Source organism: Martes martes, assembly GCF_963455335.1.
Source record: "Martes martes genome assembly, chromosome: 4".
NCBI lineage: Eukaryota > Metazoa > Chordata > Mammalia > Carnivora > Mustelidae > Martes > Martes martes.
In genome coordinates, this window is record NC_137891.1 from 160790507 (window position 1) to 160934685 (window position 144179).

At 39.2% G+C, this 144179-nt stretch overlaps 2 protein-coding genes across 2 annotated transcripts; both read right to left on the minus strand.

The window, feature by feature from the left end:
* Positions 1 to 5300: 5300 nt before the first annotated feature.
* TMCO2 (transmembrane and coiled-coil domains 2) lies at positions 5301 to 7924 on the minus strand (the record flags this gene model as incomplete). The annotated part of the gene is made up of 2 exons (XM_080802462.1): positions 5301 to 5612; positions 7679 to 7924. 2 exons carry the CDS (start codon positions 7922 to 7924, stop codon positions 5301 to 5303), a joined length of 558 nt encoding a protein of 185 aa, XP_080658588.1.
* A 6397-nt stretch (positions 7925 to 14321) lies between these two features.
* RLF (RLF zinc finger) lies at positions 14322 to 107454 on the minus strand. Its single transcript, XM_080803175.1, has 8 exons — positions 107210 to 107454; positions 75599 to 75753; positions 74435 to 74516; positions 70973 to 71105; positions 57077 to 57279; positions 36675 to 36811; positions 24477 to 24618; positions 14322 to 19441 (listed from the first exon to the last, which is right to left on the minus strand). The coding sequence occupies exons 1-8, from the start codon at positions 107444 to 107446 to the stop codon at positions 14795 to 14797; spliced, it is 5736 nt and encodes a 1911-aa protein (XP_080659301.1). The 5' UTR covers positions 107447 to 107454; the 3' UTR covers positions 14322 to 14794.
* Positions 107455 to 144179: the final 36725 nt, after the last annotated feature.

Below are 144179 nucleotides of genomic sequence, written 5' to 3' on the forward strand. Positions count from 1 at the left end.
CTCTCTGCCTACTTGTGATCTCTGTCTGTCAAATAAGTAAATAAAATCTTTTTTAAAAAAATAAATAAATAAAATAAATTTACGATGAAAACATTTTTAAAAAAATTTTTAGAGAGGGAAAGAGTGCACACACATGTGCGAGTGTGCATGAGTGGGAATGCCAGGGTTGGGGAAAAGAGGAAGAGAGAGAATCCCAAGCAGGCTCCGTGCCCAGCGGGGCTCCATGCTCACAACCCTGAGGTCATGACCTGAGCTGAAAGCAAGAGTTGGAGGCTTAACCCACTGAGCCACCCAGCTGCCCCTATGATCAAAATTTTTAAATATCAACATAAAAATATGAGGGGATAAACATTTTTTCAAAATTCTCTCTCCCTAGTGTGTCATTGCCATGCCCTCTCTGGTCTTCTTGTTTTCATCCGTCTGGGTTCCTCCAGCTCCATCCTGCTGCAGTTTGCCCAAAAGCCTCAGAGAAACCCCTGCCAACCAAACTGTGGCTAAGAGCACAGATTTAGAATCAGGCTGGTTGAGTGCCAGTCACAGTTGCACCAAGTATCAGCAAGCTACTTATCCTCTCTGTGCATCAGTTTCTCATCAGTAAAATGAGAATAATAGTACTTACCACCAGGGCACCTGGGGCTCAGAGGGTTAAGCCTCTGCCTCTGCCTCAAGTCATGATCTCATGGTCCTGGGATCGAGCCCCACATTGGGCTCCCTGCTCAGCGGGGAGCCTGCTTCCCCCTCTCTCTCTGCCTGCCTCTCTGCCTACTTATGATCTCTCTCTCTGTGTCAAATAAATAAAATCTTTAAAAAAAATAGTACTTACCACCTCCTATTGTGAGGAAAAAATGAGAAAAATCGTATAAAGCTTTTGTCAATGTGTCTGGCTCTATAAAGACTAGCTACTAGCTCCCCGTAATGGGAGAAACGCATCACAGTGTTATCTGTCACCATGTGTCTGAAGAGAGAAGGGAACAGGGAACTGGTAAGAGGTTTCTAAAAGTGAAGACTGGAATTCTCTCATTCACTCAGTGAATAATGAATATCTGCTAAGTACCAGACATTGTTCTGGGTTCCTGGGATATAGCAGTGAACTAGACAGTGAACTTTGTCTCCTGAAGTTTACATTCTTAGTGGGCTGGGGTAGATGGAGGGGAAGATGGATAATATGCAAATACGTAAGAGTAAAAGTGGAGGAGGTGATAGGTGCTGGGCAGAAAAGGCAGGGAAAGGGGAATACAGCATGTTGGCATGAGGGGCACCTTCTTTATATAAAATAGTCAAGGAAGGGGTGCCTGAGTGGCGCAGTCCGTTGGCCATCCAACTCTTGATTTCAGCTCGGGGTGGCGGTATCAAGTCCCGTGTTGGGCTCCAGGCTCAGTGAGGAGTCAGCTTGCTATTCTCTCTTTCCCTCTGGCCCTCCCCCTGCTCTCGCTCTCTTGCTCAAATAAATAAATAAATAAATAAAATCTTTTTTTAAAGAGAGTTTAAAATAGTCAAGGAAGGGTGCCTGGGTGGCTCAGTGGGTTAAAGCCCCTGCCTTCTGCTCAGGTCATGATCCCAGGGTACTGGGATCGAGCCCCACATCAGGGTCTCTGCTCAGCGGGGAGCCTGCTTCCTCCTCTCTCTCTCTCTCTCTCTCTCTGCCTGCCTCTCTGCCTGCTTGTGATCTCTGTCAAATAAATAAATAAAATATTTTAAAAAATAGTCAAGGAAGACCTCTCAGATTGACATTGGAGCATAAACCCAAAGAAAGAGAAGAAGCCACATGGGTGTATGGGCAAAGTGTGCCACGGAGAATAGCAAATACAAAGGCCCTAAGGCCAGACAAGGTTAGCATATTTGAGGAATAAGAGGGTGTGGAAAGAGGAGAGTAAGAAGGAGAGGGAGGGCTGATCACGTCCACATGCACAATCCTTCAGTTAAGAGCTTGACTTTTACTCAGAGGGAAATAAGAAGCCATTGGAAGGTTTTGAGCAGAGAAGTAACATCTCTTTGCCCACTGGGTGTAGAATAAATTGAATGGGGACAGAGATGGAAGCAGGGAGTCCAATTAAGGGGCGATTTTGAGAATCCGGTTGAGAAATGAGGGGGGCTTAGCCTAAGGTAGTATCAATGGAAGGAGAAGTAAAGTAGGGAAAGTGATCATTTGTTCTCCTGTGCAGAAAAATAGTGTTTGGGGCGCCTGGGTGGCTCAGTGGGTTAAAGCCTCTGCCTTCAGCTCAGGTCATGATTCCAGGATCCTGGGATCAAGCCTCACATCGGGCTCTCTGCTCAGCAGGGAGCCTGCTTCCCCCTCTGTCTGGCTGCCTCTCTGCGTACTTGTGATCTCTGTCAAATAAATAAAATCTTTATAATTAAAAAAAAAAGATAGTGTTTGTAAATAGAGGGGCTGGTGTGTGTGAAGATCGAAATGGGAGCCTCAAAACAGGTTATTGGCAGGGCTTTGCCAAAGGAGACAGACTGAATTTGGAGGATAAGGATTCTCCTCTCTAGAGTGGTGGAAGCTGGTGTAGGAAAGTTCATCTACCCTATCTAACCTGAAGGATAAAGTAGCTCTCAAGCCCTTTCTCCATTTTGCCTTAATTCTCTGCTTACCACGCATCTGAGTTTCCTTAACTGATGCCCTGTACCTAAGTGCTTTGGTCTTAAGAATGACCCACTCCCCACGCTGGGAATGAATACTGCGTGTCAATCTCTTGTGATTGTGGTGTGAATCACACACCCTTTCTGGGGAGCTGAGAACCAGAAACAAGGTGGCTCCCGCAGTTTCTACCACACAGTGCCTCCTCAGAGAAACAGCCAGCCTGTTCTATCTTCTACATCTAGCTCATTCTGTTCTATCTCCCACACAGAATACCGTATCACAGAATACCGTGTCTAAAAACCTACAGTGATCCATTTCCAACAATATGGTATGACCTTTAAGTGCCTTCATTATCTGACATCAGTCTATTGTCTAGGCCCTTCTTCTGACACTTCCCTTTGAAATACCCCAGAGACGTAACTAAGACAAGATGACTGGAACTATAAGGGAAGACACCAAAATGTAGACAGTGCAAAAAGTGAGACATTGACTTCGACTTGTCCAAATTTCTTTTAATTTTTTTCAAAGTAATCTCTACACCCAACGTGGGGCTCAAACTCATGACCCCAAGATCAAGAATCACATGTGCCACCGACTGAGCCAGCCAGGCGCCCTGAGAAACTGACTTTAAAAGATTGTGTGGCACTCCTTCAGTGGCAGAGTTCACAAACTTCTCACCTACACTCCAGATAACGCACATTGTTGGTAACTTCCATCTGTTCTGTTCACCACATCATGAATTAGAGCTGATCAGAGGATAAGATCAGTGTCTTACCCTGAAGCCAAAATTCTTCGTTGTAGTTTAGGAAATAGCCAGGGCTTCAGCCACCCTGAAATTCTCCTGTTCTCCAGCCAAGCCACCCTCTTTTTAAAAAGATTTATTTATTTGATAGATCACAAGTAGGCAGAGAGACAGGCAGAGAGAGAAGGGGGGGAAGCAGGCTCCCTGCTGAGCAAAGAGACAATGCGGGGCTCAATCCCAGGACCCTGGGATCATGACCCGAGCTGAAGGCAGAGGCTTAACCCACTGAGCCACCCAGGCGCCCCACCACCCTCTTTTTTATACGGCTCCAAGGTAATTCCTGAAGCACGAATGCCTTCCATTTCATTGTTTGCCCATATAATCCTTTACGGACTACTTTGTGTCACTTCCTGGGCAAAGCCTTTCCTGGCCCTGCCCTGTATTCACTGACCTTTGTTTACACTGAGTACGCTATAGTACACAGAGGTTGCATTTTGATACCAGTACACTGGACAAAAATTATGATCAAAATTACCCTCATAATCCCTTAGGAAGATGCCACCAGGGAGATTGTTACATTGTCTCCTGTTGGATTGCATAGTCACTTGTTCTTCAGCATGGCAATAAATCACTGCTTTCTTTGCACAAATGAAATATTTCATTTGGCTGTCAGATAGTTACAAAGTATTTCAATGACTGTATAATCACATTTACTGTGGCAAAAATGCACACAGCATAAGGCTTGTGGACTCTGAGACGCACCCACTGAGGGGATGGTCTATGGCCATCCTCCCCGCCCCCTGCCCCGCCCCATCAGAGTACACACTCATCAAATGAAATGACAGGTAGGTACCTCCCTGCCTCCCCAAGCTGGGATTCACAAAGGAGAATTCAGCTAAGTTCAAGATGATGTGATCCCACGGTATTATATATAACTCCTTGTTCTGAAAATACCTGCCCAACCAGCCAAACTGGGTGTTCCTGAAGCACAAAGGCCAGATTCCCAAGGACCATCATAATGCTTAGCCCAGAGTAAGTATCAATAAAAGTTGGATAAAAGTAAAGTGGCCCTTACGTCCACCCCATCCTTGTCTATCTCTGGATAATTAATGCAGACAGACTCATAGGCCACATATTTCCCCTTAGGCTGAAGGCCAGCACAAAACTGGCCTACCTCTACAGGACAGTACACAGCATTGCCCTTCAACAGCACTATTTTGCTGTTTTTATTATATCTAATCCAACCTCTTCAGCATGGAGCTCAAGGCCATATTCTCCACCCACTTTCCCTTTTTTTCCCATGGATTCCAGTTTGGCTCTCCTTTTCCATGGCTGTTTATGGCCTCCAGCCTACTGAGTGGCATCATTATCTCTGAGACTTTTTTTTTTTTTTTAAGATTTTATTTGACAGACAGAGATCACAAGCAGGCAGAGAGGCAGGCAGAGAAAGAGGGGGAAGCAGGCTCCCTGATGAGCAGAGAGCCCGATGTGGGACTCAATCCTAGGACCCTGAGATCATGACCCAAGCTGAAGACAGAAGGTTAACCCAATGAGCCACCCAGGCACCACTCTCTGAGACATTTTTAAGATTGTATTTATTTATTTGAGAGAGAGAGTGAGCGAGAGCGAGAGCGAAAGAGGAGAGAGAGAGAACACAAGATGGAGGAGGGCCAGAGGGAGAAGCAGACTCCCCGCTGAGCAGGGAACCGGATGTGGGACTCGATCCCCGGACCCTGGGATCATGATCTGAGCCCAAGGGAGAAGTTTAACCAATTGAGCCACCCAGGCATCCTTCTCTGAGACATTTTTGACAAGTAGTACACCCTACATTACCCCACCACACACATAAGTAGAAGCTGAACCCTACCGAAGAGAGAGCCAGTCCTTGCAGGGTAATTTCAATATAGTTCTCTATCTTTATTGATATACCACCACACACGAGGGAAAAACAGTGCTTTTCTGGGAAAGAGTCCATCACATTTCAGATGTAGAAGTAAACCCCGATGTGGGCAAGGGGCTCTGGCAGTCAGAGCAGCTGCAGTAAGGCTCCGAGGAGCAATCCCTCTTCATGGCAGGTTTGTGGGAAATGATCATTCCCTCCAGGTCCTTCACTTTGTTTTCTACTGCCTGAAGTTTTTTCAAAATTCTCTCTTGAAGGCCCAAGGACAGGAAGAGATTATTGTCTTGAACTGGAAGATTCCCTTCTGGGCTGACCAGCAAAGTCTGAAAAAAATCTGAGCCCTTCTTGTAAAGTTTGTAGAGGGTGATTACAAACAACAGTATTTTCTAAAACAAAACAACAGAAGTTGAGCATTACTTGTTTATTCATAGGAATGCCTCAGATTCAAAACAAAACAAAAAGCTAATAGTAACAATAATCCCTCTTTCCTATGCCAAGCCTCTGTTTCATAAACATCTTCACATCTATTTTGTCTTTTGATCTTTCTCACAAAACAGAGTGATAGGCAGGTCAAGGATTGTTATTTGCATTTAATTATAAAGATGATAATAATAGATACCGTTTGCTAAAAATTTGCCACATGCAGGGCTCTGTGCTAGGAGGTTGTTTTGCCTACGAGTGACCTATTTATGTAGAAACAGCCCAGAACTGGGTAGCCATTTAAATATCTTCCAGTTTGGACCCTGACACTATCCAAGGTCATATCCTTGGAATGACAGAGCCAGGACTGAAATCCAGGAATTCTGACTTCCATGTTAATTTCCCTCAGGACACAGTGGTCAGAAAAACTAGATTTGCTGGTCGTGGGGAAAAACTTTTTTTTTTTTTTTTAAATGATCTAGGACAGATTCCTGTCAGGAGACAAATTAAAAACCAATCATCTTTTTTCCTTATTATGGTAACTGGCACTGTTTATTGAGTATTCATCATATGCTGAGCTTCTATTCACACAGTATCTCCTTTAACCCTCATGACCACCCTAAGGGAGGCACTATTGACAATCCCATCTTACAGAGGAGGAAAGTGGGGTTTTTGGAGGCTGGTTGCTCTCAGTACACACAGTAAGTAATAGGACCAAGGTTTGAGACCCAGCAGTCCAACTCCAGAGCTCGTGCTATTAACCACTTATTATACTACCTCTCTCTTGGCTGAGGTGTCTGGAGGGCTGCAAATTCATCTAATTGAATTGAACATTAACCAAACAAGAGCAGAACCCAGAATTATAGATAATAGTGTGGGTTTTTTATTTATTTTTTACCTTATAGTCTTCTATTAGCTAATTGAAATGTGTATATACCCACATATCCTTGCTGGGTATTTAGGTTAGTTGGGTTATAGTAAATAAGATTTTGGAGAAGATTTGAATTTGGAATCCTAAAAATTAGGTTCAAATCTCAGATTTGCCAGTTTTTATCATCTGTCAACTTGGTTCAGTGATAACTAAGTTCCCTCGCCCACAAGACAGACATGATACTCCCTACCTTGCCTACCATGCAGGTTTTGAAAGGTTAAGAGAATGCATGTGACCATGATTCCTCGACAGTAGTGATATATGAAAAAAGTGAATGCTACAAAATGATCCAGTAATAACTTCTCTCATCATTTACTAAATAAACCTTAAGAAAGTCCTTTTAAAATCCTACCCCCTTAAGATTTCCACTGAACCTCAATGGACCTCAGTTTACTTGTTTATCATATGAAAATAACCTCTATCCATCTCACAGAATTGTTGGGATTCTAAAAGCATTTTGACTATATTGTAAATATAACTATTTTGCTGGTGATTAAACTATTAAGTTATTATTATTGGTGATTAGAAGTATGTAAAATCCTAAATGTTTCTTACAATCCCAGCCAATTATACTTCCAGTCCCCAAAAGAACTCCAGTATATATATTGAGCCTCTTATTGTTAAAACAAGGAAATAATGAAAATATTGTGATGCCTAAATGAATATATATGCCTTGGCATCAGTTACAGAACAATGTCACAGTAAGAACAGAAAGACCAAACCTAAGATCCCAATTATATTTGCAATGCCTATTCTTTTAAAAGGTACCCTTCATGGTCTCCAGCACATAGTAGGAAATCAAAGATGAATATGTGATCAAATAAATTTGGGGTTAGGCTGCCTTCTCAGTTTGTGAATTTTTTTGATCTATTTTATTCTAAAACAAGCCAAAGACCACTGTGAGAAAGAGCATTTTATGCTCAAAACCTAATTGGCAAAAGTTTTTAAGGTTAACCTGGTTTCAACATATTTCAGAGACTAGGGTTCACCTTTGCTCATCTGCATGGTCTTAAAATTGGGTAGCAGCAATATAGACAGGAGAGAGCTAACCAAATTTCAATTTAGAACTATTTAAATTCCTTTGTAACAAAAGAGTATGACCTGAATTGACTGAATACTTCGTTTCCATAAGGCATATACTCCTATTGCCAACAAAAGCAAAAAGAAAATCCCCAGGATAACTTGCACAGTTGGAGCAAGATTATCTAGTAGACCCAAATTTGTTTGCTGAGGTGTACTAGTGTCTCCCAGAAGACTTGCTTGCAGCCAATTCCATATCGAGCTCAAAGAAAGATAATCTACGATGTTGTTCCAGACAGGTGAAGATGAAGGAGAAGATGTCGACATTTTAATAAGAGAGCAGCTCCAGGAACTACATGTGCAGAGGCTTCAGGAACCTAGATATGAGTTAGTGAGAGCAACCTGGGAGCCCAGGTGTTCTAGAGCCATTGTGAACTGTGCATTATGATGTCACTGTTCTAAAGGTCAGCTTGCTTCCCACTCACCCAGTGAACTTTCTCACTCAAAACCAACCAGACACTGGCTTGGATTTTCAGTTCTGTCATATTGCTTTCCTTGATTTTTGACAAGTTCTAGCTATAGCACAGCACTGTCCAATAGAACTTTCTGCAATGATGGAAATATTCTGTATCTGCTCTGTCCAGTATGGTAGCCAATAGTAACATGGAATGTAAATAGTGTGGCCGAGGAATTGAATTTTACATTTTATTGAATTTTAATTACATTTAAGTAGCCAATGTGGCTAGTGGTTACCTTCTTGAAGAGTGTAGTTATAGAACATTTCTGATGATGCATGGAAGGGACAGCAGTTATTTTCACATGGCAAATGAGAAAACAGGTTAAGTGGAGATTTGAGGAGAGAGCTTAAACAAAGCTTTCCTAAAGAGTCAATAGTTTACTCAGTAAATATGGAGGGAGATTATTACTGGATTATTTCGCACATTCCCTTTTTTCACATGTCACTATCGCTTAGAAATTGTGATCTTTGGGGAGACTATTTAAATATATTTGAGCCTCATTTTGCTTATCTGTTTACAGATGGGGATTCCTTATCCTTTGCAAAGCTTTTATTAGAAACAGATGGTATAATTTTCTAAACACTTTGTAAACTATAGTGTGCTATACAATAACTTATATGGCATGTTATCAAATCAATTATTTACTGACTAGTACCTATCTACATTCAGCAAGGAGGTATAAAAACATAGTATGTATGGTCTGCACCCAAAACACTTATGAGAAAAGAGTTCATACACATTTATACTCTAAATTGAGATCAATTGTGAAGACAGCAAGAATCCAAATGAGGATTTGCACCAATAGGAGGGGGAGAGGCAAAAAGGAAGAGGAGAAAGGGTCAGTTATGACAATTTTTAGAAAAATACTGTCTGATGCTATTCCAATTTGTTCATTCTGGTCGAAATAACAGTAATGGGGGCCTTAGTTAGGAGGAATAGTTGTTCTGTTCTTTGCAGGAAGGGTGGTATGGCAAGTTGCTTGGGGTGTTAGAGATACATCCAGAAAACAGAGTCTAGTGGGCTGTTGGAAATGTAGTACTTATGTCGGCATGAAATAACGTACTGATTTACAAGTGACTGCTACTGATTTTGAACCCGTAGACTGCTAGTGAATAACAAGTCAGAATCCTCTCTAGGAAGGCATAACAGTGACTCAGATAAGACTTTGGATTTGGCTATTACAGGTTAAACATAGGTCAGGAACCATTAAAGAATGATAACCAGAAACTTTGGAGAAAGATAGGGCTGTGACAACTAAATCATTACTTGAGACTCTCAATACTAGAGAAGAGCTCCCTATTACATGGCACCTCGCACTTCACTTTTAAAGCACTTAACACAATTATAGTTATTTGTGAAATTTTTGGCTTAACATCTGTCTTCCCTGACTGTTGTAAACCTAAGGAACACAGGGACCATGTCCCTTTTACTGACTACTGTAACTCTATGGCTTGGCACAGAGCGGACATTAAATATTTGGTGACTACAAAGTCCCCTGGAAGAATTCTAAATATCGCTATGGCCTAATCTGTTCATTCATCAAGTGCCTATTACTGTATTTGTATACTTGTTCAGACAGAATCTTTATCAAGTAGCTGTTAAGAGGATAGGCCTTTGGGAGTGCAATGGCTCTGGGTTAAAATTTTTGGCTCTCCTATTCACTAACCTTGTTACTTTAAGCAAATTATACTTAACCTGAGTCCTAATATCTTCACTTGTGAATTGGGAGTAATTCCTACCTTGTAGGCCTGTAATGAGAATTTAGTAATTTGTATAAAAGAACAAGCTACCCATACAGGTAAGTTGCAACTATTATCTGTAGTGACATCCATGACCAAATACAAGGTTATTATCAATCTCAGTAGTGTAAAGTGCTTTAAAAGAAGCTAGTCTGAAAAGCCCATTTATAGTTTGACTGTCTTCTTATATACCTGAAAACCTCCAGTGAAGAATTACCACTATGCAAGGCATCTCAGCCCACCTTTAGTCAGAGCCACCCATCCATCTATCCAGCCATCCAGCCATCAGTCACTTACTTCCACCCAATAGTCTTCCACATCAGACTGTCTCAGGACTTGTTGGCATACACTGCAGCTTAATGACTCGTGCAATGCCTACTTTCGTATCTTCAGAAGGTTCTTCATGGCCCTTCAAACAGAATCCAAAATTTAGAAGCTGGTTACATGACACTAAACTACCTGGTTCCTGTTGACCTACCCAGCCTCCTCTCCTTTCTCTTTCCCATCTTTACTCTCAACACTAGCTATAGCAGACTTTTCAGTGTCATGAAAACACCACAAAGCATAAGCGCACAATAGGATTACCTTGGTGGCTAATTCCTACTGGTTCTTCAGGTTTCAGTTCAAACATCACTTCCTCAAGGAAGTTTTTCCTGGCCTTTTTTGAGGTCCCATCGCAGCCACAGCACTTTTGATTGTCTATCTTCTTTAGATAAAAGAAGACTGTCTGTCTTCTTTAAGAGACTCTAACCTCCACAATGCAGGAAACCTAGTGTGTCAATGTTCAACACCCAGGAGCTAGCAGATGTCAGGGGCTTAAGTGAATATTTGGATAGATCTTTGCTGCACTTCCAGTCTTCTCTATTTTCCAGGCTAAACCTGTCAAATACAGGTTGACAGGTTTTTAAATCTCCTATCCTGGTTACCTTTCTCAAAGTGGTTCAGACCTCCAAATGCAGCCTGTCACAGAATCTATTCCTGCAGGTGTAGACCAAGCAGGTCAGATTACAGTGGGGCACTCTTTCCAGACTCACCTCTGCCTAACAGAAGGTTTTGCCCCTCAGTCAGCAGGATAAAGCCATGAGGAACCATAGTCTGTTGTAGGGGTGGGAGGTGGGGAGAAGGGACTGAGCAACTTTTCTGACTTTTACAGGTTTCTCTCAGAAATGAAACAGTTTCCCTCTTTCCTCAAATGAGGAAATGTCAATAACAGATGTGTGATTGGAACTGGAGTTGCATGACCTGGTTTTTAATTACACTTCAAACTTTATCTTCCATTATTCACTTCCATAAACAATATGCTCAGTTTAATTATAGAACTGTGGTTTTTTTGTACTTTAAATGCCACTTGCAAATTTCCAATGTTCTTCCTTCACATGAAGTTCCCCAGATATCCTTCCAGTCGTAAGAACTGGGAGACAAGTCTCCACCTATACCCAGCTTTTATCAGCTAGACAAAACACTTCACCCTTAAGTTTTTATCTGTCAAATGAGGGTAAAAGTACCAATACAGAAGTTATGAAAATTCAGTAAGAAGATCTATGGCTCAGTCAGTTAGGCATCTGCCTTCAGCTCAGGTCATGATCCCGGGGTCCTGGGATTGAGTCCTACATCAGGCTCCCTGTTGAGCTGGACTCTGCTTCTCCCTCTCTCTCTGCCCCCCCCACCCCCATTTGTGCTTTCTCACTCTTACAAAAAAAAAAAAAGTGTAATTATAATTACCCTTATTATCCTGAATTCTCACAGTACTTTCCACTTTGTTCTAGTCATTGCTTCACAAATTTTTCCATGCCTATGAATCACCTATAGAGATTTTACTAAAATCCAGATTTGGGGCCAGAAGGTCTGGAAGTGGGGTCTGGCCTGACAGTCAACTTTTTAACAAGCTCCAAGGTGATGCCCATGCTGCTGGTCCACTATCACACCTGGATTAACAATGTTTAAACTACCCCAGCCCTCACATGAAAGCTTCACACTGGGAGATGCTTTGACAAATTTACTTTGGTATTTTTATCACCCAAAGCATCTGAAACAGTCTCTAAATATGGGTGCACTTAAATATTTGGTTAATGACTAATTCCATCCCCCAGTGTTGGCAATGGAGGTCAGAAGTAGGCAACCTGGGACAAAGAAGAGAGGATAGATTTGGGATGGAACCTCTAGAATACTAATCAAAAACTTTCTTCTCCATCATTCTCCACCCTCTCTTTCACACGTATTCATGAACATGGGGAAACACTGAAACAGGGAATTCTGGGTAAAAGGATAGAATAAAAGTGTTGGGCACTCCCAACGTATACCCATCATTTAAGGGGCATTCTTGAATTTTTAAAATTCAAGCCTTTTTAAGGCTCTGAGGGGCACTTGGGTGACTCAGTCAATTAAGCCTCCAACTCTTGATTTCAGATCAGGTCGTGATCTCAGGGTCACCAGCCCTACATGGGCTCTGGGCTCAGTGTGGAGTTTGGTTTTTCTGTTCCCTCTGTTCCTCCCCCATTCTCTAATAAATAAATTAAAATCTATAAATAAAAAAGGCTTTAAAAACGAAGCCAATGCTTCCAGATTTGTACCAGCATGGGGACAAATCCCAAAGACGCATCAAGTAAAAATGAGTACTAAAAGCTACAAGAATTAACTCTCTGACTTTCTGTATTATCACAGAACTGCACATGCTACATTTGACATAAAAGTTTTTTTGTTGTTGTTGTTTTTTAAATATTTTATTTATTTATTCGACAGTGAGAGATGGAACACAAGTAGGGGGAGTGGGAGAGGGAGAAGCAGGCTTCCCGCCGAGCAGGGAGCCCGACGGGGGGCCCAACCCCAGGACCCTGGGACCATGGCCTGAGCTGAAGACAGACACTTAACGACTGAGCCACCCAGGCGCCCCTAAAACACTGTTTTTAATAAAAATCAAATAAAGCAAGATGCTCCAGCTGAACAGAAAGTAATCTTATGATGAACCACTTTGACTTGCACTTGAAGCAAACTTTCAAAAGCGTTCTGAAAAACAGGGTTTGGTTCCACCACAAACAGACTTACTTGGTCCTTTCAGGGGATAGAAATTAGGGGTAGCTGAGTGGATGTAGTTCAGTCTTAAGCAAATTAGCAACTTTCTCTTGTTCTGGGCTAAAAATCTCTAGTATAAGGAATTTTAAGAATGAAGCCACCAGATTTTTCTCATACTCAGATCACAGAGTGACCTTTTCAAGAGGCTATCCTGTATCTCCTCACAGATGAGGAAACTGAAGCCAACAGAAATTAGCTAAAGGTCCCAAGGAGTCAGTAGTAGCCTTAGCTTCTAAGATGTTCCACGGTTTCTGCCACTTTTCCTTTCAAAAGATTCTTACTTGAGAGCCTTCTGTTACCTACTGGGATCTGAACCAAGAAACTACAGGGCAGGGGTGTGCTTTAGACTTAGAGTAAGAGGTGGCAGAATTAAATTCCTTAAGAGACGACAAAACGAACAAGGTTGAAGAGTCAGAGAAAAGATCTTAAAATCCTAACCATGGACATGGAAAGGGATGTTAGGAGTGTCTGAGTCACTTCACTGCTAGCTAATGAGTGACTGAGAATCTCACAAGGAACAGAGAATAAAGCTGCTGTTATTTGTAAGAACACACTGCTTTCTTTGTCATCAGACATACATGGCTCACAATCCACTGAGGCTCAACACATCCAAAGACCAAGCTTATCTTGGCTTTCCATCCTCTTCCCCAAATTCATTCCCACCTTCTGAATTTCCTCCTCAATTGGATGCATCACTACCGAATCGTTCAGTTTTCCTCAAAATATTTTTTTCACCCTCCAAGGCCTAGCAACCCTCTCTTTAAATTTCTCAATTTCATCTCCTCTTTCTTGTTCTGCAGCTGTCAGTATAAAGCCTCATCACATTTGCCTCTCATACTTCAACATTCCTAGTATCGGTTTCCATTCCCAGCCCCTCAAATCATACTTGTGATCTACAAATTATTAATTTAACATTATTAAAGTTAGTATTATGTTATTTTGTTTAAGTCCTTCAAAGGCTCTCAACTGCCTGTTGACTCAAGTCCAAACTCCTTAGCATTCATGGTGGGCTAGCTCTATAATAATCTCATCACCTCAGTGCTCCCCTTTCACTGCAGCCTACCAAATTCTTTGTAGTTCCCTGGAAACATGATTGCATCCATCTATGCCCATCATGTTATGCTTTCTACCCAGACAACTTTTCTTCTACCTGAACAACTCCTGGACATCCTCCTTTGGGAGTTACCTTGACTCTCAGAGCTAATTCCTCAATTTCAGAATTTTCTTTGCACAAAAAATTTTAAGACAATAGTCATTCAGAAAGAAGCCTGATCCAAGTGGTTTGGTTAATAAAAACAAAAAACTAGTGGGGCAAAATACTAGTGCACATTCCAGAAAATACAAGTGCAGTTTATGTATGGCATGAAAACTCATTATGAGTAAACAAGAAATGGGTGAAAAATTGTAATTTATTGAAACTCAACTCAAAAAATATAAGATGCTGTAGTGTACAATATATTACACAAAGCACCCTCAGGTGCACATTCAAGTCAAGTAAGAACTCCATATCCCTTTCCCTAGCCCTCCCACCCTGGGATCTTAGTATTTGTTCCATATACAATCATGCACACTTAATTTGAAAAAGGAAGCCCCAATATATTTTGATGTATTAATTAGCACCAAACAAGAGTACAGTTCCATTTTTTTTAATAAACAAACAAACAAACAAACAAAAACCCCAATCAATAAACCAACTGGAGAGCTAATGGACTCAGCCAATACTGCTGACATAGATATTATACATTCATGTAAATACACAGCCTATTCTACCCTAAACAACGGTGTGGCTGGTTCTCAGCCTTTGTTCAAGTTGGCAATTGTCCCCATGTTGCAGTGTTGGAGCCAGTCTGTTTCTAAAACAAAATTGCTATTTAGGAACTTCCTACACAAAGCTCATCTGTCTTTTTTGTTGGAAACAAGTCTAAAATTGGTGTGGAAAACTTAGATCTTTCAAGGACAACCACTGGCCGAAGATAATGAAGCTGTTTTAAGGCAAGCTCTCCACAGTCTGTTAATGCTTTGTCCAATACAACTCTCAGGTTTTCCAAGGAAGGAACTGCTGCCGTCTCAGCTACTATCAAAGGTGGGATTGCAGTCAGGTTCTCATGAATTGCAGAGTCACTGGAAGAATGAGGTATGTCAACTTCAGGGTCATTGTCATTCACCATATTATTTGCCATAACACTCCCTGTTAAGTCATTACTGGGTTGTGAAGAATTACTTAATGTTAAGTGCTCTGAAGGCTCCCAATCATCAAAATCATCTTCCTTCTCTTCACTTTCCTGAATAAATTTCAGAAATGAAGATTCAAATCCCATAGGTTTGTAAGTCTTCAAATCAAATGACCTGGGCTGTGGATGCTTCCTAAAATTCTCTTTTGGGACATGGGTTGAATTTTTTACAGTGTTTTCTTGCCCTGAACTTTGCTGCCCAGTTTCAGAGTCTTTGATCCTTGGTAAAGGCAGCTGGAAACTTGTGAAATAAGTCCCACTTTCAGTCCCACTAGGATTAGGTATGGAATTTTCTATTTTACAAGGAGGAGGCTGAACTATATTACATTGTTCCAAAGAAGTGGTTTCTGAACTATGGTTACATTTCAAAGTTCCTCTGTAGAGCAGATTATCTGCATCAAACACTGGTTTGCTTTCTGTACATCCTTTCTGACCTCCTTCCCTTTCTCCTGGATGAAGGGAATCCGTGTTCTGGGCAGGCATGCTACTGTCACCTGGGGAATGGCTGTGCTTTGTGTGCTCTGATTCACAGCTATTTTCTTCTTTCTTTATATAGGGCTCTGCTTCAGAAGGGGGCTCCTCCTTAATTTTGGTACCATACTTAACACAGACGACAAGATTTTCCATCTGTTGCTCTAAATAGGCACTACTCATCTGATGGGTACGTTTATAATGCCTCACTATGCTGCTCTCCAGCTTCACCACAGATAAGCATCCTTGAACCATGCAGGGATACTGCGTGTGCTCAGACTGCTCCACACACATATGAAGGGCTTCAGCTCTTGTTTTAAAACTAATTGGTGCCTTCTTTTCTTTGATTAAACTACATTTTTTAGCCTTAGCATTAAATGATCTCCTGGTAGTCTGATGTCCATGCCCTTGAGCGAGCGCTGTCGGACACACCTTTTCACTCCTTAGTAGCCTTTCATTTGCCACTTTCTGGCTTCTAAACAGATCATCGTAATAGTCCTTATGTCGGTAATATACATGTTGAGAGTAATTACTCCGATGGGTGAAAATCTGACCACAGCCATTAAGATCACAATGAATTTCATAATCTGAATGTATTTCTCCTTCAATATTATGCTGTTCCATCAAGTGGTGCTTCAACTTGCTGAACGTATAAAAAACAGCAGGGCACTGAGGCTGGTTACAGGAAAACCTTGCTGCAGATTCAGCTTCGGAAAGCACTTTAGGCTCTTCGATATGGTCTAGGTTATGAGAGTCACTACAGTGCTTAGCAAGAGCTTTGGAACATAGAAAGCGTTTGTTACATTCCTTGTATTTGCAAGCAAATATCTTTTTACATTTGACAAGTTCCCTTTTGGTTCTTGCTTTGTCTTTCTCTAAACATAATTGTTCTTTGTTGTACTGATGTACAGTTCTGTAATGACGAATCAAGCCTTTTAGATTGGTGAATGAGGAATTGCAAGTTTTATGGATACAATGGAATGGTTTGTGGTATTTATTCAAAATATAGCAGAGATTTCCTTTAGCAACAGTTCTCCTGCTACCTCGTCCCTCTCGTCCTTCTCGTTCTTCTCTATGGCCACCTATTGGTGATGAAATATCAGAGGTCTTACTTTCTGTTTCTTCACAGGATGACTCCAAATCTGTTTCTGAACTGCATTCATCCTTTTTAGAGTGACAGTGTGGCTTCTCAGAGTTATTGCTGGGATCACCGCCAAGTTCTGTGGAGCAATCACCTTTCAATCTATCTACTGAGCATGGGCCTTCATGATCACATTTTTCATTATCTAATAGTTTGTGAGTTACTCTGTCACTGCCAATTTGATGTTTATTTTTATAATGAATCCTAAGGTGTGTTTTTCTTGTAAATGACCTTTGGCAAATATGACACTGGAATGGGGAATACCGATGTTGAAACATGGTTAACTGAAGGACTTTTTCTTTTGAATAATTGTGTTTTTTAAGATAATGCATTAACAAAGCCTCTCTGGTCACAAATTCGTATTTGCATCCTTGAAGCTCACAGAAAAAAGGCTTAGCTGCCAACTGTGCAAGGTACTGACTTGGCATATTCTCATCTTGATTCTGAAAGTTAAGGTCTGAGATAGTAGGTGAAACTGATTGAAGAGACTTAGCACCACTGGATGGGTACCCCTGCAATGACCCTGAGAAAGATCCATGTGTTATTGAGTTTTTCAAGCTTAAATGTTTCAAGCGTAACAAGAGTTCCAACATGGTATCCTCTGTACACGGCCTTTTAGAAGCACAAATGGAAGCTTCTGAGGAATAACCTTGATATTCTCGTTTGCATTTAGTATGGATATTATGATCAAGACCTTCATCTGGAGAGTCACTATTTGTATCTGAGCTGGGCTTAGGTTCTGCATCAAACTTGTCAGTTGTTTGATTATGTTCATTACCCAAACAGGGAAAGAGATCTTTTGTCTTTATCTTTTTGGGTTTGAAATGGTATGGATGAACCTTCCGTAGATGCTTCTGCATCCCTCTTGCATTTTTGTACGTGGACCCACAGCCATCAAAACCACAGGTAAACTTAGTCCCATCAAAACAAACTGCCACACTGGAACATTTTTCTTTTAAACTGGAGGGCATGAAGACTTTCTCATGAGATAATAATATATCCTGCATGGTTTCAGAGTGATCAAGTGTATCAATTAACTCTTCATTCATGGAAGCTGAAGAGCTATGACTTAACTGATCACTAGAATTACTGTCACTGTTTTCTTTCAGATTTTCTGTAGTTTCTATTTGAGAACTAGCTGATCCTGCACAGAAAAGATCCTCCGATAAATGCGATTTATCAGTTTGGTCAAGTATATGGGGCTGATCAATACAATCTTGCTTTTCACCTGGTGCAGCCTCCTCAAGTTTCACCGATTTCTTCACATCTCCATTTGAACTTTCAACATTATGCATTGAGAGGTGATCCTGGTATTCAATTTTGGAATAATAGAACTTTTTACAGCCAACAAAGTTGCATGTGTAAGACGCATCCCGAAAGTGTTGTGCTTCATGGTGGTAAAGCTGTCCCAAGTCACTGAAAACAATATTACAGCCATTTAATTCACATTTATAACGCAGATCATCATGTTTTTGTTTATGGTTAAGTAGTTCATTCACTGATCCAAACCTTGCATAGCAATCTATAGATACACACATATAAGGTTGAGGACCACAATGCACTTGTTCATGCTCCCGCAGGTGAAAAGCAGACATGAAATGTCGTCGACAGTAAGTACACTTCTCTCTTCTGTTTTTCATATCCAAGTAGTGCTTGGCATTTTCATCATTATTTTGGTGTTCAGCTTTAAGATGCACACTTAAGTATTTAAACTGCTTAAATACACGGGAACAGTCTGTGCCAGGACATGGGTACAAATCTCTGTCTTGCAGGTGGCAATCTTCTAATTTGCTGAATGTGACATATTCATGAGACTCTCCTTTGGCTTGTTCATCTAACGACTGGTTTTGCTCCAGGGTTGCAGAGGGGCTCTTGGGACAAATTCCTTTTTGAGAGCTTTTCAACAGTAATTTCTTTCTAGAGCGGTCCCTTCTGCTTGGTGGCATTTTAACATGTTCCATCACATGAGGAACAAATATTTCTTTTCTCTTGAATTTTTTAATACAAACTGGACAGGTATAAATTCCATCTTCCATATGCATCTTAGAATGATGAAGAATCCTGGCCTCTATACATTCCCGCTTACATAACAAACAAAAAAATTTATACTGAAGCCACCTCTGGTATCTTTCAGAAGAACCAATGGGTTTTTTATCTCTTTTCTCCTTATGCTGATCTGTCAAATCTCTTCTTCTATACTGTTTGTCTTCTTTACCTTCCTCATAGTCACTGAGAAATGACTCTAAAACATCTGTGTCATTAATTGATATTTCATAGCCACTTAGATCATCATCAGAATCGGAAGCTTCTTGTCCTAGCAGTTGGTGGCAGTGTCGTTTTAAAGTTTTCCAGTCCCAAAATTCAGGATCAAAAGGCCAATGGGCCTTTAAAGCTAGTAAGAGCTCACATCGGAGAGAATTTGGAACTGGTGCATTTTCTTCATCAAATTTTTGATCTGGCTGCAAATACAGTTCTTCCAACATATTGAATCCATCCAAACTGGGTTCAATTAAGAATTCTGTAAGCTGACAGGCTCGTCTGACTTCTAAATCTTCTGGTAAAAGACAAGCAATTGTTTTACAAACTGATGCCTTCATTTCTTCATCCTCACTTGATCTGAGTTGAAGAGCTCTGACACATAGTAAAATTGACACCCCAAGACCAGCATCTTGTGCCTATAAGAAAAACGGGGGGAAGAGAGAGGGGAGTTATTATTCTTTTTCATTATGGAAATATTGCATAACTTTCACTGGTAAGACATATACATCTCAAAACTTTTAGAATTCTTAAATTTATCTTTAATCTTTCTTCCTGCAAGTTACATTTAGATCCTTCCTTGTCTCAACATGCAAAGGATGGGATTAAATGTTACAACCATAAACAGTTACAATGTACATTTATAGAATGTCCAACTTTATAAGACTCTGCATACCAAAGCAATCTCTAACCCTTAAGAAATATATGTCAAATGTATAAACAATAAAGTACACGAACTCAAAGGAATTCAGGATAAATAAAGTCACTGAAGGATTCAAAAAAGAACTGTCTTAAGCTGGTTAGGAAGGACAGGGCTTAAATCAATGGGTATAAGAGGAAATACCTGTATAAAAGTGAGTTTAGGAATCAATTCAATTGAAGAAACACATGTGTCATGAACAGCTGGGTATTTTCAAAATCTTAAGGCTAAAATAAATGATTCTCCCCATTTCCTCCCCCACCTTTTTTTTTTTTAAAGAGAGGGTGAAGGGGCACAGCGAGGGAGAGAATCTTAAGCAGGTTCCATGCCCAGCATCCAGTCCAACATGGGGCTGGGTCTCACAAACCCTGAGATCATAACCTGAGCTGAAATCAAGAGCCCAATGTTTGACGGAGCCACCCAAGGGCTCCTCTGCATTTTCTCCTAAAGGAATTAGTACTTTAGTACTAATTAGCTACAGGTGTAATGTATTTCAGCTTCCCATGGGAAAAACAACAGAAATTTTAAAATCTCTCTATAGCAACAGGTTCTCAGAACCAATCAAAAATCAGGAAAAAGATCTGGTCGTGTGATAAAACGCTAGTGCATACTAATGACTTATGTGAGAGGCTGAAATGGAATGTGAAAATATTATAAACAAAGACAAGTGGAATTATATGGCTGAGTGGCTTAAAATACGGTACTTCGGAGCATAAAAAAGTTTTTAAAAAAGTAACCTCAAACAAACAAACAAATAAAAAAGGAATCTCTATGCCCAAAGTGGCGGTCAAATTCACAACCCTGAGATCAAGATTCGCATGCTCTACCAACTGAGCCAGCCAGGTGCCCCAAGAGCATATAATTTTCAGTCAGACTTTGAAGGCCTTTAAACCCCAGCTTCACTACAGTGACGAGTTCTTAACTCCCAAGCTGTTGCTGCCTCATCTATAAAATGCTAACTGATAATATCAGATTTTCCTCCTAACATTATTCTAAAAATGAAGATAATATAATTACCACATTGTTAGCACATCTTAAGTATTCATCAAAATACCATGTAAAATAACTGAGGCTAAGTTCTATTGTTCAAATTGGTCATCAATTTGCTAAGCAATTATTCTGTGTTGGGCACCATTCCAAATTCTAGGAACACAAAGAAACAACTATCATCAATTTACAGAACCCTTACTACATTCTAGGTACTATTCCAAATACTTTTTTTCATATATTATCCCCATTTTATAGATGAAGAAACCATGGCTCATCATGTTAACTGCCCCCAATCACCAAGTAGTGAGCAGCAGAAAAAGGATTTAAACTTAAAGCAATCTTTGTGCATGACCTCAGTTCTTAACCACTTTATAGCCAGTAAGAATTCCAAAGGTTATCTAACATGGCTATAATCTATGTGCTCTGGATATAATATGCCATACCACTCTTTTTCAGCTACCTGGTTTAAAATCAATTTAGTCATGTCCATCAATGCCTTCAAAATTCAGCTCCACATTCCATATCCTAATTCTAATTTATTCACCACTCTTGTAACAATTAACTTCTTGTTATAGCTATTCAGAATGTATAACAGTGTTTTTAAACTGTTTTTTGAAAATTGCTTAGTGATTTCATAGATTTTACCATTTCAAACAAATTTGGCTATTTAAGAAAAAATGGGCATTCTTTGCTGTTTATCTACATCTTCCAAAAAGGAGTTAAATAATAACAATTTGTTGAGAACCTATGAGTTATTTTAAAACTTAACAGACCCTCCAAGTCCCCTGTGCTCCGATTTAGAAGTGATAATCTTCTATCACATTATGCAATTTGTCAAAAGACCTATGGCTAGTCTTTACTATGCTACAAACTAGGTTTATGATCCTTGCAAGTCACACACCTCCAATTTTCAACCTCTTCATTACTAAAGAGAAGGAATTAAACTAGACAAAGTCTTGTTTTGCGAACAGTAAGCAGTGCATGTTCCACCAAAAAGAGCCATATGGCCAAATAAACTGGATTCAAGATGATCCCTCTTCTTGTTACTTTCATTTCAAAATATAACCTCATCTACATCCATTCTCTCATACTATTTTTAAAGTCTAACAACTCCAAGCACCTTTTGTTTTGTTTTTAAAGTAGGCTCCATGCCTAGTGTGGAGCCCAACTTGGGGCCTGAACTCTTGACTTTGAGATTAAGACTTAAGCTGAGATCAAGAGTCGGATGCTTAACCAACTGAGCCACCCAGGTGCCCCAACTCTAAGCACCTTTATGTGATGATCTGGTATAAGCTATTTATAGAAAATGGAAGCCCAGAAAATAAAGAGGCACTATTATAAAGCTCTCACCATTATACACTCACAGTTGCCTCCTCCAAGAGGCCTAAACTCCACACAACCTTTTTAGCATCATTAACCTATTCCATTCCAAGGGCTATGTCACTGGTTACTAGTTGTCTCCCAATATCCTCTCCCTCCTTTTACTACAAAAACAGAATGCTGATTTCTATCTAGTTACAAAATAACCTGAAATAATGAACATATCTCCTCTCCCTTGCAGCTACATATGGCCATGTGTGTGTGTATTGGAGGGAGTGAGGAAAAGATGTATCATAGTGTGGTTTGTGTGGTTTGCCCCTCTCTCCTAATCCCCTGCCACATTGCTATCTAGAATGGAGACATGATACCTAGGATTAGAATATATAGGTCTTAGAATGAGATGGAAACTGTGTTGATGGCAGACAGACCAAAAAAACCCTGGCTTTCCAGTATGTGGAGCCATTAAAAGCAACCTTGGCCTGTCTGCCTGGATTATCTACCTATATGGTAGATGGAAGGTAGAAACTTCCATCTTCTTTAGACCACTACTATTGTGGGATATCTACCATTCATCGCAGAACTAGATCCTAATTGCAATAGGTTAGATCATTTCTACAAACCTAGAGGCGAGTCTCTCAATTTGAAAGTACTTCTACACTCACTCCCCTTCACCTACCAGTCCACATCTTTTCTACTATTCAGGCTAGTTACCATGAATGATTATAGTGGAAAGTACCCTAAGACTAAGATTAAAGAGAAATGGGTTCTGGTTATGCAAGTAGATAGCAAGTTCCTTAGCCTGTATCAGAAACCCATTTTCCCTAGTACTCAAGTTGCTTTCCCATTCTCTGTGGTTCCTCATGGTAAGCAGAATTCTAAGATGACCCCAAGTAACCCTCACCTTTGAATGATCTCAAGTTTAAGTGGATCCTGTAAATATGATACCCATTCCTATGATTATGTCATATGGCAAAAAGGACTATGCAGGTGTAATTAAGGTGCCAAGTGAGTTGATCTTTAAAACAGGTGCATTACTTAGGGGGGCCTGACCTAATCATTTAAGCTCTTTAAATCTAGGCCTGGAAGTCAGATTTAGAGAAGGTCAGATTCGAATTAGGAGAATTCCTTATACCTCTGCTGGCTTAAAATGCAGGGAGGCTTCTAGTAGCTGAAAACAATGAGGCTGACAGCCAGCAAAAAATGAGGACCTTAGTCCTACAATCAAAAGGAACTGAATTCTGTCAGCAGTAAGAATGAAGTTAGAAGCAGATTTTCCACAAAGCTTCTAGGTAAGAACACAATCTGGCCAACACCCTGATTTCACCTTTGTGATACTCTGAGCAGCAAACCTTGCCACACCGTGCTACACTGCATCATACAAAACTGCGGCTAACAACTGTGTGTTGTCTTAAGTATTAAGTTTGTGGTAATTTCTTATGCAGCAATAAAAAAACTAATACTTTCCTTAAAAATTACAAAACTTTTTAAACACCAGTTCTAAAACTAATTTTTAAAATATAATTACTTGTACATGTTGTTTCTGTGATAGGAGATACAACTGCATTCACAGTGATTAGAACTAACTGCCACCTAACTTATCTGACCACGAATTTGTTTTAATAAAATGTTTTAACTTTTCCTGTCTTCACTGGAGAAAACCAGAACAACATATTTCAAATAAAGTATAGGATATAGATGTTTACAACATTAAAGGAGACAGGATGTATCAAAGTATAACTGTGCCTTGACTTTAGTATAAATAATCCTTGGATGTTGTCAAAGAAGTAATCCATAAAACATATCCATTAACCATTATAGATATGGGTATACTGAGAGCTCAGTCATGAGAAGATACTAAAAACAACATAAAAATAGAGCACAGGATAAGACTCATCCTGAATCTCCAGGCTGGTAGTCTTAATACAATACATATATAGGGCTGACCTCAAAACACAAGGCTTTAAATATGGCACTTTATTTCTCTTCAGGAAATAAGTATTTGCTTTTGATTTAAACCGAAGTTTATAATTTGTACAAAATTAATTCTGGAACTGTTCTATTATTTTAAAAGTTAGAAAATGCATCCCTCCATTCTTAAGGAAAATATTAAAAATCTGATTATATTTTCATTTATAAAAAATTATTTTAATAGCAAACATGCCTGCATAAAAAAGATAAAACTGTTCTAGTAAAAGTAAATATAGGATAGTTGAGGTGACAGCCCCAAAACATAACCTTCCTTTCCTACAATGGTCTGTCACTTCAAATCACTATTTTCCATTAAGAACAGCTGTGGATTCCAGAAGATCAATCTGCAGAAATGGCAAATCTTATTAAAGCCCATTATTTCTCATTTTCCCTCATCTAAGAGGAGTTGCCTGAGAAGTTATCTCCCCACTCATTTCTTCATTTCAGGACAATCATAAAAAAGCAAAATTACTCACTTCAGTTTGTATAACTCTAATCAGGCAAAATAAATGCTGCTGTGTTTTAGCTATGACACCAAACTGACGACAGCGCTCCAAAAAAGTGTCTAAAGAAGGGTCAATTCTTCTTTGCAGTTTACTCCAAAACAGAGTCAATTCCCTATAAAAAGAAAGATTAAGGTAAAACATTTAAAGTAACTGGTATTTGCTGTCCACCTCCCCACCCCATTTTGGTGTTTTGTTTATTTGTAAAAATAAGTTAATAGCAATCAAAAACTAAGGGGGGGGGGGAGGAAGCTATCTATATTCCCTATTGCGTCCTCTCAAACTGGTAAAATTGCTGAGAATCCTCCCTGAAAATTCCACCACTTCTTTCTTCTTTGTGGTAGGAAAAAGTAAAAACAACAAAGACTACTCCTTTTATGTTGACATTTTTTTTTTTTTTAAAGTGGGCTCCACACTAGGCTAGGCGTGGAGCCCAACAAGGGGCCCAAACTTACAATCCCGAGGTCAAGACCTGAGCTGAGACCAAGAGTCAGATACTCAACCAACTGAGCCACCCAAGCGCCCCTTTACGTTGACATTTTAAAACACGCAGATCCCACTGTGTTCCAAAAGATTTTACCCCTTACATTGGTAATTATATTGACTGAATTAAACCTTATCCTAATGGGCAGGGATCATCAAATATCCCTACACTGCTAACAAAATATACACAACTAATAAATATCCTAACAGTATACTTCTTCACACTAATCTCCTGCCCCTTTCCAGCTCTAAAATGTTATGATGCTACTTAGGCATGTACTTGGGGATGTTTAAATATTACTAATACAATTAGTAAAACTGCATTCTTGGAATTGGCTAAAATACAAGAATCCTACAAATATTCATTATGGAAACAAAAGGTTGGAAAGATTAAGTTAATTAAAAGCACTGAATGGGTTAAGAGAATACTCTTAAGGAAAAGCATCAGAAACTCAAAAATGCCTGTGATAAAAATGCTAATATGAGGGGCACCTGGGTGGCTCAGTGGGTTGAGCCTCTGCCTTCGGCTCGGGTCATGGTCCCAGGGTCCTGGGATCGAGCCCCACATCGGGCTCTCGGCTCAGCGGGGAGCCTGCTTCTCCCTTCCTATCTGCCTGCCTCTCTGCCTACTTGTGATTTCTCTCTCTGTCAAATAAAAAAATAAATAATCTTTAAAAAAATGCTAATATGAATATGAAATATGAATGCAAGGTAAGTTACTTAGTAAAACCAAAGAAAGAATGTTATCACGTTAAAAAAAGGGACTTTTTTGGTGTACACTCTAATATCTACTGGGTAACATTTGTTAAATAATTTTCATTTAAAAAGTATTATTTTCACAAGCCAGTTTTAGAACACTAATATCTTACTGCTGTTAAAACACTATTCTAGGAAGCTGGGCACAAATACAAAGCTTAACAAATGAACATAACTCTTTTTATAACAGAAAATAAACATATTTAACAGAACTTATAAAGAGGTAACTTGGATTCTCATATGATGAAATTCTCACAAACATATAAAACTTGCCTCAAAGACTGAAATGGATATACACCTTAAAAGATGCATGATGAAAGCTTTTAATATTTCATAGTGACAAATTTGAGTTGAAATAAATAAAATTAACTTGAAATGCCTTTAAATATTTGTCTTTGGTGACTACTGTTGCTTTCCTAACCAGGAAAGTAAAAAGTGAGACAGGTCTCCTTTGAAAATAGCTACTGGCCAGGCAAGTAATTGGGATGACTGTTCACTTTTAAACTCACAAGATTGCTTCTTTTAGATATTAAGTACCTGAGTAATAAAAAGTTTTGAGAATAGTGCAAAATTCAGAACAACAAAGGAAACACCGAATTATACATGCTCAGGGATAAAAAGGAGTTCAATCAAAATATATGTATAAAATAAATCCTATCTGAGAAGAACAAAATTACCAAAATAGTAAAACCTAATTATGAAGAGAAAAAAATAAGGAATACCTAGGATCTAAAATTCATCAACCAGCTACAAGTTTAAAGTTAGGCAAACCTGATAAACTGGTAAGTAAAGCTGAGAATTAAAGTCTCTCAAATAATTTTTCTTTTCTTTTTTTTAAAAGATTTTATTTATTTATTTGACAGAGATCACAAGCAGGCAGAGAGGCAGGCAGAGAGAGAAAGGAAGCAGGCCCGATGCGGGGCTCGATCCCAGGACTCTGGGATCATGACCTGAGCCAAAGGCAGAGGCTTTAACCCACTGAGCCACCCAGGCACCCTTCAAATAATTTTTCTTAAGATTTATTTATTTTAGGGGGGAGAAGCAGAGGAAGAGGGAGAGAAAGAATCTCAAGTAGACTCCCTGCTGAGCAAAGAGCCCACCATGGGGCTTGATCCCATGACCAAAAATGACTTGTGAGCCAAAATCAAAAGTTGGATGCTTAACCAACTGAGCCACTCAAGTGTCTGCCTTCAGCTCAGGTCACGATCTCAAGGTCCTGGGACTGAACCCAGCATCAGGCTCCCTGCTCAGCAGGGGCCTTCTCTCTCTGCATCCCACCCCAGCCCCACTTGTGTGTGCTCTTTCTCCAACTCCAATAAATAAAAAGTAAATATATTTTTTAATAAAATAAATCAGAATGTCTAGGGCTTGATTTATTCCAAATTAAATATTTTTAAAAATTATTTTTATTAACATATAATGTATTATTTGCCCCAGGGGTACAGGTCTGTGAATTATCAGGCTTAAACATTTCACAGCACTCACAATAGCACATACCCTCCCCAATGTTCATAACCCAACCACCTCCCTCCCACCCCCAGCAACCCTCAGTTTTTTTTGAGATTGAGTCTCTTACAGTTTGTCTCTCCCAATCCCATCTTGTTTCATTTTTTCCTTCCCTACCCCCACAACCCCCTGCCCTGCCTTTCAAATTCTTATCAGAGAGATCATATGATAATTGTCTTTCTCTGACTGACTTATTTCACTTAGCATAATAACCTCTAGTTCCATCCACATCATTGCAAATACAACCACTTCTTTATCCATTCTTTCATTGATGGACATCTAGGCTCTTTCCATAGTTTGGCTATTGTGGACATTGCTGCTCTAAACATTTGGGTGCATGTGCCCCTTCAGATCACTTCAATTGTAACCTCGTGATAAATACGGAGTAGTGCAATTGCTGGGTCGTAGAGTAGCTCTATTTTCAACTTTTTGAGGAAACTCTATACTGTTTTCCAGAGTGGCTGCACCAGCTTGCATTCTCGCCAACAGTGTAGGAGGGTTCCCCTTTCTCCGCATCCTCGCCAACATCTGTCATTTCCTCCTGACTTGTTAATTTTAGCCATTCTGACTGGTGTGAGGTGGTATCTCATTGTGGTTTTGATTAAATATTTCAAGCTATAGTTATCTTAAATCCAAATAACCATGACCAAAAAAGGTCATTTTTATCATGTATTTTGTTTTTATACATATTTACACAATTACAATTCAATAATTTAGAACTGCTATTACCCACCCAAACATATAAACTTGCCTGAATGAAACCAAAACAAACAGTATATTATTCCTAAAAATGCTACAATGCCATCCATTCAAATCTGCACAATGGAAAACTGAAACCACCAATAAATAGTAACTCAGCCTGCTGGATCGTATATACAGCACTAGGAAGGACAAACACTTCTTCAATTACCACACTCACATGATTTTTAAAAATGGACAGTTGTTAAAGAATACACTGAAAATGATTCCACTATATGGATGCTTCTAGTGTTCAGATAATTTATTAACCCAATGCCTCAGATTAGGCCCCTGCCTACGATAAGTCAATAAATTATATACAAATTCATAAAAACTGGAAAGGAAATTTAGTTCTATTAATAGTGGGAAACATATTTTGGCAGAGATCTAGCCACCAAGCAAGAGCTTTAAGTTATACTGTGTTATGGCACAGCAGGAAGCCCGTGGAGTCCAGCTAATATGTCACACTGATACCCAGAATTTAGGCATTTGAGGAATAAGGCAAAGAAAACTTTGTGGAATTAAGGAGTGACCACCCCTAAAGGCGGCTCCTGCAAAAACAGTAGCTGATTCTCATAACCACTTTTTTTTACTTTTTATTTCCAACAAAATTGGGTTAAATAAAACATATATGGACATCTGGTCTTTGATAGGCACTGAGGGCAACATACATATCGACCCTGGTATATCACAGTCTAGGCTGGGAGAGAACAGGCATGAAATTACATCTGAAAAACACAAATGTACAACATACAAGATTTAAACTCAGTTCTAAGAAAGCAAAGGTCATGGCACTTGGGTGGCTCAGTCAGTTAAGAGTCTGCCTTCAGCTAGGGTCATGATCCCAGGGTCCTGGGATCAAGCCCTGCATCACTGGGCTCTCTGCTCAGCGGGGAGCCCGCTCCTCCCACTCCCTCTGTCTCCACCACTCTGCCTACTTGTGACCCCTCTCTTTCTCCCTCTGTGTCAAATGAATAAATAAAAAATTTAAAAAAAAAAAAAAAAGGCAAGCAAGCAAAGGTCAACCTATCAAATACTTGCTGCAAGCTTTGTGTGGAGGTTTAAGGTTCACCTGTATGAACTTTATTTTAAAAGCAGCAGTAGTAAAAATAAAATAAGATAAAAACAGAGAGGGAGGCAAACTACAAGAGACTCTTAACTACAGGGAACAAACTGAGGGTTGCTGGGGGTGGGTGTGGGTAATGATGGGCTTATTAAGGAAGGCACTTGATATATAAGCAAGCACTGGGTGTTATATGCAACTGATGAATCACTAAATTCCAACCCTGAAACTAGTAATATACTATATGTTAACTAACTTGAATTTAAATAAAATAAAAAAGTGGCAATAGTAATTACACATCTTTATGCATACTGTCCCATTCAAAAATGGTTATCTTTATTATTTTCGTGGCTGCTCTAATACTACCACTGCAAAGAGCTATAAGAAACTCATTCCCCCAACACACCTTTGATTTTTGCAGAGAGCCAAAACTCATTTGGGGCCAGGGTTAATGAATAAGCTAAGCAATATACCTTTTGAAATCAATAATGTGGTGACTGCTATAAAGTAATATATTTTATTGTGGTTTATAAATACCTCTGAAGGAAATTTCTCTCTCTTTTAAAATATTTTATTTACTTGAGAGAGAGAGAGAGAGATCGCGCGCGCATGAGCGCGCATGCGTACGCCAGCACAATCAGGGGGAGGTGCAGAAGGAGAGGGAGAAGCAGGCTTACTGCTGAGCAGGGAGCCCAAAATGGGATCCTGGGATCATGACCTGAGCTGAAAGCAGCCAGGCAGGCAGAGAGACATACATACATACAATTATTTATTTATAGATTTTACTTATCTGAGAGTGAGTGAGAAAGAGAGCACAAGTGAGGGAAGGGGTTGAGGGAGAGGAAGAAGCAGGCTTCCCACTGAGCAAGGAGCCCAATGTGGGGCTCGATCCCAGGACCCTGAGATCAAGACCCGAGATGAAGGGAGATGCTTAACTGACTGAGCCACCCATGCGCCCCAGGACATGTTTTTAAAAATAAGTGACTGTTCAGAATGGCTAAAATTAACAAGTCAGGAAATGACAGATGCTGGCGAGGATGCAGAAAGGGGAACCCTCCTACACTGTTGGTGGGAATGCAAGCTGGTGCAACCACTCTGGAAAACAGCATGGAGGTTCCTCAAAAAGTTGAAAATAGAGTTACCCTATGACCCAGCGATTGCACTACTGGGTATTTACCCTGAAGATACAAACGTAGTGATCCGAAGGGGTATGAGCACCCAAATGTTTATAGCAGCAACGTCCACAACAGCCAAACTATGGAAAGAACCTAGATGTCCATCCACAGATGAATGGATACAGAAGAGGTGGTATATATATACAATGGAATACTATGCAGCCATCAAAAGAAATGAAATCTTGCCATTTGCAACGACGTGGATGGAACTAGAGGGTATTATGCTTAGCGAAATAAGCCAATCGGAGAAAGACAACTATCATATGATCTCCCTGATATGAGGAAGTGGAGACGCAACATGGGGGGTTGTGGGGGTAGGGAAGGAAAAAATGAAACAAGATGGGATCGGGAGGGAGACAAACCATAAGAAACTCTTAATCTCACAAAACAAACTGAGGGTTGCTGGGGGGAGGGTGGTGGGGTTATGGACATTTGGGAGGGTATGTGCTATGGTGAGTGCTGTGAAGTGTGTAAACCTGGCGATTCAAAGACCTGTACCCCTGGGGCTAAAATACATTATATGTTTATAAAAAAAATTAATAAAAAAATAAAAATAAGTGACTGTTTTGGTCAGATTCCAGCTTTGTCACATTTTTACAAATACCTATTATAAAAAATACCATTTAATTTAAAGAAATTTTCTTTTTTAGACAAATAGTCCTAGTTCATATACCCACTATCTTCAATACAGGAAATTTCTAGCACAACAAAAGAATCTATCCTATCTCAACAGAATTCCTGAGTTTTGTTTTCTTTAGTAAAATTCACCGTTTTATGTTATAGCTATTCTAATTCCAATATCCCAAGAGCAAAACAAACACCTATGAAAACAACAAAAGGGTTAAAAAAAATGTTGCCAAATCTGAAAATTTTAGATCCTATTTCCCTTTGAATTGCTTGGAAGAAGCTTACTTTTAACAAAGTGTGAAGTGACTTAATATTTTCTTTCCTCTACTCATTACAGCTCCTCAGGAGGCCAATAAAAGGGAAATCCCTGTTAATCCCTTCCTGCTGCAGCGGAGCAGCATTAATCCTAGAGCAACTAACATCCTTGGAAGGGCTAATGTGGCTGAGTGAAGAAAGGAAAAAAAAAATGTTATGGGTCACTCCAAAAGGGAAACTCTATCAGGAATACTAAAAGAACTGTGTGACTACAGTTTTAAAATTACTTTGTAATCATGAAAAATCTCAAATAAAGAACCTAAGCTTACACCTAAAGGAGCTACAAAAAGAAGAGAGATCACAGCCAGTAGACAGAAGGAAATAAAAAAAAGATTATAGAAGAAATAAATGAAATAGAAACTAAAGAAAATAGAACAGATCAATGAAACCAGGAGCCGGTTCTTTAAAAAAAAAAAAAAAATCAACAAAATTGGCACACCTCTAGCTAGACTCATTTAAAAAAGAAAAAGGGGGGGGTACAAATAAATCAGAAATGAAAGAAATAACTGACACCACAGAAATATAAAGGATTACAAAAAAATATTATGAAAAATTACATGCCAATAAATTTGACAACCTAGAAGAAATGGATAAATTCCTAGAAACATATAATCTTCTAAACCCAAATCAGGAAGAAATAGAGAATGTGAACAGATCAACCAATAGCAGTGAAACTGAATCAGTAATCAAAAAACTCCTAACAAACGGAAGTCCAAGACCAGATGGCTTCATAGGTGAAATGCCAAACATCTAAAGAACAGTTAGTACCTAATTCTTCTCAAACTATCCTAAAAACAGAAGAGGATGGAAAGATTACAAATCCATTCTAAGAAGCAGGCCAGTGTTACCCCAACACCAACACCAGGCAAAGACACTACACAAAAAGAAAAATATAGGATGGCATCTCTAATGAACAAGGATGCAAGTATCTTCACCAAAATATCAGGAACCAAATCTAACAATACATAAAAAATTACTCACCATGATCAGGTGGTATTTAGTCCAGGGATGCAAGGTGATTCAATATTCACAATCAATCAACATGATATGTCACATTAGTAAGAAGGATAAAAACCATATAATCATCTCAACAGAGGCAGAAAAAGCATGCGACAAAGCAAAATGTCCATTCATGATAAACACTCTCAATGAAGTGGTTTTATTTAGCCAAGAACATACTTCAACATAATAAAGACCATATATGAAAAACCCACAGCAAACATCATACTCAATGGTGAAAAACAGAGGTTTTCCTCTAAGATCAGGAACATGACAAGGATTCATTATTACCATTTTTATTCAATACAATACTGAGAGTTCCAGCCGCAGCAATTAGACAACATAAGAAAATAAAAGGTATCCAAATCATTACAAATGACATGATACGATATACAGAAAACCCTAAAGACTCCACTAAAAAACTATTAGAACTGATAAATGAATTCAGTAAAGTCGCAGGATATAAAATTAATATATAAAAATCTGTTGCATTACTATACATTAATGAAATAGTGGAAAGAAAAATTAAGAAAACAATCCCATTTAACAATTACACCAAAAAGAACAAAATACATAGGAAAAAACTTAATCAAGGAAGTAAAAGACCTGTACTCTAAAAACTATAGAACACTAATCAAAGAAATTGAAGATGAAATAAACAAATGGAAAGATTCCATGGTTATGAGTTGGGAAAACCAATTATTATTAAAATGTCCACACTACCTGGGGCACCTTGGTGGCTCAGTTAGTTAAGCATGACTCTTATTTTGGCTCAGGTCATGATCTCAGGGTTCTGAGATTGAGTCCTGTGTCAGGCTCCATGCTGGGCGTGCAACCTGCTTGGGAATTCTCTCTCCCTCTCCCTCTGCCCTTCCCCAACCCCTCCCACTCTCTTAAAAAAAAAAGAGTCCATAGTACCCAAAGCAATTTACACATTCAGCGTAATCCCTATTAAAAAAATGATAGCATTTCTCACAGAACTAGAACAAATAATCCTAAAATTTGCATGGAACCACAAAAGAAGCCAAACAGTTAAAGCAGTCTTGAAAAAGAGGAGCAGAGCTAGAGGTATCACAATCTCAGATCATATTAGAAAGCTATAGGAATCAAAACTGTATGATATTGGCACAAAAATCAACACATTACTCAATGGAACAAAATAAAGAACCCAGAAATAAACCTACACTTTCATGGTCAATTAATCTATAACAAAGGAGGTAAGAATATATACACTAGGAAAAAAACAATCTCTTCAACAAATGATGTTGGGAAAACCAAATAGCTACATGCAAAGAATGCAACTGCACCACTTTCTTAGACCATACACAAAAATAAACTCAAAATGGATTAAAGACCTAAACGTGAGACCTGAAACCATAAAATTCCTAGAAGGAAACATAGGCAGTAATCAATCTCTTTGATATCAGCCACAGAAACATTTTTCTAGATAAATCTCCTTTGGCCAGGGAAACAAAAATAAAATTAAACTACTGAGACTATACCAAAATAAAAAGCTTTTGCACAGTAAAGGAAACCATCAACAAAATGAAAAGACAAGCTACTGAATGGGAGAAGATATTTAAAGAAATTATACAATGGAACACATACAAAAATAACCCAATTCAAAAATGGGCAGAGGGGATGCCTGGGTGGCTCAGTCAGTTAGGTGTCTGCCTTTGGCTCAGTTCATGATCCCAGAGTCCTGGGAATGAGTCCCTCATCAGAATCCTTGCTCAGTGGGGAGCCTGCTTCTCCCTCTGCCTGCTGCTCCCCCTGCTTGTGCTCTCTTGCTCTAGCTCGCTCTTTCTTTCTCTGTATCTCTGACAAACAAATAAATAAAATCCTTTAAAAAAAAATGGGCAGAGAATACAAAAAGACGTTTTTCCAAAGACACACAGATGACCAACAGACACTGAAAAGATATTCAACATCACTAATCTTCAGGGAAATGCAAATCAAAACCACAATGAGGGACGCCTGGGTGGCCCAGTCAAGCTGAGTGTCCGACTCTCAATTTCGGCTCAGGTCATGATATTGGGGTCACGAGCTGGAGCCCAGCACTGGCACCACTCTGGGCATGGAGTCTGCTTAAGATTCCCTCTCTCTCTTCTTCTGCCCCTCCCCTCGAGTATTTGCCTAAAAATTTTTAAAAAATAAAATAATAACAAACCCACAATGAGGTACCACCTCATACCTGCCAGAATGGCTAAAATAAAAAACACAAGAAATAACAAGTATTGGCTAGGATGTAGAGAACAAGGAAACTTCATGCATTGTTGGTAGGAATGTAGGCTGGTGCAACCACTCTGGAAAACAGTTTGGAGGTTCCTCAAAAAATTAAAAATAGAATTACCATATGATCCAGGAGTTCCACTACTACTCAAAAGACACAAAAACACTAATTCAAAAAGATATGTGCACCTCTATGTTTATTACAGCATTATTTACCATAGCCAAGATATGGAGGCAGCCCAAGTGTCTATCAACAGACAAATGTATAAGATGTGAGATATATATAAATATATGATATATATTTTATATAATGTGTATATATATATTATAATATCTATCTATCTATATATATATAACTCATCCATAAAAAAGAATGAGATTTTGCCATTTGTAACAGTATGGATGGATCTAGAGGGTACAATGCAAATCAGGCAGAGAATGACAAATACCATATGACTTAACTCATATGTGGAATTTAAGAAACAAAACAAATGAACAAAGAAAAAAAAGAGGCACATGAAAAAACACTCTTAAATACAGATGACAAACTGGTGGTTACCAGAGGAAAAGTAAGAATGGGGATAGCTGAAACAGATGAAGGGGATTAAGACTACACTTATTGTGATGAGCACTGAGTACTGTATAGGAATGCTGAATCATTATATTGTACATCTGAAACTTAAAAAAAAAAAAACAAAACCCTCCGTAACCTATAACACATCCCATATGTGATTTAATACATTTCTTTGCCCTGAAAACCTAGGTACCATTAGCAGATACTTTTTCATTATAGGCAAAGAAATTAACTGTAACAAGAAAAATTGGTGTTTGTTCCTTAAGAAATACATCTGTTTTAACAGGCTAAAATCTCTAATCTATAATGTATGAAAAACAAAACAAAACAAAACTCCTCTACTTAAATTAATAATCAAAACCCTCACTGCTACTTAATTCTTTTTATCTGTATCACCTCTTTTTTAGTTTCTTAACAAAATGCCCATAATGATTATTACAAAATATATTTAACTTCCTATTCCAGTATCTCCTTTCTCATAGGAAATACAACTCTGGCGTAGTGGACTCAGTGGTAGAAGATTACAATCTGAATTCTTGCCCTGTACCAAGAAAACAACCAAAGAAGAAAAGCAGTGAATTAGCAGTCAAAAATCCTGGATATGAATTTTAGCTCTGTCACTTTTGCCTTAAGACCCCAGGCAATCACAAGACTTCTTTGATTCCTCTGTCCTCCACTGCCTCATCTGCACAGTGATAATTATGAGGATTGGGTAAGATAATATATAGTATATAAATAATATTTCTATACAAAATAGTAAATAAAAAGAAATAATGCTAATAATAATAAAATTGTACAAATACACACAGAAGATCCAAAAGGAGATCAATGAAGGCTAAAGTAGATGAAGGCTTTACTGGGTTTTTCTATAATCAAAATGCTCATCTTCAACCTCAAGCCATCCTTAGGTTCTAAAATGCTCAAGGTTCATCCCATCAAGATCATGCAAATCCAACCCACTCTTTGAATTAAAGCTGATAATACCTCCTCCTTGACACCTTTCTTAAACATACAATGAGAATACCTTTCTCTAGTATCCTACAGCATTATCCATACTATTGATATGGTACTTATTCACAGTCTTACATTCTAGAGGTTTCCTGTGTACGAGGTCTGTCCTTTTGGTCTAAATAGATTCTATACAGCTAAAATGAAAGAACTGTGGGTTACACTTACTGTTTCTTTTTTAGCAACTATTTTGTAGGCAAACACATATAAACTGAATTAAAACTAAAAATTTAAGTGCGGTTCTGCTATTTAGTACCAAAGTTCCAAGATTACTATTCAAATGGATTTCCTTCTCTAGTGCAAGGTTGACCTAGAAACCTACATAATTAGCGGATTTCCAAATATGAGGGGGAAAATGACTATCAGAAAGTATAGTAAGTGTTAAGGAAAATGACCTAACACCAATTTGTTTCATGTTGCCATAACTTTATCTTCAAAGACAACATATCTTAACAGACAACCCTCTATAAGATGATCAAGAGGAGCTCAAACTTTTAACCTTCTCTTTACTTCTGGACTCTTCTGGAAAAGATTAAACCAGTAACATTTTTTAATTAAATGGTTTAGCTTCTAAGCAAGATTTAATTCACATGTTATCAGTTAGGCATTAGATGTGAAACACGCCTATGTTTTACATAAACTCTAAATGCCATACTCTGTGCTAAACAAACAGAATAAAAAGTAAATATGCTTACCAAGAACAGTATACACTTGCAGTTTGGAGCTGCTGGGTAAGGTACGTCGTACAAAGAACAAATGCTGTGTTATCCTGACCCTCAGATTCCAGATTACATATGATGTCTAGTATCTCCTTGCAGTCGACCTTTGCAATCTATCAAAAATGAGAAGATGGGAGTAGAAAAGAAAATGGTGACTTTCCTGTAAATTGTTACGCAATATGAAGCTTCTTTTAATATTTTCTATCTTTGATAATTGATGAGGCAATTAGAAGGATATAATTTTCTTCTATTAACTCATGGCTGAGTCTTCTGGAATATTTCATATTAGAAAATATTAAAGAGGGCGCCTAGGTGGCTCAGTGGTTTAAGCCTCTGCCTTCGGCTCAGGTCGTGATCTCAGGGTCCTGCATCGGGCTCTCTGCTCAGCAGGTAGCCTGCTTCCCTTCCTCTCTCTCTGCCTGCCTCTCTGCCTACTTGTGATCTCTGTCTATCAAATAAATAATAAATAAAATCTTAAAAAAAAAAAGAAAATATTACAGAGAAAAGAGCAGACTGCAGATAAAAACATTCTCGTACAGTTAAAAAAAAAATTATTCATGGGGTGCCTGACTGGCTCAGTCGATACAGCACCCAACTCTTGATCTCTGGTCTGTGAGTTTAAGCCCCACAATGGGTGTGGAGCTTACTTAAAAAAAAAACTTATTCATGGGGCACCTGGGTGGCTCAGTGGTTAAAACCTCTGGCTTGGGCTCAGGTCATGATCTCAGGGTCCTGGGATCGAGCATCGGGCTCCCTGCTTGGCAAGGAGCCTGCTTCCACCCCTGCTCTCTCTGCCTACTTGTGATCTTTGTCTGACAAATAAATAAATAAAAATCTTTAAAAAAAAATTATTCATGAACACTGCTACCATATAAATAAGTCAAATTAAACACAGTAACTTCAGATTATTTTCACCTGAAGTACCACTGTTATATATATATATAACATCTTATATGTTTTATATATATATGTTATATATACATATTTTTAAGATTTTATTCATCTATTTGACAGAGATACACAGTGAGAGAGGGAACACAAGCAGGGGGAGTGGGAGAGGGAGAAGCAGGCTCCCCGCAGAGCAGGGAGCCCAACACAGGGCTCGGTCACCTGAGTCAAAGGCAGATGCTCAACGACTCAGCTACCCAGGCACCCCTAAAAATAAAATCTTTTGGGTGCCTAGGTGGCTCAGTGGGTTAAGCCTCTGCCTTCGGCTCAGGTCATGGTCTCGGGGTCCTGGGATCGAGTCCCACATCGGGCTCTCTGCTCGGTGGGGAGCCTGCTTCCTCCTCTCTGCCTGCCTCTCTGCCTACTTGTGATCTCTCTCTGTCAAATAAATAAAAAGTAAATAAATAAAATAAAATCTTTTTTTTTTTTTAAAAAGAGGGGTTCCTGGGTGCTCATTCATTGAGCGTCTGCCTTCGACTCAGATCATGATCCCAGAGTCCTGGGATTGAGCCCCGCATCACTGGGCTCCCTGCTCAGCAGGGAGTCTGCTTCTCCCTCTCCCATCCCCCAGCTTGTGTTCCCTCTCTCTCGCTATCTCTGTCAAATGAATAAAATCTTAAAAAATATTTTTTTATCTTAAAATAATCTCCACACCTAATGCACGGCTCAAACTCACGATCCCAACTCCTACAACTGAGCCAGCCAGGTGCCCCTATTTCTGTTTCAATATCAAGTCACTCTAGTTACAGACAGAAAAATACAAGGCTATCCTTACTGCCAGTAAGGCTAAAGGAGGCTGGTTGAGAAACTGTTTTAAATTTAAATGCTGGTAACATATCACTTTCTCATGGAGTTAAGAAAAAAAAAAAAAAATCTTTGGTATAAGTGAATTTTCAAACAACTGAAACACTTAGAAATCTATCTTTTTCATCTATGGTATTTATAGAAATCTTAAAACCACCTCTGGGCAAATCAGAATTTTCTGGGGCTCTTTTTACATACTAATAAAACAGGAGAATAAGGCCTTTAAAGACCCTTTCTCAACTCTATTTTATCATTTCCCTATCTTAATAAAGAAGATGAAGGATAATTTCTTTGTCATTTGTCTATGTGCCAGTATTATAAATGTTAATTATACCAGACACCAAATGTACAAAACAATGTTAAATTTCAGGATAAATAAAGCATTATCAGAGCAAATGAGGTATTTAAGAGTTAGCTCATCTCTTCCAAAGTGCTATGCAGTTCCAATAGGTGGTTTTAAGTCTGTAATTTTAGTCAGACCCTCAGGTAGGCACAGAAAGGCTTCTTTCAAAGTTTAGCTCAAATGTCATTTTCTTTATTTTTTTTTTTAAGATTTTGTTTATTTATTTATCAGAGAGAGAGAGAGCAAGTGCACAGGCAGGCAGAGGGGCAGAGGGAGAAGCAGGCTCCCCGCTGAGCAAGGAGCCCGATGTGGGACTCGATCCCAGGACGCTGGGATCATGACCTGAGCTGAAGGCAGCCGCTTAACCAACTGAGCCACCCAGGCATCCCTCAAATGTCATTTCCTCATAGAATCATCTCACTTCTAAGACCATGGTAGAATCCCCACCAAAATCTCTATTCTTATCAATTAAGAAAACAAAAAACCAATTCCTCCAAAAGTCAACTATACTTCAATTAAAAAAAGGACAAAACCACATATAAAAACTCTACTCTCAATTCTTCCTTTGTAATACTTACCACAACTGCAACTCAATCATTAGATGAAGAACTTATTAGCATTTGTCTTCTCTGCTAAAATGTAAAGTTAATGAGATCAGGGGCTATGTATACCTTGCTCAAAACTCAGCACCTAATACTGTCTGAAACACGTAAAAGAGTAATAAGTACATGCTGATGAATGGAGTAGAGGAGTAAAATGTTCATGTTTACAAAGTGAACCCAAACAATTCTGTGCTTTTCTAATGTTTTCAAAGATAATGCAATGATACAATAAGCAGTATAGTATAGTGGTTAAAAGCAATTATTCTAAAACCAGATGGTGTATATTCTCTTCTCAGCTCTAGAGCTGCTGGCTGTGTGACCCTGGGTAAGTCAAAACTTCTCTGTAACTGTATGTATCAGTTTCCTCATCTGTAAAATGGAAATAACAGGACCTGCCTCATGGAGTTATAAGAATTTAATATGTTTTAGTAAAGCATGGTGACTACAGCTAATATTGTATTGCATATCTGAAAGCTGTTAGGAGAACAGACTATAAAAGTTCTTACCACAAGAAAAAAAAATTGATTGTATTTGGTGACAGACATCAACTAGAGTTATTTTTGTTACCATTTCACAACTTATACAGATATTGAATGTTATGTTGTACATCTGAAATAATACAATGTTAATATGTCAATTATACTTCAATAAAAATGTGGTATCTGTGCATACTAAAGTTACAGCTAAGTCTTAAAAAATATGTTCTAAAAGGAATTGGCTAATAGGGAGCATGTTAAAGAGCTGTCAAAAACTTTTTCATGAAACATGTAAGAAAAAGAAAAAAAGAAAGTCAACCTTAAGAATACTAGAAAGCATTTCATGAGTGAAGTAAGTCAAGCAGAGAGAGTCAATTATCATATGGTTTCACTTATTTGTGGAGCATAAGAAATAACACGGAGGACATGGGGAGATGGAGAGGAGAAGGGAGTTGAGGGAAATTGGAAGGGGAGATGAACCATGAAAGACTATGGACTCTGAAAAACAACCTGAGGGTTTTGAAGGGGCGGGGGGTGGGAGGTTCGGGGAGCCTGGTGGTGGGTATTATGGAGGGCACGTATTGCATGGAGCACTGGGTGTGGTGCATAAACAATGAATTTTGTTACACTGAAAAGAAATTAAATAAAAAAAAAAAAGAATACTAGAAAGCATTTCAAAAGATCACGCACAGATGCAAGATCACACTTGATACAAATTTATATCTAAGGTGTACTGGGAGGTAAGATTAAGTTGTTAAAGCCTAAAACACAAAGTTAAATTCAGTTTTCAGGTAAGGAAAAAAGAAAAAAAAAAACCCTCATCTTACTTAGTGAAGATGGAATTCCACTGATGCCCTAAACAACCATAACCTCATTCACAGCTAAATGTATCAGAAGGGTCATCTAGAGACAAAAGGCCCACCACAGGGCGTTTTAAAACTAAAGTGACTGAATGAGAAAGTGTTCATGCCTGCCAGGCCCTCTTGAAAATAACCCGAAATAAAAAATTCACAACTGGAGACATGGACTTTGGGCATTTGTAAAATAATTCTCTTTCTACGGCAGTGTACATGAGATACCATATGTGGTTGTCATAAACATCTGGGTGAGGGGAGGTGTGCACTGGATTTCTCATTAAAAAGAAACTTCTAAGTTGGTAATACTTTCTCAAAAATGAGAATTCCACAGCAAATGAAAACAGCTGTTCCAGAGCAACCATCTACTGTCGAGGCCGTGTTCAAGCTCCTGTCCAAAACCAAGAACTCTAAAATTTGATTTTGCAATGTAACAGCAACATCTCTACACTGAGAAATAGCATGAAAAACTCTCTAAGTCAGACATATAAATTAGAATGGAATGAACATACAACTTGCATTTCTAGAACATTTTCATCCACTCCAAATAACCTGAATGAGATAATTTTATTATCTCATTTTATTAGCACGATAAATACGTAAAATCGGCAAGACAGGCAATATTATTTCTACTTCACAAATAAAAGATGAGCCTAAAGAACTGTGGCTAATAATCAGAAGAATAAACAAAATGAAAAATGAATCTCATGTCATTTTATTCCTACAGGGAAGCTTTTACATTTTAAAGGAGTACAATTCAGAGAGAGAGAATTTTCACCTTGGAACCAAAGTGTTAAGAAAAATGGGACAAAAGTGAAGTAAGCTAGAAATACAGGTATCAAGTCAAAATTCACTAACCTAAAATGATGGGGGAGAAGGAAATAATATGAAAAATCCAGATTAGTTTTTTTTTTTAAAGAAGATTTTATTATTTATTTATTTATTTTTTGACAGATAGAGATCACAAGCAGGCAGAGAGGGGGGAAGGGAAGCAGACTCCCTGCTGAGCAGAGAGCCCATGGGGGGCTCAATCCCAGGACCCTGGAACCATGACCCGAGCCAAGGGCAGAGGCTTTAACCCACTGAGCCACCCAGGTGCCCCCAGATTAGTAGTTTAGAAGGCATAGATAGTTCTATTATTTCCATTTATTACAAATACTCTACAGATAAACACTACCCGATAGGGTATAATAAGCCTAAACAAACAGCTCTCCTCCTCTGGTATGACAAGCTGATCCTCCCCATCTTTCAACACTCAGTGGAAACTTTTTTATCATGAAGTCTTCCTTACAGATTACTCTAGTGTCCAAGATCTCTTGCCCTACTGTGAATTCACAGCATCTTATCAACATTTTTAATTGGGCTATTTTTTATTCCACTTTGGGCCAGCTTTTGAACTAGTGACTCATACTGGCCTTTTTATTATTTTCCTGTTTTGAGCTATGAATTCCTTGAAGACAAGAGCACAGTCTTATAAATGATACCCAAAATCCTCTGTGCACAAAATCCACAGGAAAAAAAATAGCCATGTTAAAATTAAAATGTACACATCTTTCAAAGCAGTGTTATTTACAAAGTAGTGGGGATACAAGTCAGCTTGGTTTTTGCCTTCATGGAACTCACATTTGAGTCACACATAGTAAATGAGTAAACAGGCAATTGCTGAAATTACAATGTATGTTAACTGCCACAATGGGAATGTACATAGTATTTTAAAACTACCTTTGAGAGTGCTGGGTGGCTTAGTTGGTTAAACGTCTGCCTTCGGCTTAGGTCATGATCAAGCCCCATGTGGGGCTCCCTGCTCAGCTGGGAGCCTGCTTCTCCCTTTCCTTCTGGCCCTCCCCCTGCTCATGTGGGTGTGCATGCTCGCTCTCTCTCTCTCTCTCTCAATAAATAAAATCTTAAAAAAAAAAGAAAAAAAAGAAAATAGGACTAGTTTATAGTAGGGTTCTTATACAACCTTTCAATTCAAGAATTCACTTGCCTCACACATATTTATTGATGCTACCAACACAAAGCCAATCCTTCTAGACTTCTTCACTTTCATTTAAGTAATGAGAAAAATCTGATCATTCTTACAAATGAAGAAACTGAATCCTTCAACCTGTTACCTACTCTGCCTGATTCTAACTCCTTTGAAAGCTGGTACCATATCTTATCTCATGCTTTTATCCCACTTAGTGTCTGCTTTAGAATCTTTATGTGACAAGCAGGCATTTAGTTAACACGTTCAGTTAAAAAGAATATCAGTATTTTGCCTCCAAAACCTGTATTTTCTTGAATAGAGAGGAAAAAGAGTTAAAGAAACAAAAGTAAATGAACAGGAAAATAAAAAATAGAAAACCCCAGTAAATTAAAATGACATACTTTTAACACTTCACTAATAAGTATGGTTATAATACTGGTCCTCAACCTTTTCTAATAAATACCTTATAACCACACACTGAAAACCAAATTTATGCCATAAAATACTTTTCAGCTACTGTAAATTAAAATAAGGTCACTGGGGCTCCTGGGTGGCTCAGTGTGTTAAGCCTCTGCCTTTTGGCTCAGGTCATGATCTCAGGGTCCTGGGATTGAGCCGCATCAGGCTCTCTGCTCAGCAGGGAGCCTGCTTCCTCCTCTCTCTGCCTGCCTCTCTGCCTACTTGTGATCTGTCAAATAAATAAATAAAATCTTTTTTTTTTAATTTTTTATTTACTTATTTGACAGACAGATCACAAGTAGGCAGAGAGGCAGGCAGAGAGAGAGGAAGAAGCAGGCTCCCCGCTGAGCAGAGAGCCCGATGTGGGGCTCGATCCCAGGACGCTGGGATCATGACCCGAGCCGAAGGCAGAGGCTTAACCCACTGAGCCACCCAGGCGCCCCAAATAAAATCTTTTTAAAATAAAGTAAGATAAGGTCACTGATAAGCTTCTGAGAATTTTAATAAGTATCTAGTAAATACTGCATAGGTACTGAAAGAATTTTTTTGTTCTTCAATATTATCCATATGCCTGTGGTTTTACATTCTATAGCTATTAAGACGAGTAGGACACATGTATCAAATAATGAAGTCTTTGTATACTGTCCATCTTGCCTAGTAGAATATATGTTCTGTCAGGGCAAACATTTGTTTTTATTCACCACTGTATCTTCAGGAAAATAGCTCTTGGGGGAATATGAGGGTCTAGATGCATATGGGCAGGGATGGCCTTAATAAACAAAAAAAAAAAAACAACAAAAAAAAGATGCCAGAAATGCAAATTGATAAATGTGAGAGTAATCATGGCATAGGAGGAAGGGAAAGGTTATGTGATGTAATAATTGTAAAGAATTATATTTACCACTAAAGCTATTCAGTGCATAAAAGGTTGGATTATATAAGGTTAGAGCCTTTGGATTTAAATAAGGTCAAGCCCTAGAGTTCTGTAGTTTCATCCTACACAAAGATAACCAGCTAAGGAGGTTAATGGAGGCTGACATTCAGTCAGCTTGCCAAGCCCTAAGTTTTGGCATGAGGCTCTTCCTCACAGAAGGGAGACCTCTGGAAGGCAACCATGTGAAAGCAGAGGTACTTTTTGCCAATTTCCACAAAGGTCCCATATAGACTAACAATAATGGGACACTGGAGGACAAGTGACTGTTTTGTTTCTAAGGGTAGTCAATAAACATTTACTGAACTGAAATGGAAGGACAGTGAGCAGAACCAGCCAAGAGCTTAAAAGCACCCGAAAGACTAGCCAGGGACATTCACTCCACACCTTAAGCCTTCTCAAAATCCTAACTAGTTCCCTGAGATTTTTCCTTACCAAAATCTACTTCATAATAAAGTCTGATAAACTTAACGATACAAAAATATAAATCATGCATAAGCACTATCAATGGCATTTGGATTTAGAAGAATCAAAACTTTCAGCATAAGGAATAAAGTGCTGTCTCTGACTCAGGGATGCCTGGGTAGCTCAGTCGGTTAAGCATCTGCCTTAGGCTCAGGTCATGATCCCAACTCCTGGGATCAAGCCCCGCACTGGGCTTCCTGCTCAGCGGGGGCCTGCTTCTCCCTCTCCCTCTCCACTCTCTCTCAAGTAAATAAACAAAATCTTTAAAGAAAAAAAAGGAATAAAGTGGCAAATGCTGGAAACTCTGATAGCAAAGATGAAAATGTACCACCTTACCCTATGAATTTTATATATATGAAAACCATATACATCTGTGGGGGGTGTGTGTGTGTATAACTATATATGTGTGTGTATATGTAACTATATATATATAGTTACATACCTTCCTGCCAACCCTGGCACTAAATAAGGAATAAAGATTTGGACCTGAAAGTTCTCCTGTGGCAAAGCACTTAGAAATCCTAGGTAAAACAGAAATGCCTTTTACAGAATACACAGCCGAACACTGAAAAAATAAAATCAGGATGCCTGGGTGGCTCAGTCAGTTACGCATCTGCCTTCAGTTCAGGTCATGATCCCAGAGTCCTGGGATCAAGCCCCACATCAGGCTCCTTGCTCATTGGGGAGCCTGCTTCTCCTTCTGCTTGCCCCTTCCCTCTGCTTGTGCTTTCTCTTACTCTCTGACGAATAAATAAATAAAATCTTAAGAAAATAAATCACTGGGGAAGTGTTTAAGTGTGAATTGCTAGATCATTGTTAATTTCACTAAGAGGCTTGTGTTTTACAACTCCTGGTTGGGAGTTGATAAAGCTTGGACTGAGAGACAGGAAGTTGGCAGTGAGACCTGCATAAAATTAGAACTCCGAAAGAGCTCAAAACTCTGAGAAAGAGTGATGGCAATCTTATCCAGGGTTTTGCTGGGATAAAAAAATATTTGAGAATTTATAACCTTTCAAACTTGGAATTTGCCATTAACACTACTACGCTGTTGTCTAAAAACTACAAAATGAGGAAAAAAGAAATTAAAAGAAGGTTCTGGCTGATAACATCTCTGAATCACCTGGGAGAAGCTAAGATAAGACTGATTTATAGAGACATATGCTAACTAAGGCCTATTAGAATTCTCAGAAATAAAGCACTCCTTATTCCCACCCACCCCACCAAAACTGACTTCAAAATCCCAAACTATAAAAAGCACAAATACACCAGTCATTCCAGAAAATGCAGCAGAATGAGACTTCCAAGAACATCAGATAACAGAATGTACAACACAAAGACTGAACACTAACCATGGACTTTGGTTTGTTAAAAAAAAAAAAAAGAAAAGAAAAGAAAAAAAAAAGCAGAGGGGTGACAGGGTGCCTCTGTTAGTTAACTGTCCAACTCTTGATTTCAGCTCAGATCATGATCTCAGGGTCATGGGATCAAGCGCCACTTCCGGCTCTGCACTGGGCATGGAGCCTGCTTGGAATTCTCTCTCCCTCTGCCCCATCTCCCCGCTCACAGGCTCCTGTTCACTCTCTCCCTCTCCCCCCCCCCACAAAAAAGGGCAGAGAGCAACAGGAGTGATGAAGGGAGGTAGGGAAGGAAGGGAAGAAGGAAGGAGGTATAAAGTCACAAAAGTGATATGAAGGAACTAAATGCATATTGCTAAGTTAAAGAAACCAATATGAAAAATCTACATACTACATAATTCCTAGTATATGACATTCTAGAAAAGGCAAAACTGTGGAGGCAGTGAAAAGATCAGTGGAGTATGCCTGGGTGGCTCAGTTGGTTATGTGACTGCCTTCACCTCAGGTCATGATCCTGGAGTCCCAGGATCAAGTCTGCATCAGGCTCCCTGCTCTGCAGGGAGTCTGCTTCTTCCTCTGACCCTCTCCCTTCTCATGCTCTCTCTATCTCAAATAAATAAATAAAAAATCTTAATAAAAAAAAAATCAGTGGATGCCATGGAGCTTGGAGGAAGGGGGGAAAGGATGAATTAAGTTGAGAACAGGACATTTTTAGTACAGTAAAACTATTCTCTATGATACTGTGATGGTAGTTACATGTCATTATATGTTTATCAAAAACCACAGAAGATATAATACCGAGACTGAACTTTAAAACTATGGATTTTAGTTAATAATGTATTAGTTCATTAATTACAACAAAAACAGACTAATGGCAAGATGTTAACAGGTAAAACTGGGGATTTGGGAGATATACCTCGGAGCTCTGTACTGTCCAATTTTTCTTAAACCATTTCTGCTTTTAAAAAAGTCTATTAATTTAACAAAAAGGCCTTTACCATTTTTAAAACTGGATTGTCTCTTTATTGTTGACTTGTAGGAGTTTTTCATATCGCCTAGATTCAAGTCCTTTATAAGATTTTTGGTTTGCAAATATTTTCTCCCATTCTTTAAGTTGTCCTTTGGATGGAGTTGGATGAAATCTTATTTTTCTTTTGTCACTTGTATTTTTGATGTCAAACGTTAAGAAAAAATTGCCTAATCCAAGGCCTTAAATATTTATTCCTGTATTTTCTTCTAAGATGTTATATTTTTAGCTATTATATTTAAGTTTATGATGTATTTAGAGTTAATTTTTATATATGGTGTTAACAGTCAAACTTTGTCTGCTGCAAGTGGATATCCAGTTGTCAAAGACTCATTCACTAAAAAGATTATTCTTTCCCTCACTGAACTGTCTTGGTATTCATATAAATAATCATTTGTCTGTAAGTGTGAAGGCTTATTCCTAGATTCTAGTCCACTAATCTATTTTTTGCCAGTACCACACTGACTTTATTACTGTAACTTTTTAGTGAAGTGTGAATCCTCCAACTTTGCTTGTTTTGTTTTTTTAAAGACAGAGAAGACGCATGAGTGGGGGGTGGCTGGCAGATGGAGAGGGAGAGAGAGAATCTTAAGCAACTCCGAGCATGGAGCCCAATGCCAGGCTTGATCTCAAGACCCTAAGATCATGACCTAAGCCAAAATCAAGAGTCGGATGCTCAAATGACTGAGCCATCCAGGTGCCCCTCTAACTTTTCTTTTACAAGACTGTTTTGGCTATCCTGGGTCCCTCAAATTTCCACATGAATTTCAAGATCAGCCTCTTAATTTCTGTAAAAGAGGAAGGCATAATTTTGACAGAGATAGCACTAAATCTGTTGATCAATTTGGAGACCACCTTCATCTTAACAATAGCTTTGATATGCCTCAGGGAGAAAACGCATGTGTTAGATAAGCTTGCCTCAGGCTTGTGCTACCATGGCTATGAGTTCAATGTTAATGAATCAACAATATATATTAAATAAGGAATCTTTAACAGAAGCACATATAGAACAAAATTATGTATTGATCAGCTGACAAAAATGTCATGACCAGAGTCTTGCGGGAACCTAACCACATATTTCCCCTAGGAGCAATGGTTTCAGTATTTGGTAATTCAGTGTTTGCAGTCACCATATAGACCATAACTACCACAAATGACAAGAACTGCCTGTATTTGTAGTAGCTGAGTTAAAATTCTTTGTCTAGTAAGTCTAACTATCTTGGTGTTCTTAGGAAAAGTTTCTACTAGCTGCTGTTTTCCCTGTGTATGGACTATCATGTTTCTTTACAGGTTAAGTGGTATTTTAAGTAACATACTGTGGCAACTGTGGAAATCAGATTCCCCCACCTCTTTAGAATTTGCTATTGTTACTATTTATTTGTTTAGTGACTTCCCTATTAAAATTCTACAAAGTCTGTATTCTTTGTCATATGTATGGCCACTAGAGTCTCCACCTGGTTAGCTTAATGGTCAGCTACATGTTCAACATATTCAAGAGATCTACTTAAATGCATGAATAAGTTCCCGCTTTTGCCACGCGGCTCTGTCTGCTGAGGCATACTTTCAGTATTTCAGTAGGCAGTTTAAAATTTTGCCTTCCTTTTCATTCCCTACCTGTGCAGAGAGCCTCAAGGTATATAAGAGGTGAGGGATTAGGGCCATATTGGGCCATTCCTCACTAGACACATAGCTCTGTACATGCATGCTACCTTACAGAATTCTAGGAATATATGAGAGGTTTTCAAAATCCCCTATGGACATCCCATATCCCAGCTTTTCTTTTCAATCTTTCGGCCAGTCTCATTAGCCTGAATGGTAATGACTCCTCAGACAACTGTCTGAGGAAAACTGTCATGTTAAACAATTACCACTGATTGTTTCTGACAAATACACTCAGGACAGAGCTTTTGGCATGGTGAGCTGTGAGTCAAATAAAGACAACTCTGGAGAATGGATTTTTTTCAGAAAGATGCCAGAAAGATCAAATACTGGTAATTCTCTGGGGACAGGCTTTTGGAGAGTTCCAAAATCCATTCTGCTTCCTCAGTTGGCTGCTGGGCTGCGGGTTTTCATAACTACTGTCATTTTGAAGGTGTTTGTTTTCAAGGTTACTGTGAAGCTGGGGAGGACATGAGAAGTAGGGCAAGTTAAAATGTCACCAATTTCACTGTTCTCAGTGAGATTCCTGTTTTCCTTGAATAAAACATCCTTGTGGTGAAGCTTTAGCTAATTTCTGGGGTTCTGAAAAAGTTAATCTTATTTGCTTTCTGGTTTCAAATGCTGATGACTTGGATCTTTTAATTTCCAACTCAGACCTCTCCCTCTTAGTCTCACAGTAAGTGAATACTGTCTCCTTTCTTCTCCCTTTCGTCTTGTTCATTGTTATACCCCTAGTGTCTAACAGAGTCCTCCAATGAATATATGTTAAGTGACTGGAAAGCAGATCTATACTATTTCTTACAATAATATGTAAATGTAAAATGATCTCAAAACAAAGTCTCTTTTATTTTTTTTTTTAATTTATTTGTTTAAGAGAGAGAGCATGCAAGGCCATGTGGGGGTGCCAGAGGGACAGAGAATCTTTAGCAGACTCTGTGCTGAGGGCATAGCCCATCACAAGGCTCAGCTCATGACCCTGAGACTGCAACCTGAGCCAAAACCAAGAGCTGGATGCTTAACCAACTGTGCCACCCAGGCATCCCAATGTCTACTTTCATTTTAAGAAGAAAAGAAAAAATATAACCTTGGATATTGTAGAAAATGAACCTTGGGGACAAGAACAGATGCAATTAGAAGACTTTCATAATAATCAGCCAACTGAACACCAATGGTATAACAGGTAGCCAAGTGGCATACATAAGAGAAGGTGAGCACAGGCAGGATATCTGCCTTCTTGTTTTCATGATTAGGCTACCAAGGTAAACTAGTATTCTGGCCAGTGCCATTACTGAAATATTTTATCATTTATCTTTCTCCAGATTAGCGGTTTTCAATTTAGTATTTTTCTGATCAGTTCTGAGGCATAATGCAAAGAATTTGTTACTCATAACAGACTTTAAGAACTGGGGCACCTGGGAAGATATCTCTTCAGACCTATTTTTTTTTTAAAGATTTATTTATTTATTTGACAGAGATCACAATTAGACAGAGAGGCAGGCAGAGAGAGAGGGGCTCCCGGCTGAGCAGAGAGCCCGATGCGGGGCTCGATCCCAGGACCCTGAGATCATGACACAAGCCGAAAGCAGAGGCTTTAACCCACTGAGCCACCCAGGCGCCCCTCTTCAGACCTATTTAAAAGAACTCTGCCTTAGGAGAGAAAATATTTAAATAGGCAAATCCTCAATTTCTTCATACAGCCTTTTGACCTTTAATGTATTTTTTTGAGTGTACCATTCATTTCCCATATAATAAAATTAAGTTATATAGATTTTATTTTTAATTATATACTGTTATTATTCCTTATTTAGGATCCATCTTAATCTTCTTATTTAAGCTACACCTGAAATTTCTATGCTCCTGTTTACTTTTTCTTCTACTCCCAAACTGAATTCTCAAGGGGTCCTGTTTATATGTATTTGCTCTGTTTATCATCTATACCTAGTGATTGTGTCAATTCCCAATAGTGTTAGGCTAGTGAGTAAATTAAGTCCTGTTTGTCTTTTCATTTCCCCATCACCAGAAGAAACAAACCTCTCCTGCTGTGTCTATTAACATCAGACACTAAAGATACAGTTCATTAAGGGTTTAAAACTGAAACGGACTCCTATTTTAACTATGCCAGAAGTTTTACTGACAGATTCCTTGGCTTTTCATAAATAAAAGACATGCTCCATGTTTAAAACATCATTATCCTTATATAATATGTGGAAAACTTGATCTCTGAAAAGATTTCCTCTTTTAGTAATGAAAAAAAAAAACATAAGAAACATTCACATGGGACACTAGGCCACAGCCAAGTCTATAACTTTAATTAAAAACCTTTCATCTGTAAAATTAATAGCAATATCATCTCATTCAACTCTAAATGAAACTAGAATTTGAGGATTCCACTGAGTTCTGAATTTGGGGTTCTGAATTCTGGCTTTCAAGCTGATCCCCTCAATTAATCTTAATTGTATGTGTCTGGCTAAATCTTCCCCAGCAGAGGTTTCCTATTACACACACCCATTACAGTGATACCCACAGGAGCCAACATACAAGTACTTTTATTCCCAGCTGTTGCTCAAGTTAATTTGACTCTTCTCCTGAACTCAGTTGAAGTAGATGGCAAATGTGTATAGAACTCCGTTACCTTAGAACATATGCTGATTTTAAACTCCAATTAATGAACATCTAGTGATTCATTAGTACTTTTCCAAAGCAAATTTTTAAAATTCTCTTTAATTCTGTGTCAGAATTGCAAAAGAAAACATCACTGGAGAAGAGACTAATTATGACGGTAGCAGTGAAATAATTCTATGATGTGTGTTAAATGTTTTTACATTGATATATTTAACTAATTAATCCCAAACATTATAAAACTGTTTTAAATCACATCTATACATAAATATATAAATACAAACAGAATGATATACCACTAAGATGTTTCCTATTTTAACATGGCTCACCATGTTTACCAACTGGAAATAAGTTGTACTGTACAGCCAGGAAGCAAGGAGATCTATGTTATAACCTGAGTCTGAACTCTCTAATTAGTTTAATGCAGGTAGGGCCTTGGAAACATTATCATCTTGGCCTCAGTTTCACCAGTAAAACATGAAGGGTTATACTGAATGATATTTAATGTCTGCTATACACTGGAAAATCTGATTCTTGTAGACTAGAGGCCGGCCAACATTTTTTATGAAGTATCAGATATAAAATATTTACAGCTTTGTGGGCCTGGTAGTTTCTGTTACAGCTACTTAACTCTGCCACTGTAGAGTAAAAACAGCCACAAATGATAAACAAATAGGCATGACTGTGTTCCAGTAAAACTTTATTTACAAAAGCATGCAGCTGGGGTGGATTTGGCCCACAGGCCACAGTTTTCCAATCTCTGTTGTGGAAAATCAAATCACATTTCCTCTAACCCTATTCCCTACAAACTCAACAAATTTGCTGAAAGGAATTAATTATGTAACTTCAGGGGGAAAATCCTGTTTTGTTGTCTTGTTATCAATAAACTGGGACAGGTCATGAATAAAACAAAGCCAATTATTCTCCCAAGTCCTCCTCCCTGTTGTCCACACCTCTGCCACTCTAGTCAACACTGCCATTCTTCTGGTCTCCCAGGCCCTATGAACCTCTTGACAGCGTCTCTGCACGTTATCCTTTTAATTCGGTCCTGTCAGCAAGTCCTGTTCTTTCTCCTCTTGCTAAATGCAACCTCTCCTAAACCTAATATACCCTTTCTAAGCTTCCTAAAACACAGTTTAAGTCATTTTTACTTCCTACCTTCAAACCGTCCTTTCTACTGCAAAAATCTTTCTCTAAAGAAAAAATTGTTTATTATTTTTTTAAAAGACTTTGAGTGAGAGAGAGAGTGCGCACACTAGCGGCGGGGAGGAGCAGAGGAAGATGGAGCAGCAGACTACCCATTGAGCAGAGAGCCCGATGCAGGGCTCGATCCTAGGACCCCAGGATCACGACCTGAGTGGAAGGCAGATACTTAACTGAGAGCCACCCAAGCACCCCAATGTGTATTTATGTAAGAGAGAGAGAGTATATGTAAGCAGAGGAAAGGGTTGAGAGGAGGGAGAGAGAATCTCAAGCAGACTCTATGCTGAGTACAGAGCCTGATGTGGGGCTTGATCCCATGAGATCATGACCTGAGCTGAAACCAAGAGTCGGATGCTCAACTGACTGAGCCACGAAATGCCCCTCAAATCTAAGTTCTAACGCACTAGAGTCCCAAAGGACTTCCCTTCTCCCCACCCAAAAGGTCTTATTTCTCATAAGACCTCAACACGTATACTCTGCCGTGGCAAGGTGTGCTCTACTGGGCCCCTGTAATGTACACATTCCTTTCTCTGCCTTTACTATCACAGGCAGTTATCCCAAAACCATTCTTTCTACTTATCCAAACCTACCATCATTTCAAGGTCCAACTAAAGGATCGATTTTTATAAAGCTTTATATGCCAGTCTACAAAGATTCTACACTTCTCCTGAATTTAGGGGCAGTAGCATACAGCTTAGTATTTATTTCTAGAATTGTTTCTGGCAACCAAACTAGGTAATACATATTCTTCTGTTTTTGCCAATGTCTCATACAATGCTACAAACAAAGTAAGTTTTAAATAAACAAAGGCTGAGACATTAAAGGAAAAGTTGTTGTTGTTATAGAATGAAGAGGAATCAATTCATGTCTAGTATTTTCACTTCTGAATTCTTCTGGCATATACCAAGCGCTGAATATAACCATTACTGTAATTTAACCTGATTAAGTTTCCCAAACACAAAATATTGCAGCAGTCATTAGAGGTAAGCAGTCTCTTATCTCCTTACCCTTCCCAACAATGCAAATAAATAAATTAGCACACAGGTTTATAGTTAGTCCCTCATGAATGCCTATTATGCTAAGTATTCTTCTCGAATGTAGAGATACAGCAGTGAACCAACCTATGTCCCCATCCTTACAGTTTTCAATCTAGTGGGAGGAAAGACAGAAGCAGCAAATATGAAGTCTAGTGGAAGCAGTAATACAAATGCAAAGAAGAAACAGGCAGGTAAGGGAACAGAGAATGAAAGGGACCATTTTAGATGTATCGGTATTTATTTCTAATAAGGACAACAGGTATTACTTGAAAAACAGCACAGTGTAGGGGGACAGCATACTATTTTAGATGGGACAGTGAGGATGGTCTCCCTGGTATGGCAACATTGAGGAGGAATGTGAATGATGTTAAAGGAACAAGCCATCCAAATGATCTTACGGAAGGGCATTCCAGGCAGAAGAAATAGCAATTATAAAGCTCTAAGGCAGGAATATGCTTGGTTTGTTTAAACAACAGCAAAGACAGGGTGGCTAGAGAGCAGTGAGCACTAAGTTGTACAAGATACTGTCAGAGATATTTACAGAAGTAGCCAGAGGCCATCACACACAGAATAAAGGCTTCTAGATTTATTCTGAAGGAGATGGAAAGCTGCTGAGTGGTTCTGATCAAGGGAATGACATGGCCCCACTTAAATTTTAAAGAGATTATTCTAGTTACTTTTGGGCAGATAAAATGTAGAGGGCAAGAGTGAAAACAAGTAGGCCAGTTCAGAGGCTTGTGGATTCATCTTTGTAACCCCATGCCTAAGATACCATTTGGCATACAAACCCTTAGGTATTTATTTATTATTTATAAATAATATTAGGTATTATTTATCCTAAATATTATAGGATAATATTTATTCTGTATCTGTTATATATTAGTAATCATATACCAAACTCAGGTTTGAATCTCAGCTTAATCACTTTCATGTAAGCACAAACTTATTACTTGATCTGATCCTCACTTTCCTCACTAATAAAATGGAGTTGTGAGAACTGAATGTGACAATCTAGATAAAGCATTTAGCATAGTGCTTGACATACAGTAAGGACTCAAAAAAATGAAAGCCGGTTATTCACTAACTGCGTACCTCCACTTCTTAACAGAGACTAGACAGCTACAGACTTCATTCAGAAGAAAGCTCATTAAAACAAAGCCCTAATATCAGGAAAATCAGGAGCTTAATTATGGACATGTGAAGTCTGAGACGCTATTAGCCATGCCAGTAGAGACAGTCATTAGGCAGCTGGATATGAGTCTGAATTCAGAGCAGAGGGCTGGGCTGGAGATTTCAGATTCTGACCACAGTTGGTATTTAAAGCCATGAGTCTGAAAGAGATCACTAACGGAGTATGTATAGGTAAAAACAGAGGACACACAAGGAGAGTCTTAGAGTACTGCAACATTTACTCATCAGAGAGATGAGGAGGAAGAGCGAGGTAGAACTGAGAAAGACTAACCTGTCAAGTGCATAGAAAACCAAGAGAATGTGCTATCCTAGAATCTAAGTGAGAAAACTGTTAAAAGTTTAAAAGACAAACAAATCAGACTAGGTAAGATGAATACTGAGAAATCACCATTAGATTTAGCGATGTGGTGGACTGGCAGGGGTGAATGCCATATTACAATGTGTTCAAGGAGAAGGGCACCTGGGTGGCTCAGTCGGTTAAACATCTGAGTCTTGATTTTGTCTCAGGTCATGATCTCAGGGTCATGGAATCAAGCCCATGTCAGGCTCTGTGCTCAGCACAGACTCTGCCTGAGATTGTCTCTCTCTCTCCCTCTGCTTCTCCCTATCTTGAGCTCTAAATAAATAAAACCTTATAATACAAATAATGTGTTCAAAGAGAAAAATGTTAGAACGGTAAACTCACACAATTTGTTCAAGAAATTATGCTGAAAGGCCAGGAGAAAAATCGGGCGGTCTCTGGAAGGGGAAGTGTAATCTTTTTAAAGATGAAAGAACGGGGGCGCCTGAGTGGCTCAGTGGGTTAAAGCCTCTGCCTTCGGCTCAGGTCATGATCTCGGGGTCCTGGGATCGAGCCCCGCATCGGGCTCTCTGCTCGGCGGGGAGCCTGCTTCCCCCCTCTCTCTGCCTGTCTCTCTGACTACTTGTGGTCTCTGTCTCTCTCTGCACCAAATAAATAAATAAAATTTAAAAAAAAAAAAAAAAGAAAGATGAAAGAACGAACAGCATAAATGCTGACAGGATGGTTTCAGCAGTGGGGTCTAACTGATGATGCAGTAGAGAAAAGAAGTACTGTAGCATTATTTCTGAAGGGGTGAGAGCAGATGGGATTTGATACTGAAGTCAAGGGGACTGCCTTGTGTAGAAGAACAGATAGTTATCTTTAGTAATGGAAGCAAAGGTGTGCATGCATATAGATACAGGTACCCGAACAGATGTCATAGAAGCAGCTTATGGAAATTCTCTTTGAACTGCCTCAATTTCCTCAGAGAAATAGGGAGAAAGTTCATCAATGGAAAGTGCAATGGGGCAGAAGGCATACAGTATTGGTTTGAAGAAAAATGACAAAGTATGAAAGAGTAATCTATGAAGTGGAAAGAGAATGGCTTTAAAAAATTTAGTGTGACTGACTGGTACGGGTAAAGACATAGAGGCAGTAAAGATTTAGGGATAATCAGGATGCTGGTTAGTCAAATTAAATACAATTAAGGGAGAAACCAGTAGAGAAAGTGAGGGAGTGATAATTTTGACTGACTATGGAAAAGCAGAGTAAGGAGGGAAGTGAGTACATGAGAAGGATGAGGGAGAGTGACACAGGTGAAGGATCAACAGATTTTTGGTCCTGGGGAATGAGGGAGGTAGAAAGAGAATTGTGTTTGGAGTAGGAAATTATATATAAAACTGTAAGCTGAAATTGTCATTAAAGTTTAAGAATTACTATGTCATAAAGCCAGACCCTTGGGATTCTTACCTTTAATAAGAAAACTTCAGTGTACAGGTAAAATGAGAATCCATGTATCAAATCAAAGAGAATTATAGGTAGATGATGGAACATAGCTAGGAATTCCTCATCTTTCTCCATATAATTTATCAAAAACTATTAGAGAAAGCAAATTCCAACTTTTTTAAAGACAATGATTCAGGTTAAAAAAATGCAATCTGACTGATAAAATAGGTTTTTAAAAAGACTCAACTGTTATTATTTTCCATGGTATCCAGCTTATTCACTTAGTAATAGCTCAAAATGTATTCATGGGTTCTAAAGTCCTACACTTGTCTGCTTACACTTACATGTATGAAGTAACTTAAACTACAGCTAAGTGCCATTCTGTTTAGTTTATCTTTTGATGTCAGTAATAATTTCTACATTCCCCAAACACAGAGAAATCAATTTAAAAAAATAACTTTCACATTTAAAGATTTCAAAGCAAACCATTGCCCAAACACATAAATACCCATCTGCATATTCTCTACTTTTCGAATCCACCTACAAGACAAACTTTATATTCGAACTGTTGAACAGTTATATGCAATTAAAAACGGCACTTTTCAGTAGTCAGAAAAAACATGAGTCTTGGTTTTCATCCTGCCCTGCAACATTTATCAAAATCTACTTAGTAACTGTGAACGACAAGAGTGGTTATTTGCTTTACTCACCTCCTTGATGGCATCTTCATTAGGGAGAATGGAACATAAGCATGTGATATAGGCTTGCTGAAAAGATGACACATTTGAAATTTCTTTAGATTCTGCACACAGTTTTGATAAAGCAGTGGCCTGAGGGATGCAGTTAGATTTCAACAAATGTTTTATTCGCATTTGCAGAAAGGAAGGTCCTTCTTGTGCAATCAATTTATTGACTAGAAAAAAGGAAAAATAAAAATTTGATAACATTACCTCATAACACATCAAGGTTAAGATCAAAGTGATCAAAGTTTGATACCTTCTGTTGCTGGTTAGTTATATCAGCTGAATAAAAGTTCAGCTAATATAACTTGGGAAATTTATTCCGATCTCAATACCCATCTAATAGAGCATAGAGCAAAATAAATTAAATTTGCTAATGATTCCCACATTCCTGAGTAGTTTTATTCTGAACACCAAGCCTCTTAATAAAACTACTAACATTTTATCAAAATTAATTATTTGACTTTCTCCTCCCTCTCTTCTGATTAGGATATTAAGGAATACGGAAATGATCTGTAAGCACAAGTGCAAGAAAAAGAAGTAACCTATGGAACATTAACAACTACCACGTGAACACTTTTATGAGGTACCAAGCTTTAGGCTGAATGTTTCTATATACCTTTCATTTATTCTTTACACCACCACCAAGGCAAGTATTATTATCCCCACTTTAAGGTTAGGAAAATTAATATTCAGAGAAATTAGGTAACTTGCCAAGGATTCCAAAGCCAGTGGTGTTCTTTCCTCTAAACCAGGAATTTCTCAAAGTGTGTTCCACCGACCAAAAGACCTGAGAGATAGTCCTAGAAAAAAAAAGGATTCCTTGGTCAAATCTCTGAACAGTCCTGCAATAAAGAAAACTGTTCACTTTTATTTAACCCAATGTCTCCCAAACTGATTTGACCAGAGAACCCTTTTACACATATTATTAGTACAATGTAAAATATATGTTCCTGGTTCAGTACACACTTTGAAAAACGCTGCTCTGAGCGGTACTAAGTATTAGGCATCTGAGCACTGACTTTTACCGTGTTCCAGACAATCCCTCAATTTATGAACAGCAGATACTCAACAAGCATATGACATCATTACACACCATTATTTAAAGAATAGAGGTGAGAATATTGTATGTCAAGACAAGTCAGGAGCGAACAAATTGCTTTAGGTGTTTCATCTAAAATAGTGCTTCTCAAACTTGAAAGCGCCTTCTGAATAACCAGGGATTATCTTGTTAAAATGCAGATTCTAATTCAGTAGGTCTGAAATGGGACCCGAGATTCTGCTTTTCTAACAAGCCTCTCAGATGATACCCATGCTGCCTTGCCCACAGGCCATATATGGAGCAGAAATCATTAATATTAATGATAAGCCACTGCAGGGAGAGGGATAAACCACTGGCCCAGTCTTAGCTATATCAAAACTAACTATACAGTTCTTCATTTTTTTCAAAGTTTTATTTAAATCCTAACTGGTTGGTCTTCGTCTCTGAGCACTGACCCCCTTGCCTTCTCCTCTTTCACAGTGAAGTGTGGAGTAATCTTTCATCCCTAGGTATAGGGATTGCTGACCATTCCCAGCATGTGGTGACCCCAACATGACCATCTTGCAATGGACACCGTACAGAACCCACCCCCGGTCCCGAAAATGAAAAGTCTGTGCGCAATAAGTTGGCATCGGGTCATGGCCGAATGTGGGGAAGTTTTAGGCTTAGGTATTTTTACGGAATTAAAAGTTCTCTAAGAACCCCAGATATGGGGCAAAGCCTCTCTCTGGGACAGCGACAATACATGTTTTAAAGCAACTTTTAAAGGTTAACAGGGCTACTATAAATGAGAAACAGCTCCTTAAGCTGAGCGTGGCCTCTGTAACGGAGGACCAAATTTGGGGTTTGTTAGAGGTTGTTACTAAACTGAAACCATGGTTCCCTGACTGAGGAACGTTAGATTTAGAAGTATGGAAGAGAACTGCAAAGAACGTGAAATGCTGCCATAAACAAGGTAAAAAGGTATGCCTTGCTTCTCTTACTATCTGAGGTCTAGTCAGGTCCGCTCTGGTCCCTTTACATACTGAGGACAATTCAAACGTCTTCAAAGAAAAAGACGGGGAACTACAACTCCTCTGGCTCCCCAAATTTGCCCTTTAACTTCTCAAGTTGGGCACAACAAAGAGGAAGAGCTCCCTCTTACCCCTGACTAGGAAATTCCACCACCTTGCCCCCTTTGCCCTCCACTTAGTTGATTCTTACTGGGGGCTACATCTAGCAAGCAATACTTCATGGGACCGTTTCCTAGGCTAGAAGTTGGCTGTAAAGATTACATGTGCTGGAATGTTACTTAGACCATGATGGACTATCTTTATTGTTTTCCATCAACGTCCTCTACTAACTACTTAACCTATAAAATTGAACAATTTCCCCTTTGTAAAACTTCTAGTGTTTTCCATGGGTTAAAAACAGCAGGTTCTTCAAGGCAAGGTAAAATAAGGCATGACCTTCATGGCACAGTATTTAGATACATACACCGGTACCCACGGTAGTCTAGCAGGGAGGAGGGCAGGCCTCCCTCCTATAGGGACCTGTATCAGTGGCGGTGGTCATAGGGATTTTGTTCTGGGGACACCTCGGGTTGGTATGACACCAAGAACCTCTGACATCCTGTGTGGGATGCTACCTGGGCGTCAGGTGGATTTTCTAGGTGATGGACCTTCTGTTCTGTTCCTAAGGACTCTCCTTTGGGGTGCCTTTTAACCCACTGGAAACAATCTGGATTGCCAAATTTAGGAAACGACTGATCTGGGATCTATCAGTTAGATCTCTTCTAGGGCAAAGAGACCTAGGTTACCTTCACTGCTCTATACCAGCACTCTAACAGCCTCTTGCAGAACGTGTTTGGCTAGTAAACTCCCTCCTGACATACTGCATGATAATTGTCTAAATCGGCCTCCTCTGAGTAAACCCACGTTACTGGAGGAAACACAGGCTATTCCAGACAAAGGGGACTCTTGACTCTCTCTCTCACTGTTTTTAACAGATGTGGGAGCTTCTCCCTCACTTATTTCCCAAGTTAATGGCTATAACTGGAGCCAACTGTGGTTAGTCTACCTGAGGATGGGGACTCTAAGGAATATTCCCAAGCAGCTGCTGAAACTCCCTTTCTTTTGGGGAAATTCTCTGTCTTCTGTAGCCTGACATGGACCGTCTATTCTCCCTTGTTGGCAGGAAAACATGGCGTTTGTTCCTCTGTTGGAGCTGATGAGCTCTAGAACCAGGAATCCTTTCTTCTCTGCCTTCTGGCAGCGCTTTGCCTCTTTTGTTTCCCTCTCCCTTTTCTCCTTCTGCACCACCTTGGATGCAGCCTGCATTACTGGCTTCCAGACCATCCTTGGGGCCTCAAGCACCATGGCTCCAAGATTCTCCCTTCACTATCAAGGAGCAAGAAGAGGACCCCCTGGACCTAACCACTCACTCTAGAATTCCCCACCCGTGTCTCAGGTAAAAACTGACAATGGGGAGTAACCAGGTGGAACATAATTCAGTATTTAAAGTTAAATTAAAGCAGTTAAGTTAAAGTTGTCAGTTTAATTAAGACAGACACGTATTTAAAGTTACCAGCGCTGAATATGAAACATCTATTCCACCAAAATCTATCGAAGGCCAAATAAGTTCGTGTTTTCTCCGCTGCAATTTTTAACAAAAACGTAACATAAAATGATGGTTAACTGTGTGTCTCAAAGTTTTCATGGGTAATTGTTAAAATAGCTTTCAAAGTCTTTAGTAACCTGAAACTTTAAAGTTTTGCTAGGATGGCAAATGGGATTAAATTCACTGGACATCTAGGTTTTTTCCAAATAGGATAAGGTCCTAAATCACTGATTACTGGACATAGGTTTCTGCTTTTCACTACTTACTGGAAAGAAACTAAGGATATTTAAGTCGGCTGGTAAACATGCTTTGCGCTTAACTGACTCACAAATTTGCCGCCTAAAGTTTTGGTGTAATGGTTCAGAACTGGTTACTACTTAGTCTTCACTGGAGACTAAGATTTCTAAGAGTGCAAAATTTGGCAACTCTGTATGTAGAAAAGTAGGAGATATGTAAGAAAGATAAGGAATGGAAATACATATTTGCTGAAGGCAAAAAGAAGATAATTTTGTCCTAGATGAGATTGGTTGTTTGGAAAGAGATGCTTTGGGACAAAATCTGAATGCAAAAAGGAAGTTGTAGAAAGTCTGTGAAGGAAAAATTTTTGAAAAGGAATTTTAGGTGTGGTCAGGACAGACTAAAAATAAAGGGATTTTGTAAGTAGATTGGTATATTATAAGACTGAAAATCTACTATCTCCAAAAAAACAGTTTCTATGTTTTGCCTTTATTAAGTCTTTGACGATCCGTAATCCCATTTAGGCATGTCCTTTAAAACTTTCCAAGGTTGGGGCGCCTGGGTGGCTCAGTGGGTTAAAGCCTCTGCCTTCGGCTCAGGTCGTGATCCCAGGGTCCTGGGATCGAGTCCCACATCGGGCTCTCTGCTCAGCAGGGAGCCTGCTTCCCTTCCTCTCTCTCTGCCTGCCTCTCTGACTAATTGTCATCTCTGTCTGTCAAATAAATAAATAAAACCTTTAAAAAAAAAAAAAAAAACTTTCCAAGGTTTTAACAAACTTCCCCAAGATTTAAATCATGAACAAAGTCTTGTTGACTAATTAGGCTTGTTTGGTATGTTACCTTCTGGTATGAGGTCATCAACACTCAATATTCTGGCTATTGAATTGTTTCATGTGTTACAGAAATAACTGAGTTTCCTTGTCAACAGCATCATAAAGAATTCTCATATCAGATCATTAACAATGTCCATTTCTGGGTTTTCATCATTTATAATTGTTCTTATTCTCTTACAAAATGAGCTTCATCTTTAAGGAAATTCATATAAAGGACTTAGGACAAATACAGGTATTTGATATCTTTAAAACCTAAAAAACTGAAATGGGTAAAAACTTCCAGAACTAACTAAAGGTGCATTCAAATTAGACAAGAATTAGTAACATGGGACTAAATGAACTGAGAGATTATTACAGTTTTGTGACTCTTATTTAAATCATTGCTGACTCTCCTAATGTTTGCTCTTCCAGGATTAAGGAAACTTTCTCTTAAGATATCAATGATTTGGGGCACCTGAGTGGCTCAGTCATTAAGGTCCTGGGATCCAGGCCTGCATCGGGCTCCCTGCTCAGCAGAAAGCCTGCTTCTCCCTCTCCCACTACCCCGCTTGGGTTTCTTCTCTCACTGTGTTTCTCTCTCCATCAAATAAATAAATAAAATCTTAAAAAAAAAAAAAAAAAGACATCAATGATTTACAGAAATGTGATAAAATATTCATTTGTAAACAAAAGCATTTATGTAAAGCAGTACTTGGGGACCCTCAGTATTCCGTGTGACATACTGAGTATGACGATTTATGTGAACAACAAGCTGCTCCATCACCTAGCAGGAGTTCCTAGAGTCGATAATATGCTTCAGGGGAGAAGTCCATTCATAGATGGAGGACAACTTCTTACGGACCCTCTAGTCTTTGAACAATGCTCTTTGTGCATACTGAGCTAGGGAATGAATCCCTGATCAGGGCACTCATCAAGGCTCTTTCGCCTCTATTAAGCAGGGCCTCCAAGAATCCTTTATTGAATTCACCAATAAATTACAGCAAATTATTGGGAGACAAATCAGTCATAATCAGGCTATTATCCAGAGAGCACATTCTACCCTTAAATGCACGATACAAAACACAAAGGGAGAATTATGGATCCTAAAGCACAATTACAGAAAGCACTGCTTATTCTAAATCTTTGCAATTTAAATTCTAATTTTGAAACTCCAGCCAAAGAAAAACATTTTAAACCTTACTCCCCACCAAAAATGCCAGCCCAAGTACTCTGGAAGGACCCAAACATGGGCATTTGGCAGGGACCAGTAGAACTCAAAACCATAAGCCTCATATGTGGGCAAGGTTATCCATGCTAGAAATGTTAAACATTACCATGGCCTGGCACAGCCAGAATCCAGGCCCTCAGAGGAGTCACCTGAATCTAGAAGCAAAACAGCTGGCTATCAGGTGCCTCCCCAGTACCCGCAAGGCCAAATTCATGACCTGGGGAGACCTCAAGAAAATGACCCAGAAAGCTGAGGAGATTCTACAACAGACTAGTAAACCCTCTATTCCTGAAAACATATTCTTGGTTATGGTATCTGTGCTTAACCCCAGTTCTACCACGGTATGTATTCTTGTCTTTCTGCAGCCACCTAGGTGCTTCATGTCCTTTTATGGACCTGTAAAACCCCTTCTGGAAACCTGTTACTTGGGCAGATACCCTTTTTCCTATTTTCAACCATGCCACTATCCCTCTTAATCTTACTGAGAGGTTGGGAAGAATCCAAATCCATTAGCTTTCCGAATGAGGCATTATCTGACATCAGCAGACCCAAGTGCTTCTTAGGTCTACTCACTGCGGCATTATCGTGGCTAACTCAATTATTACCCCCACTAGCAAGTAAGTTGCCTTTCTTCCTCACTCGGTTCAGACTGATGCCTTTGTGGATCAGCTGGCTATTAATACCACAAGGGAATTTCAACTTCAACAAACTATCGATCAAAAATATTAGGATGTCTTCAACCAATGGGAGCTGCTATTGATTATCTTGGGGAAAAACAAGAAGTCTTAGCCTACTGGCAAGGCCTCTTACGTAACTGGGCTCACAGATCCATCTGTGTCACCCCCATGCCCGAGAACCAGACCATACATGATTGGGAACAGATAAAGAAGCAAATGCAAGGATTGCTCCACGGTAATTTAACTTCTGACGTTCAGCAGCTAAAGGATCAAATCCTCACCACACTGATGGTGGTGGTAAATCGTAAGCTTCACAGAGAAGCTCAGCAATCTCTTTCTAACAATCCGGAGTGGCTTAACCTGGCCACGTGGTTCTCTTCCACAAAATGGGGATTCTTTGCTATTGTAATAATAATTACTATTTTTCTTCTCATCATAGTCTGCAAAATTGGAATAAATGCCCTATCCACCGTCAGAGATGTGAAGCATATGTACACAGAGCAATGTCTCAAGAACTACTTGCTGCCACTTTAAAGAAACAAAAAGGGGGAGATGTTGGTGTTAATGTAGAGCATGAAATCAGCCATAAAAAAAAAAAAAAAAGAAATCAGCCATTAATACCTGGCTTGCTAAAACGTAACACAGAGCCCCTGAGGGCAGAGAAGGTTTTGGAGAAGGGTTTAGGCCTTTGGAATGCCAGGAGGAGCTGCCCGTCCCCCGCCCCGCCCCCAAGCTTTCTTAGCCCAGAACAGCCACTCTGTGATCTAAGAAATCTATACATTGTCCCTTAGGCTATGTTTAGCAGAACTCAAAGAACACAAAGATTAGTATTTCGTATCTTTCCCATAAAAGGATCTTAATTCCTGTATGACCCCTTGTCACAAATCACCTGCTTGAGAAACAGTGATAAGGATTTGTGATTCTGTGTGCCTGGGTGGCTCAGTCATTAGGCAGCTGCCTTCAGCTCTGTGTGGTTCCAGGGTCCCCGGATCAAGCCCCACATCAGGCTCCCTGCTCAGCGGGAAGCCTGCTTCTTCTTCTCTCTCTCCCCTGGCTTGTGTTCCCTCACTCCCTATCAAATGAATAAATAAAATCTTAAAAAAAAAAAAAAAAGGATTTGGGACTATCCTGAAGGACCAACCAATAAAAGCAGGAGCAAAGAAGCGCAAAGGGTCTTCATCTCTGAGCGTTGCCCGCTTGCCTATCCTCTCTTTAACAGCAATAAATAAATAAATAAATGAATGAATATTCTAGTTAGTTAATATACAGCGCAATTATTGGTTTCAAGAGAATTCAGTGGTTCATCAATTACATGCAACACCCAGTGTTCATCACAATGCCCTCCTTAAAACCCATCACCCATCTAGCCCACCCCAGACCCACATCCCTCCGTCAACCCTCATTTTGTTCTCCACTGCTAAGTCTCATGTTTTGTTTCCCTCTTCCCCCTCCAGATTCATATGTTTTATTTCTTAAATTCCACATATGAATGAAATCATATTGTATTTGTCTCTCTCTGACTTATTTTGTTTAGCATAATACACTCTAGCTCTATCCACGTTGTTGCAAATGGCAAGATGTCAATCTTTTGGACGGCTGAGTAACATTCTATTGTGTATATATATAGACACCACATCTTCTTTATCCATTCATCAGTCAGTGGATAACCAGGGTCTTTCCATAGCTTGGCTATTGTTTATGGTATTAAAAATTCTTTCCAGAAACAGGTAATACCATATATGCACATGACACAAAATTCAAAAGGCACAAAAAAGGTGTACAATAAAAGTTGTCTCCTTTCTGCCCTAACTCCAGTACTCTAGTCTCCCTCCCCAATTTCTTGTTTATCATTCCAGAAATATTCTGAGTACAGAGGACCTATTTCTTTTCCCACTAAAATATATCACATAGTTCCTTCTATATAGGTGGAAGGCTCCCACTTCCTGTGGTACTTCAAAAAGGTCTAGATTCTAGAGCTCCAACTCTGCAGATTTTGATTTAGCAGGTGAAGCCTAGACCTGGGGTGGAAGGAGGGGGAGAGGGAGGAACAAAAGGAGAGACAGAGGGGGTGTAGGGGTGGGAGAGAGGAAGAGAGAAAGAGGGAAACTGTGTGTGTTGGTTTTAAATTCCGTAGATGCTCTAATATGTAGTCAAGGTCAAAAAGTATGAATGGAAAACAGATCACTTCCACTTGGATTTTTCCATTTTAGTCCCACAGGCACTAAATTGAACTCAAAATCCTATCTCCCACTCAAACGGCTCCTCATTCCTCACTTCTATTTTCAGTAATGGTATTCTCTCAATCATACAGAAATGAAATTTTGGCATGATCCTTCCTTACCAACTCTGTCCCTCAATTATTATTACATTCTCATTGTATCCTAGCAATTCTTTTTTAAAGTCTCCAATCTATTTCTTCCATATATGTCCTGCCACATCTGCCAATCCAATATACTGTTCTGCCTAACATCAGATTCTACTATTTATCTGTCCTACCAATATACTATTCTGCCTAACTTCAGATTCTGCTGTTTATCTGCTGTTTATATGTTGTAAGCATATTCACAAATCCCACCATGAATACAGGCATGTTATCTATACAAGCTATCCTCGTCTATAAATCTTCACAGCATTTTACTTCTTTCACTATACTTACTCTTCTCTTTAAGTACAGGTAGAAAGGATTACAGTGTAAAGAAGTTAATATCTTAGGTTCTGGAATCATCAATGTGAAGCTGAATCATGACTCTGGCACATACAAAGCTGTGAGACCCTTGGACAAATTAACTGACCTCTCTGAGCCTCAAGTGGAACAAATCATAAATGAAATACCAGTAATGCAGATAAGATACTTAGTTAGCACAGGGCCAGGCAAAGGGTAAACGCTCAACACCAGCTGCTATTATGTTTCTGTCATCTCCCTTCTTATACCATCAACAATTTGTAAACAAATACCATGTCTCTTAACTTTTGTATTCCCTAGCGCACTAAGCACAATTACATTTTTAGAGGAGTTTAATAAAACCATGTATTTAGCAACTGAGTGGCTACCACTCTTCAATCATAAACTTTTAATATCTCCTCACCTGGGTTCAAATTCTGCCCTCCAATTTTAACTACGTCGTCTTGGGCATGTGTAATTTCTTACCCGGTTTATGGACTAAATGAGATATGGAAAGCATTAACATGGTGCTTACCACATAACAAACACTGTAAACTGTAGCTATTATTTCTATGAGGTAAAACTACTTTATTCAATATACTACAACCAATTACACCACTGTAACAACTTTTAACACAAAAACCAATCTTACATTTTAATTATTTTTTAAAAAAAGATTTCATTTATTTATTTATTTGACAGAGACAGAGATCACAAGTAGGCAGAGAGGCAGGCAGAGAGAGAGAGGGGGAAGCAGGCTCCCCGCTGAGCAGAGAGCCCAATGCAGGGCTTGATCCCAGGACCCTGAGATCAAGACCCAAGATGAAGGCAGAGGTTTTAACCCACTGAGCCACCCAGGCGCCCCTTACATTTTATTTTTAAAGATTTATTTATTTATTTGAGAGACGGCAAGAGAATACACATGGGGGGAAGGGCAGAGGAAGAGAAAGTCTCAAGCAGACTCCACACTGAGCATAAAGCCCAGCACTGGGCTCGAGCTATGACCCTGAGATCACAACCTGAGCTGAAGCCAAGAGTCAGCTGCTTAACCAGCTGTGCCACCAGGCGCCCCTAATCTTGCGTTTTAAAATTCAAATTATACATCTTAATTTTATTTTTCATTTATTTTTTTGAAAGTTTTATTTTAGAGAGAGAGAAAGAAACAGCACAAGCGGAAGCAGCAGAGGATGAGGGAGAGAAAATCTCAAACATACTCCCCACTGAGCAGGAAGCCTGATGAGGGGCTCATCTCATAACCCTGGGATCACAATCTGAGCAAAAACCAAGAGTAAGACACTTACCTGACTATGCCATCCAGGCGTCCATTAACTTTGTTTTTAAAAAGGAAATTCAACTATACATTTCTATATTTAAAATGAAAATAAAGTATACACCAACAAGTCTCATCCTTTCTGTATTTTTGTCATTTTAGTACAAAATAAACTTTTAAAATTTTCATTTATTTATTTGAGAGAGAGAGAGTACAAGCGGGAGGGAGAGAGAGAAGCCCAAGCAGACTCCCCACTGAGTACAGAACCCTATGCGGGGCTCAACCCGACCCCAAGATCACATTCTGAGCCAAAATCAACAGTCGGATACTCAGCCAACTGTGCCACCCAGACACCCCTAGTACAAAATAATTTTTAATCATATATCCTTTCCTCCATCTAGAATCAACAACTGAATTGTTTTGTCATCTTTCCTTAGTTTTTCTTTTCCTGAGCCATTTAAAAATAAATTGTAAACATCATGACAGTTTACCTTATGTATACTTCAACATGTAAAAAATGGTAACATTTAAGGTCATTAAAAACAGCCTTTTTCTTTTTTTTTCTTTTAAGATTTTATTTATTTGAGAGGGAGAGAGAGAGAGAATGAGAGGAGAGAGGTCAGCGGGAGAAGAAGACTCCCTGCTAAGCAGGGAGCCCGATGTGGGACTTGATCCCGGGACTCCAGGATCATGACCTGAGCCGAAGGCAGACTTCTTTTTTAACAGGAAAGCCCATTTTTGTTTCTACTGGAGGCTCAAGTGGCACATGACAATTCATAAAATGGCTTCAGAGGTCGGGGGTAGAGGGGTCACAAAAAATAAACTAGGGTGGGGAAGAAAGGAAATGGTGTAGGAGCTGGTTCCTTGTCAGCTTGATTTAGGGAAAGGAGTTGGTGAATCTGAGTAAGGATGGAATCCTTCCTTTAACTCTTAGTAGGGGAGAGAGAGAGAAAAAAAAAAAAAAAAAGGCTGTAGCTCTGGCTCTGAGCCTCAAGGAAAAAGGGGAAAAGCCATTGTTTTGATGTCATAAGTTATGGGAAAGTAGGGGGAGGAGGGTGCCAGGTAGGGTAGAAGTCAACTGGAAAAACTAGCAGATACCAGATGGTAGCTCTGGGTGTCCTTTGAGTTGGGAGTTGGAATCACTCCATTATGGTGGTGGTGGAGTCCCCACTGTTGACAGTGGAATGAGGTCTCCTGGTCAGTGGGCTGCCTGAATCTAGGAAGCTGTTGCCATCACTGCTGCGAGGAGGGACAGTTCTGTGAGCTGAGGCTCAGAATGGGAACCATCAGTGCAGCCTTAGGTGGGCTTGGTCTCACCATCCCACCTTCTGTGGGAGGCCACTGGGGATGAAAAGATCTTCAGTACCTGGGCTAAAATCTAGGTGGGAGAACCCATTATTTCCCTGCTGACTATTCCAGGTAGAAGCACCAACAACTGGTATTTATTACATACTTTCAGTAATAAACTGTTTTTTTAGAGGATGGGGAGGACACAAAATTCAAGAATTCAAAGCAAGATAAATAAAAATATTTTATTTGTTTATTTCAGAGGGAGGCAGGGAGTGAGGGAGGGAGAGAGAGAATGCGGGGGGTGGGGGGTTGGGCAGGGGGAGGAGAGAGAATCTCAAGCAGACTCCACTCTGAGCATGGAGCCCAATGCAGGGCTCGATCCCACCACTGTAAGATCACAATCTGAGCCAAAACCAAGAGTTGGACTCTTAACCAACTGCGCCACCCAGGTGCCACAGGAAAAATATATAATAAACAAAAGCATTTATTGAGTTCCTTGGAGGCTAAAAAATGTGTACTTTTACTGAACAGAGGACAATTAATGAGATGACAGTCACTGCTTTCTAGTTTCAAATGAATGTTAATACCTGGGCTACAAGAGCAGTGGAGCCATAAAAGAATCTTCCTCATCTCCTGACCTGAAATTAGGGTAAGAGCCAAATGAGAAAATAGGAAGACTATATAGGCTGCCCACCACTTATATGCTGTTCACAGAATAATTCCTTAGATATGCAGGTGCTCTGTACCCATTCAGAGTCTTAAGATAGCGGGTACTTAATCTTTATTGAATAGAGAGGAGACAAGATGTTAGGAGAGCCATGCTTCTCCCTATTTCTTGATTTTTTCTATACGAAAAGAAATTAAGTACTGTTAATTTCTGAGACGGGGTGATGTATTTGATTAGCACATCAAGAGAATATTTAATAAAGTGGGGACATTTAATAATCACTTCACCCTTCTTCCTCTTGGGCGTAGGCCTGCCTATAGAGAGTAAGAGAGTAAGCGTTCTTCTAGGCCCCAGTCAAGCCTCACCTGGACTGGGATCTGCGTAATTCTGGGATTATTCTGAAACTATTTGGTTCTGTCCTCTAAGCAACTTTTATTAATAAGAAAAGTGATATTTTAGCCTCCATCTGCCTGTATCTACGAAGGGATGACATTTACGGGGAACCTCAACAGAAAACAATAAAACCAACCTTTTTCTACTTAACAGCTCTTTTTCTTACTCTTTTTTCCCTAATAAGCGACAGAATTAGCAGAGAAAAAGAACCAAGAGAAAACGCTAAGAACTCCCATCGCCAATCTTCTCACTATAACAGCATGTGTACAGTAGGTTGTCAATCTTGATGAATAAGTTAACTGGGATATGTTAAGGCATCAATATTCAAATGGTCTGTTTAAGACCTAAATTAAAGACATACCAGAAGTATAAAAACTCTTCTGAACTTCATTTTTATTACAGAAACATACTTAACAAAATGTGATCCTTTTAATTTTCTACTAACTTAAAGCAAATGAAATCACAATTGGTGGTATCAAATGAGATAATTTTTTGTGCTTAACATGCAAATACCAATTCAAATCCACAAATCGTCTGTTCTTAAACTAATGATTTTGCAAATAAAAATTTTCATTCTTTGCATTTCTCTACAAAATGCTAAATTTCAATATTTCATAAGTTTAAAATAAAAAAGCAATTTTTCTTCATGGTTCTTAGCTGTAGTAACCAGTGAAGAACATATGAGCAAATCTCTACCATATACCAAAGACTAGAAACAGATTATTCATTTATATCTCAGGAACTTTAAATGAACACTGTTACTCAATGCAACATTTTAAAGTAAGTACAAGGAATATTTAAAACACTACCTAAAACCAGAATATTTAGGCAAAACATTAAATGCTAATGGTTAGTTTTTACTACTCAAAGAAGAACAGACTGGGTATAGACACACAGGTGATAAGTCACAAAATTCTAACCCATTAATGAATTCTAATTCTCTTAGATCTAAATCCTCCTTCAATATAGTCAGTAAAGTTTTAAGGCTTACCTTCTTCTGTTTCTACTGGCTGCTGAGACAGAATTTTAAGAAGAATTGGGTTTTTCCACACCCCTTCCTTGGTAACATGAACCAGTATTTGTAGGTTATTATTCCCAAATTCCAATAATGCATCATGTGACTCCTAAAACAAAAATAGCATATCCAGAAAATAGGCTAATAAGCAATGTGAAAAATAGTTTTGCCTTCTCAATGTATCTGAACATCTACAAAAGGAACTACTATCTTGCATTTCCTAAAAAGAAATAAGGAGAAAAAAAAAAAACTCCTCAAAGCTCTGTGAATTCTATTACTATTTTCTTTAAAAAAAAAAAAAAAAGAAAGAAAGAAAGAAAGAAAAGAAACTAGGATGTTATTTACTAAATTAAAGGGCACCTTTAAAATGTTTTCCTAAATTCTCCTTAGGTAAAATTATCACCACAATTGAATTTACAATCTCACATTACTAAATTATTTTAAGGCCACTGTACAGCTTTCTTTTAAAGGATTCTACAGTACTCACAAAGGCAATTCCTTCTAATAGAAGTATTACTTAATGAGGCCAAGTGATATATTTTTTCATTGTTTAAATTCTTCTATCAAATGACTTTTTAAATGAATGGCTCTATCCAAAATATCATGGAAAGCCTAGGTTATTAGCTCATTCAATCTCCTCAGAAAACAAATATAATTGCCAATAGTTTGTTCTTCAAAATATTTATGTACACAAAGGGTCAGGAGAAAGGGATCACCAATTTAACTTGACATAAATGATTAAGTATATGTCTCCACTGCCCTCTATTACTAGTGAGGATTACTGGTTGTTCCCATATTCTAAAATTTTAATGTTTTTTTTTTCTTATTTTAGAATGCTGAAATTCTCATGAAACATTAAGCTTCCATTTATAGCAATATTCTTTGGAAAATATAAGTTAACGATGTTCACAGACCAAAGAATATAATCTTATATTCACTTAAGTGAAATATAAGAAATAAAATTCATTTTTTCCCATAATTTTAGTGTCAAAATTGTAGGTTTTTAACACATGCACTCCCAATATGCTGTTACCTTCTCAAGAGAAAGGTTTTAAAATTTAGAACTGACACAGAAAGTGGTATTTCCAATTAACAGTTTACTAAAAGCAGTATTCAACCAATGTTGTAATTTTTCCTTTAAGGGCTTGAACTCTCTTTAGGCTTCTTTCTCCTTAAGATGACAAGCACTTATTCTACAATGAAGATGAGGATTCCATGTAAAAATTTCAGAATTTGCAGTGCCTGATTACCTTATATGTAAATTATATGTAATATTTAATAGACCCATATCATCACACTTTGGCAGAAAATAATACCATCCACCATGATACACAGAAACTAAAATGAAAGACCACAGTCTGGGTTAAAAATCAAAACAGCTTTCTGTTTTTCATCTGTTCAAAATATAGTGTATTCTGCATAAGAATGATGTGTATAATCCTTTGTTACCAACAGGTATATATTACACCGAAGTTACTTTTAAAGGGTAATATTAAAATCTTTAAAAACTATGGTAGAATTTAAAAAATCATTTTAAAACTTAAATTTGTTTCTTTTTTAAGGTAAAAAATATGCAAGTCCACATCTTGAAATCTGTAATAAAGAAATACTAGCACAAGAAGTTTACCCTAGTACTATTTACAATAAGTTACAAAGATTTGGCCAAATAACTTACGGTGCAACCACATAACAGAAGCGCAGGCAATCATCAAATAAGGGAGAACTATAGATACAAACTTAGACATACATCCGTGATAAAATTATGTTTAAAAAAGTTGCAAAAAACAGGACCTCATTTTTGTTTATTAGAAAATCCATTTCAGGGTATATTTTCATATCCACAGGCAAAAGATCTGGGAGGGTTACATAAACTGAACATAGTGAATGAGAGTGTTCTCTCTGCAGCCTGCTCTGATAAAACTATTCTCTTACCAAAACTTTCCTCAAAACTTTCTGCTGCCTTGTCCATTATCACTAAAATAAGAAAACTTCAGGGCTTTTACCTTTTAGATTTCAACAGGGACCATGTCTTACATTTATCTGTACCTCTACTGCATTAATTTTATTGAACACATACTCAAAAATATATCCTGTATGATAAACGGTGGAAAAAGTTACACAGGTAGAGGGAAAAGGCAAGTATTTTATGTAGGCATATGATCTAAGAAAGTAACAAAGAAATAAGACAGTATTCCCTCTGCAAAGAATACTATTATAACTAAACAGTAACAACCCAAACAAGAATAGTAAGATTTGCCCTTCTAGACTGTTGTATGCCAGGACAAAACCACTAGCAGGCCTCAAAACACAATGTGACAAAAATCGGTGTGTTATGTATGTAAGGTGATTTTACCAGCTGTATGAGTATGTGAGGAATTAGGATCACATTATAGGGATTAAAATAGGCCAAGGACAGGACCAAAAAAAATCCTCTTTTCCCCAAAACAAAAAGATTAACATTATTATCATTTCATTTTAGGTTATATATCCCAAAGGAAAGAAATGTCCAGATAATGATGTATATATGTTAATATGCAAATCTTTACTTGTGCCTACATGAAACAGGTACAGACTACTAGAGTTTGTGTCCCAGAAAGTAGCTGGCAAAAAGCAAGCTCTGGGTATAAATCTGAGTGTAACTTTGGACGAGCTAATTAATATTCTCTATGCCTGACTCCCTGTTTGTAAATGGAGATTCAAATGATCCCTACATTATAAGGTTTGTAATTTGATTACAAGACACAAAACACATAGAACAGAGCAGTATTTAGTATACAGTGATAACGAATGACAGCTATTACCATTGTGTGTATTTTTTAGAACAGTTTTTCTGTCTCTATCAGTAACATGCAAATTTGCCTCCTGTAGTATTTTCCTCCTATCCTATTCTACCCTCCATAACTTGCTTCTTTCTGATGTACTTACCTATTAAGGAAGCTGATAATCAAGCCAATATGAGAGCCAATGTAGCTCTTCTGTAAGTAAAATGCATGAATAGAACCTATGATGACTATTTTGGTTGTCTGAGGGACTCATTATGCTAGACACAATCTCTGAAGTGTTAGGGGGAAATTACTAGATAAGTGTACTCAGAATGATCCAAATACTGTTACCTTATAACCACATACAATTTTGTATTTTTAATAGCTTTATTCTGTCTAAAAACTGCTTTTGTTTTTAAACTTTGTTTCTAAGTAATGAAAACTTGTGTTGATTCCTAAGCTATACAAAGGCTAACAAAACCAAATAAAAGACAAAAACAATTTTTAACACATCCCTTCATTTGGAAGACCTCTTTCTCAAAATTTCATGAACTGAATACCAATATACAATGTACTTGTTTTTCTTCAAAATTTTCCATTTGAGTTTGCTGGGAGAAATTAAGTAGGTGTCTTGGATATCTAAACAAAGACCTTTTTTCAGCCCAAATCAACTCACCTGTAGAGACTGAAGGAAGAGTACCCAGACTTCACATGGCAGTTCACTTTCAGACACTGAAAGCAGTAATTCAAAACAACTCCTATAATGTAAAATAATGAAGTCAGTATATAAATGTGGCTATAAGCATATCAAATACAGTATGACAATGATATTGTATATACGTTTCACATTTATTTAGACTATTTGAAATTTGTTTCTTACTCTTTAAAATTTTCTTCAATGTAGTTATATTGGCTCTTCAACTTTAAAAAAGAGAAAAAAAGAAAAACCAGGAGGCATTATAAGGACACCGTGGCTTTAAAATATTTGGAAAATAATATATTCCTTTTAGAAATCATATTCCAAGCAGTTTTATTTAGTTTATGAGGATATAGGAGGGTACTCAAATAGGAACCGTTCTGATTCCAGAAGACAAAAACAGGAGTTCATGCTACTGTCAATTCAGCTGATAAGGAGATAAATATATGTAACTATCATGTGTGTAGGCTCTTGTCACTTGCAAAGGAACAGAAAGATTGGCAAGATCATTTCTCTACTTCTAACATACCAAGACCACCCAGACTAGAAGTTATCCTCCCAAACAATCTGTAAGCTAAACAAATCTAAAAATTGAATAGCTGCTATACCTCATCAGTTTGCAGATGAAAATTACGTGAAAGGTATAATTTTATTTGCTACTAGGCAGCCAAATATTAAAACAGCAGCTAAATTAACATGGACTCAGGCTGGTAATCTTATATACATCCTATTATTTTCTGCTAGTAAAATTGTTCTTAGTTCCAATAATCTAACTGAACTGCAGAATTTCATAGTATTTCCCCTCAAAGTGATCCTCAAAAACCACTACAGTTTCCAGATACTCTGTTAGTTATACTGATCTATACCTAAAGAAAGAAACTGTATCATTCTTGGATGCTAAGCCTGAGTGAGAAGAGACTCTGGAGGCAATTAAAGATTATGTTCATTATGTTGTTTGGCTGGAGCTTCACTTGTACTTAATCTCCTGGGAACCAGAGTATGAAGACTCAGAGCAAAGGAAATTTCATTCAAAGGTATGACTTTTGGTGCTCTGAGTAATGGGATTTCATAGTAAAGAGAAGTCAGGCAAACATTACAACCTAAGTACTCAATTTTAACAGTGACTTAAGTATTTCAACTTACAGTACTAATCTGCCAAGCACTAAGAGGACATCTTCACATTCAGTAGTTAAATATGGGCGTGCACTGGCAAAGCTTTGGATGGCAAGTCGATATACCTCCAGAAGATACACCATATGTTCTGAGGCATTCTTGTTGCTTGCATATTGCAATAAGGTCTAAAAAATAAAATTAAAGTATTAATTAAACAATAAAAACAATGAAACAGACCATCTTTGTTCTCAAATGCATGGTTGCTCCCCTTTTTTTCTAATAAATGCATACAACTTTTTAGGCTCTGATCTGTTTAGAGGATTCTATTTTCATCACTTCATGAATTGATTCTACTGAGTTAAAGAAAAGCCAGAATTGCTCTTCTGACACAAGAATAAATCTAAGAGTCTACGGCCATACCACCCTGAACGCGCCCGATCTCGTCTGATCTCGGAAGCTAAGCAGGGTCGGGCCTGGTTAGTACTTAGATGGGAAGAATAAATCTAAGAGTAAGGCCATAAAGTATCTAAGGCTGTTCTCACTAGAGGTCTGGGAGTTTCGATCTCTGAAATTCAATAATGAGTTTCACTAATACATTAAATTGAGCCCCAACCATGTGCCAAGCACTGGGTATCCAAGAATAAAACTATGATCCCTGCCTTCTACAAAAAGACACTTATTCCTGAGTATGACCCTCAGCTGTGTAACTCCATAAAATCCATTTTTTTCCCACATACAGAGAATTGATTAGGCTTAATTTACACTAACCAATTTATGAAAGAATGATGTTATATTTGTATTTTTAAGTACTTTTATTTTTAAAAATTAATTTTTAAAAATTTTTAAAAATTTAGAAACACATTCTGACTGGGCTAATCCTAACTCTTTGACTGGGGCTACTTCTATAGGAAAGTCTTATTTTCAGAGGTAGCTTTATCTTGAGTGAATTACATGTGATTTGAATTCATTACCACCACCCCCACCCCCCGGAAGAGTTTCTTCAAAAAATTCTAACTTCCTGTCTTTAATTTTTTTGCCCAAATAACTACAAATAGCTGTGGTAGCATTGCAGGATTCCACTGGATTCTCTGCAATTTTAGTTTCCAAAGTAACAGTCCCTATCTCAGTTCCAATAATTAAGAATAGCCTTGATTACTTTTTTAAAAAAAAGAAAAAAAAGAAACTTAAAGAAAATACATGATAAACAATTATACCATAGACAATAAAAACGCTTAGCTGGATTATCTGATTATAATACTAGATTAGCTGGACTTTGCATACCTGAATGATCAAGCCATTTATTTTAGTATAGCAATTTAATTAATTATCTTGCTACCCTATCACATTTTAGAGATGTGAGCTCCTTCCGTATTCTCAGAAGAGCATTATGTCCTCATCTGATCAAATCTCAAATTTTAATTTAAAAAAAACCCTTAATAACAGAGGATCATAAAACTCACCCCATAACAATCCTTTTTGCAGCTAAATGAGTACAGAGAAGGAACAAAGAATATGTGCTTATCTGTTATATAAATAAGAGTTTATATAATCTCTGTTAAGAAATTTATTAAAATCTTTGTTAGAAACAAAGCCCATTTCAAGTCAGCAAATTACTTACTGTCTGCACTGGTTAATCTAAAACCAAAGAACAATACCAGATTTTATGTTCCCTGAAGTCAGATATTATGTGTTATCAATCTTCACGGGCCTAACAATTCTCCACCCACTTCTACCACCACAGAACATTCTCAAGTCTCACTAAACGTTAGCTGATCCATCCACCATTTTATTCACTGGACAAATATTTACGGAGAGCCTACTCTAATCCTACACTGCTAAGTGCTGGGGAAAAAGACATGGGGGGCCTATCCTCATGGAGCTTTCAGAATGAGTCAACACAGACTGACAGTTGAAACCACACATGCAAATTAAGCAACTGGTGCCTGAAGTATACAAAGAGAAGGGTACAGTGCATACAGATGAGGTGGGTCTTTCCAGTCCACCTTCCCACTCAGAATTCTCCTGACACCATTCTAGTATCTTCTGACCCAGTCATTCCATTAAGACTTCTTCTACAAGTTACACAATTTCAAAGATCTAATACTCCATGGGTATTTATGTTTATAGCCTGCCTTATATTGATTTATACATTCTTATATTCCTGAATCTTTTCACCCTCATGTATTAGTCCAATTAAACAGGTCTCTTTTAATATATCCATTATGACATATTCTGAGCATTTAAAGAATCACTGGAACAATTTTCCTCACTATGACCTTTTTAAAAAAAATTCAGGATTAAGTTAAATGAATTATAGCCATCCGTGACATTCCATCAGAAGCCGTAGAGAAAAACGGAGGTCTTATTTCTTCTTAGAAATTTAAATTTTAGACAGCAACAAAACTGAAAGAGAAAGGGAAGGTAAATAATAAACACCACTCTGGGGCGCCTGGGTGGCTCACTCCAGTGCCCCTCCCCTCATCCGAATTCTATCTATATTCCTCACTACATGGTTTCAAAGAGATTGGCAGCATCCTTACTATTTTCTAAAAATATCAAAGAGGGAGCATTTCTTTCTTTTTAAGTTTACTTATTTATTTAAAGTAACCTCTACACCCAGCATGCTCAAACTCACGACCCCAAGATCAAGAGTCGCATGCTCTTCCACCTGAGCCAGCCAGGAGCCCCGTAAGAGGGAGCAATTTACAGAATAGTCAAATTTTATGTAGAGATGTATCACAATTTAAAACTCAAATGGTGGGCACCTTGGTGGCTCATTCAGTTAAGTGAAGCATTCAACTCTTGATTTCAGTTCAGGTTGTTGATCTCAGGGTCTTGGGATTGAGCCCCAGGTAGGGCTCCACACTCAGCAAGGAATCTGTTTGAGATTCTCTCCTTCTCCATGCTCTCCTGCATTTGTATGCATGCTCTCTTTCAAATATATCAATCCTTTTCAAAAATGTAATTAAAAATAATTAAATAATAAATAAAACTCAAATGGTTCAAGATGAATATTCCCAATGGAATACTCCTAGTATTTTTGAACACAGAGTATAAGCTAGGCATTCTCCTAGGAGCTTTACATGCTACTAACACAATTTACAACAACCCTGTGAACTAGGTGATTTATCATCAGCCCATTTTAAAAATGAGGAAACAGAGAGGCACCTGGCTGGCTCAGTCGTTAGAGCATGCAAGTCTTGATCTTGGGATTTTAAGTTCAATCCCCACACTGGGTGCAGACACAACTTTAAAATCTTTTTTTTTTTTTTAAATGAAAAAACAAAAACACAGATTATTTGTCCAAAGTCACCTAGTAAGTAACTGCTGGATTCAGGATTTAAATTTGAATTCAGGGTCATCTGGCTCCAGAGCCCATACTTTACGGCTTCACTTTAGGTCTTCTCAGAAAGCACAATTCTACGACTATTTTAAGTGTGCTTTTAAATTCTGCTTTCTTCCCCCTACACACTATCTTTAATATTTTGCAGCAAGCAGTATCATGGAAGTGACTGCTTCTGGTAAGGTTTTGCAGCAATGGAGCTGACTGACATGCTGGTGGTTCACAAAGAAATGAAAAGAGGTATCTGGTATTTATCATTAAAGCTACATGTCCTATGGCAAAAGGAAATCGTCACTTTTTTTTTTTTTTAAGATTTTAATTATTTATTTGACAGGGAAAGAGGGAACACAAGCAGGGGGAGTGGGAGAGGAGGAAGCAGACTCCCCACTGAGCAGGGAGCCTGACACAGGGATCAGTCCCAGGACCCTGGGACCATTAACTTAAATGCAGACACTTAACCACTGAGCCACCCAGGCGACCCAGAAATCGTCACTTTTAATAATAGAAGAGGATTTGCATTATTTCAAATTTCACACATGAAATGAGAAACCTTACAGATTTTAATTTTCAAAATATCAAAATTTCCACAATTAAATAAACTTGAGTAAAATGTGACTGCACGATGACAAACAGGCTTCCAGCAAGACTAAATTTGGTTTCTGCAGTATGGGTCAAGTTTGAAAAAGCAAAAGTAAGAGGAACAGGAGGACTCCAAAGAGACAGCAATGTTGAACAAAGTCAGAAATGACTAAAACAAATGGGGTCAAATGATAATAAGACTTAATAACACTTGGTGAGGAAACAATGGAGGCTTCCCATGAAGAGACTAAGCTGGGTGTGAGATGAAATAGAAGGGGAGGAAAATGGTTGGCTGCTCACACACAGAAGGTGGCTAAGTCAACTAAAACCTTTAAGTCTTTCAAATAAGCTGCTACTGAGCCCCACCTCATACTTTCCGTACTGGTTATAGTTGGTATTTTAAGTCCAGAAAAGTATGACTTATTACTCTATCGTATCTACCTAATTCAACCATCCTGATTAAACTTCACTGGATTCAATCCATCATCCCAGCCCACCAAGATTATTTTTAGATAATGATTCTGCCATAAGATTTAACTACACTTCTTGAATCTTTCCATTTTGAATTCTAATACCTTTTATTGTTTTGTCATAAAACTAGTATCATTTACTGTTTAAAAAATAGAGGGGCACCTGGGTGGCTCAGTGGGTTAAAGCCTCTGCCTTCGGCTCAGGTCATGATCTCAGGGTCCTGGGATCGAGCCCCGAATCGGGCTCTCTGCTCAGCAGGGAGCCTGCTTCCCCCTCTCTCTCTGCCTGCCTCTCTGCCTACTTGTGACCTTTCTCTCTCTCTCTCTGTCAAATAAATAAAAAATATCTTAAAAAAAAAAAAAATAGAGAGATGGAGGGGCACCTGGGTGGCACAGTGGGTTAAGCCTCTGACTTCGGCTCAGGTCATGATCTCAGGGTCCTGGGATTGAGCTCTGTGTTGGGCTCTCTGCTCATTGGGGAGCCTGTTTCCCCCTCTCCCTCTGCCTGCCCCTCTGCCTGCTTGTGATTTCTGTCAAATAAATAAATAAAATCTTTTAAAAAAGAGAGAGATGGAGAAGTAGAAATAAAAATATCAAGAATCCTTACTCTCATTCAGGTAATACACCACTGTTAAGAAGTAATACTAAGTTTGAAAGGGCTGTTTTTTTTTTAATAATGCCTAAATAGAAGCATTTTAGTGGCATTACACTCATTGTTTTATAAAATTTTCTCCAACATCAGTATGTTACTGCCGCATGGCCTGTGTTGTGTACCACAATTTATTACCAAATTCTCTGTTTCTGGACATTATGGTTTTAATTTTGCATTATTATAATGTTGAAAGCACTGTTCCAACTTTTTCCATGTATCCATGACAATTTTCTCAAGATAATATTCTATAAATGGAATTCCTGGGTCAAAGGATGCATTATTTTTAAGGCTTCACATAATGCCAAATTGTGCTCCAGAAAATTTGTTCCAATTTACATTCCTATTATTAGTGTTAAGACAGTGACAAATTAGAAGCTGTCAAAATTATTGTATATTATAATCTAAATACAATTTTTTGAGTATCAACTGAATAGGAGAAATACACTTATTTTGTTTATTCAATTTACGATCATTTCAATACTGGTGAAGTTGTATAAAATTTTCATATATTTCTTTTATGAAATCATTAAAAAAAATCACCATAGCAGAGTGCCTGGGTGGCTCAGCAGGTTAAGTGGCTGCCTTCAGCTCGGGTCATGATCCTGGGGTCCTGGGATTGAGCCCACAACGGGCTCCCTGCTCAGCAGAGAGCCTGCTTCTCCCTCTCCCTCTGCCTGCTGCTCTGCCTACTTGTGCTCTCTCTCAACAAATAATAAATAAAATCTTTAAAAAAAAAAAATCACGGGGCGCCTGGGTGGCTCAGTGGGTTAAGGCCTCTGCTTTCAGCTTGGGTCGTGGTCCCAGGGTCCTGGGATCGAGCCCTGCGTCGGGCTCTCTGCTCGGCGGGGAGCCTGCTTCCCGCCCCCCGCCCCCCCAGCTGCCTCTCTGACTGCTTGTCATCTCTGTCTGTCAAATAAATACATTTAAAAAAATAAATAATTAACTAATTAAAATAAAATAAAATAAATTAAAAAAGGGGCGCCTGGGTGGCTCAGTGGGTTAAGGCCTCTGCCTTCAGCTCGGGTCGTGCTCTCAGGGTCCTGGGATCGAGCCCCACGTCGGGCTCTCTGCTTGGCGGGGAGCCTGCTTCCCTTCCTCTCTCTCTGCCTGCCTCTCTGCCTCCTTGTGATCTCTGTCTGTAATAAATAAATAAATAAATAAATAAATATCACCATAGCATCTGTACAGTGTCTTCATCTGAGTTATTAATAAGAGTAAGGAAGAAAGCTTGGATGAGGACAGCTCCAATAGTTAACTTTAATCTTCCAAAAAAGTCAAAGAGGAAGAAACATTTTCTAATTCATTCTATGAGGCCAGCATTATTCTGATACCAAAACCAGACAAAGACTAAAGAAAACTACACATCAATATCCCTTTAAGCACTGATTTTTTTAAAAAAATCAACAAAATACTAGTAAACTAAAACCAAGGATATTTTAAAATGCATTAGATACCATGACCAAGTGGGATTTATTCCTGGAATACAAGGATGGTTCAGTGCATGAAAATCAATGTAATAATGACTAATTAACAGAATAAAGGGGGAAACCCTCAAGATCACTTCACCTAGTGCAGAAAGGGCATCTGAAAAATTCAACAACTTTTCAAGATAAAAAACAGTCGACAAACAAGGAATAGATGGAAACTATCTCAACATAAAATATAATCATAAATGAAAAACCCACAGCTAACATTAAAGTCAATAGTGAGACTGAAAGCTTTTCCTTTAAGATTGAGAAAAAAAGGATGCCTGGGTGGCACAGTCAGTTAAGCATCTGCCTTCTGCTCAAGTCACGATCTCAGGGTCCTGGGATGGAGTCCAGTATTGAGCTCCTTGCTCAGTTGGGGGCCTGCTTCTCCCTCTGTCTGCCACTCCCCCTGCCTGTGCTCACTCTCTCTGACAAATAAATAAATAAAATCTTTAAAAAAAATGCCCACTTTCAGGGTGCCTGGGTGGCTCAGTGGATTAAGCTGCTGCCTTCGGCTCAGGTCATGATCTCAGGGTCCTGGGATCGAGCCCCGCATTGGGCACTCTGCTCAGCAGGGAGCCGGCTTTCCCCCACCCCACCCCCACCTGACTCTCTGCCTACTTGTGATCTCTCTGTCAAATAAATAAATAAAATCTTTGAAAAAAAAAAAATCCAGCCTTTAAAAATAAATAAATAAATAAATAAAATAAAAATAAAAATAATTTTTAAAATGCCCACTTTCACCAATTCTATTTAACACAGTACTGAAGTCCTAGAGAGAGCAATTTGGCAAGAAAAAGAAAGAAAAGGCACCCAAATCTGAGAGAAAGTAGAAGCACCACTGTCTGCAAATTACATGATTGTACATGTAGAAAATGATAAAGATTCCACATTAAAAATCAACAGTGAAAAAAAACAAATTCAGAAAACTTGCAGGATACAAAATTAACACACAAAAATCAGCTGGTTTTTATACAATAACAATGAATAATCTGAAAAGTTAACTATTTCATTTATAGTAACATCAAAAACATAGTTAGGAATAAATTTAACCAAAGAGACTTGCACACCAAAAACTACGAAACTTTGCTGAAAGAAATCAGACGACACAAATAAACAGAAAGACATGACATGGAAATGTTCACAGACTAGGAAATTTAATAATGTTAAGATGCCAATACTACCCAAAGCAATCTACAGATTCAATGCAATCCCTATCAAAATCTCAATTACTTTTTTTTTTTTGCAGAAGCAGAAAAATCCATCCTAAAATTGTTATGGAATCCCAAGGGACCTTGAATTGCCAAAACAATCTTGAAAAGAAGAACAAAGTTATAGATCTCACGTTTCCTGATTTCAAAATCTACTACAAAGCCAGAGTAATCAAAGCACTGTATACTGGCAAGAAGACAGACATAGAGAAAAATGGAACAGAGCCCAGAAATAAACCCTTACATGTATGGTCAATGAGTTTCCCCAAGGGTGCCAAGACCATTCAAATGAGAGAAAGGACAATCTTCTCAACAAACAGTGTTGAGAAAACTAGGTATCCATACACAAAAGAATTAATTAGACTCTTACCCTATACCATCTACAAAAATTAATACACATCTAAGAGCTAAAAATTCTTAGAAGAAAACACAGGGGGAAAAGCTTCATGACATTGGATTTTAAAATGATTTCTTAAGTAAGACACCAAAAGCATGGGTGACAAAAGTAAAAACAAACAAACTGGATTATATCAAAACTTAAAACTTGTATACACCCAAGGGCCCTATCAACATGGTAAAAAGGCAACCCAAAGAACAGGAGAAAATATTTGTACATCATGTATCTGTTAAGTGATATATATATAGCAGTCCTGGGGCACCTGGGTGGCTCAGTCATTAAGCATCTGCCTTCGGCTCAGGTCATGATTCCAGGGTCACTGGATCAAGCCCCGCATCGGGCTCCCTGCTCAGCGGGAAGCCTGCTTCTCCCTCCCAGTCCCCCTGCTTGAGTTCCCTCTCTTGCTATGTCTGTCTGTCTGTCTGTCTCTCTCTGTCAAATAAATAAATAAATAATTTTTTTTAAAAAGCCTTAAAATTCAACAAAAAAACAGACAACCCAACTAAAAATAGGCAAAGGATTCGAACAGGCATTTCTCTAAAGAAGATACACAAATGGCCAAAAAGCACATAAAAACATGCTTAACATTACCAATTAAGAAATGCAAATCAGGGAGTGGCATGCCTGGGTGGCTCAGTCAGTTGAGTGCCTGACTCATGATTTCATCTCAATCATAATCTCACAGGTCATGAGATCCAGCCCTGCATTGGGCTTCACACTCAGTGGGGCAGTCGGCTTAAGATGCTCTCTCTCTCTCTCTCTCTGCCCCTCCCCCAGCTCATGCACATGTGTGCTCTCTCAAATAAATAAATCTTTAAAAAAAGAAGAGGGTGCCTGGGTGGCTCAGTGGGTTAAGCCTCTGCTTTAGGCTCGGGTCATGATCTCAGGGTCCTGGGATCGAGTCCCACATCGGGCTCTCTGCTCGGCGGGGAGCCTGCTTCCCTTCCTCTCTCTCTGCCTGCCTCTCTGCCTACTTGTGATCTCTGTCAAATAAATAAATAAAATATTTAAAAAAAAATAAAAAATAAAAAAAGAAGAAGAGGAGGAGGAGAAGGAGGAGGAGGAGGAAGAAATGAAAATCAGGGACACCTGGGCAGCTCAGTTGGTTTGTTTCGGCTCAGGTCATGATCTCAGGGTCGTGAGATTGAGCCCTCCACTGGGCTCCATACTCAGTGCTAAGTCTCCTTGAGATGCTCTTTCACCCTCTCCCTCTGCCCCTCCCCCACACCTGTGCTCTTTGAATAAATTAAATCTTTTAAAAATACAAATCAAAATCACAATGAGATAACCACTTTATACATTAGGATGGCTATTACCAAACAACACAAATCAAAAACAGAAAATAACAAGTACTGGCAAGGAAATGGAGAATGTGGAACCCCTGTGTTGTCAGAAGGAATGTAAAATGGTGTAGCCATTGCAAAAAATGTCATGGTAGTTCCCCCCAAAATTAAACAACTATCATACGATCCAGTATCCACTTCTGGATATACACCCAAAACAATAAAAAACAAGGACCTGATGAGGTACTTGTACCCATGTTCACAGTAGCACTATTTATAACAGCCAAAAGGTGGAGCAACCCAAGAATCCATCAATGTATGAATGAATAAATAAACTGTAGTATGAACACACTATGGACTATTTTTTTAAAAAAGATTTTTATTTATTTATTTGACAGACAGAGATCACAAGTAGGCAGAGAAGCAGGCAGAGAGAGAGGAAGGGAAGCAGGCTTCCCGCTGAGCAGAGAGCCCAACATGGGGCTCTATCCCAGGACCCTGAGACCATGACCCGAGCCGAAGGCAGAGGCTTTAACCCACTGAACCACCCAGGCGTCCCACGCTATGGACTATTATTCAGCCTTAAAAATTAAAGGAAACCTGGGGCACCTGGGCGGCTCTCTCAATTAAGTGTCTGACTCTTGGTTTTGGCTCAGGTTATGATCTCAAGGTTGTGAGACTGAACCCCGGGTCGGGCTCTGTCTGCGCTCAGTGCAGAATCTGCTTGAGTGTCTCTCTCCCTCTGCTTCTGTCCCCACCCCCACTCACTCTCTCTAAAACAAACAAACAAATAAATCTTTTTTTAAAAAGGAAATGTGAAGGACGCCTGTGGGTGACTCAGTTGCTTAAGCATTTGCCTTCAGCTCAGGTCACAATCCCAGGGTCCTGAGACTGAGTCCCACATTGGGCTCCTTACTAGCGGGGAGCCTGCTTCTCCCTCTGCCTGCTCTACCTGCTACTTACCCTGTTTGTACTCTCTCTCTCTCTAACAAATAAATAAAATCTTTAAAAAAAAGGAAAAGGAAATTTGACAATGCTACAACATGGATGAATCCTGAAGACATTATGCTAAATAAAATTAGCAAATCACAAAGAGACAAATAATGGTTTCCACTCCTATGTTGTACCATAGTCAAATTCTTAGAGACAGAAGAAGTATGGTTGTCAGAGGCTGGAGAGAGGGAGGAATGGAGAATGAGTATCTAATGGGTGCAGAGTTTTGGTTTGGGAAGATGAAAATATTCGGGATATAAATGGTGGTGATGGTTTCCTATCAATGCAATATATTTAACACCAATGAATATACACTTAAAAATGCTTAAAATGGTAAATTTTATATTATGCACAATTTTGTATTTACTACAATTTAAAAAACACCCCAAAAGGGGTGCCTGGGTGGCTCAGTTGGTTAAGTGTCTGCCTTCAGCTCAGGTTATAATCCCGGAGTCCTGGAATTGAGCCCCACATCAGGTTCCGTGCTGATCAGGGAGCCTGCTTCTCCCTCTCCCTCTGCTACTCCCCCTGCTTGTGGTCTCCCTATCTCTGTCAAATAAATAAATAATATCTTTAAAACAAAAACAAAAACAAAAAAGAGTCAACTTCATTTCATTTTCAATTGGCAACTTTCAAGAAACATGAGTGAGCGAGCATACAACAGGAAGATGGGGAGGAGAGGAGGATAAATTCAAATACCCTCCATTTCTGCTTTAGTGAGTCATTGTTACTAAAAGGACTGATCTAGAATACTTTTTAAGTTTGGAGATTTTAAAATCCAACCTTTATCACACTGGGGAAAAGTATTACAATTTGGACGTAGCCATGTAACACAGTGAAAAGCTACGTCCTGTGGTTGTGCATTCAAACCTGTACCCTCATCATCTGCCAGCTGACCTATCTGGGTCTTGATTACTTTAAAATCTGTCACCTGAAACTGAGTATTCATTCATATACAATATAGCTTTTAATAATTAAGAGTTTAGTAAAAAAGAAAAAAAAAACAAAAACAAAACAAAACAAAAACCTTCTTAACCATTTTTCAATGTACAGTTCTGTGGCATTAAGTATATTTATATTGTTGTGCTACCACTACGAACATCCATCCATAGAATTTTCACCTAAACAGTAACTCCCTATTACTCCCTCCCTTTAGCCCCCTGGCAACCACCATTCTACCTTCTGTGTCTAAGTGCAATATAGCTTTCATATTACATTTTCTATTTGAAAAAGCAGTACAAGAGTATGATAAATGGCATCAGACAAATAGATCAGTGAACAGAATAGAGTCCAGAAGTACACCTACATACATATGGCTAATTGATTTTTAAAAAGGTACAAAGACAATTTCTTAATTCAATGAGAAAGCAGTCTTTTCAACAGAGGAATGCAATATTTAGATATTTATTTTAAAAACACAAAACACTTCCAACACCCCCCCCATACAATATACAAAAATTAGCTTCAAGTGGATCATAGATCTAAATGTAAAACCTCAAACAAATTTCTGGGAGAAAACATAGAAGAAAATCTTTATGGTCTTGAGACAGATTTCTTACATATATAACATGAAAAACATAATTCATAAAAGAGAAAGTTGACAGACTGAACTTTATCATAATCAAGCACTTGTATTCTTCAAGATACACTTGTTGTTTATTTTTTTTAAAGATTTTATTTATTTGACAAACAAATCACAAGTAGGCAGAGAAGCAGGCAGAGAGAGAGAAGGGGAAGCAGGCTTCCTGCTGAGCAGAAGCCCGATACGGGGCATGATCCCAGGACCCTGAGATCATGACCTGAGCCAAAGGCAGAGGCTTAACTCAATGAGCCACCCAGGCACCCCTCAAGATACACTGTTAAGAGAACAACAACAACAACAAAAAGCCACAGCCAAGGAGAATATTTTTGCAAAGAATATATTCAATTCCATTTTTCCCCTAACCCCATCAACTCTAGGGTTATAGAAGGGATCAATTTAATAGAAATTAACCATGGCTTGACTGTTTGTGTGCCCACCTAGTTTCGTAGTAGGACTTTTCCCTCCTGTCTTACCCACTATTTCCTAGTAGTTCTTCACAGTATCTCACATGAGTTCACCAACAGTTCAGTCCAGAATGTGTGACATCCACCTCAACTCATCCTTGTGAGTCTACAAGCAAGTAGACAGCACCTCAGGCTCTCCCCGTTGGCCACATCACCACAATGCAATCTGTGTCAAGTCCAAGGGTATTCCCTCCAGAGTCCCAAGTGAACCACAGTGAGAATGTGTGTAACTTAGAAGTGATACAAATCACCATCCCCATTCTGCCCACTCTTTGCCATCTAAGCCTCAACATGAAAAAATATACATATTTTGTTTGTATACACATACACACACACACACACACACACACACACACACACATAGATATCTGATGAAGGGTTTATGTCCAGAAACAGACTCCCACACACATCCCTCTCAAACCTCAACAATAAGAACACAAACAACCCAATTTTTTTTTTTTAATTTTTTTATTTATTTGTTAGAGAGAGAGCGAGCAAGCACAGGCAGACAGAGTGGTAGGCAGAGGCAGAGGGAGAAGCAGGCTCCCCGCGGAGCAAGGAGCCCGATGCGGGACTCGATCCCAGGACGCTGGGATCATGACCTGAGCCGAAGGCAGCTGCTTAACCAACTGAGCCACCCAGGCGTCCCAAACAACCCAATTTTTAAATGGCCAAAAGATCTGAAAAGGTACTTCACCAATAAAGATATAAGGATGGCAAATAAGCACATAAAAAAATATTCAATATAGTAACTCATTAGTGGGGCCCCTGGGTGGCTAAGCCAGTTAAGCACCCAACTCTTGACTTCTGCTCAGGTCTTGCTCTCATCAGGTGAGATCAAGCTATGTCAGGCTCCACACTCAGCGGGGCATCTGCTGAAGATTCTCTCTCCCCCATTCCCTCTCCCTTTGCCCCTCTCCCCATTCACGCATGCACGCATGGATAGCTCCCCCTCTCTGTCTCTCTCTCAAAAATAAATAAATCTTAAAAAAAAAAAAAAATTAGGAGCACCTGGGTGGTTAAGCATCTCCCTCTCCCTCGCCCGTCCCCTGCATGCTCTCTCTCTCAAATGAATAAATCAGTCATTGAATAAAATAAAAATAAGTCATTAGGGAAACGTAAATTAGAACCACAAAAAGCTACTACTAATTTCAGAATGGCTAAAGCAAAGACTGGCCACACCAAGTGTTGATCAGAAGGTGGAAAATTAGAACTCTCATACATTGTTGGTAGGAATGTTAAATGATACAACTACTCTGAAAGACCAGTCATGTGATCCAGCCATTCCACCTAGGTATTTATGCAAGAGAAAGCATCTGTCCACACAAAGACTTATACACTAATGTTCACAACAACTTTATCTGTAATAGCCAAAAACTAGAAATAAGCCAAATGTCTATCAATAACAGATGAATGAGCAAATCATGACAGATCCATAAAATAAAATGTATTAACTAGTAATATAAACTTGAATGAATTTCAAAATAATTATACTAAGTGAAAGAAGTCAAAGACATTGTAGAGTTTTATTTATATGAAATTCTTAAAAATGCAATCTAATCTATAAAGACAGAAAGCAGCTCAATAGTTGAGTGACAGTGGAAAGATGGTAGGGAAAGAAAGAGGAAACGCAATGGAGTGAGAAAGAACTTCTAGGGGTAATGGATACATTCATTATCTTGATTATTTCATGGGTGTTTGGATATGCCAAAGCTTATCAAATTGCACATTTTAACTAGGAGTAGTTTACCGTATGTCAATTATACTTCAACAAAGCTGTTTTTAAAGACATACAGGCTATAGGGTGCCTGGCTGGCTCAGTCAGTGGAATGTGTGACTCTTGATCTCAGGGTTTTAAGTTCGAGCCCCACGTTGGGCATACAGATTACTTAAAAATAAAATCTTTTTTTTTTTTTTTTTAAATAGGCTCCACACCCAACATGGGTCTTGAACTCATGACCCTGAGATCAAGACCTAAGCTGAAATCAAGAGCGGGACACTTAACTGACTAAGCCAACGAAGTGCGCTAAAAATAAAATTTAAAAAAAGAAGACATGGCCAAAAGTACACAAAAATCATAAAAGGAATTTAAATAAATTTTGTTTCTATTGTCAGATCTATCAGACTTGTAATTTTTACTGTAAAAAATATAAAACTCCTGTGCATAAATACAATGTAAAAAATGAAAAGATAAACTGAAAAGAAGATAATTCTAAGGTATATGACCAGTAAAAGATTCATGTTTAAAATACATAATTTCATAAAAACTGTAAAGAAAAAGTTGGGGTTAAAAAAAAGAAAAAGTCGGGGAGCATGGGTGAATCAGTTGGTTAAGTGGCCAACTCTTGATTTCAGCTCAGGTCATGATCTCAGAGTTGTGAGACTGAGCCCCACAGCAGGCTCCCCGCTTTAGTGTGGAGTCTGCTTATCCCTCTCCCTCCCTGCACTTTTCTGCACGCTCGCTCTCTCTCACTTGCTCTCAAATAAATAAATAAAATCTTAAAAAAAAAAAAAAAAAAGTAAAGAAAAAGACAAATAAGGGACGCCTGGTTGGCTCTTGTCAGCAGAGCATGCAAATCTTGATCTTTGGTTCTTAGTTCAAGCCCCACGCTGAGTGTGGAGACTACTTAAAAATAAAATCTACAATAAAATAAAATGGCAAATAACCCAACTAAAAAATAAGAAAAAGAAATTCACAGAAGAGAAAATATGAATAGCAATAAATATAACTAAACCTGTAACCCCTTACAAGTAAGCAGGAAAAAAAAATTAAAACCACAATGAGATATCACAGTCCACCCATGCAAATGGCTAAAATTTAACTACACCAAGTATTGGCAAGAACGTGGGGCAGTGTTAAGTTTCATACACTGATAAGTGGCATAACTTGGCAGTATTTATTACAGCTGAAGGCAGACCTATATATGAACCCAGCAACTCCACTTTAAGCATATACTCTAAAGAAATTCTTGTACCCAAGCATCTCAAGATACACTGGAAAGATGTCCACCTCAACAGTTAATGTAAATAAATACCTCCAAATCCATTAATAAAAGAATGGATAAATGAATTATACTTACATAATAAGACACTACATGCCACTGAACAATGAATGTGCCAAAACTATGAAACAAATACAGATAAATCTTAGATACATTATGTTGAATTTATTTTTCCATTATGCTGAATTAAAAAGCTGCTGAAGAATACATATAATACAGCATTTAAGTAAAGCTGAAAAAAACATAGACTAATACTACAGACTGTATTAAAATGCACAAATATTAAGTAAAGAGATGCAGCAGAATAATTAAATACCAAAATCAGGATGGTGGTGGGAGATAAAAGAATCTGTGAAAGGGTATATAGGTAGCTTCAATTATTCCATTTCTTAGGTCAGGTTCATTTTATACTCTCTTTACTGTTTTCTATGTTGGAAATATTTGACATCTAACATATGCTTCAAAGTTCTGAGCAAAACTGATTTTCAACCTAGATTCTTTCACCCAGCCTAACACAAACAAGAGATAGGAGAGATCTCAGAAAGCTACTAGAGGGAACCTTCAGACCCAAAGTAAGGGTGTAAAAGGAGAACAGGACACAGGGGGTAGGAAACAGAGAAGAGGGAGAGAAGAAAAGATGTTCTAAAACAACAGCTGCTAAAATAAAAATGTATTTAAAAGGGTAACAGGCGGGGCACCTGGCTGGCTCAGTCAGTGGCTCAGATCAAGAATACAACTCTTATATTCTCTTGATCTTGGGGTTTTAGGTTTGAGCCCCATGTTGGGTGCAGAGATTACTTAAAAATATTTTTTAAAAATAAAATAAAAATAAAAAGGTAAAAGGTTAAGTACAAACCATATAGAAACCCAAGAAACAAAATGAATGTCCCACTAATTCATGCAACACATAACACTTTAGTAATTCTTCAGAACTTTTTCTATACATCACTGCTTTTTATCTTGGATATCCTTTCATACTAATACCTATAGCACTACCTTATCTGTTTAAATTTTACTTAAAAAAATACTGAAATACAACAAAAACACAAAATTCACCTACAACCCCACCACTTTAAAATTTTGTATGCAAGAAAGAAGTGAAAAATCACACTTGTATTCCATCTAATTCCACTCCCAATTTCCAACCTCCAAATAAACCCTAAAAATATTTTGGTACAAATGCCTTAGGTACATAAACAAAAGCTTTCCAAGTTCTTTGTAATAATCTCCTGGGCTCAAATGTCTTATTGGTTTTGTGATGTTCAAAGGGTACTTAATTTTTTGGCATTTCCAAGCCTAAAATATAAAAGATTTCTGCATTCCTACTCTCCCTTAAATTAGTAAGGTCTTCCCTTCTTAACCATATACTTACTTCAATTTTTTAGCTTGGAACCAAGGCCAACAAAGCGGACTACAGAAAAGTGACAAGGAAAATCATTTATTTATAATCTATACAAACTGGAAAAGAACAATGTTGTTTACTCAAACCCATATATATTAGACCTCAAAATTATTAAGCAATAATTAAACATGGAATAGTTTCACTTATACTCCTCTTACCTAAGGGCAAACTAATTTGAAGGTGGATAAATACATATGATCATCAAACACTGACTACAGCTCTATTGTAGCAATAAACAAACGTAACATAAAAATTGTTTAATGTTCATCTTCTCCACTAAACAATAAACTAGGAGGGCAAGAACCATATCTGGTTTCTCATCACTGTAGACCAGAACCCAGCATATTGAGTAGTATATAGCAGGTATTCTGTAATGACTTGCTTCTGATGCTTGGTACTATTTTTAAAGGATTTGCTAACTTATTTTTGAAGTTTGATTAAAACAGTTTTTGAGGGGCGCCTCGATAGCTCAGTAGGTTAAGCATCAGCCTTCAGCTCAGGTCATGATTCCAGGGTGCTGGTATTGAGCCCTCTGATGGCTCCCTGCTCAGTGGAGAGCCTGCTTCTCCCTCTCCCTCCGCCTCTTGCTCTGTCCCCCTTTCTCTCTGTCAAATAAATAAATGAAATCTTTAAAAAAAAAAAGTTTTTCAGATATACATCTTTGATGAGAGTAAAATATGACTGTATATTAAAACAAATTCAGGGGTGCCTGGGTGGCTCAGTGTAGGTGAAGCATCTGCCTTCAACTCAGGTCATGATCCCGGGGATCCTGGGATTGAGCCCTGTGTCCGGTTCCCCGTTGAGCAGGGAGTCTGCTTCCCTCCTTCTCCCTCTGTCCCTCCCCCAATTTGTGCATTCTCTCTAATAAAATCTTTTTTTAAAATTCTAAATAAATATGTAAATAAATAAAACAAATTCAACTAAGTAGATGTGGTTCCAGATTCTCACTGCTTCATTCAAATCCTACAAAGGAGAGCAGCATAATATTGACCAAACTGCACTAATGAGAATTTTTACAAGGAAATGGTTAGATCCTATTTTTTAGATGGGTGTTCACAGATTAATGATATGCTAGTCATGAATTTTGTTTGGTGGTAAATAAATATGTCAATGTTCAGAATTTTTTTGATGCTACCGCCTATTTGAATCCTCAGCCCACGTCCTACAGTGAGGAGTTTCCCCCTTAAAAGTTTTAAGCTGGAAAGGGAGTGAACTAGGTAACTTCTGAAGTTCTTCCCTCAAACATATGATTATGAAAACATGGCCACCTTTTACCCAAGAACTCAAATTCAATGTGTTACAAACTCAAATCACTTTTGGTATGTATGGATTTCAATAAAATGAGATACATAATTTAAATGGCAAACAATAAACCAGGTTAAAACCAATAAAGAAGGGAATAAAAAAAATTGTATACAGAATGATCTATTAAACAGGTCAAACTCATTATTTCCACTAGATATGGATCCCAAAGGGCATCCATATTGTTTCAACATAAAAAAAATTTACTGTAAATTACACTTCCAGTCTACAAAGCTCATCACCGGCTCTCCAAACCTAAAACTACATTGCAAATGCTCTATAAACATCTAGGAAATTTTTTTCTTTTAATGAGCTGTATATCGACAGGAAAATGGTGGAAAGCTACCCTACAGGAAATACTTTAAAACATTATTCAGGATGGAAAGGAAATAAAGAAGTTGACACACTGGGTACCTATCTGCTACCAAAAGTTATGCTAATGGCAATGTTATACTGTCCCACTTAATATTCACAATCACCTATCAGGGAGCTTTCCCTTACCTCCAATTTTTTTTTTAAAGATTTTATTTATTTATTTGACAGACAGAGATCACAAGTAGGCAGAGAGGCAGGCAGAGAGAGAGGAAGGGAAGCAGGCTCCCTGCCGAGCAGAGAGCCTGATGCGGGCGGGGCTGGATCCCAGGACTCTGGGATCATGACCTGAGCCGAAGGCAGAGGCTTTAACCCACTGAGCCACCCAGGCGCCCCCTTTACCTCCAATTTTATATTCAAGAAAAAGATGCAAGGCAAGGTTTAAGGTCACAAGAATTTAGAAAGCATATTTAGAGTGAAATCTCCTAACTTCTCTTGGATATGCTATCCATTTCATAAGACAATAAAACATAAGACAGACCAAAGTTGATGTATCCACATTTACTGTGGATAATTTCTTCTGTATTTAACATATTCACTTATCAAGTCCCTTACACACTGAAATAAAGATTTCACTCTGAAGGAAAAAGCCAAATGAGGACAATGAACATAACTAATGTAAAGAAATAACTTCAGTTCAAATTAGTACAGTGGTTTCCACTGGGGTCGACATTTATACTACAGGGGTAAGCAATAACCCACTAAGGACAGAAATATAGTATTAACATGTTAAATGATTTTCAAATATTTCATCTTTTTTTTTTTAAGATTTTATTAGAGCTCGCACACATGCACAAGAGGGGTGAGGGGCAGAAGAAGAAGCAGTCTCCTGCTGAGCAAGAAGCCTGATGTGCGGCTCAATCCCAGGACCCTGAGATCACGACCTGAGCCAAAGGCACATGCTTAACCACTGAACCCCAAAATTTCATCACATTAATATTTTTCTGTGATTGCTTATAATATAGGCACTGCATTAATAAAAGATTATTCATTTATTTCAATAAGGATAACAAATGTTTGGAGACTTAGAAAATAATCCTTGGAAAATGTTTTTCAACAGAAAAATTATGTGATTTTGAAGGAGAATCAAACCTTAAAAATTACCTCATTTAAGCAGCAATCTGAAACCTCCAAAACAAACTGATTTGGCCCAAGTCATACATCCATTCAGTGGCACCTTACTTAAAACACATAAAAATAACAATATAAGAAAAAGTTAGCTAATGGAAAGCACTAGGGTCTTTCCAGTTATTCAGCTATGACTTAAGTCTTCCTAGACCCTAGTAGCACTGGTATATAACATCAATAAACGTTTGTTGGAAAATGACTACATGGGCATTTCTCACAGCAACAAGCAATCACTAATTTGTATCATATATTCCAATGGCTTCAGGTTAGGCTGCAACTAACTATACTTCTTTAGAACCTTTTTTTTTTTTTTTAAAGATTTTATTTATTTATTTGACAGAGATCACAAGTAGGCAGAGAGGCAGGCAGAGAGAGAGAGAGGAGAAAGCAGGCTCTCCATGGAGCAGAGAGCCTGATGTGGGGCTCAATCCCAGGACCCTGGGATCATGACCTGAGCTGAAGGCAGAGGCTTTAACCCACTGAGCCACCCAGGCGCCCCTCTTTAGAACCTTTTCAAAGCAGCATGGAATCTTAAGATTTCATCATCACTCTCCAAGACTAGACAATCGAAATTTTTTTTAATGTTTTTGGTCCATTTTTATTTATTTTTAAAGATTTTATTTATTTGTCAGAGAGAGAACACAAGCAGGGGAGCAGCAGGCAGAGCAGGCAGAGGGAGAAGCAGGCTCCCCGCCAAGCAAGGAGCCCCATGCGGGACTTGATCCCAAAACTGCGGGACCATGACCTGAGCCAAAGGCAGCAGCTTAACTGACTGAGCCACCCAGGCATCCCTAGACAAACAGATTTTAATGACTTTCAACTAATAACATTTTATTTTTTTTTTCAACTAATAACATTTTAAAATACAGGTATGTAAAAAAAAAAGTAAAGATAAATTTCAAGTATCTAATACACATGAAAAAGCATGCAAATGCTGTTAAGATGAAAATTAGTAAAATGGTATGAGAGTAATTACTTGCCACTATCAGACTGGCCAATATTAAAAAGTTTAATAACACCAGTGTTAGCAAGGATATAATCAAACAGGGACTCCCAAACACTACTGACAGAAGTACATATTCTGCTTTTTGTAGGCTAGTATTCAACAAAACTTAAAATAAACATTCTCTTTAATATAGTAATTTCAATTCCAAGAATTTATGCTATGGGGGGGCACCTGGGTGGCTCAATGGTTTGTTAAAGCCTGTGCCTTCGGCTCAGGTCATGCATGATCTCAGGGTCCTGGGATCAAGCCCCGCATCGGGCTCTCTGCTTCTCCCCTCTCTCTCTGCCTGCCTCTCTGCCTACTTGTGATCTCTGTAAAATAAACAAATAAAATCTTAAAAAAAAAAAAAGAGTTTATACTATAGGTATTAATAACCACTGCTTAATATTTAAGGATGTTCACTGCAACCTTATTTATGATAATAAAGAAGAACAATGATTTAATTATGGTACATGCTCAACATGTGTTGATATAGAAAATTGTTTTCAATATACTAAATTAAAATCTAAATTGCAGATTTGAATTTTTAAGAATACACAACAGACTTAACTCTTCTGGGAGTGACTAGAGGGACTGAAGGCAAAAGAGGGCTTTTACTTTTTCCTTAAGCCTTCCTGTAGCACTATATATTTTTGATATAAAAGCACTGCTTTTATAGTTAAAAATTTTTTTTAGTTAAAAGAGTGTTGAGGGGTACCTGGGTGGCTCAGTCAGTTATGCAGCTGCCTTCAGATCAGGTCATGATCCCAGGGTCTGGGATAGAGCCCTGAAGCTTCTCCCTCTCCCCCTCCCTCCACTCGTGTTCTCTCTCTCTCTCAATCTCTCTAAAATAAAAATATTTAATTAGGGGCGCCTGGGTGGCTCATTAAGCCTCTGCCTTCAGCTCGGGTCATGATTCCAAGGTCTTGGGATCCAGCCCCGCCTCGGGCTCTCTGCTCTGCAGGGAGCCTACTGGCTCTTCTCTCTCTCTGCCTGCCTCTCTGCCTACTGTGATCTCTGTCTGTCAAATAAATAAATAAATAAATTTAAATATATATAATTAATTAATTCATTTTAAAACTAGCACAGAAGGCTTTGCTACCTGCAGAATTTAAAATCAAGAGTGTTTTTCAATGGAATACTATGTTTTCTTTTTTTAAATAGTAAATGTGTATATTCCACAAGAAAGATGTCTGTATTAGGTTTTAATATATAATCTCAACACTATTTTTCTAAAAATGTGTGTGTATATATACACAAAAAAATTCTGCAAGTATACATTCCCAAACTGTTCAAAAAAATTCTGTAAGTATACATTCCCAAACTGTTAACCAAAGAAAACTATTAATCTAGAAAAACACAGTACTGAAGTATAAGGCTATGGGACAACTGACATCCTTTACTTGCTCTTCTTTTACACTGTTCTAGTTTTTTACAATTAGATTCTATTCATGAATTGCTTGGACAATTAAAAATTCCAATCTTTAAGCAATCTTGAGAAAGAAAAACAAAGCTGCAGATATCATAATTCCAGATTTCAAGATATACTACAAAGCTGTAGTGATCAAAAAGTACAGACATACAGATCAACAGAACAGAAAAAAAAGCCCAGAAATAAAGTCACACTTATGTGGTCAATTAATATATGATGAAGGGAACAAGAATATACAATAGGGAAAAGACAGTCTCTTCAATAAATGGTGCTGGGAAAACTGGACAGGTACATGTAAAAGAATGAAAATGGACCACTTTCTAACACCATATACTAAAATAAACTCAAAATGGATTAAGGACCTAAATGTGAGGCCTGAAACCATAAAAACCTAGAAAAGAATATAGGTATCAATCTCCCTAACACCAGCCCTTCCAACATTTTTCTGATATATATCCCAAGGCAAGGGAAACGAAGCAAAAAATCAACTCCTGGGAATATATCCTTTTGCACCACAAAGGAAACAATCAGCAAAACAAAAAGACAACCTATTGAATGGGAGAAGATACTTGCAAATAATGTATCTGCTAAGGGGTTAATATCCCAAATATATAAAGAACTTAAACAACCAAACACCAAAAAAACCAAAAATTCAATTAAAAAAATGGGTAGAGGACCTGAACCAAATTTCTCCCCAAAAAACCATATAGATATCTAGTCAACAGACACATGAAAAATTGCTCAACAGCTCTAATTATCATGGAAATGTAAATCAAAGCCACAAGGAGATATCACCTTACATCTACCAAAATGGCTAGAATCAAAAAGACAAGAAATGACAAGCGTTGGTAAGGATGTGGAAAACAGTATGGAGGCTCCTCAAAAAGTAAAAATGGGGAGGGAGGGCAGTAAAAATATAAGTACCAAAACAAACAAACAAACAAACAAACAAAAACCAACCCCAGAAGTACATATGACCCAATAATTCCACTTCTGGAACTTACCCAAGGAGAACAAAAACACTAACTCAAAAAGATAAATACATCCCTGTGCTGACTATAGCATTATTTACAATAACCAAGATATGGCAGCAATGTTAAGTGCCCATCAACAGACAAATGCATATACATACATATAATAGAATATTACACAGCCATAAAAAAGGGACAAGATCTTGCTATCTGCAACAACATGGTTAGACCTAGAGGGTACTGTGCTAAGTGAAGCAGGGCAGACTGAGAAAGACAAATAACAAAGGATTTCACTCTCATGTGGATTCTAAAAAAAAAAAAAACGAATAAACAACAACAAAGGAGAATCTGACCTATAAATACAGAGAACACAAGGTTGCCAGGGGAAGGGGGGGTAGGACAATGGGGAAAAAAAGGTGGGGGGAGTGGGAGATACAGGCTTTTGGCTATAGAATGGGTAAGTCATGGGAATAAAAGGTACAGCATAGGGAATATACTCAATGACACTGTAAAAATGTATGGCTGACAGATGGTAGCTACACTTGTGAGCATAGCATAACATACAGAGAAACTGAATCACTACATTGTACACCTGAAACTAATGTAACACTGTGTGTCAACTATACTCAAAATTTCTTTTTTAATACTTACATATACACACATTCTGTATACGTATTTTACCAAAAATCAGACTAATAGACCAAGCTATTAATAACGAGATTACATGGTGGTTTCACTTTCTGCATTTATACATCTTGTCTTAAGCTTTTAGAATGAGCACGTATAAGAGTCACAAAAATTTTTAAATGTAGATATTTAGTTTTTTTTTTAAGATTTTAGAATTTATTTATTTGAGACAGGATGAGAGAGAATGTGTGCACGTCCAAGCAGGACGGGGTAGGGGGGAGCAGAGGGAGAAGGAGACTCCAGGCTGAGCAGGGAGCCTGATATGGGGCTCAATCCCAGGACCCCGAGATCATGACCTGAGCCAAAGCAAGACACTTAACCAACTGAGCCACCTAGTGGCCCCCATATTTAGTTTTACTACTTTAAGATGTATCTTAGGTATTTTAAGCATACATACTTAAAAAGCAAATTTAAGAAAATGAAAGCACAATTAAAAATATGCCTATTTTACACAACCATATATCATAAAAATGCGATTTCCAAACTAGGTCATTCTATCATATCTGGTAATAATTCCTACATATGTCCATATTAATAAAGCATTACTGTACTGGCTAATGTGACACATTCAGGCTATTTCCTTGGGAGTAAAAATACTATGTAATCAAGTGTCAGCACAAAAACCTAACAGATCACCCCAAAAAGGACAAGCAAAGCATTAAAAAAACATATTAAAGAATTCAGACACAGCACAAAAACGAGAAGAAAGAGACAAATACATTCATAGTTCCCCAGCTAGCTACATTGCAGAAATTCAGGTAAAACTAAATGAATAACCTTGAACTCAAGATATGTCTGAAACAGAATTCAATCTCAATTTCAAAAAAAATTATAATACACTGAAATATTTTTCATATGGGACAGTATGTATAATTCAAAACCTGCAAAAACTTTAAAGGGAAACTTTTTTCATAAAAAAGTTCATTATCATGTTTTAAGCTGAAACTGGGGAATCAAAATTCAGTGGTATGTATACATACAGCAATCTACTCTTCCCCCGTGATTTACTTTGCTATAATGAAAGAAAAACATGGAATTTGGGGGTGATATCAGGTTTAGAACATGGCAAAATGTTAAATGTTCTGGACCTGCTAAGTTTGGCAAATGCTGCATTAACACTTAATGCTCTCTAGGAGACTTATAAGGCATCTTAACATATATAAGACACATTAAAAAATATGTATCCCAACTTATATGAACACAGAATCCTTAGTTCAAGAAGTACTTACTAATACACAGAACTCATGGAACAAAACACAGTTTAGGAAATGCTGATATAGGAAATAGAGCATGGTCTTAGGAGTCTGAAGACTCTGCCACAGCTTACTAAGTGTGTGACCCCGGGAAAGTTACTTAACTTCCCTGAGCCTCAGTTTTCTATCTCCAAAATGAAAATAACACCATCTACCTGAGTGCTTGGCACAAAAAAGATGATTGATAAGTAAATAAATAGCCCCTCTAATTTTTCATGTAATGGTTTGTAAGTTGGCTTTAGTGAGCAATCCAAGTTTGAGGAATCTATTTTTTTTTATACCATCTTGCTCAATCCATTATCTATGTTCAAGTTTTCCAGTTTGATGTCAATCATATCCAAAATAAATGTTTCAATCTGGCTAAGCAAACCCTGTTTAAAAAAAGTCTTTAAATATTTGTGGAATATAGACAACCATGGGAAATTCTTTTTAAGATCTTATTTATTTATTTGACAGAGAGATCATAAGTAGGCAGAGAGGCAGGCAGAGGGAGGGGGGGAAACAGGCTCCCTGCTGAGCAGAGAGCCTGATGCTGGATCCCAGGACCCTGAGACCATGACCCAAGCCAAAGGCAGACGCTTAACCCACTGAGCCACCCAGGCGCCCCAACCATGGGAAATCCTTAAGAAGCATAAATAAAATTAATTTCTACTCTTCAGTAATCAAGATACAAAGAATAAGAATGGATCCCTGCTCGGAAGCAACATAAACTGGCTAACCAAAAATGTCCCTATTTCTTAATAAAGACAGGTTTAAGACTTGTTACTCTCAAGAAGTCTAGTCAGGGATTTAAGGAAGGAAGGAGATAAAAGATTAACAAATCTTGACTGAATACCAATTAAGTGCCAGGGACAATTCTAGGCACTGGGTAAACAAACAGTCAACACCTTCATGCTGCTTACATTCCAAATGCAGAGAAAGGCAAATAGACACATCTGTCATATCAGATAGTAGTTGGTAATTTAAAGAAACAGAAAGCAGTGTTAAGGAGTTGGAAGAAGATGAAAAAGCTTTGTTTTAGATAAGATAGTCAAGAAAGGCCTCTGAGGGAGGTGACAGGTGTCTAGAACTAAGTGAAAACAAAGCATACTTTAGTTTACCAATGCCTTTGCAGGCTTGAAATAAGTGGTGCTCTCTTTTAGACTTTTTATTAACATTGTTCAGAAGAGCACGATCCACAGGTAGATACAGAAATCACTACTATAAAAGAGACTGGGTGGTACCAAGTAAATGATAGCATCAAACTTCCCACTGCTTCCCAAGTCGCGTTTATAATTACGCTTTGGTCATATGCGGTACAATGTTAGCTTCTGCCATTATAACTACCTGTCATCCAGTCTCTATTTAGCCATCTCCCAAGAGAAGGCAGCACAAAAAGAAAAGATAAAGTATTAAAAATCCTTTAAAATAAAGAGTTCAAAAAATAAAATAAAGAGTTCAAGAGCTTTAAAGTTTTCATGGCCACCAATCTCAAGGAGTTAGGAAGACTGATCTTCTCCATCTCAACATCTTCGAACTGTTGCCTTATTCGGCTGCTAACTATTCCTCAATACTATAATGCCTCCAATTTTCTCCCTCCAACAACACTACTCCTCATTCCACACATGTAAATGTGTACATTGTTATATGAATGTAGGCTAAGTTGACAAGGTATGTTTCCCAGAAATGCGCAAAGTGTCCTCTCCTGTTCCTTTACAGTAAATTCTTACGATAAAGTTGCTTTTTAACATATCAGATTTTACATCAAGTGTTCCTTTTAAAGTACTCACCTCTTGAGTATTTCATTAAGTTCTACAATGGAATTCATTCAACAAATTAGTTTTCTGTGCCAGGCACTGTATTAATTGCTAGGTACCAAGTATACAAAAAAGACTAAACAAGATCCTTACTCAGGTTGGTTTACTAGTCAATACAAAAGACAAAGAAAGAAACAACTATTCAGGTACCACACTTACATAAAAGATGCTACTGGAGTATATTAAGTGAAAGAATCACCTCATTCTGTCTGCTCAAATCAGAAAACACTTCTGAAAGACTTAATATCTGAACCTGGTCTTAAAGGATAATTAGGTAGATGGGGAAGGAAGGACCTTAAGGTTAATGAGGCCAACTGAGAGAGATACTGTAGTGAAGGTAGACTCTCTCCCACCCACCCAAAAGGAAGCTGGAAAGGTTGGAGATGGGAGCTGGGAAAGGGGGAGGGAGTGGCCAGATTCTAAAAGGCTTTGTCTGCCAGGCTAGGCTCGTAAGTCAGACTTTTATTTTGTCTTTGGAGTAAGAAACCATTTAAGAATTTTAGGGAATAAAGTGCCTAATGAGATTATATTTACAATTTAGAACAAACACCAAAATGGATGAAGCCAGTCAGAAAGCAAGAGAGATTAATAAACAGACTGCTCCAATAGGACATTATGAAGCCTGAACTAAGACAGTGACAGAATGAAAAGCAAGAATTAAAAGCACAGGTATGTACAAAGTGTCAAAAAACACAAACATCTAAGAGGAAATCTATCCAGTGAAATCAGAGAAAGCTTCACAGGAGGTGGTATGTGCGGTGGGCCCTAAACAAGGAAAATTTGCTATACAGAAAATGAGAGAAAAGGACAGAGGACAGAACAGCACAGTGGGAGGGGAAGACAGAATGCTTAATGACCTGAGATCTTGTAAAAGTAGTAATTCTATCCTTTTGGAGATCAAGCAGTTGGTAAATATTTACTGAAAGCCTAAGAGGGATCTTGAAGAATCAAATGAAAATTAAGATCACCCTTCCCAAAATAATGCACTTGGAAATTTACAGGCAAAATTTTAATAACAGGAGTAACTGAGATGGCATTTTGGTCCAAGAACTCCAAGTTCAGTACCGCTAAATAAGAATAGGATTATGATGATGGGATTGGCTAGGCTAAGAGCTGATAAGTAAACTGGGAGTAAGGCGGTGAAGATTTTTTATTCTAAGGCTAAGTAATCTGGAAAACTCAGACAATTTCAGGAACACTGTAGTTTACAGATTATCTTATTTAGTCCATACAACAATACATTTAATTGGATAACAGTAAGTACTATTATTATTCTGTCAATGAGAAAACTAAGGGTTAAAGAAAATAACATACCAAGGTACCTCTCTAGTTTAAATGGTGAAGCCTGTATGCCTATCTGCTTTAGACCCTTTGAACTCAATTACTAACCTAGGAGAAACTTAAATATATGCCTTACTTATTTTAACATTTAAAAATCTATAAAGTCACTATTAGCCTACAACCCAAAAGTTCTTCATATAAACAAGGTTTACTCATAAAACTACTTTGGTATTCTCATAGTATAATCATTCACTCAATAATTTCAAATTTGTTAAGGTTACTTAAAAAGCCTTCAAAACACGTATTTCAAAGAAAACTACCAGTTGTATAACTTTAGGAATCATAATGCCCCCCCCAAAAGCAAAAATTTGAGAGGATATTATCAATTTTTCAACAAAACAAAGAAAGGCTTTTTTCTGGAGTTAATCTTATCCACACCGTTTGGAAGACAATGTTTTCAGAAAAGGAATTAAGGGAAAGGAGGGAAAAGCCACATCCCATAGTCATTGAATACAAATGTTCACTGAACACAAGTTGATCTAAGTATCATTTTCTTAGTAACTATTACTTCTGAAGTTTCATTTTTATCATCTTCACAAACTTCTGAAAATTGAAAACATGCCCAGAATGAGACAAGCTCTCTATCCTTTCATATGCTGGTTTATTTCTTGATTTGGTGCAATTCCAAAGATAGAGCCATACTGCAAGCGGTAGAGCGAATATGGTCCCAGCCTGTTGCAGGAGGAATCTACTTGGTACAACCTAAGTCTCTGGAACACTTCTAAACTAAATACCTGATGGGGCACCTGGTTGGCTGTTGGTTAAGCATCTGCCTTTGGCTCAGGTCATGATCCTGGGGTTCTGGGATCAAGCCCCAAGTCTCCCTGATCAGAGGGGAGTGTGTTTCTCCCTCTGCCCTTCCACCTGCTTGTGCTCTCTCTCTCAAATAAATAAATAAAATCTTTAAAAAGGAAAAAAAAAAAAAAAACCTGAACACCTGATGAAAATATTTTGTGGCAGTTAAGTATCCCAGAGAACACAAGTCAGGTTACTTATCTTTACATATTAAGTGCTTCTAGAAGGCATGTTCCTGTCCCCAGCACACAGTGCAATGTCAGGCACACCACAGTGAGGGGATGAATAAATCTTATTCTGCCTTTCAAATGTGAAACCAGGAGCTATTCAACCAAATTTGAATGGTGACACTGTTCCTCCTTCATCATAAAATTATGAACAAGGATTTTATCTTGGCTATTGAAAAAAAAAAGTGACAAAAATATTGTGGCAAATATTGTGAAGAGCTGCTATAAACTTTCTAGTCTACTGTTTGTATAAAGCATCACAAGGTGATAAAGGCCAGAAAACAATATAAATTCCACAGGCACAGTTTGCCCAAGGTTATTAGCTAGTACGTGGAAAAGTCACAATTAGGACCCAACTAGCTCTCAATCCAATGTGCTTCCTATTATATCAGTCATCACAGGAACATCTTTCTTATTTCACTTATCAGTCCAAAAAAAATATTTTGGGAAAAATTTTAGGCAAAAGGAAAACTCATAGAAAAGACAAATTACAAAAGTACTTTCCTTCTGAAATTCTTCTGTGCCCTGACATTTCTAGGTGTCACCAAGACTCAAGACATTTAAACATTCAGTTAAAATGAGATAGATGAGAGCCACAAGTACCAGGCATGAAGAAAAAAAAGAAAGAAAGAAGTTTTATATATATATATATAGTATCCTCTGACAAACTTCAATTTGATTAGTTACATCCATTCTTGTTATCTTTCTATGATGACAACACAAACTTAGAAGGCTTCCCCCAAACCTACATCTTTTCGTCATCCTCACTCTTCCTCCTTGTCCAATTAGCTCCCCATTCTCCCAAAGCTTCGATTTTCCTTCACATCTCTACCTTTTGGCACTGAAATGCTCCACTCCCCTCCCTTCCCTCAACACTGCCATGATGCATTTTTATCCTTTCAGCCATAGGGGCTTCCTGGACCACCCTATCTAAAGTGGCCTCTCCCAGTTACTTCTAAGTTCATAACTACAAATCACAGTTAAACTTTTAATTTATTTTTACTAGTTAACTGTCGTTCCCATTAGGATGTCCCATGATGGCTTTCCCCTCTACATTGTCTCTACAACACCTCCTTTTCCATCATTACCAAAACTGGTTTTAGAAATAGTTATTTCTACCACCTCTTCCTAACTGTAAGCTCATCAAGGGTAAAGTGCTGTCTTACTCATTTGCTCAGCTCCTGGTGAAGAGCCTGACACCATCCAATGCATTCAGTAAAAGTTTGTTAAAATAAATGTGTGTAGTAAAGTAGGAATATTCATTAATAGAGAAAAAGCAAAGAACAATTTACACCTCAACACTTCCTAGTGCAGGGAAATGCTGTAGGGTGTAGACATAAAAACTGTAATGATACAATGTATTAGCAAGGACAAAATTCCATTTGAAGAGATGAGGTGTCTCTGGCTCGGCAGAGAGGAGGTAGAAAAGCTATCAAGCAAGTCTACTTTTTATTTTCCACTGGACCACCAGAGCAAATTGTCCCCTAAAATTACAACTTTGGAACACTGCAATTTATTCAGCAAACTTAACTACTCATCAAGTGTCCAAGTACCGACATACTATTATTTTGCATTCTCTAAGATACTCCAGGTGAGGAGCAGAGGGTTGGCCCTGAAACGTGGTAGAACAAACAGCAGAAGTAATAATGGCTTATCTTTATAGAGAAAAATCCCGAAATGGCCATGCAGACCAATCTAAACATACCAATAAATACGTAACCACAGGTTAGGACCCACTATAGCACAGAAATGGTCATACTACTACCAAAAGAAACCACACTCACACTCCCCCCACCTTTCTCAATCCTCTTCGACTCAAAGATCGTAATAGCCACTACAAAGCTCAATAGCCTCATTCCTGGTAGCACAAACCTCAAAGGAATACAGGAGAGGCGAAAAGAACAGCTTCACAGTCTCCCCCCTCCCCGCCTCAAAAAAATAAAAGAAAACAAGAAAAAATAAAAAACCAAACAACCAATGGGCTCCACAATCCCTAATGAGAAAGCCCCAGACGCCTTTCAAAGCCAACTGTCAGACCTTTTAGGGGCCCAAATGACGTTGACTCCAAAGATAAGTCTCTGGCCTCAACATATATCTCCGGATTATTCAGGAAAACCCAGGTTTTCCAGTTTGGAGATATGCACTCAAAAAAGGATCTCCCAGCAGAACGAGCAATCAATCTCTCAGGAGGCAATGGCGCTCCAACCACCCGGCAGGGGGACAGGCAACGGCGACAGGGCACGGCCCTTCCAGGGAGCCGCCGGCGCCCTCCGGGCTCTCAGTCTGGCCCAGCACAACCCGCCCTGGCGGTGGCCAAAGTCGGGCAGTGGTGAAGGGGGGCCAGCGGTCGAGCTTCCCGAGCTGGGCCTTCCCGGCCCGGGGGCGCGGCGAGACGCGAAGGTGGCGCCTTTCAGTCCGGCCCCGGCTGCGGCAACGGATCGGGGGCCTCTTCCCCTGGCCTCCCCACACCGCCACCCTCACCCAGCCAGTCAGCCAGCCCCTCACCTGGCAGAAGCTCCGGCAGTAGTTCAAAGATGAGACCTCCGACACCTCCTGCTCCCTCAGCTCTGTCTCCAGCTGCCACAGACACGGTCGCAGTCCCGGGGCTCCAGGCGCCGGAGATGCAGGGCGATGACCCCGAGCCATGGACTCAGTCTCGGTTCCGTCTCCGGCTCCCGTTCCCGCCGGAGCCTCAGCCCCGGCCCCGGCGGCGACGGCGGCGTCTCCCTTTCCGTCCGCCATCTTCCCACGGCCCAGCAGCGCGTAGGCAACCAAGCCACGTGATTCAGCCCCGGCCCCGCCCCCGGCCGACCGCACGTGGTGACGCACTCCTTGGCGACGCGGGCGCGGGCCGGATTCCGTCACTGGGTCTCAGGGTACTCCTCCTCTCGGCGGCCTTCCCAACAGCCGCCCTGGCAACAGCCAGGAGGCTACTGGCCTCAGTCGCACCTGCCTCAGCCCTTCTAGACTCTTTAGAGTCACGAAGTCACCGAGCCTGACATACATGTAGACATAACCCAGATATGAGAGGGATGACACTGGAGCTGCGATCTCAAGAACGAGAGAAAAACATCACCAGTAGAAGGAACGTAAGCAAAGGTTATGAAGCTGAAATGAAGACTAGCTCCGTGGGAAGGTGGTTTTTAACAGTGGGCATTACAAGTCAGTAGAGAAAGGATAACACTTCAAGAAATGGTGCTGAGAAGATTTTTTTCCAAAAGGAAAGAAAAATAATAAATGTTTCAAACCATATCCAAAAATAAATCCCAGAAGGGTTAAAGGCCTCGAAATATTTTTCAGGAAATATATCTGTATGATATCAGAATAAGGAAAATTTTTTTAAATAAGATCCAAAAGGTACAAACCATGTGAGAAAATATTGTTAGATTTGACTGCATTAAAATTTGTTAATTCTGTAACAACATAAGTTTAAAAAGATGCAACACAAAGACAAGCCAAAAGCTGGAAGGTATTCAAATAGCTAAAAGCATCAAAAGATTAATATCCAAAAAAGTTCCCAAAATCAAAAGGAAAAAAAGCATACAATCTAGTAGAAAAGTAAATAAAGGGTATACAGAGCTAGTTCACCAAAAAAGAAATATGAATGGCCAATAAACCCATGAAAAGATGTTTAACTTCACTGTACTATCAAAGTACAAATTAAAACAACATATGGGGCACCTGGCTGGCTCAGTCAGAACAGTACGTGATGCTTGATCTCAGGGTGGTGAGTTCCAGCCCCATGTTGGGTGTAGAGATTAGATAAATTATATGTAGATATAATTCATACCATTAGATTGGCAGAAAATTTAAATTAGTACCATGTTTTAGGATATAGGAATATTGAATTTATTGCTAGAGGAGGCATTTATTGGTACATCACTTAGAAGAATGTATAATATTTAATAAAATTGAAGATACACGTGTCCTGTGACTCAGCAACTCCTAACGATAATGAGTTGATAACCCATTGAGATTTATTATGTGTCAGGCAGTTTTTAAGGTTCCTTACATATTTCAAATCATTTCATCCTACTAACAATACCATGAAAAGTTTTTATTATTGCTTTCATTTTATAATTCAGGAAACAGACACAGAGAATTTAAGTAACGTGACCAAAGTGACAGAACTAGCAAATTATGGTGCCTGGACTTCAATCCTAAGTAGTCTGTTCCAAAATCTGACCTCTTTTTTCTTTTTTTCTTTTTTTAGGTGGGGCAGGAGAAAGAGAGAATCTCGCGGGCACAGAGCCTGCTGAGCTTGATCTCATGACCATGAGATGATGACCTAAGCCAAAATCAAGACTCCATCACTTAACCGACTGAGCCACCCAGGTGCCCCAAGAATCTGACCTTTTAACCACTATGTTGCTGGTGTTCATCGTAACACTATTATAATGATAAAATATTGGAAACAACCTAAATGTTCAACAAAAGAGATATGGACAAATTATGGTATATTCACACATGGAAATATATAGCCAGTAAATGAATGAATGAAAACATCATATATTAGCATAGTAAACTGCATACCTCAACATTGATTAATTAGCACCTATTGTGCACTGAACACTTTCTCAGGTAGTAGAGATTCAGAGAACAACATATTCTAATGGACAACTGTGACTAAATATTAATGTGTTAGGTCTAGGTAGTGGGAACATGGCTTTCTATAATATTCTCTGTGCTTTTTTGGTATCTTTAGAATATAAATAATTAGGTTTAAAAAGGCGAGATTGGGTGGAATGGAGAGAAGGTCAGTGTATCTGTAGTGTGGTTCCAGATAGGAAGGGTGGTGGAGATGAGGTTGAAGGAGAAAAGTGCCAGATAATATAGGATTTTATAGCTCAAGGCAAGCAGTGGGGATTTAAAAGTGTGATGGGTAGGGGCGCCTGGGTGGATCAGTTGGTTAAGCATCTGATTCTTGATTTTGGTTCAGGTCATGATCTCAGGGTTGTGAGATCTATCCCCACATCACCGTCTGCTCCACACTCCCTGCTGATCTTCTCTCTCCCTCTGCCCCCCTTCCTACTGTGCTCTCTCTTGCTCTCTTTCTCATTCTCTCTCAAATAGATAAATAAATCTTACAAAATGTGACACATAACCACTGGAAAGTGTTAAGTGGTTGTGTGATATCATCTGATTTACACCCTTGCTGCCACCATATGCAGAATAGGTGGTGGGAGGCAAGAATGAAGCTATTGTAGCAGTCCCAATAGTGAAGGTAAACAGATTAAGGAAACATTTTGGAAGCAGAACTAACAGAAAATGCATGGGTTATGAGGAGTGAAGGAAAGAGAAGAATCTGAAGTGGCCACATGGCTTTTGGGTTGAATGGTTGGCAATGACGCTTACCGAGAAAAAATGAAGAATTAGAAAAGAACAGATTGGGGGGAAAGGGAGAGAGAACCAAGAGTCCTGCTTGGGACAGGTACAGGTTAGTTTTAATTTTCCTATGAGATATCCAAATGGATGCACTTGGATATATGTCTTTGGAACTTCAGGTAGAGCAGCGCTGGAGACACAGAGCCATCAGTTATGTTCCTGCTGTAAGATAACAACAACAGAGAAAACCACAAACCTTCTTTGACTCCACCACATCCTCCTCTAAGTTTCCATCCCATTTTTCTACTCTCTTTTCTAGAAAAACTCCTATACAGAGCTGGCCAAGCCCTCTGTTTATACTTTCTTCTCATTCTCTCTTGAACACTTCTCAGCCAGGCTTTCATCCCCACTCCTAACTGAAACTGCTTTTTAAATTTTTATTTCATTTTTAAAAGATTTTATTTATTTTTCAGAAAGAGAGAGCATAAGCAGGGGGAGCAGCAGGCAGAGAGAGAAGCAGGCTCCCCACTGAGCAAGGAGCCTGATGTGGGACTCGATCCCAAGATCCTGGGATCATGACCTGAGCCAAAGGCAGACACTAAACTGACTGAGCCACCAAGGCATCCCTGAAACTACCATTTTTTTTTAAAGATTTTATTTATTTATTTGACAGAGAGAGAGAAATCACAAGTAGGCAGGGAGGCAGGCAGAGAGAGGAGGAAGCAGGCTCTCCGCGGAGCAGAGAGTCCGATGCGGGGCTCGATCCCAGGACCCTGGGATCATGACCTGAGCCGAAGGCAGAGGCATTAACCCACTGAGCCACCCAGGCGCCCCGAAACTACCATTTTTAATGTTACCAGTAATTTCCACTTGTGCTGAATCAAATGACAAAGTATCAGTCCTTTATCTACTCTCTTGGCAGTGTTTGGGCTTGTTGATCATTCCCCAGTATTGGATTTCACTTGACTTCCAAGCCTCCATGGTCTCCTGGTGTTTCTTCTTGATTTCTTTTCTTGCTTTCCCTTCTCTTTCTGATTTCTAGATGTTCCAAGCACAGCCCTCAAAATCTTTTTTAAAGATTTTTATTTATTAATTTGAGAGAGAGATTGCGACCAGGGTGAGGAGCTGAGGGACAAGGACAAGTAGATTCCACGCTGAGCGCAGAGCCCAACATGGGGCTTAATCCCATGACCATGAGATCATGACCTGAGTGGAAATCAAGAGTTGGATGCTTAACTGACTAAGCCACCCAGGCTCCCCAACCTCTTGTCTATCTATACTCATTGCTATATTCACCCAATTCTGACACCACTTACATACTTACACCCATTAATACCATCCAAAGGTACCCTGCCCTGGCAAAAATCTCTCTCTCTCTCTCTCTCTCTCTCTCTGTACACATACACACACACATGCACTTTATAATTATATTAAAGAACACAAGTTTCTCTATCTTTCAAGATCCAGCACTCGCCAAAAAGTACAACTTTAAATATTTGCTTTTATAACTACCACTATTCAAGCTCAGGAATATTTTCCCATTTCTTTTGCTCTATGTCCTCAACTGAAAGGCACCAAAAGAAGTGAAAGCAAGGGGGCACCTGAGTGGCTCAGTGGGTTAAAGCCTCTGCCTTCGGCTCAGGTCATGATCTCAGGGTCCTGGGATCGAGCCCCACGTCGGGCTCTCTGCTCAGCGGGGAGCCTGCTTCCCCCTCTCTCTCTGCCTGCCTCTCTGCCTATTTGTGATCTCTGTCTGTCAAATAAATAAAATCTTAAAAAAAAAAGAATTGAAAGCAAGGACTTGAGCAGATATTTGTATACATATGTTCACAACAATATTATTCGTAATCACCAAAATGTGGAAACAACCCAAGTATTCATTGAGAGATGAATGGATAAACAAAATGTGGCATATATATATACAAATATACGCAATGGAATATTACTCAAATTTGAGAAGGAAGGAAATTCTGACATATGCTACACAATCGATGAACCTCGAAGATGTTTTACAAAGTAAAATATGTAAATCCCAGTGACAAATACTACATGATACTAACTATGTGAGGTACCCTAAGAATTTAAAATCAGAGACAAAAAGCAACAGTGATTTCAAGGGGCTGGGGAAAGGGAGAATAGGGAGTTAGTATTTAATAGGTACTGAGTATCAATTTTTTTGACAATTTTATTTGTTTGTTTGTTTGTTTATTTGACAGAGGGAGAGACAGAGATAGTGAGAGAGAGCACAAGCAGGGAGGAGAGGGAGAAGCAGGCTCCCCACTGAGCAGGGAGCCCAATGTGGGGCTCCATCCCAGGACCATGACCTGAGCTGAAGGCAGAGGCTTAACCGTACTGAACCCAGGCATCCCATACTGATTATCAATTTAGGAAGATAAAGAAGTTCTGGAGATGAATGGTATGGTGGCAAAACAATGTTTATATACTTAATGCCACGGAACCATATACTTAAAAATACTTAAAAATGGTTAAATGGTGAGTGCCTAGGCAGTGCAGTTGATTAAGTGTCTGACTCTTGGTTTCCACCTAGGTCCAAATCCCAGGGTCGTGAGATCAAGTCCTATGTCTGGCTCAGGTCTCAGCATGGAGTCTGCTTGGGTTTGTCTCTTCCTCTGCCCCTCCTCCTCTCAAAGACATAAACAAATCTTTAAAAAAATGGTTAAATGGTAAATTTTACATTATACATATTTTATCACAATATAAAAAAATAAAAAAACCAAAACTGAGAGATACCTGGGTGGCTCATTCAGTTAAACATTTGCCTTTGGTTCAGGTCATGATCCCAGGGTCCTGGGGTTGGGCTCCCTGCTCAGCAAGAAGCCTACATCTCCCTCTATCTCTGGCCCCCCAACATGCTCTCTCCCCCTCTCTCAAATAAATAAATACAATCTTAAAAAAAAAATAACTGAAAGGCAACTGCCTCCTAATGCCTCAGTTTTGGGTGGAACCACTTAAGCGAAACAGAGCATCGCTTTGCAATGCCAAGAGAATTTGAACAGCAGAAATACTTAGGTAAGAGAAAACACAAATTAACTTATCACACTCTTCCTCTTAGATAGCACAAATGCAGCATATTCTTGCATAACCGAGTATTATTTTCCAGTAGTAGTGAATGTTCCTTTTTAAAAATGGCCTCTTTTCATGTTCAGATTCATGGTTTGGAAACAATTGATGAATTAGCACAATTTCCCACAGTGGCTGAAGAAAATTTTGCAATCCTAAACAATTTTTTTGATCCTTAAATGTTATATTCATATGTATATTTGTCTACTTGTAACATGGTAGAGAGACTGATTCTTTCCATTGTCAGTAGATAAACAATGAATTCAGAATGTATCCACAATAACTTTATTTGTATAAAAATATTTAATAAGACAATAACTTAACTTAATAAGGTTAACTTTCTATTTCTAGCATTGTTTGTATAATTTTGATGTAAAATTCTGATTATTTTGGGGGTGACTGTGTCAGGTAAAGCCATGCAACTCTTGATCTCAGGATTGTGAGTTCAAGCCCCACATTGGGTGTAGAGATGACACATAAATAAATCTTTAAAAGTCTGATATTTTTGCATTTTATTTTGTATATTAGTAGATAATTTGAATGTTTTAAGACAAAAACAATTTTTGGCAGTTTATATTTTATATATTACTTTATTTTTAAAAGATTATTTATTTAACAGGGAAAGAGAGAGAGAGAGAGCATGAGCAGGGAGAGCCACAGGCAGAGGGAAAGGCAGAATCAGGTTCCCTGCTGAACAGAGAGCCCACGCAGGGCTCAGTCCCAGAACCCTGGGATCATGACTTGAGCCAAAGGCAGACGCTTAACCCACTGAGCCACCCAGGCATCTCTAGTCACAACTTCTAAATAGCTAGACATATGGTATATGGATCACCATCTGTGCTCTTGCTCCTGACCTTACAAATAGTAAGAGTGAATCCACTAACTATCACCACTGTCCTCACATCCAGACTCAGCCCCCTGTGCCCTCTACATATCTAGCAGGCATCTCACACAAAAAGTGCCCCAAACTTTTCCTTTTCCAGTAAATGACTGTGTACTCATTCATCTGCTTAAGCCAAAGACTACGGAGTCATGCTCATCTCCATTCTTTCTCACACACTCCATATCTAATCCACGCCCTAGGTTGAAAATGTATTCTCAAATCAAATCCTCCTCAGCCCTACCCACAGACCTCTTCACTAATGCCCCTCCACTCCCCACCCCCATCTAAACATGCATGATAATCCTTCTGGTAGACTAGCTATTTCTATTCTTGTCCTTCTGCACTCAATTCTCCAGACAACAGCCACATTAATACTTTTAAGACATAATACAGATTGTATCTCTCTGCTCAAAATACTCCAGTGACTTCCCGTCATCCTTACCAGAGTCCACAAAGTCCTACCTTATTGGCCCCTGCTATCTCGCCAAATTCACATCCCCACCACTTCTTCTTACTCACTCCGTTGTGACTCCAGGCATGATTGAACAAGACAAACCAGGCCCATGACTTTCATACTTACTGTTTGCTTTCTCTGGTGTACTTTTCCTTTTCTCATTTTATTCAGGTTCAACTTATCACCTCAGAGAGGCATTTCTTCGTGAACCTATCTGAAATAGCTTTCTCTATCCTCTTGCTCTTCTTTAATTTTTTCATATTAATTGGCTTTATATTATCATTATTTTGTGTGTCTCCACTTGCCAGAGGTAAGTTTTTTTTTTCCCCAATTGAGCTATAACTGACATATAACAGAAGATATGGCCTTTGAAAGTAGGGTGACTTGCTTTATCAATACTGTAACCCTAGGGTCTCTGGTACAATAGGTCCTGTCATAGTGTGGGCAACTGCTTGTTAAATGAAAGAAGAAATTTAAAAGCTTGTAGCGTTAAATGGGATTGGAGGAGCTATCTTAGGGAAAACATGAATCAAGGGTCACAAACTCATATTCTTTTTTTTAATATTTTTTTTTATTTGTCAGAGAGAGAGAGAGAGAACACAAACAGAGGAAGCAGGAGGCAGAGGGAGAAGCAATCTCCCCACTGAGCAAAGAACCTGATGCGGGGACTCGATCCCAGGACCCTGGGATTATGACCTGAGCTGAAGGCAGACGCTTAATCAACCAAGCCACTCAGGCACCCCCAATAAGCTCATGTTCTTGTACACCTTTGGCAAATAACCTAAATGAATGAAGCAGGCTGGATATCAGATGTTTGAAGTAGTAAAACTGATTAAGAAATGACCCAGGCAGCAGGTACTCCAGCAAATTATTGCTGTGGGGAAATGTAGATCCCATTTTGTTAGATCTTCAAATTCTCCCAGAGAAATTGGAAATCCGGGTTTTTAAACACAATTTCCCATTTTTAAAGCTACAGGCCATTTAGGGGCACCTGGGTGGCTCAGTAGGTTAAGCCTCTGCCTTCAGCTTAGGTCAAGATCCCAGGGTCCTGGAATCGAGCCCCACATTGGCTTCTCTGCTCAGCGAGGAGCCTGCTTCCCCTGCTCTCTCTGCCTGCCTTTCTGCCGACTTGTGATCTATCTCTCTCTCTCTCTGCCAAATAAATAAAAATAAAATCTAAAAAAAAAAGCTACAGGCCATATAATGTCCACCTATGCATTCAGATTGGATGATGAACCAATAATTTGTGACCTTAAACATAAAAAAGGAGGAGGGTCCAGGATCACCCCACAAGACACAAAACACACAAGGATAGGCTCTAGCTTGCAAAAATGTTGAGAAGGAGCTACCAAAGAGGCAGGGGGCAAACCAAAAGGGCAGATATTCCTGAAAACAAAAGAAGAAAGTGGCAGGAAGAGAATAGTCAGGTGTGTAGACTGCTAACAAGAGTTTGGGTAATGAGGATAGAAAAGCGACCACTTGAAATGACATCATAGATAATGTTAATAGCCTTGACTAGAGAAGTTTCTGTGCATCTCTGGTATAGAAGCCTGATTGGAGAGGGTTGAAGAAAAAGGTAGGATGGGGAGGGGAGGAAGTTTAATAAACTTTTGAGAAGTTTTTTTCTGTGAAAAAAGAACATAAAAATGGGGATGTGAGATTTTTAGAAGGAATTCTTTTTTTTTAAGATTTTATTTATTTATTTGACTCAGAGAGAGAGATCACAAGTAGGCAGAGAGAGAGAGAGGAGGAAGCGGCTCCCTGCCGAGCAGAGAGCCCAATGCGGGACTCGATCCCAGGACCCCGGGATCATGACCCGAGCTGAGGGCAGAGGCTTTAACCCACTGTGCCACCCTGGTGCCCCTTTGGAAGAAATTCTTAAAGATAAGGAAATTCTTACCTTACTTCAAAACAGTATGGTTGCATACATATGGAAATGATACAAGAAAACAGGAAAAACTATGATGTTGAAAAGAGGACAGGGACACCTGGGTGTCTCAGTCCGTTAAGCATCTGCCCTCAGCTCGGGTCATGATCCCAGGGTCCTGAGATGGAGCCCCATATGGGGCTTCCTACTCAACAGGGAGTCTGCCTCTTTCTCACCCTCTATCCCTCCCCCTACTCATGTGCTCTCTTTCTCTCTTTCCCTCTCTCTCTTTTAAATAAACTAATAAAATCTTAACAAAAAAAGAGGACAAACTATAGGAGAAAAGTCCTTGAGAAGGCAAGAGGAGATGATATCCAGAATATAGGAAAAGATTTGGTCTAGGGTAGAAATGAGAGACACGTTTTTATTTTAACTGGAGGGACACTCGCAAATATGGGTATGGGTGAGGGGAGGTGTGTCCATGTGGCAGTGGGCGACTCTGGAGTCTCTGCCTGAGTGCTTCTTCCTCCAGGAAGTACGAGATAAAGTGTTGAGCTGACAGTAAGGAGGTGGGGAGAAGCAATGTTGGACATTGGAGGAGAGAAGAAACTTTAGAGTTAGAGCTGTTTCAGAGCGAGATAGGAAAGAATACTTACTAAATGTATGCATGAAGACTGAAGGGCCACCATGTTGGGTGGCATTCTTCATTTGTTTAACAAATACTCATGGCCAGTCTGCTATGTTTCAGGTACTGTCCTCGAAGCAGAAATAGGTCATTGAACAGGGGCACCTGGCTGGCTCAGCCAGTAAAGCATGTGACTCCTGATCTCAGGGTCATGAGTTCAAGCCCCACATGGGTTGTGGAACATACTTTAAAAAAAAAAAAAAGTGTCTGTGGTGCCTGGGTGGCTCAGTGGGTTAAAGCCTCTGCCTTTGGCTCGGGTCATGATCCCAGGGTCCTGGGATCGAGCCCTGCATTGGGCTCTCTGCTCAGCAGGGAGCCTGCTTCCTCCTCTCTCTCTGCCTGCCTCTCTGCCTACTTGTGATCTTTGTCTGTCAAATAAATACATAAAAAATCTTTAAAAAAAAAAAAAGTGGGACGCCTGGGTGGCTCAGTTGGTTAAGCAGTTGCCTTCGGCTCAGGTCATGATCCCAGCATCTTGGGATCGAGTCCCACATCGGGCTCCTTGCTCAGCAGGGAGCCTGCTTCTCCCTCTGCCTCTGCCAGCCACTCTGTCTGCCTGTCCTCAACTCTCTCTGACAAATAAATAAATAAAATCTTTTAAAAAAAAAGTGTCATGAATAAAGGATGTCCCTGGGTTTCGCATTTTTCCCCCAGAGTCTACAATACAGTTAACTTCTTTGTCTTGAGTCCAATTCTAGTTCTACAGAGACTCCCAGTTCTTGATGAAGCTGGGTATTTCCCAATACGCCATCAGTAATACATTTACAAATGAGGATTTAGGGTAGTTTCATTTTGCAGATCATTTTTTTCAGATTCAAAAAACCTTGTGGATATCTACCATGGTTGTGGTAACTTCTTTTCAAAATACGTGAAAAGCAGAGGATTCTGGAGTCAAGTTTGCCGGGTCTGAATCATTACATTATACACACATACATTATTATACATTATACCTACATTATTAGTTCTGTGCCTTTAGATCATTTAATTTCTTTGAGCCTCACATTCTTCATCTTAGAATGGACATAATACTAGCATGTATCTAAAGAACTACCGTTAGGGGTGCCTGGCTGGCTCAGTCAGTTAAGCATCTGACTCTTGCTTTTGGCTCAGGTCATGATCTCAGGGTTGTGAGATTGAACCCTGTGTTGAGCTCCGCACTCAATGTGGAGCCTTCTGAAGATTCTCCCTCACCCTCTTCCCCTCTCCACCTCTTCAACGATAATAATAAAATAAAATAAGAGAGAGATTGTTCAAGTGACCAAAGAGGGCTGGACACATAGTAAGTGCTCAATAAATAGGATTACTATTGTTTCTATGAGGTTGAGTCTCGGAGAATAACTTTAGCTTCCCTTATGGTAGACTCCCACACATAGTGACTATGGAAACAGTCTATTTTCATAACTGTTGTGTGAGACATAAAATGTCAGAGGACAGACCTATATTGTGGATCATTAAAGCTGCTGATTAGGCTAGAATTTCCGATTTGCAAGTTCAAGAACTTGACTCTATCATTTCACCTAGGTGGTGATTAAGTCACAAGAGCCCAATTTACTAATTCACCCTAAGAAATATAATGGCATCCCTATAGAAAAGTCCACTTGGGAAACAAAATTAGCATCAGAAGTTTGCTTAGGGCAAGTAGGGATGGGTGTAAAGGGAGCCACAAGATCTTAAATCACCCCATTCCATACCCAGACTTCTTCATAATTATTTTCCTTTATTTTTAAATTTTTATATATATATTTAATTTACTTTTTAAAGATTTTGCTTATTTCAGAGAGAGAGGAGAGAGAGAGAGAGAGAAGGAGAGCACTCAAGCTTGAGCAGGGGGAGGGACAGAGGGAGAAATAGAAACCCTCCTCCAGCAGGGAGCCCAATGCAGGCAGACGCTTAACCAACTGAGCCACCCAGGCACCCCCAAAATTATTTTCTATTTTCTCTCTTTCCTTTTCTCAAGATCTAATCGGGTTAGACTCCAAATCTATCCATTTATCCTCAGGAAACCCTTCTATCCATCTGACCCATTCCCAGTTATCCATGCCCTGCGAATGGGAACATATACAGAACACAGCATAACATCCTCTAAAGGTCTAAGAAGAGCAAGGAGGAGGAGAGAACCTGCAAGGTGAGGGAGCAGTGTCTATACTCCAGAACCACCTTTGAGTGCTTAGCCCCCATGACTGTCACATATTCCCAGTCTCTCTCCTTCGGACTCACCACCTCCCTGGGATCCCAGGAGCCTAGTGTTCCATTCTGGGAGGCTTTGTTGTTGTGTTTTGACGAAGGGCTGGGGGTCCCAAAGGCAGAGAACCCTCAGAGGAGATGCAAACTCGAAAACCTCACAGATGCTGTTTCAGTCTTCCTTCCTGCCAGAGATTGTCCCCCAGAAAACTATTCTTTGCTCTTCCTTTTGGGGGATTTTTCATTTGTTGGATTTATTGAAGGACCGATTCCTTCCCTGTCATGCCATCATTAGACAAGTCCTACTTTTCTCTTGCTTGAGCTATTGCAAGGGTGTCCCAACAGTTATCCCTGCTTCTAGGTCACCCCACTTGTTCCCTGAAATTCATCTTCCTAAATTCACCTCCATGGCTTAAAAATGTTAAGCTCCTTCTTGTTTCAAATTGAATAAAAATCTTCAGCTTGGGTTTTAAATCCAACCACTCATCATTTGCTATTCCTAAGAACACAGAGTTCTGGGGCACCTGGGTGGCTCAGTGGGTTGGGGCCTCTGCCTTCGGCTCGGGTCATGATCCCAGTGTCCTGGGATCGAGCCCCGCGTGGGGCTCTCTGCTCAGCGGGGAGCCTGCTTCCCTTCCTCTCTCTCTCTGCCTGATTCTCTGCCTACTTGTGATCTATGTCTGTCAAATAAATAAGCAAAATCTTAAAAAAAAAAAAAAAGAACACAGAGTTCTTTGCTAGCTCCCCAAACATGTCACCATCCCCCCTTATAGAGTTTTCCTACCTTTGTGTCTTTGCTCAATTTGTCACCTCTTCATGAAACTCCCTGCCACTTAGACTAAATGGTATGAAGAGATAGTATTATTCAGTCATAGTAGACTGGCCCTTCCTTCAGCCCCTCAAATCCTCATCTTTTTCTTACCTCAAGGGCTTTGTATTTGCTGTTCTGTCTTTCTGGAACATTCTTTACCTATCCAGCTCCTTCTCAATCTTCAGGGTTCTTGTCTCTCTTCTAGCAGCCTGTTCTTTTTTTCTTCCTAGTGCTTACCCAAATCTGTAATTATGCATGTATTAGTTTATTTGTTTAAGACCCCCTACCACTACCTCACTAGATCACAAATGTGCCAGCCTATGTGCTCCCAGCCCTATTTCAGTGTGTAACACAGAAGCCATGGCAAGCATGAACATTCGCTGGATGCCTGAGTGACTGATGGGTTATAATGCTTGGAACTCAGTCCATGATTAGCAAAACCACCTGTATTCTCAGTCTCTTCTTTGAGTTAACTTACACCTGGCTCTCCCCTCCCCTCAAGTGCTCCCTTTCCTCTTTCGTTTCCTTCATGGATTGGGGCGTGGCACACAATGGTTGCTCCATATATAATCACTTCATTGCTTTCTGCTCTGTCCTTTTCCTTTCAGTCTAATGAATGGTCAGGCAAGATAGCCCAACAGAATGAAAAGCCATTACTGTTTTGCATTCAGACAGACTGAGATCGACTGCCAGTTTTGCTACTGACTCTCGGGCCATCTTGACCACCTTATTGAACTTCTCTGAGCTTCCGACCTTCATTTCTAAGAGAATTTTAACGTGGGCTGAGGTACCTTGTTAGGTTGGGCCAAGGTGTTAAGCTACACTGCCCCCTAGAGGGCTTTTGTTTCTGGAGTAGTGGACTCAGAATCCCAGGAATGTTTGAAGGTCTTTGCCAGCTACACTGACCCCCTGCAGAGAGAGGGGGAGGGGCACATAGACTGTGGGCCACAGATGAAGAGTTCAGCAGCTTGGAAGAGGGCAGCAATCCTTGAGCAGCAGGGTGACAGTGGTAGTTCTAGTTGTTTTCGAGAATTGGGGAGGGGACCTGGTTGAAAGTCCAGATTTATTGCCACTTAAGCATCTGGTGGGTTGCTTAGGGCTTAGAAATTTGGGTTATTGTTACATGTGTGGTACATTTGTGCCAATCATGATTAGATGAGGTTATGGGTATTTCTGAGCCACACATTAAGTGAAGGTAATAAGAAATCCCCACCTCTCAGTATTGTTGTAAGGATCAAATGAGAAGATGGATTTATGTAAAGTGTAAATATGGTGCCTGGTACATAATAGATCCTCAATAATTGCCAACTGGTACCATTGTTCTTGAAAATTAGGCAGCTTTTCCACTTTTGTTTCTTTTGCCAAATGGAAAATTTATTCTCTAAAAATAGAGAATCTGAAAAAAAATGGATTAAAACAAGAATACGGTCAAAGTATTTGTTTTTTTAGGCAGTCCTTTGTAGGCAGTAGCCTATTTTTGTAGGCAGTCCTTTGCTTTTTGGGTTAATAAAAGAATACACAGAGGTGCCTGGGTGGCTCAGTCGTTAAGTGTCTGCCTTCGGCTCAGGTCATGATCCCAGGGTCCTGGGATCAAGTTCTGCATCGGGCTTCCTGGTCAGCGTGAAGCCTGATTCTCCCTCTCCCACTCCCCCTGCTTGTGTTCCCTCTCTCACTGTCGAATAAATAAATAAAATCATTTAAAAAGAGATAACACAGACCTTCTGTTAAGTGTGTGAAGTTAAATATATTTAAAAATCCATTAATAAATATAATATAATTATTAAGTATTGCCAGTGGCCAGGGATAGGGAATAGAAAATTATCAGGAAGGGGCAAACAGAACCTTCTGGGTTGGCAAAAATGTTCTATACCTTGATTGTGGTCATTGTTACATGTGTATATACATTTGTCAAAGTTCACTGAACCATACATTTATGTGGGTATTTTACTGTATATTAGTTATACCTCAATAGAACTGATTCTTTCTTAAAAATCCAATCTTTTCATAGTCTTTATTATTTTATTTTTTTAAAGATTTTATTTATTTGTCAGAGAGAGCACAAGCAGAGGAAACAGCAGGCAGAGGGAGAGGCAGCCTCCCGCCAAGCAAGGAGCCCAATGTTGGACTCAATCCCAGGACCCTGGGATCATGACCTGTGCCAAAGGCAGACGCCCAACCGACTAAGCCACCCAGGCACCCCAGTTTTTATTATTTTCATACTTATTTATTTAAATTAATTCAAGTAGTAATTAAACTTGAAATTATATTTATTATTCATTAACTTATGCTTGAACTAAATAATTTAATAAATATTAATTTATCTTAAAAATATCATGATAATAGCATACTATCAGTAATAGTAATGGAAATGAATCAGCGGCAATGAAAATGCTGTTTTTATGATATATACAAACAGCCCAGATGATGACTCGGACTGGACTACAGTGCTGGGCTCTTGGCATACAAATTGAAATAGACATGGCCCCTTACCTCAAGTAGCAGCTTACTGTGCAGTGAGGGACCCACACATAAATAGATAATTTCTTCTTTAAATAATTACGTATTTTAAAATAATTGATTAAAATATGCCCTTGATTTTTAAAAATATGCACAGAAAAATAGATAGTGAAAATAAAAAATAAGTCTCCCTGTGATCCCTGTCTTGGTCCCCCAGTTTCAATACGGTATATGTATATGGTAACTTTGTATATAGTAGCTTTGCTCTCTCTTTATTTTGGTTCTTCTCCTTGCCTTTTTTTTTTTTTTAATTTAACACCTCTACTCTGGAGATAATCCCATAACAAAATATATCAAACAGATAGTTTTCTTTCTTTCTTCTTCTTCTTCTTTTTTTTTTTTTGGCCCACCCACCCACTCCAAACAGAGTTTTCAATATAAGGAGGTAAAAATCATAGTAGAGGGATGAAAAGAATGCAGTGGGTCTTTGGAATACTACAGACTACTAGCTAATTTAGGTAAAGCTTCCTGGAGGATTGATGGGGCAGCCTCATCTCATGTGTATTCCAGGATAAAAATACACAAACTCATTAGTAAACCAAACCCTCTAGTTGTCTTCTAAACTGTGTGCTCCTGTCTATAACTCTGGTAGTTGTTTGGTGGGGAGCCAAAGCAGTACGTACAGACCAAGGATGGAGAAAGGATGCTGTACAGGAAGTGAGACTGGGGTTGGGGGTGGGGACTTACGTGCGCCTTTCAAGCAGAGGTAGGAGTTGGATGGGACTTGGTCCAGGAAGAGCTAAAGGCCAGTGTGTACAGGGAAGTCTGGAGTTACAGATCATGTTTCAGATGACCCAGGGACTGATTAGGATTTGCAGTTCTCTAACTATGATTGCCAGATTCAGCAAATTAAAATGCAGCACATCTAGTTAGATTTCCAATTGAGATAAACAACAAACACTTTTTTAGTACAAGTATGTCCCAGATTCAAACACAGCTGGGCTTCCTGTTTTTTTTTTTTATATATATATTTTAAAGACTTTATTTATTTATTTGACAGAGAGACAGCGAGAGAGAAGGAATACAAGCAGGAGGAGTGGGAGAGGGAGAAGCAGGCCTCCTGCTGAGCAGGGAGCCTGATGCATGGCTCGAACCCAGGACCTTGGGATCAGGGCCTGAGCCACACAGGCGCTTTCTGTATTTTATCTGGCAGCCCATATGAATGAATTAAATTAACTACTCAACACCACGAGCTCAAAAACAATAGGAAAACAGGCATGTTGAATGGGAAGAGAGACAAGAAAGGAAATGTGAGGAATTAAAGTCAAGACTTAGCTAATGAGGGGCGCCTGGGTGGCTCAGTGGGTTAAAGCCTCTGCCTTCGGCTCAGGTCATGATCCCAGGGTCCTGGAATCGAGCCCCGCATCGGGCTCTCTGCTCGGCAGGACGCCTGCTTCCTCCTCTCTCTCTCTCTGCCTACTTGTGATCTCAGTCTGTCAAATAAATAAATAAAAATCTTTTAAAAAAAAAAAAGACTTAGCTGATGAGTTTAGGGCTGATGGGGCCCAGGCTAAGAAGGCAACTCTGGTAGATTGGCCTGGGCTGGCAGGGTCAGGGCTGTGTGGCTTGAAAGGTCAGGATGGGTAGGCCCTCAGGGCAAAGGAGGCATCTCTCTCAGTCAGAATCAGTGGGGATGGGGCCAAGCAGATGGCTCTTGTGGTCAGGAGATGGAGTAAAAAGTGAATATACCAAGAATAATGGAGCCAAAATTCTCACTGTTGGAGAAGACAGTTACAAATATGGAAATGGTAAAGACTAGAACAAACTCTGATGTTGAAATAGAATTAAAGGTAGAATGGGGCCCCTGGGTGACTCAGTCAGTTTTAAGCATCTGCTGTTGGACCTGGGGTAGAGCCCTGCTCGAGGCTCCCTGCTCAGTGGGGAGTCTGCTTCTCTCCCTCTGCTCCACCCCACTGCTCATTCTCTTTTTCTCTCTCTCAAATAAATAAATAAAATCTTAAAAAAAAATTAAGGGTAGAAGTGTGAGCCTATGGTTGTATTTGTGTATGTGTACGTGTGGGTGCATGTTTGTATGTAGACAGAGATAGAGTTAAAAAACTATCATCTATAAAGAGAGAGAGAGAGAGAAGTGCAGATACATGTACGTGATACACATTAGTGGTGTGCTGGTAAAGTGGCTTTCTGATTAGAAAAAACACACACCGATAAGCAGCATTTACTGATTTCCGTGGTATAAATAACTCCTACTACAGCTGATTTCAAACCACCATCACTTTAACAGCTGCTTGCAGAATTCTTGAGTATTCAACCTCGTGCTTTTGCAAGCCCCTATGAGCTGACTTCAGCCCAACACTTTAGAAGGCACGTGATATCTATGTTTGCGTGGATGTGTGTCCATGAGTCTATTTCCTAGCCAATGTCCTATTTTCTAGTACTACTGAAAGGACCTGCAAGAATATGTGGCATCTAAAAAACAAAACAAATGAACAAACAAATAAACAGAAACAGATTCACAAGCACCGAGAAAAAAAACTGGTGGTTGTCAAAGGGGAGAGGATTGGGGGAATGGGCAAAATAGGTAAGGGGATTAAGAAGTACATGCTTCCAGTTATAAAATAAATTAGTCGGGGCGTCTGGGTGGCTCAGTCGGTTAAGCATCTGCCTTCGGCTCAAATCATGATCTCAGGGTCTTGGGATAGAGCCCTGCATCAGGCTTCCTGCAGAGCCGGGAATCTGCTTCTCTCTCTCCCTCTACCTCTCCTCCAGCTTGTGTTCCCTTGTTCACTCTCTTTCTCTCTCTCAAATAAAATCTTTAAAAAGTAATAAAATAAATAAGTCAGGGGGATGAAGGTACAGCACAGGGACTATAGTCAATGATACTGTAACAACTTTGTATGGCGACAGATACTTACTATTGGTAATGTATATAAATGGTATTGTACACCTGAAACTAATATAAGATTTGTGTCCATTATACTTCAGTTAAAACAAAGACTAGGAGCACCTGGGTGGCTCAGTGGGTTAGGCCTCTGCCTTCAGCTCAGGTCATGATCCCAGGGTTCTGGGATCGAGCCCCGCATCGGGCTCTCTGCTCAGCAGGGAGCCTGCTTCCTCCTCTCTCTCTGCATGCCTCTCTGCCTACTTGTGATCTGTCTGTCAAATAAATAAATAAAATCTTTAAAATAAAATAAAATAAACAAAGACTAAAAAAATAATTTGATTGTATATGCGAGGGTTTTTTTTTTTTTCCAGGCCCTCTATTCTATTCCTTTGGTTTTATGCCTGTGTTTATGTCAGTACCAAACTGTTTTGACTCCTGAAGTTTTGGATTAAGTTTTGAAATTAGGAACTGTGAGACATACAATATTGTTCTTTTTAAGATTGTTTTGACTATTTGGGGTCCCTTGTGATTCGATATAATTTGAGGATGGATGTTTCTATAAATCCACATAGTTGGAAAGATATTTTTCTGTCGAATGAAATGGTACATTCTTATAATTCGAAGTTCTCCCTAAAATGGTCATGACTGGCTGACCCAGTCTGTAGAGCATGTGACTCTGGATCTAGGGGTTGTAAGTTGGAGTCCCACGTCGGGCATAAAGATGAACTATACATAAAAATAAAATCTTTTTAAAAAAAATTTGTCATGAACTGACCACAGATGTGAAATTAGGGACCCTTTAGAGAAACGTCATAATGATACTGAATCCCCGTACGGAAAAAGTTGAAAAGCCCAAGACAGCGTTTTACAAGATCTCCCTTCCCTGGTTTGTAGCCGTAAGAAAGCGGGCTCACTAACACTCTGGGTCCACTTTCCTAAGGCAATTACACCAGAACTAGACCTTATCTCTCATTGGTTTGTTTGTTTCAAAGGCCTTTACAGAGCTATGAGGAATTTAGTGGTTCTTGATAGGATTGCTTTTATCTTACCTCTGGGGGGAAAAAAAACTTTAACAAGTACTACAAAATCACAATGTCTTTTATGGGCCATTATCACTTAGCACTGTAAAGTGATCTCAGATTCATTTGTCCAAACAATGCATTTGACATGCATTCACCATGACTTTTCTCTTTCTAAGACAAGAAAAATCATAAATAATGTATATTTTACAAAGAGGTTTAGAGATTCTAGTGCTACACTTACTTGATAAGGCTCTTAATCTCTTTGTCTTACATCTTTAAAATGGAATATTAACTGAAACTACATCACAGGGTTGCCTGAGATCAAATGCATTCACAGATGCAAAATGTTTAAAACAATGGCATATCAATGTCAGCCCTTATTATTACCTTATCAGGTGTTGAGAGGATTAAGATAAATGAGATCCCCCCCCCCAAGGTCTTGATGTGACATCTGGCACCTGGAAAGTGCTATAAATACATGTTGATGATTGTTATAAACAGATGTTTTTGTGATTTCCTAGGAAGCCCACCCCTTTATTAGGTGCATCTTGCCTTTCTTCACAATTTGGACCTATGAGGAATTTGTTGTCATAACAAGCATCGTGTTCTTTCCATAGTTATCTTCATCCAAGTCATTGGCTTTCAAGGCCTGTGGTTGTTTTGTTCAACATGGTAGCCTGTGGACATCTATGGCTATTGAACCCTTGAAACGTGGCTAGTACAAATTGTGATGAACTCTGATGATAAAGTACACACCAGATTTCAAAGTCTTTGCATGAAAAAAGGAATGAAAAAATTTGGTTAATAATTTTACATTGATCCCATGTGTAAGTCATAATATTTTGAATATACTGGATGAAATAAATATCCAATTTAATTTTACCTGTTTCTTTTTACTTTTTAAATGTGGCTTCTAGAAAATTTAAAGTTACATATGTGGTTCACATTTTATGTCTGTTGGGTAGTGCTGCCTTGTAGGGTCACAATTTGTGATTATTTAGCTTTAAGGTAGACTTCTCATGATTTGGCTTAATCAGTAAATGATATTTCCAAATGTTTATAAACATACACTGATCATTTACCTCTACATTGCAATTATATGTTAAACCTACTTCATGTTAAAAAAAAAAACAACTGAAATAAAAAACAAATCTACTTCATGTTAATATCTCTTTTTCTCAGGGGCACCTGGGTGGCTCAGTCATTAAGTGTCTGCCCTGGTCTCAGGTCATGATCCCAGACTCCTGGGATCGAGTCCCGCATCAGGCTCCCTGATTATCTTGTGTTCCCTCTCTCATTGCACTGTCTCTCTCTCTGCCAAATAAATATTAAAAATCTAAAAAAAATTATTTTTTCCATATTATCCTGGATTTAAGGCGTTTTTATAGACTTAACTTGTTCCATTTGATGACAGTCATTGATTCCAATATTCAGCTTGTCATGGCATAACAGTCCCTGAGCATGAACATCTTCTCACACTGGCCTGTTTGCCTCCTCCAAGCCATGAGTGAGATCCTTAAAGAGTTGCTGTTTCCTGTCAGTAACAAAATGTACCAGGAGTTTCTCTGCCTGAAGATTTGGCACTGGCTGCCCTCCAAGAAACCCTGGTTTCTTTTCATGAAGGAGAATGTGGGGGATTTAGGACCTAAGGCTGCATTTGTATCGTTCTCAGTAACTACAGGGTGTCAGCTGGCCCAGAACAAAGCAGACATTAATCATCTCATGGACTGAGTGGAAGGCTTTCAGTTGTGAGTCCCCTTTAACCCTCACCTCATTATTTTTATCTTAGTCTAATACAAATAATAATTTAAACACAAATTAAAATTTACACAAAAATTTGGATCCTTTTTTTTTTTTTAATTTTTTATTTTAATAAACATATAATGTATTTTTATCCCCAGGGGTACAGGTCTGTGAATCATCTGGTTTACACATTTCACAGCACTCATCATAGCCCATACCCTCCCCAATGTCCATTTCCCCACCCCCCTCTCCCGTCCCCCTTCCCCCCCGCAACCCTCAGTCTGTTTCTTGAGATTGAGTCTTTTATGGTTTGTCTCCCTCCCAATCCCATCTTTTCATTTTTTCTTTTCCTACCTCCCCCCAAACCCCCCCACCTTGCATCTCCCCTTCCTCATATCAAAGAGATCATATGATAGTTATATTTCTCCGATTGACTTATTTCGCTAAGCATGATACCCTCTAGTTCCATCCACGTCGTCGCAAATGGCAAGATTTCATGTCTTTTGATGGCTGCATAGTATTCCATTGTGTATATATACCACATCTTCTTTATCCATTCATCTGTTGATGGACATCTAGGCGCTTTCCACAGTTTGGCTATTGTGGACATTGCTGCTATAAACATTCGGGTGCACGTGCCCCTTCGGAGCACCACGTTTGTATCTTTAGGATATATACCCAGTAGTGCAATTGCTGGGTCGTAGGGTAGCTCTATTTTCAGTTTTTTGAGGAACCTCCACACTGTTTTCCAGAGTGGTTGCACCAGCTTGCATTCCCACCAACAGTGTAGGAGGGTTCCCCTCTCTCCGCATCCTCGCCAGCATCTGTCATTTCTTGACTTGTTAATTTTAGCCATTCTGACTGGTGTGAGGTGGTATCTCATTGTGGTTTTGATTTGTATTTCCCTGATGCCGAGTGATGTGGAGCATTTTTTCATGTGTCTGTTGGCCATCTGGATGTCTTCCTTGCAGAAATGTCTGTTCACGTCCTCTGCCCATTTCTTGACTGGATTATTTGTTCTTTGGGTATTGAGTTTGATAAGCTCTTTATAGATTTTGGATACGAGCCCTTTATCTGATATGTCGTTTGCAAATATCTTCTCCCATTCTGTCAGTTGTCTTTTGGTTTTGTTTACTGTTTCCTTTGCTGTGCAAAAGCTTTTAATCTTGATGAAATCCCAATAGTTCATTTTTGCCCTTGCTTCTGTTGCCTTTGGCGATGTTCCTAGGAAGAAGTTGCTGCGGTTGAGGTCAAAGAGGTTGCTGCCTGCATTGTCCTCAAGGATTTTGATAGATTCCTTTCGCACATTGAGGTCCTTCATCCACTTTGAGTCTATTTTCGTGTGTGGTGTAAGGAAATAGTCCAATTTCATTTTTCTGCATGTGGCTGTCCAATTTTCCCAGCACCATTTGTTGAAGAGGCTGTCTTTTTTCCATTGGATATTCTTTCCTGCTTTGTCGAAGATTAGTTGACCATAGAGTTGAGGGTCTATTTCTGGGCTCTCTATTCTGTTCCATTGATCTATATGTCTGTTTTTGTGCCAGTACCATACTGTCTTGATGATGACAGCTTTGTAATAGAGCTTGAAGTCTGGAATTGTGATGCCACCGACTTTGGCTTTTTTTTTCAATATTCCTTTGGCTATTCGAGGTCTTTTCTGGTTCCATATAAATTTTAGGATTATTTGTTCTATTTCTTTAAAAAAAATGGATGGGATTTTGATAGGGATTGCATTAAATGTGTAGATTGCTTTAGGTAGAATAGACATTTTCACAATATTTGTTCTTCCAATCCATGAGCATGGAATATTTTTCCATTTCTTTGTGTCTTCCTCAATTTCTTTCATGAGTACTTTATAGTTTTCTGAGTATAGATTCTTTGCCTCTTTGGTTAGATTTATTCCTAGGTATCTTATGGTTTTGGGTACGATTGTAAATGGGACTGACTCCTCAATTTCTCTTTCTTCTGTCTTGTTGTTAGTGTAAAGAAATGCGACTGATTTCTGTGCATTGACTTTATATCCTGACACTTTACTGAATTCCTGTATAAGTTCTAGCAGTTTTGGAGTGGAACCTTTTGGGTTTTCCACATATAGTATCATATCATCTGCAAAGAGTGATAGTTTGACTTCTTCTTTGCCGATTTGGATGCCTTTAATTTCTTTTTGTTGTCTGATTGCTGAGGCTAGGACTTCTAGTACTATATTGAACAGCAGTGGTGATAACGGACATCCCTGCCGTGTTCCTGACCTTAGCGGAAAAGCTTTCAGTTTTTCTCCATTGAGAATGATATTTGCGGTGGGTTTTTCATAGATGGCTTTGATAATATTGAGGTATGTGCCTTCTATCCCTACACTTTGAAGAGTTTTAATCAGGAAGGGATGCTGCACTTTGTCAAATGCTTTTTCAGCATCTATTGAGAGTATCATATGGTTCTTACTCTTTCTTTTATTAATGTATTGTATCACATTGATGGATTTGCGGATGTTGAACCAACCTTGCAGCCCTGGAATAAATCCCACTTGGTCGTGGTGAATAATCCTTTTAATGTACTGTTGGATCCTATTGGCCAGTATTTTGGTGAGAATTTTCGCATCTGTGTTCATCAAGGATATTGGTCTGTAATTCTCTTTTTTGGTGGGATCCTTGTCTGGTTTTGGGATCAAGGTGATGCTGGCCTCATAGAATGAGTTTGGAAGTTTTCCTTCCATTTCTATTTTTTGGAACAGTTTCAGGAGAATAGGAATTAATTCTTCTTTAAATGTTTGGTAGAATTCCCCTGGGAAGCCGTCTGGTCCTGGACTTTTGTTTGTTTGGAGATTTTTGATGACTGTTTCAATCTCCTTACTGGTTATGGGTCTGTTCAGGTTATCTATTTCTTCCTGGTTCAGTTGTGGTAGTTTATACATCTCTAGAAATGTATCCATTTCTTCCAGGTTGTCAAATTTGTTGCCATAGAGTTGCTCGTAGTATGTTCTTATAATTGTTTGTATTTCTTTGGTGTTGGTTGTGATCTCTCCTCTTTCATTCATGATTTTATTTATTTGCGTCCTTTCTCTTTTCTTTTTGATAAGTCTGGCCAGGGGCTTATCAATCTTATTAATTCTTTCAAAGAACCAGCTCCTAGTTTTGTTGATTTGTTCTATTGTTTTTTTAGTTTCTATTTCATTGATTTCTGCTCTGATCTTTATGATTTCTCTTCTCCTGCTGGGTTTAGGCTTTCTTTGTTGTTCTCTCTCCAGCTCCTTTAGGTGTAGGGTTAGGTTGTGTATTTGAGACCTTTCTTGTTTCTTGAGAAAGGCTTGCACTGCTATATATTTTCCTCTCAGGACTGCCTTTGTTGTATCCCACAGATTTTGAACTGTTGTGTTTTCATTATCATTTGTTTCCATGAATTTTTTCAATTCTTCTTTAATTTCCTGGTTGACCCATTCATTTTTTAGAAGGATGCTGTTTAGTCTCCATGTATTTGCGTTCTTTCCAAATTTCCTCTTGTGATTGAGTTTGAGCTTCAGAGCATTGTGGTCTGAAAATATGCAGGGAATGATCTCGATCTTTTGGTACCGATTGAGACCTGATTTATGACCCAGGATGTGGTCTATTCTGGAGAATGTTCCATGTGCACTAGAGAAGAATGTATATTCTGTTGCTTTGGGATGGAATGTTCTGAATATATCTGTGATGTCCATCTGGTCCAGTGTGTCATTTAAGGCCTTTATTTCCTTGTTGATCTTTTGCTTAGATGATCTGTCCATTTCAGTGAGGGGAGTGTTAAAGTCCCCTGCTATTATTGTATTACTGTCGATGTATTTCTTTGATTTTGTTATTAATTGGTTTATATAGTTGGCTGCTCCCATGTTAGGGGCATAGATATTTAAGATTGTTAGATCTTCTTGTTGGACAGACCCTTTGAGTATGATATAGTGTCCTTCCTCATCTCTTATTATAGTCTTTGGCTTAAAATCTAATTGATCTGATATAAGGATTGCCACCCCAGCTTTCTTCTGATGTCCATTGGCATGGTAGATTGTTTTCCACCCCCTCACTTTAAATCTGGAGGTGTCTTCGGATCTAAAATGAGTTTCTTGTAGGCAGCATATTGATGGGTTTTGTTTTTTTATCCATTCTGATACCCTGTGTCTTTTGATTGGGGCATTTAGCCCATTAACATTCAGGGTAACTATTGAGAGATATGAATTTAGTGCCATTGTATTGCCTGTAAGGTGATTGTTACTGTATATTGTTTCTGCTTCTTTCTGATCTACTACTTTTAGGGTCTCTCTTTGCTTAGAGGACCCCTTTCAATATTTCCTGTAGAGCTGGTTTGGTGTTTGCAAATTCTTTCAGCTTTTGTTTGTCCTGGAAGCTCTTTATCTCTCCTTCTATTTTCAATGATAGCCTAGCCGGATATAGTATTCTTGGCTGCATGTTTTTCTCGTTTAGTGCTCTGAATATGTCATGCCAGTTCTTTCTGGCCTGCCAGGTCTCTGTGGATAGGTCCGCTGCCAATCTAATGTTTTTACCCTTGTATGTTACAGACTTCTTTTCCCGGGCTGCTTTCAGGATTTTCTCTTTGTCGCTAAGACTTGTAAATTTTACTATCAGGTGACGAGGTGTGGACCTATTTTTATTGATTTTGAGGGGCGTTCTTAGCATCTCCTGGATTTTGATGTTTGTTCCCTTTGCCATATTAGGGAAATTCTCTCCAATAATTGTCTCCAATATACCTTCTGCTCCCCTCTCTCTTTCTTCTTCTTCTGGAATCCCAATTATTCTAATGTTGTGTCGTCTTATGGTGTCACTTATCTCTCGAATCCTCTCCTCGTGTTCCAGTAGTTGTTTGTCTCTCTTTTGCTCAGCTTCTTTATTCTCTGTCATTTGGTCTTCTATGTCACTAATTCTTTCTTCTGCCTCATTTATCCTGGCAGTGAGAGCTTCCATTTTTGATTGCACCTCATGAATAGCTTTTTTGATTTCAACTTGGTTAGATTTTAGTTCTTTTATTTCTCCAGAAAGGGCTTTTATCTCTCCGGAGAGGGTTTCTCTAATATCTTCTATGCCTTTTTCGAGCCCGGCTAGAACCTTGAGAATTGTCATTCTGAACTCTAGATCTGTCATGCTACCTATGTCTGTATTGATTAGGTCTCCAGCCTTCGGTACGGCCTCTTGTTCTTTTTTTTGAGGTGAGTTTTTCCGCCTTGTCATTTTGTCCAGGTAGGATTTGCTTTCTCCTGCTGTGGAATTCCGCTGTTCTTGGTGACTGAAGTTGGTTTTGGATCGGTTTCTTGTTGATCTTCTGGGGGAGGGGCCTGTTGTAGTGATTTTCAAGTGTCCTTGCCGCAGGCGGAATTGCACCGCCCTTGCCAGGGGCCGGGCTAAGGAATCCGCTCGGGTTTGCTTTCGGGAGCTTTTGTTCCCTGAGCGCTTTCCGTAGAGTTCCGGAGGACGGGAATGAAGATGGCGGCCTCCCAATCTCTCGGCCCGGAGGAGCCGAGAGCTTGGGGTTCCGCTCCTCAGTGCGCTCTCAGAGCAAAGCGCCCAACAGTCCCGCCTCCCTGGCTTGCGGTCGCGCCTCGAGGAAAGCAGTGAATTGTTGGAGCTGGAGAAAAGCGCCGGGTCGCTTTTGTCTCCGCGGCCTCCGGCCGCGCTCCGAGCCCACCCAGCCTGCGACCGGCACAAGGTAACCCTGGGCTTAGAGCTCACTCCTCGGCTTTGTCGCTGTAGCCGGCTTCCCCGCTCCAATACCTGCGAGCTCTGTGGCACTCAGACACCCCCAGTCCTTCTGTGACCCTGCGGGTCCTGGGGTTATGCTGACCCCGCCTGGGTTTCCCCCCAGTTTAGCCTCTGGAGCGATGTCTCCCAGTGGAGCCGACTTTTAAAAGTCCCGATTTTGTGCTCCGTCGCTCCGCCGCTTGCCGGGTGCCGGCCCCTCCCCCAGGGGTCTATCTTCCCGTCGCTTTGGATTCACTTCTCCGCAGGTCCTACCTTTCAGAAAGTGATCGATTTTCTGTTTCTGGGATTGTTGCTCTTCTTCTCTTTGATTTCCCGTTGGATTTGTAGGTGTTCACAATGGTTAGATAAGCTATCTAGCTGATCTCCTGCTACCCGATGTCGTCTCAGCCTGCTACTTCTCCGCCATCTTGACTCCTCCCCCCCAAAAATTTGGATCCTTTAACAGTGCAATTCTATAACATTTCCTCTTATCTGCTCTATTTTTACCATGGTACTAAAATTTTCAATATACTTCTTTCAGTTTTCACTTATTTTCTTATCTGAACTGTCAGCTGCTTAATTTGTAATATGTGATATATCCATACCATATACATTTTTAAAAGTTTTTACTTAATTTATTTATTAGGTAATCCTGACACCCAATGGGGGGCTCAAACTTATCCCAAGATCAAGAGTTGCAAGCTCTTCCGACCGAGCCAGCCAGGTGCCCCCATACCATACACATTCTTAATATCATGAGAAAGAGACAAGCAGTCCCTTCCATGGGAAGCTGTGCTGGTACTCCCACCTAGGCCTTAACACAGCTGGGAGCCGGCCACCTGGCTCAGCCATGGTGTTCTCCTGCTGACCATAAAACACTTTGCAGAATACAGATATCAGCTAAGGCCACTCTGTGATAGAGGCAGACGAAACAAGACTACTCCATGATTACAACTGAATAGATGAAAACAATAATGTCGTCTACGTGACACAAAATCACAAAAGCGACTGAGTACGTGCCCTTTTTCCCAGATAATATGACTGACTACTGCTCCTTTACCAGTACAGTTTTAATTCTGCTCTGTTCTCTCTGACTTCTGGATAAAAATTATTAAAGATACTCAATCATAAAATTATTCCTGCTTCCTGAAAGTATCCAACCCAAAGCAAAGCCACACTTCCTTAAACCCTTGCCCAAATCATCCAGCCCAAGTTCACATTTTGTAAGTCCTTTATGACATCTTATGGAGACACCCCAGGAACTCCATGGCTTACTGTCTCCCAGATGGCAATGAGCCAATAAACCCTGCTTTGATTAACTACAGGTGTTTTCCTTCTGGTCTCCCATTGATAGACATTGACACACACCAATTCATACGTTTAAATTACAATGTAACCCAAAACTTCAGAAACATTTATGTTCCATTTTCAATATGGCAGCTTGTTTCCATTAAATTTATGCTATGATTATTCATTTCCTTTGGCCAGAGGCCTATTCTCATAAGACTTCTGAATTTAACTTTCCCAGTTTACTCAACTGAATATTAATATATTCATAGGCAATGGATTCAAGATATTAGTAGCAGGGGTGCCTGGGTGGCTCAGTTGTTAAGCATCTGCCTTTGGCTCAGGTCATGACCCCAGGGTCATGGGATCGAGCCCTGCATCTGGCTCCTGGCTCGGCGGGAAGCCTGGTTCTTCCTCTCCATTTCCCTCTCTAGCTGTGTCTCTCTCTGTCAAATAAAAAGGAAAAAAAAAGATGTTAGTAGTAATATCAAATTCACTAAAATTGATCTTATTTAAGGGCATTATAAAGAAATATTCAGGGGCAGGTACATAGGATTCAGTAAGATACATTTTTAGACATTTGAACTAGCATATAGAGTCATTTGACAAACAATATACATTTGATTCAAAAAGATTACTACATTGAATAAGAAACATTGAAACACTGCATAAAATCCATATCATAACAAATAGCTGCCTATGAACTAGACTAGGTCACTAACATGGTGCTAAAACATAAATTGAGACGTCCCATAATTAACCATATTTCTTAAATTTATGCTATTTTTACAATTGAGTAAAACCTTTCAATTATTTTCACCTCTCTTTTGAATTTTCACATCAAGAAGATCATGTTAAAAAAACCCTACTTTGGTTATTTCCTGTTAATAGGGGGGAAATGAGTTCCTTTGCTCATCATAAACAGCTTTGCCAATTATTTAATTTAAAAAAAACAGAAAAGAAAAAAAATAAGCAAGAAGGGAAATATAATTAATTTATGTAAATTACAAGTTATGATTTGGCTTTGCTATGAATGACAAGTACACAGTTAAAACAGTAGAATTATTATGTTGTTGACTTCAACTTTTGGAGTCAACTTCTAGACAAGGCACAGAAAACTGAATGTAAACATTTTTCATCTTGGTCACATAAAAGTAGACATACCCATGTTAGAAGTTGGGAGGTGAATGTGGTGAAGAATGCTGAAGGGAAGGAAGGTTGCTGATATTTGTGTTTTACAAAAATGTAGAATCTAGATATCTTTCTATTGTTGCCTAGACATAAAACAAATACGTAAAATATTGATTAGAATTACTTATTAAGAAGAGAGCAGGGTAGTAAGCTAAACCCCTATCTATCATAGCAGTTAGCCAAAAATAGATGATAAATCAAGAAATAATGACATTGAGGCACCCGGGTGGCTCAGTAGGTTAAGCGTCTGCCTTCAGCTCAGATCATGATCCCAGAGTCCTGGGATCGAGCCCCATATCGGGCTCCCTGGTCAGCGGGAAGCCTGCTTCTCCCTCTGCCCCTCAGCTCCTCACCCACTCACTCCACTCTCTCTCTCAAATAAATAAATAAAATCTTTAAAAAGAATAAAAAGAAATATTGACATAGTGCATTATTTAGAAAGATGAAGACAAACACAAGAGGGAAAACTTTTTTTCTTTAAGATTTTATTTATTTATTTGAGAAAGAGAGGGAGAGCGAGCAGGAGGACAGGCAACAGGGGAGGGAGAGAGACAAGCAGACTCCATGCTGAGTGCTAAGCACAGTGCAGGGCTCAATCCCAGGACCCTGAGATCGTGACCTGAGCTGAAACCAAGAGTTGGATGCTTGACTGACTAAGCCACCCAGGTGCCTCAAAAAAAGAGAGAGAGAGAGAGATTTGTTAAGGAAAAGGAAAACCACAACACTGTTAGGACTAATAAATTGAGCAAGATTTCAAGATAATAAGATTAATATAAAAAAATCAGGTGTGGGGTGCCTGGGTGGCTCAATGGGTTGAGCTGATGCCTTCGGCTCAGGTCATGGTCTTGGGGTCCCAGGATTGAGTCCCACATCAGGCTCTCTGCTCAGCAGGGAGCTTGCTTCCCCTGCCCCCCCACATGCCTCTCTGCCTACTTGTGATCTCTCTCTCTGTCAAATAAATAAATAAAATCTTTAAAAAAAATCAGGTGTGCTTATACAGTGAACAATCAAAGATAGAATTAAGAAAACAAGCCCAGGGGCACCTGGGGGGCTCAGTGGGTTAAAGCCTCTGCCTTCGGCTCAGGTCATGATCCCAGGGTCCTGGGATCAAGCCCCGCATCGAGCTCTCTGCTCAGCAAGGAGCCTGCTTCCTCCTCTCTCTCTGCCTGCTTCTCTGCCTACTTGTGATCTCCATCTGTCAAAATAAATAAGTAAAATCTTAAAAAAAAAAAAAAAAAAGAAAGAAAACAAGCCCATGTATAATAGCACCAAATAGAATAAAATACTTGGGAATAAATTTGACAAAAAAAGTGTAAGACTTGTACAGTGAAAACTAAAAATATCGGGGCATTGGGTGGCACAGTTGGTTGAGTGAATGACTCTTGATTTCACCTCAGGTCGTGAGCCCTATGTCGAGTTCTAAGCTCAGCATGGAGTCTGCTTGAGATTCTCTCTCTTTCCCCCTCTGCCCCTCCTGCTTGTGCTCTCTCTCTCTCTCTCTCTCAGAGAAATAAATACATCTTAAAAAATTTTTTTTAAAAACTAAAAATTTTGTTAAAAAATTAAAGATCTAAACAAACAAACAAACAAACAAAAAGCCCATGTTTGTGAATTGTTAAAGTCAATGTTGCTAAGAAGGAAATATCCCCCAAGTGGATCTACAGATTCAGTGCAATCCTTATCAAAATCCCAGCCAGAATTTTTGCAGAAATTGACGAGCTGATCCTAAAAGGCATTTGCCAATTCAAGAGCCCTCAGGGTGCCTGGGTGGCTCAGTTGGTTGAGCGTCTTACTCTTGGTTTTGGCTCAGGTCCTGATCTCAGGGTTGTGAGATCCGCCCTGCATCAGGCTCTGCGCTCAGCAGGGAGTCTTCCTGAGATTCTCTCCTTCTTGGTCTGCCCCTCCCCCACTGGCACTCTTTCTCTCAAAAAAGTAAATAAATAAATAAATATTTTTTTAAATGCAAGAGATCTAGAACAGCCAAAACAATCCTGAAAAGGAAGAACAAAGTTGGAAGACTCACACTTCCTGATTTCAAAACTTACTGCAAAACTACAGTAACAAAAACAGTGTGGTAGTGGCATGAGGATAGACAAGCAGATCAATGGAATTGAAATGAAAGCTCAGAAATAAGCTCTTATATTTACAGTCCATTGATTTTGACAAGGGTATCGAAACAATTAAATCAGAAAGAATGGTCTTTACAACAAATGGTTTGACTACATAACTATAAACTAAAAAGCATTGAAATATACATTTTAAACAGGTGAATTTTATGATATGTAATTATACGTCAATAACGCTGTTTAAAAATATGTAAGATGTCGCTCCTCTGCTTACAAACCTCCAGTGGCTTCCCATAGCATCTACAGTAGTGGTTTTTGACCAGGGAGAGGAAGAAGGTTCTGTTCCAGGGGCCATTGGACATTGTCTGAAGACCTCCTTGGTTGTCTCATTGGCAGGGTACTACTGGCATCTAGTGGGGAGAGGCCAAGGATGCCGCTTACTTCTTAGAATGCGTATTTTTGTCTTCTGCAACAAAGAATTGTCTTGCCAAAAGTGTCAACGGTGCTAAGACTGAGCCTCTGATGCCGAGCAAAAAAAAGCAAAGTCCTTACAATGGCCTATGAAGCTCTCCTTCCTTGATCTGGTGCCCGTCGTCCCTATTTTCAGCTTCCTGTTCCTTCAGACACACTGGCCTATTCACTGTTTCTCAAACACACTTCTGACACACTTCTGCCTGGAAGGCTTTGCACATATTAGTTCCTCCGCTTAAGGGCCTCTTCCCCTCCCCTCCCGAGAACCACATGGCTAAATTTCCCCCCTTAAAAAGATTTTGAAAAAAATATCCTTTCTCAAGGACACCTAACTTGACCATCCAATTTAAAATGACAAGACCCTCGCAGGCACTCGCATCCTTCTTGCCCTGTTCTATTTTTTAAATTCCACTGTATTTATCACCTTCCAACATATTATTGAGTTATTTTATTTATTTTTATTACTGTTGTCCGTTTCCCCTACTAGAAGCATCACAAGAATCTTTGTCCTATTTGCTCACTCACCTGTTCACTCACCTGGAACAATATCTGGCATATAGGAGCTGTCGATAAATATTAATTGAATGCATTAAATGAATGAACTTGATAATTTCCATAGCCATTTTTTTTTTTTTGAGAGAGAGAGAGAGAGAGTCGGGGGGGACAGAGGGAAATGAAGAGAGAATCTTTTTTTTTTTTTTTAAGATTTTATTTATTTATTTATTTGAGAGTGGGAGAGAAAGAGCGAGTGCACAAGCAGGGGAGAGGGGCAGAGGGAGGGAGAGAATCTCAAGCAGACTCCATGCTGACTGCAGAACCAGTGCAGGGCTGGATCTCCGGACTTTGAGATCATGACCTGAGAGGAAACCAAGAGTTGGATGTTTAACTGCCTGAAACACCCAGGTGCCCTAAGAGAGAGAATCTTAAGAAAGTTCCACACCTGAGGGTAGTCTGACGCAGGGCTTGATCTCACGACTCAGAGATCATGACCTGAGAGAAATCAAGAGTTGGACACTTAACTGACTGAGCCACACAGACACCCTGAAAGCCTTTTAAAATATAGATATTTTCTATTTACTACCAATCCCAAATTTCCAAAAGATTTTAAAAATCAAGAATTGTCTTAAAAATCCAATTATGGGGTACCTGGGTGGCTCAGTTAGTTAAGCATCTGCCTTAGGCTCATGTCATGATCTCGGGGTCCTGGGATCGAGCCCTTGCATCAGGTTCTCCGCTCAGTGGGGAGCCTACTTCTCCCTCTATGCTCTTGCAAGTGTTCTCACTCTTTCAAATAAATAAAGTCTTTTAAAAAAAGTCTACCGTGTTCCTCTCCAATTCAAGTTTTGCGAAGTACACATATCTTTGAGATCAGCTCAAGGGTAACTTCAGTAAGAAAAGTCACAGACCTCCCAGTCTAAGTCAAATCCCCTTCCTATAACTTTTCTTTATGGAACTGACCAGAAGTGTAATTTTATTATTTTTTACATAGTTATTTCATTTGTATCCATTTTCCTACAAAAGTGCAGGTCCCAAGAGGGCAAGGCCCTACTACTCTTTTTCCCTCACCTCTCCATCTCCAGGATCTAGCATACTGCCTGGCATATAGTAGGAATTTAAAAAACATGTTTTGAAGATGAATATTGCTCACGGAATCATCCATAAATATAAGTTTTTTTGTTAGACTTTAAGATTATAATTTATTTTGTAGTTGAAAAATATGCTTTACAGTTATTACAATAGACTTTTAATGGGTGTTGTCAGCATAGAGTTGAAGCTTGTGTTCTCTGGTAAAATCGTAGCACTCTGACCTTCTGATTTGCGGGCAAGAGTGACTTTAAAAAGAATGAGTCCCAAATAGGAGGTATACTTGAGACAAGCTACATTCTCCAAATTTCCTACTGTGATGACTCTGAGGGCAACAAGCAAGCAATCAAGGATTGCTGACCTCTGCATAATTTAATTACCTTGGGTAGTCTGCACATTTTGATAACTGCTCTTATGGTGAGATAATCTTGTGTGCATTTTCTATTTCACTTAGAAATAACAGGGTTTTTTTTTTCTAAGAAAAGAACTATGTCCACTTCAGTAGACTCTGTTTACTCTAATGGCCTAGGTTTCTGGCTGATCTCCAATAAAGCCCAGCCTGAAGCATCCCAGGGCTTTTCAGGGCTAAATGGCTAGCCTTTTATTTTGCTTCTCAGCAGACAAGATTATCTCATCAAAGAGAATATTTATTAATAAGTTGGCATTTGTTTTGTCCTAAATGGCTCCCAAATGAGCTAGATGAATTAAAGACAGAAGAACTTCCAATTCTTTCTAATTCACCCACAAGAGACCATTGAATGGATCCCTCCTAACATGAGGCTATTAATAAGAGGGGGAAGGGTGCTTGTTTACTGGGAACCAGTAGACAAAGGAAGAAGGACTAAAACCAATAACCTCATTCTCCCTAATTGCTCACGCTTCTCCCAACAGAGTTCTCCCTCAGGATGGGGGTGGCTAGAAGTACTGAGAGTGGTTCCTCCTGGACTACAGATGTTCCTGGACTATTTTTAGAAGGAATAAAGCCACTGAGTTATCTGTGGTCTCAGGGTATCATCTGAACAAGCAGGATGCACCAACAGGGGCCCACCTCCAGGGCACCCAGTCTCCTCGGCCACCGAACCACCCCCTTTTCCCACATGAACACCTGTACTCTTCTCATCTCTCAGGGCATGACTATCACAAACAAGAGCCTTCAGAATTCCTTTATGAAGGCTTAGACTCTTGGGAATCTGGTTACTGTGATGATCCTGATCCTCTGTGGTGCACTGACAGAGCTTAGACTCTGGACTGGGAGGCCCCTGTTTGGACACGTGACGGACTTCTCTGCTTGTCATCCTCCGTTTATTTAGATGCAACTACAGGGGGCGCCTGGGTGGCTCAGTTGGTTAAGCAACTTCCTTCATGATCTTGCAGTGGCGGGATCGAGTCCCACATAGGGCTCCCTGCTTGGCAGGGAGTCTGCTTCTCCCTCCGACCTCTCATTCCCTCTCTCTCAAACAAATAAATATATTCTTAAAAATCTTCAAAAAAAGATACAACCATAACAATGACAACATTCCATATATTTTAATAAACACTGTCCTCCTAGGAAAAGGTAGTGATGGTTTCTTTCCAGTTGGTGCTTTATTATCCGTACAGTGGGGATCTTGTCAACCCGAAGCTATCCTGTGAGCATGCTATGGAACTGTTGGCTGGAGTAGGATCCTGAAAGACCTCAAAGATGGTGAAGAACCTTGAACTTCCCTGAAATAGAGGACATGTTTGCCTTGGCAGAATTCCCAGACCCAAACAACAGTTGCAAAGATCAAGAAGAAAGCGTGTATTCAAAGAATTTTCTTGTTCTGTGTTTAAAGTACATGCCCCAGATAAAATGCTGCAGGTACTTCGTGATAGAAAGGCTATGCTGGGAGAGGTTCTAGTTAATGGGAAGATTGTTGGTTAATGAGGAGAATGGGTCTAGTGGAACACTGAGGAGTCCTCTGCAGAGAAACAATGGGCCTCCCTGAAGCTCCCCCTGTTAGAGACCAACTGACTCCTGTGACCGAATGAGATATACGAAGGAATAAATTGTTAAAAAGGGATTGTTGGTCCTATGAGGACCTACGAGTATGGTGGTATTAGTGACCCTATTTTATTTTACTTAAGATTTTATTTATTTATCAGAGAGAGAGAGAGAGCGAGAGCAAGCGTGCACGCAGGGGGAGTGGCAGGCAGAGGGAGAAGCAGGCTTCCCACTGAACAAGGAGCCTGATGCGGGACACCATCCCCTAGGACCCTCAGATCATGATCTGAGGTGAAGGCAGATGCTTAACTAACTGAGCCCCCCAGTCATCCCAGTGACCCTATTTTAGTGAGGAAATACTGAGACAGAGAAGTAATTTGTCCAAAGCTCCACAGATAGTCATAGAACTAGTGTTAAAAAATAGACATTCTCTTTCTAGAATCTGCATTCCTAACTGCTACACTATAAGGTAATGGTACAATGAAAATAAAAAGCTCCATGTAGGAAGGATCAATTGCAAAATTCTGTAAGGTCCAAAGATGAGTACATAATAGGTCTAATAAATTGTGGTAGGTCTACTACCCAGCCATGATAAGGGGGAAAAGTAGAGCCCATAGAATGAAAGAGAATATTTAAGAGATTCTGCAGCAGAGTATAGTGGTTATTGGATAAATGAATAAACGAGCAGAATCCCCTCTGTGGTCCATGTCTGGCTCCACGGGATCATTAGTTGCTGCAAACCCAGGGCCAACTCCCATGTCTCCACTCACAGTGTTTTCTCAGTGCCTGTGGGAAGCGAAGCTCCTCCCTGGGTGAGCCACAGGCAAATGACTCTGGAATCAAGCTCCACCTGAGCCACAGACCTTGGCCTTGGAGTTGTTCCCCAGGGACAGAATTTTTTGGGGGGGGGGGCAAAATTTTGATGGTGTCTTCTGTGTTTGTGAAAGGTTGAAAAGACATCTATATGCATGTGGACAAAATCTGAAGATGGTATGCGAAAATAAAAATAGTTGTAATGTTTGCTGGAAGAATTGTGAAGTTACTTGTTTAAAATTTCTTTTCAATATTGTTATACTGACTTTTCACAACATTTTGTTTTTAAGAAAGGGGATCTTTACCTTCACTTTGATGTTCTTAAGACAAAAGTCAAAGCAATTGAAGGTTTAGTGCTGGCTGTATCCAACCCACACCCTAGACCTTGGTTGGCAAGAATTCATCTTCTAGAGAATATCTTGGTTAGGACTATTTAATTGTTCTAATTTCTGGGGATGCAGCAAAGCATAAAATGAACAAAGTCTCTGTTCTCTAAGAGTTTACATTCCAGAACTGCATTGCCCAGTACAATAGCCACTGGCTATGTGAGGCTATTTAAATTTAAATTAATTAAAATGTAATACAATTTAAAACTTATTTTTCTCTGTTGCACCAACCACATTTCAACTGCTTAAGTCATTGGGCAACTAGTGGCTACTGTACTAGATAGCCCAGATATAGAAACAGTTCCCTCACTGCAGAAAGTTCTATTGGTCAGCACTATTTTAGAGAAAAGAGTCTGACAATAAGCAAGTAAACAAAAATGAACAAGAAGAGAAATTACTACGAAGAAAATTAAAAGACAATGATGCGGGTCACCTGGGTGGCTCAGTGGGTTAAGCCTCTGCCTTTGGCTCGGGTCATGATCTCAGGGTCCTGGGATCGCGCCCCACATTGGACTCCCTGCTCTGCAGGGAACCTGCTTCTGCCTCTCTGCCTGCTTGTGATCTCTGTCTGTCAAATTAAAAAAAAAAAAAA

Coding starts and splice junctions, on each gene's coding strand:
- RLF (XM_080803175.1), bottom strand. CDS start 107,446: ATGGCGGACGGAAAGGGAGACGCCGCCGTCGCCGCCGGGGCCGGGGCT. Junction 75,754..107,209: donor ACTGCCGGAGCTTCTGCCAG/GTGAGGGGCTGG, acceptor TTTATTTTTTAG/ACCTTATTGCAATATGCAAG. Junction 19,442..24,476: donor TTAGAGTTATACAAACTGAA/GTGAGTAATTTT, acceptor TTTTTCTTATAG/GCACAAGATGCTGGTCTTGG.